The sequence below is a fragment of the Cornus florida genome, unplaced genomic scaffold (genome assembly GCF_030987335.1).
Source record: "Cornus florida cultivar Cherokee Brave unplaced genomic scaffold, ASM3098733v1 CherokeeBrave_3.0.0_Hap2_Chr04, whole genome shotgun sequence".
Taxonomy (NCBI): domain Eukaryota; kingdom Viridiplantae; phylum Streptophyta; class Magnoliopsida; order Cornales; family Cornaceae; genus Cornus; species Cornus florida.
The window spans coordinates 69,725,485-69,869,663 of record NW_026775574.1 but is presented as its reverse complement, the minus strand read 5'-3'; the positions used below and the strand labels follow the sequence as shown (position 1 = coordinate 69,869,663).

At 35.9% G+C, this 144,179-nt stretch overlaps 1 protein-coding gene across 1 annotated transcript; it reads left to right on the top strand.

Annotated features, from left to right (window-relative positions):
- The first annotated feature begins 45,189 nt into the window (after positions 1-45,189).
- On the top strand, positions 45,190-119,534 carry LOC132303459 (uncharacterized). Its single transcript, XM_059800719.1, has 23 exons — positions 45,190-45,398; positions 47,937-49,008; positions 49,986-50,101; positions 57,151-57,359; positions 60,934-61,053; positions 68,233-68,361; positions 68,460-68,585; positions 72,138-72,193; positions 72,314-72,413; positions 77,887-78,004; positions 78,200-78,409; positions 84,408-84,732; positions 86,081-86,174; positions 86,410-86,518; positions 86,629-86,897; positions 87,009-87,133; positions 88,015-88,249; positions 97,083-97,271; positions 97,356-97,642; positions 115,986-116,193; positions 116,283-116,522; positions 118,319-118,404; positions 118,965-119,534. The coding sequence occupies exons 2-23, from the start codon at positions 48,161-48,163 to the stop codon at positions 119,119-119,121; spliced, it is 4,356 nt and encodes a 1,451-aa protein (XP_059656702.1). The 5' UTR covers positions 45,190-45,398; positions 47,937-48,160; the 3' UTR covers positions 119,122-119,534.
- Positions 119,535-144,179: the final 24,645 nt, after the last annotated feature.

Below are 144,179 nucleotides of genomic sequence, written 5' to 3'. Positions count from 1 at the left end.
TCATAAATACCATATGAATGAATACTTGTCATCACTAAACATTCAACTATACCAATGCATTCATCTAATTTGTCATTCATCAAACCATTCAATAAGTGCAAACCATATTCATCAAACCATTCAACTATACTAATGAATACCTTACTAACAAGCATTCACTAAACATTAAATAGGTCAAAATAAAAAAAAAATAAATAAAAAAAGCATCCAATGTACCTTCATAAACTTGCAGGAACTGGAATAGTTAATGTACCACAATAATCATCCTAAATAAAACCTAGTTTCACCTTCAGCAAAATAAAAACCCATGTAGAACCACTTTCATCAACTACAAACTAAAATTAAAAGCCTATATAAGTCATCATAGTCAAAAAGTAATACCAGTTTCAGCAACTCCAAAAGTAGTAGTATTTTCACAACCATACACAAAAGTAATTGTTGTACTAATTTAAGTCGTACCATACACAAAAGTTATGTTGCTAAGATACCAAATTCCATCAATAGTCCTTGCAAACTGACCAATAAGTAATGACCTGGAACATTAAATAAAGCATGAATAGGAACTTAATGCAAACTGTCCTAAAACTAAATGCAAATATGAAGAAGAAAAAAATCAATGCAAATTGTCAATAGGAGAGTAGGCATGTCAATTCAATGCAGTACCTAATACCACCAATTTTGGCTATCTTGGGTGGCTTGTGATAGGAGAGTAGGCATGTCAACAATTTGAGATTATGTAACATTAAGAACCTATTAATACAGTTTTGACCAAATAATTAGGTCATATCAAAAGCACAAATAAGTATTATTTAATGCAAATAAGGTGTTAAACACAATATACCTCACTAGCTGTGACTGGAATATCTATAAAGTTGGAAATCTCAATGTTAACACAATGCACCCCTTCTTTGTGTTGTCACTCCACTTTTACCACTGTCAAATGCACCCCTCCTTGTGTTGTGACTTCACTGTTGCCACTGCCCTTACCACTGCCCAATACACCCATTCCTTATATTGTCACTCCACTGTTACCACTGCTCTACCTCTACTCAATGCAACCCTTCCTTATGTTGTCACTCCACTGTTACCACTGCCCCTACCCCTCCCTTGTCTAGTCCATGTAGCTCTTCCTCTCCCAGTCCCTCTAATTGTCCCATCACCTCTTCCTTGTGTTATCCCTGTTGCTCTCCCAGTCCTAGTCCCTTGTGTGGCTGCAACTCTTCTGACTGTCTCATTCACATTACCTCTACTATTCCCATCACCTCATTGATTCTCAACATCCTGAATGTCACCACTAGAAATATGCAATATTCCAAGTTGAGGGTTTAAAGGCACGCCTCCCTTGCTTTTTGGTGGTCTAGGCTCTACTCAATGGTTTTTGCAGGTCCTTGCATTATGACCATGAGTTTTACACTTTCCACACACAAGGTAAGTTCTTTGTCTGAATATATTCTTTGATTTAGATGTACTGTAAAGATCCTATTTTCCAATTTCTGGGATTTTTTGATTTTTCTGGATTATATAGTCTCCACCTCGTTTTACGTGCCAGGCACCATGGAGTGTGCCTGGTGAGTTTCGAGAGTTGATCGGGCATTTCTTTGAGTTTGTGGTTTTTAGAAATATATTGTTGGCCATTTCGGCATTTTTCAGTTTTTCGGGTTAAGAAGTCCCGGGCGGGACCCGTAACCGGTATTGTTGTGCGCGGGAATTATTTCTCGAGGCCATTGCATTTTGTACTTTATTATTTGATGTATATTTACGTGGTTATGTGTTTAGAAATGTGGTAATGGTGTGTAAAGTGTATATATATATATATATATATATATAAAGATAAAAGAGACATTTTTAATAGAGTAGATCCCACGTGATTAAAGCTTATTATGTAAATATATCATCACATTACAGATTTGGGCAAAATCTCTTTCTTTCTCACACAGCCCCTTTTTTTTCCTCCATTTTCTATTTTTCTTTTTTCTTTTGTTAAACAAACAAACCTAGATCTAGACTTTACCTTTGGGATTTTGACTTTGCCACTGAAGGCAAAGTCGACAAACACGACGAGGGCTTCATTTTGATTGGAGCAAAGTTCCGTTTGGAGCACTTTGAGATTTCGAGCTTGGGGCTATTTTTGGGGCTTTTCTTCTATTTGTGAGGTAGGCGTCCCTAATCTACATATTCTTTAACTTATGTGAGTTAACTCTATTGTAGTTGTGATTTTTCATGATTAATTGCAAGTTTTGTTTATGGTTATTGAGACTTTATGTATGTAAAACTTGTTAAGGTGTAAAATGTGTTGAATGTGATAAAATTGCATGCTTATATTGTTTATTATGATGATATGCACTTGAATATTTGGATGTCAAATGCCATAATGGTTGAAATTGTTGTTTGAGAGTTTATTAATTTAATCTTTTTTTTTTTTTTTTCAGAGGCATTCAAGTATGATATGGATGAATTGTGTGGAATTGTAAATTTGATATGGCATGGTAATGAAAGCATGAAGCATTGATGCATTGCATTGGGCAAGAAAAGGGAAATTTGTTTTGAAAAGAAGTAAAAATTATTTTAGGGAAAAGATTTGAAAAGGGTTTGTGAAAACCCGGAAGCCTAGGGGTTGCCTAGTGGTCCGTGACGTTAATGTAATTTAGAAGGAATTAGGAGAAACCCTAGTGTGGTTGAGTTACCTAGGCCCGAAATGACGCCTTAGAGTTGCCTTGTGGTCAAGGATAGCTAGCCAGCCATTCTCTCGTGATGCTATACAGTTACTATGAGTTGAGTTGCATTAACGGTTTGGAATGGTAAAACGAAAATGTTTTAGAAAATGGAGAGCGACATTGGTATATCATTGCACTCCATTGGCATGCATTGTACACATATGGTTGGATGACCTGTATTGCTATTGTATCGTTGTTGTTGTGCTTCCTCGAATGGCACGATCCATACTTCTTTTTCTTTATGCTTTGTGTGGATTCACAGGGTCATTAAGAGGTGTGTATTAGGCACCTCATATTGAGTTGTTGTGCTCACCCCATCTTTATCATTTTTAGGTCACAGGAAAGATGTGGCGGACGGCAATTCACCATAAGTTTGGATGGGTTGGATAGGACCTTGGTTACTTTTGTAATTTGAACTTGTATACATTTTGTTGTAAATTTGTATCAAGTGGTATGTTGTATCTATCACGTGGGTAGAAATGGTTTTGAAACCCTTTTCTATATCTTGTGCGGTCTCATTAAGATTTCATGTCCATGTAAGGTCTTTAGGCCACATTTTGATGTATCTCGTACTTATTTAACTTTAGGTGATGAAATGGACTTATTTACAGTTTATTTGAATGCAATAATGTTTAATTATGTTTTATACATTCATATCTACATTTTTGGGACAGGTTTATACCATATTTGAGGTCTAAAGTGGGCTAAAGGGGTGCTGGGGTTGCACAATGGCCATCACAGGCCAAACAGGCCTATAGGAGGCAAATCGGTCGACGCTTGGGAGATTTCCCATCGACCGGTATCTTCCAGATTGGTTTTTGTCTCGAGGGAGCCAAACCAGTTGATGTGAAACAGGGACACGTCAACTGATTGGGAGATTTCTCGTCGACCGATATCTTCCAGAATGCTTTTTGTCTCGAGGGAGCCAAACCAGTTGACGTGAAACAGGGACACGTCGACTAATTTGGCCAAACCAGTTGACGTGTCCCTACCACACATTGACTGGTTTCAGGTTCTTCCTGATTCTTGGTTCCTCTTCCATTTTGGCTAATTCCGAGCCACTTGTTGTCAGTATGGGATGCTATGAACCTTATTATGATGTATTAATTATACTATGACATTTGAAATAACGGCAATGCCCTCAGATGACCTCAGGTTCGGGAAAGGACCCAGATAGCGATTCCCAGTCGACGTGTCCCTACCACATATTGACTGGTTTTAGGTTCTTCCTGATTCTTGGTTCCTCTTCCATTTTGCCTAATTCCGAGCCACTTGTTGTCAATATGGGATGCTATAAACCTTATTATGATGTACTAATTATACTATGACATTTGAAATAACGACAATGCCCTCAAATGACCTCGGGTTTGGGTAAGGACCCAGATAGCAATTCGGACCCCCAAGTTTGGGTCATTACATGTACCTTCACCATGAGCTTTCATTCTTGCTTTCTTTGGCCTTCCAGGAGGTTTCCTACCTATTGGAGAGTTCAAAGGCACAAATGACAGCTTCTTCACGTGCCTAATGACTAGTGGATTGATCTCGAATGCATATGCCTTTAAAAATGTTGACCAATGGTGGTAGGCATCAACATATTCTTCAATTGGCAGTTTCTTCTTAGTCATAACAATAATGGCATCCTTGTATGGGATACCCATGACATTCCATTCCCCGCAGGTACAACTTCTCTTTTTTAGATTTACAGACTCATTGTCGATCTCATCTTGGACATCATAACAAGATAATAAAGAAAAATATAGTATACAGTTCTTTGATTCCTTCTTGTTTGCCAACACTTTAGCCTTTGCAGCTGGACACAAGAGCCCTTTTTGTTGCCCCATGTATTCCATCATCTCATGAAACCTTGACATTAAGCCATTTCTAATCATCTCAAACATTATAATGATGGGCTCTAATCATCTCAAACATTGTAATGATGGGCTTGTCTCTTGCATTTGATATGTGATTTCCATGATTCACACATATTATTACTATTAAGACAATACTTGGAAGAATCTGTGAATAGACTTGGTTTGCAGCAAACTCAGGTTTATTGAATGCATTTGCAGCATTCCACACCATTTGCTTCAACTCCATGCAGGTATATTTCTTCTTAAAGTTCTCATGCAAGTGTTTGACATAATCTTAACCCCATCCAAAGATGCAAGTGTGTCCACCAAACCCTAAAGATAACATATAAAACAATTTCTCTGTTAGCTTTACATATAAATTGCATATGAGTACATTTGAACAAAATAACTGAATTACTTCAAAAAATAAATAACAATTTTACCTTATGTTTGTCTGAAATCCAGGTTATTGCTTTGTGGGGAATAATAATAGCCATCGACTCATTTATAAACCAATCCCAGATGTCCTTAGTCTCTATTTCAACAGCAGCAAGTGTAATGGGATAAAAACTGCTGTCTCTATCTCTACCACAACAACACTAAGCAGAATCTGATTATAAGGAGTCTTCAAGAAATACCCATCCAAACCAATGAAAGGCCTACAATCCATCTTAAACCCCCTCCACATTACATTCATAGAGAAAAAGACTCTCTCGAATCTTGTTGACATCCCATTATGCTCCAACTTTGCCTTTACCTTGCAAACTTTACCAGGGTTTGTCTTCATTACAAGGGCAAAATATTCTCTAATTTTGGAAAACTGGTCCTTATGGCGACCTTCAATAATCTCCAAGACCTTCCTTTTTGCCATCGTCACTTTGAACCTAGACACTTCAATCTCCAAGTTATCAGCAACATGGTGTTGGATACCATCATTTTTCCATTCAGGTAGCTTCCTAAATTTGTGCATATACTTCTTTGCAATGTAGGTGGAAGTTGATTGTCTATTTATCTCAGCTTCAGGGTAATCAAGATCATGAGGTTTAATTGTACTTAGCTCAAAGCTTCCATTTCCTTTCAAAGAGGCATGTATCCTCCAGCCACATTCATAACATGCTCTCTCAAGGTAACTTTAAATTCTTTAGAATTGGCAAACTTTATGCCTATAACCAATTCTTTGTTCCTCTCATCCCTTGTAATTTTGGTTTTTGGTTGTCTAGGTGCACAATTAATCTCTTCTTCATCAAATTCACTATGAATACTCTATAACTCATCACTTGGTGCATACAGGGACACATCATCCAATTCCTCAACATCCATTTCAATATTACCAAACTCATCATTCTCAGCATTCTGATTTTCAGCATTACCATCACTGTCAGCATTCTCATTCTCAACATTTTAATTTTCAGTATTGCCATCACTGTCAGTATTATAATTTTCAACACTGTAAACACTGAAAACACTGTCATTATCAGTGTCAATTTCTTTTTCCACTGATCTAACAGCTTCATTATCCTCTTTATTTGGCTTACTGACATAAATGTGGATCAGTGGAATATTTTTGTGTGTCCCAAACATAGCCATCACACTTAGGTCATTAAAAACTTGTAATAAATGCCCATGGATAGGATCATGGATAGGATCCATGTAGAAAATCTTGCTGTGTGCATTCAAATGAAGGCTTTTGAGCATACCTTGAAGTTCAACATATGACATTGTATCAGTGTCCACATTATTAAATAACTCCAAGTCACTTCCGATATACTTGTTACGCTTATCGAAATTGCCCGAATGATGCAGATGAATTAAATGACTTGTCTCATTCTACTAAATAGTTACAAAGTACACAACACCACTAAGAATGAGTAAAACTCTGAAATTATCCATGCATATCAGTGTGGGATCTATAGATCCGTCATACAATATGCATGGCATGGACACTAAAAACATGGTTAGTATACATGTACAATAAAGAACAATGTGGACATTAAAAAATAATAAAGTTATTATAGACATGCAATATTAAAGTTATTATACATGTACAATAAAGAATAATATGTAGCAATAAACAATAAAGTCGCAATGTGTTTGGAATAATTAGTCAAATATAAGAATAAAAAACCTAACTTTTTAGGCTATAGGGGCACCATTATGAGAACCAACAACTCTTAACCACATAAACAAACAACACAAACATATAAAATGCCAAAAATGTATTGAATGAAGATAGAAATAGCCAATTTGACAATTTATAGTAAAAATATATATATAAAAATAATTTGTTATGTTAGGGATCACAAAAGCAATCAAGAGACCACAAAAGTAATCAGAATAAAATCTGAAACAAAAACCCCTAACAAAGAAAAAAAAAAAAAACCATTGTAATATGGATCACAAAATCAATCATTTGTCTCAAACGAATACAAATTTAGCCTTTTGGACAAACCACTATAATATGGATCACAAAATCATCATTTGTCACAAAGTCAAAACGAAAAAAAAATAGAGCTGTAGCATTCAATCAGTTAATTACAAAATAAAAAAAAATAAAAACTTAATTTTGTAGACATATTGTAGAGAGAGAAAGACATATATGGAAATCCTAACATATATCATATTTATTATAACTCTACACTTGTAATCGGTAATATAGAAATCATAAATCAACAAATCACATGGACATAAATAAAATAAAAAGATACATAAGGGTTACAGAGAACTTACATTCAGGTTTCGCAGTAGGACATGAACCAACTTTCAATCTTCAAACTATTTATACGTTTAGGGTTAATGGAACTTAAAGTTAGGGTTTATGGTTTGCAATGAAAAATTGTGATCACGATCGCAACCTAAGGCTCAGGTTTCTGGTTGCTATCTACAGAACGTGACCCTTTTTGTGATGATGAGAATGAACCTAGGGTTTCTGGTATCTCTCTCAAGAAAGTGAGGTTGCGATTGCAACCCAGGTCTGGGGTTTGTGGTCTTTCTCTAAAAAACACGAGGCCTTGCTGATACAAATGAATGGAAAATGGATGGACTTAAGTTTTAATGAAAATGGGTGTGCAAAATGATATCACTGCTTTAGTGTCCTTTTTGGTTTTTTACAAAAAAAAATTATTTTTATATATTTTATAAAATGCTTTAGTAAGGGTAATTTGGTCAATTTAGGTTTTAAGTATGTCAGGGGGACCTAATTGCACCAAATTGAAACTTGGGGGGTATTTTTTGCACGTGAGGTGTGTGATATGCAATGTAAGTATACTTCAAGGGTATTTTCTGCACTTGACCTTTAAAGAAACAACAAGAGTTCAAGTTGGTCTAAAATATGACTGTTAATACCTTGTTGTGAAATAGAGGATTCAGAACTAGCTAGTGTCATGTTGAACACATTGATATACAACAAAAGATTGTTGATGTTAGACCCCAATACATAATCACTTTATTTAGCATAATTTAGTTTTGATTAAAATTGATTAATATATGAACATTTTGTATGAGCAGCACTAAAATACACACCTGAACCACCTATAAGTGGATATGTATATATATATATTAGATATTATATTATGCTGAAGTTTCTTTAAGAAACTTGTGGACTTTGACTTTTTATATATGTATATAGTATGATATATTAGCAAGGAAAGATAGGAACATAATTTTGCTGGGCTATGTGTCGGTGTGTGTGTTGCGGGTATGTGTGGGTTGGATAGGTATTGTTAGTATATATGTTTATTATATGTTTATTGTTAGTTTTTGTATATATCCGAATAGTATATAAGGTAAGCTTTTAAGGATTTATGGAAGAAATAAAATAGGAATGAAAAGAAGATTAGGCTTGGACACTTGTCACACACCCATTAAAAGTTTACACACATATGACTATCTCTATGTTTTGGAGTTCTCTCGACAAGCAGGTTTAAACAAAAGTTGGGTAGAAAAGGAAAAGAAAACAAAAGGAAATCAAAAAATGGGTTCGAAAGAGAAGGAAGGAAAAGAAAATTAGTAGAAGGGTGAAGAGATTAATAGGGAAGTTAGAGAAATTTTTGTAAACCAGTTTTAAAGGTATGGAGTTAGTATTTGAGATTCTTACATTAAAAGTACTCATCTAACTTTTTGAATAATTGACTTATTGTATTGTTCTTGAATAAATATTATTTCTTCTACTAGTTTCCTTTTACTTTAATTGATAAATTGTATGAAGTAATATGATTATGATTTGACTAGAATTATTATATTGAAATCTTATATAAATTGTTATGATTACAATTTTTTTTATTACAATTGTGTACCAAGGTTGTGATTTATTATTAAAATGAGTATTATTGTTGTTTTTCTTTAGAAATAAATATGACCTGATTATAACATTGTTCAAGTAAGGAGAAGGAACCGACCACTTTGACAATATCAAAGGATAATTAGACAATTTGGGAAATAGCTAAGGTGAGTGTACTCACTGGAAGTTTATAATTGAATGTGTTGATTGAAATATCGAAGATGTTTATTTGATGTGGAAATGCTTAATATATTATTATGATACCCCTCGATTCTAGAGCCACGGGAGATCAAGTCCGAGCACAGATCCGAGGGATACCAAACAATTAATACATAAACAAACACAGATTACAAAATAGATTTACAAAATAAATATTAAAGCTGGAAATAATACTAAATTTAAAATCCTCCAAATGATAAAGATTAATAAAAATCCAAATCTCCAAAATAGATACAACTCGGGAATCCATCTAGTGGACCCCTAAAATCCAAACTGAAATAATCAGCTGAAGACAAAATCCTAATCTAGAATATAAAATGAAATCCTACATTATCGGAGGAGTGAGTGTCTGTATCTGCTCTGCACGTCCAAGCTCTAGTACTGGAACTGACAACACCTGAAAAATAAAGGAGTGGGTCAGGCCTGTATGCAAGTCCTATTCTACTACGATCCAATCAGAAACTCGATACGCAGATACATCCTAGATAACTCAACAATATCTAGAGTAGTCCATATATATATAATTACACACTATAGGACGCTCACTAGTCCAAGTGGTACGTCTCAGCCTGAGTAGAGATACCATACAAATCGCACATACTGTGGTCATGTGTATCTAGACCTACCAGGGAACAGAAACCACCGTCCAGTTATCCATCCTAGGCGATATACGCACCCTAACCATAGTCCTGAGACTCAAGCTCATACCATGGCACCATAACATAAATATATAAAGTCCGTTCAAGGTGTGTCATTCAAAAGGTTTATTGACCTGACACCAACTTATAAGTAGGACTTAACATTTTGCAGTAAATCCATCTTATTTCAAAATAGGTAGGACTTAGTGTTTGAACTAATCCATCCCTAATATGCCACCGTCCCATACCGGTGCATATACATACATATAAGTAGGACTTAACATTTTGCAGTTAATCCATCTTACTTCAAAATAGGTAGGACTTAGTATTTGAACTAATTCATCCCCAATATGCCACCGTCCCATACCGGTGCATATACGTACCTCCACATAATATAAATTATGCAATTTATCAATTATACTCCACACTATGCATCAATATAAATTAATACATATATATCAGTATTAGGCATTAAATATAGGGCCTAAAAATAACATTCCAATAATGTAAACTGCTAAAATAATCTAAGCATTTACATTCTCCAACTTGTCCATAAATTGATGCAGTTAAATAGCAAACATATATCAATTTTTAATCCAAACAAAGCATAGGTAATTTCAGGTAAATCACTATACTTATAACTCTATCTAAATATGATTCACAACTTTAAATCATAAATAAAAACAATCTCCAATTTACAGTAATAAATTTCTTAGCCATAACAGTGCACAACCTGCAGGTTTTTCCCCAAGTTCACCCCACTCCATTCCTTAATCAAATTATGAATTGATGTTTCCCTATTGTTTTTATAGGTTTACAACATTCCTACACATGATTTAAAATAGTTTAAACCAAGTAGAAATACCCTGCACCAACCAAACAGACCCTAAAAATACATAACTGTGTGTTTCAGAGGAAGAGAAAGCTCAAAAAAATTTAGAGCCTTCTCCAAAATATGGGAGCTAGCTCTAAGGCCTTGGGAGCTGGCTCCCTACATGTGGAAGCCGGCTCTTGCATTGTGGGAGGCGGCTCCCTCTTTTGGGAGCCGTCTCTCTCACCCCTTAGAGCCGTCTCCCCGTCTCTGCTTCGTTTTCCTCGACTCCGGCGTATTCCACGACCTCTGTATTTGTTTTAATACTTGCTCTAAGGTTTAATTAGGGTCCTACAATAGTTATAAAGCATTGACATGCATCAAAGACATCAATTAAACAAAGCTTAAACTTAAACGAAGCATGCATCAATTAACCGAACTGAAAGAACTTGTAATACAGTTTAATTCCAACAAAGCTATTTCAGTTTACCCAGGCCTCTGTAAATCTTTTACTACGTGTTCTATTATTCAATCAATGTCCCAGACTAATTTTTAAGACATGAATATGCATCAAAGTTCTCAATTAAACATACTTTAAACATAACAACGGTATGAACCAGTTAACAGAGATTATAGAAATTCGCATATCAATTTAATTCAATGGAACTAAAAATATTTCAAACATGCAATAAAGACTTGTTTTAGCATCCATTAAAGCCCTGGAGTCTACCTAGGCATGCACAGAACATGAGTTAAAGGGAAAGAGCTAGAACAAGACTTGCCTCCGATTTTAGTTCAGAGACCTTTAAACCTCCGTCTCTAGCAACTCCGGTGACCTTAGTTGTTTTTACTGACCTTCGTTGCTCCTAATTCAATCCACGAGCATGCATCAACACCTCCTCCTTGGTTCAGCCCTTAACTCTAAGCCAACCCTAACCTTTCTTTCTCTGTTCTCTCTCTGTTCTCACAACTCTCTGTAGGACTCTGTTACGTGAATAGAGTTAACCAAAGCCCTTGGCAGATCTATACTTATATATTTATAGGTTTTAATTGAAACCCTAATTTAAATCATACACCAACCCTAAGTCGGTTACGTTCAAACATAAAACCCTAAAACCCTTCCACTATCTAAGTCGGTTAGCGTTTTTTATACGTGCATGTACAAGAGAAATACAATTTAACAGTTAATGCAAGAAAATAAATGTAAACAATCAATTAAAGAAAACAAATACATAATTAATTGAATTAAAATAAAATAAATCAAATAAGCAAATAAATGAAATTTAAATACCCAACTAACACATTTAAATCAAATAATTTAACAATTAATGCAAATACACACTTAATCAATTTAAAAATGCAAAATAAACAGTTAATTAAATACCAAACCTATCCTTTTGAATTAATTAAATATCAAACCTATCCTTTTGAATTTAGGGGTATTACATTTTTCCCCTTTAACAAAAGGAATTCCGTCCTCGGAATTCGCTCTTACCTTCTTCCAAAATTTATGGAAACAGCGAGCGACTACCAACCCCCCTATTCCCAAGTGGAGTCAGCCTCATTGTGATGACTCCCCTGAACACGCAATAAAGAAATAACCTTATTACAAAGGATTTAATCCCTACGGTTGACAATACGACTCGGTGACTCCAAATAAGTCACATCCGGCTGCAACTCAATCTTCCCAACATCGATATGTTGATACCGACTCTCATCCCGTAGATATTTTCGCAACATGAAAACATGAAACACATTGTGGACGCTATCCAAATTATCCGGAAGTGCTAACCGATAAGCGAAAGCTCCAACTCGATCCATAATCATGAATGGACCGACAACTCGTGGTGACAACTTCCCTTTTTTCCCAAAGCGTATAACACCTTTCAGAGGAGACACTTTGAGTAGAACTTGATCCCCAACCTGAAACTCTAACACATGAGTATGACGAGCTGCATAACTCTTTTGCCAACTCTGAGCTGTGTGCATACGATCCCTAATAAGAACACCCTTTTCAGAAGTATCCTTAATAAACACGGGACCCAAGAACCTGCTCTCTCCAACCTCTATCCAACAAATAAGCGATCGACATTATCGACCGTATAATGCCTCAAAGGATGCCATACCAATAGTATTCTGGAAACTATTGTTATATGGAACTCTACATGAACGATCTTTCTAGTGGCCCTTGAAATCAAGAACACACGAACGAAACATATCCGCTTGATCTGATTAACCCTCTCGGTCTGGCCATCAGTCTAAGGATGATAAGCAGTGCTAAGATGCAACACTGTACCCAAAGCCTGCTGACAATTCTTCCAAAATCCTAAAACATAGCTCGAATCCCTGTTCGATATAATAGACAACGAAATTCCATACCACTTCACAATCTTTGCAACCTGGTCAATGCATTGCTGACCCGAGAGTTATGCCCTTAAAACCTTGTGAATGATAGAAGGTGTAACTATCCTGCAAGCCATGAAAATATCTGATAACTCATTCACAGTTTTCAAAGCATTCCACTCAGTGGTGAATAAAGCAGAAGGACTACCAACAGGTCGGTGACTGAGTGCATCTGCCACCACATTGGCTTTTCCCCGGATGGTACTGTATAGATCAGTGATAGTCCTTCACAACCTCCAACCATCTGCGCTGTTTCATATTCAGCTCCCGCTAAGTGAACAAATACTGCAGACCCTTGTGTGTGTTGAATAATTTAGCTCATGAGGCTTAAGCTTACGAGATCCATAAGAAATCGGTCGCTCCTCCTACATCAACACACATCCCAGTCCCTGCAAAGAATCATCTGTGTAAACAAGATACTCTATCCCACTCTGTGGGGTGGACAAAAATTGGTGCAGAAGTCAACTTACCCTTAGCTCATCAAAAGCCTTCTGACAGTGTTCATCCCACACAAACCATACACTTTTTTTTTTAGTCAGATGAGTGAATGGTCCTGCTATCTTGGAGAAACCCAGGATGAACCCACGATAATACCCTGCCAATCCGAGGAAACTCCGAATCTCGGTAGGTGAAGCAGGCTGTCCCCACTCAACCCCCGTTGAAACCTTGGCTGAATCCACCGTTTTTTCCCCTTTCTGACACCACGTGACCCAGAAATCTCACCTTCTGCTGCCAAAATTCACACTTCTCGAACTTAGCATATAACTGGTGCTTACGAAGCATCTGCAAGACTATCCGAAGATGTCTAGCATGATCGTCCTCTGACCTCGAGTAAATCAAAATGTTATCAATGAAGACAATGACAAATTGATCCAATTACGCCCTGAAGACTCTATTCATTAAGTCCATGAAAACCGCTGGTGCATTAGTCAACCCGAACGGCATGACCCAAAACTCTTAAGATCTATATCTAGTGAGAAACGCTATCTTTGGCACATCCTGCCCCCCCAAACCCGAAGTTGATGATATCCAGACCGCAGATCAATCTTAAAGAAGTACGTAGTTCCCTTCAACTGATCAAAGAAATCATTAATCCTGGGAAAAGATACTTGTTACGAATAGTAACCTTGTTTAACTCCTTATAATCTATATACAGCCGAAGTGAACCATCCTTCTTCTTCACAAACAAAACCGGTGCTCCCCAGGGTGAAGTACTCTTGCGAATAAAATCCTGGCTGAGTAATTGCTGAATCTGATCCATCAGCTCTCTTATCTCCACTAATGCCATCCTGTATGGTGCTCTAGCAATAGGCGTAGTACCTAGAGCTAAGTCTATCATAAGGTCTAACTCTTGACTAGGTAGAAACCCTGAAATCTCCTAAAAATGTCCGGAAAGTCCTGTACAATTGGTATACAATCAAATGTCACGGTAACCTCCCCCTGTTTCTCCTCCACATGGAACAAACAAGTGCTAGGACCCCGTTAGAACATGGCATAGCATCGCTGTACATATCCTGACCAGGTATGGTGAACACAATGGACTTATCCAAAACAATAAACTTGAGCATGGTAATGCGATAATCAATCCATCCCAAGTATCACGTCACATAAGTGCATGCCCAGGACCACTAGATTAGCTAAAATTCTTAGTATACCAATATCTAGTGTCACTGGCACATCACTCCCTAGTAAAATGGCAACATTGCCTAAAGGTGTAGGAACACCGAGAGATCTATCAACATACCTGTGTCCATTAATTTTTAAAATAAAAAAAAAATGCTGAAAAACAACGTAGAGCTAAACACATAAGGTATGCACACATTTCTAAAATCCACTCATATTTAGAGTATCACTCTATCTTGAGCATTCTTCCTTGAAAACCAACTTACCGTATAAGTTCTCTATAAACTCTTTGGTAATCATCCCATCTCCATACAATGTACTTACAAGCATATATCTGTTTGCCTGTCAAACCAATCACTTCATTGTGATATTCCTCTATTATCGCAACATACACATCCCAATAGTCTAATAAAACTATATAGGTACATATCACAACAATACAATCACAAAACATAATAAAGATAGCCAAAACCATTAGTTTACTTTATTAAGAACTTTTCCAAACCATAGCTGTCAAACAAATAATCATAAATTATTCTTTAATGTACTACTAGTGTACGCGTTTAAATCCGTACTACACCTTTATTAAAAATCTCCACTGCCACTAGTAATTAAAATTACTCTTAAAAGAACCATCCTCCTTGTGGTTTGGTACCCCCCCGCTGGGATGGCCCGATATCTCTGCTTATAGGACACTGCCTGGAAGTGTGACCGTACCCTCCACAAATATAGCAAGTACCCCTAAAAGTACCAAACGGACTCCTTTGCTGGTTAGACTGTGGCTGATCACGCCCGACCTGGGGTCCCCCATTCTGCTGTCCTTGAGCTAACCCAGAACATTAGTTGGATGTATGCCCAAAGTCTCCGCAGGCAAAACAATGACTATGAGACTCATTCTGCACCTCTGGTACTGCTTCGAGTGTTTGTTGAACATGTAGCTGACTCTGAAGTGCTGCTGCTACGCCTGCAGCTACAGCCTGAGCAATGATGTAAACTAACTGAGGAGAATACTCTGGATCCCTGCCCTGATTGTAGGCCTGTCGCTGAGACTCTTGAGTATGCTCAACTTCCTCATGCTCCAACTACAACTGACCATCTTCCTCCTGAAACCTAGGCACTTGCTGTTCTTCCCTCATTTCCCGACGCCGCAGGCGTTCTTGCTGCCTACGTGCCAGCCTCCTCTGTCGTCTGTTCATATTCTGTCCTCTTCCAGCGTTAACCATACTGTTAACATAGAAAGACAGACATCAGTATGATCGTAAACAGACCGTAAAGGAATTCAACGAATTCTAAACTTAAAGCTCTAAACAAAAGAGAACGCTATGCGGAAGTCTTAATACGATAGAATCCTAGAGACACTTAAACCTGGAGTGCTCTGATACCAACTGTGATACCCCTCGTATCTAGAGCCACGGGTGATCAAGTCCGAGCACAGATCTGAGGGATACCAAACAATTAATACATAAACGAACACAGGTTACAAAATAGATTTACGAAATAAATATTAAAGCTGGAAATAATACTAAATTTAAAATCCTCCAAATGATAAAGATTAATAAAAATTCAAATCTCCAAAATAAATACAACTCGGGAATCCATCTAGTGGACCCCTAAAATCCAAACTGAAATAATCAGCTGAAGACAAAATCCTAATCTAGAATATAAAATTAAATCCTACATTATCGGAGGAGTGAGTGTCTGTATCTGCTCTGCACGTCCAAGCTCTAGCCCTGGAACTGACAACACCTGAAAAATAAAGGAGTGGGTCAGGCCTACATGCAAGTCCTATTCTACTACGATCCAATCAGAAATCCGATACGCAGATACATCCTAGATAGCTCAACAATATCTAGAGTAGTCCATATATATATAATTACACACTATATGACGCTCACTAGTCCAAGTGGTACGTTTTAGCCTGAGTAGAGATACCATGCAAATCGCACATACTGTAGTCATGTGTATCTAGACCTACCAGGGAACAGAAACCACCGTCCAGTTATCCATCCTAGGCGATATACGCACCCTAACCATGGTCCTGAGACTCAAGCTCATACCATGGTACCATAACATAAATATATAAAGTCCGTTCAAGGTGTGTCATTCAAAAGGTTTATTGACCTGACACCAACTTATAAGTAGGACTTAACATTTTGCAGTAAATCCATCTTATTTCAAAATAGGTAGGACTTAGTGTTTGAACTAATCCATCCCCAATATGCCACCGTCCCATACCGGTGCATATACATACATATAAGTAGGACTTAACATTTTGCAGTTAATCCATCTTACTTCAAAATAGGTAGGACTTAGTGTTTGAACTAATCCATCACCAATATGCCACCGTCCCATACCGGTGCATATACATACCTCCACATAATATAAATTATGCAATTTATCAATTATACTCCACACTATGCATCAATATAAATTAATACATATATATCAGTATTAGGCATTAAATATAGGGCCTAAAAATAACATTCCAATAATGTAAACTGCTAAAATAATCTAAGCATTTACATTCTCCAACTTGTCCATAAATTGATGCAGTTAAATAGCAAACATATATCAATTTTTAATCCAAACAAAGCATAGGTAATTTCAGGTAAATCACTATACTTATAACTCCATCTAAATATGATTCACAACTTTAAATTATAAATAAAAACAATCTCCAATTTACAGTAATAAATTTCTTAGCCATAACAGTGCACAACCTGCAGGTTTTTCCCCAAGTTCACCCCACTCCATTCCTTAATCAAATTATGAATTGATGTTTCCCTATTGTTTTTATAGGTTTACAACATTCCTACACATGATTTAAAATAGTTTCAACCAAGTAGAAATACCCTGCACCAACCAAACAGACCCTAAAAATACATAACTGTGTGTTTCAGAGGAAGAGAAGGCTCAAAAAAATTTAGAGCCTTCTCCAAAATATGGGAGCCGGCTCTAAGGCCTTGGGAGCCGGCTCCCTACATGTAGGAGCCGGCTCTTGCATTGTAGGAGGCGGCTCCTTCTTTTGGGAGCCGTCTCTCTCACCCCTAAGAGCCGTTTCCCCGTCTCTGCTTCTTTTTCCTCGACTCCGGCGTGTTCCACGACCTCTGTATTTGTTTTAATACTTGCTCTAAGGTTTAATTAAGGTCCTACAATAGTTATAAAGCATTGACATGCATCAAAGACATCAATTAAACAAAGCTTAAACTTAAACGAAGCATGCATCAATTAACCGAACTGAAAGAACTTGTAATACAGTTTAATTCCAACAAAGCTATTTCAGTTTACCCAGGCCTTTGTAAATCTTTTACTACGTGTTCTATTATTCAATTAATGTCCCAGACTAATTTTTAAGACATCAATATGCATCAAGGTTCTCAATTAAACATACTTTAAACATAACAACGGTATGAACCAGTTAACAGAGATTATAGAAATTCGCATATCAATTTATTCAATGGAACTAAAAATATTTCAAACATGTAATAAAGACTTGTTTTAGCATCCATTAAAGCCCTGGAGTCTGCCTAGGCATGCACAGAACACGAGTTAAAGGGAAAGAGCTAGAACAAGACTTGCCTCCGATTTTAGTTCAGAAACCTTTAAACCTCCGTCTCTAGCAACTTCGGCGACCTTAGTTGTTTTTACTGACCTTCGTTGCTCCTAATTCAATCCACGAGCATGCATCAACACCTCCTCCTTGGTTCAGCCCTTAACTCTAAGCCAACCCTAACCTTTCTTTCTCTGTTCTCTCTCTGTTCTCACAACTCTCTGTAGGACTCTGTTACGTGAATAGGGTTAACCAAAGCCCTTGGCAGACCTATACTTATATATTTATAGGTTTTAATTGAAACCCTAATTTAAATCATACACCAACCCTAAGTCGGCTACGTTCAAACATAAAACCCTAAAACCCATCCACTACCTAAGTTGGTTAGCGTTTTTTATACGTGCATGTACAAGAGAAATACAATTTAACAGTTAATGCAAGAAAATAAATGTAAACAATCAATTACAGAAAACAAATACACAATCAATTGAATTAAAATAAAATAAATCAAATAAGCAAATAAATGAAATTTAAACACCCAACTAACACATTTAAATCAAATAATTTAACAATTAATGCAAATACACACTTAATCAATTTAAAAATGCAAAATAAACAGTTAATTAAATACCAAACCTATCCTTTTGAATTAATTAAATATCAAACCTATCCTTTTGAATTTAGGGGTATTACAATTATTATATAAGGTCCTTACTCTGGCCTGAAATGAGAGTAATATATTATATAAGGTCCATACTTGGCCTGCAAAGAGAGTAATATATTATATAAGGTCCATACTCTGGCCTAGAAGGAAAGTACTATATTATAATGCATGTAATGCTGGAAGTTATATGTTAATGAAGTTTAATGGAATTTATCAGATAATATTTGTTTATATTACTTTGATGTAGTAGTGTTGTATTCACTGGGCTTTAAGCTCACTCCTTCCAAATCTATGTTTTTCAGGTACAAGGTTTGGTTGCCACTGCCATGTCTAGAGTCTTGGAGTGAATGAGGAAAAAAAACTGCAGAAAGTTTTTTGTATAAGATGTAATTTATTGTAGTAGAATTTGGTAGTATAACTTGTAGTTAATGGTTTAGTTTTGTCGGAACTCGCATAATGGGCTTATGGTTTGTTTTTCATTGTAAACTGTTAAGTAGGCACTCTGATGTATGATGACGTCACGTAAATATGAGGTTTATGAAGATGGTTAGATGCATTCCAATTGTTTAATTTATCAAATAGCATAAATTGGGTTTGGGTGTGTCAGTTAATCCCATAACTAAGGGTTTGCCTCTAATGTTGTATAATAAGCATGCATATTTCTCCATGATAACATTAATTTACTTAGTTAGTAGGAGGTTGTATTTGGCTCATTGTAAAAATAGTTTTATTTTGTGATCACATTTATTATCCTCATTTACTAGATTTTCCATATTAGTGCATGTGTATATGAAAAATTTGTTATTTAAGTGTTTAGTTTTGAGACACAGTGTATCCTTGTTGAGACACGGTATGACCGATGCATGGCATGAATATTGTGTCAAATATATGCACACGCGGCATATATGTAACTCTGGAGTTGAGTTTGTTAGTATCAATGACCATTGGTGTCTTATATCACTAATGAAATAATGACGCCCATGGTCCCATATTAATAGACTCGAAAAGATTTCAAATTGAATGATAAGGGTGCTTCTTATAAATACTTGGATTAAGTTCTGGAGAGCACTTATGATCATTTGATCTTGAAGTGATTAGAATTAATTATTGTTAGACATAGTGAGAGAATGTAAATGTAAGCAAAATTATAATCTATGAATATTAATTAAATATAGGTTAAAGTGCAAAAAAAACCCCTGAATTATGGACCTTTTGCAAATAGCCCCCCTGAACTATAAGAAACCCCCTTGAAGTATCAATTTGTTGCAATTAAGGACAATAGTAACTTTTCTAGTCAAACTCCCTCACCGGAAATGTTAAATGACATTCATACCCTCATACAAAACGACATAGTTTCATTAAAATTTCATAGGTTTAAATTGAAACCAATGACATGGCAGATTGTAATATGAAGAGCCAATAACAAATTGACACCTCAATAACCACCTTATCAACAACCCTAGGTATAAGGAATGTGAACCACCTCAGCTATATCTCATTCTCACTTAGCACCGAATACAACTACTTTGGCTTGGAGACTATCAAGCTTCTGAAGCCAAGGATCATGACTGAGAACAAGCCAAAAACCGTAAGCATACTTTATTTTTGTTTTTCAATTGGTAAATATATGATTATTAATTGCTAAATATTGTGTTAATCCATGAAAATTAGTTGCGATTTACTAATCTCAACTGTTATAATGTTGTTGGGTACGATTTTGTATCTCAAAACTGTTAGGGTTTAGTATTATAATTTTATTTTATTTTTCTTTTTGTTTAAACCACGAAAATCAGTTGCGATTAGTGGCGTAGCCACATAGGGACAAGTGGGGGCAACTGCCCCCACTGAACTTTTAATTTTTTTTAATTTTATATGAAAAGATTTTTATAATTGTATAATTGTCCCCACTAAAATTTGACAAAAAAAGAAAAGAAAAAGAATATAATCTTTTCAAAAAATATGATTTTTTTTTCACTTTCTCAAAATATTATATTTTTCCCATTTTCCAAAAAATACAAGATATTCTTTCACACTTTTGACTTTAGCGTTGTTTCCATCATATTTTTAGTCTTCTAACATTTTTCTTTTTGCGAGTCTTCAATATTTCAAAAATTCATAAAATCCAAACAAATACTGCAATGCGGAGACAGAGAATCTGATATATATTTTTTTATCATCTAAATTTACGATTAGTATGCCATGAATATTTTGAAAACTCGACAGATCTAATATATATTTTTTATTATCTAAATTTACGATTATTATGCCATTAATATTTTAAAAATTCGACTACGCAATCGAATGGAAGACCAATGGATGAATGATATTATGGTTTTGTATATTGAGAAAGACATATTTAGTACTGTTGACAATGATGTTATTATTCAATGCTTTCAGAATATAAAAATCGTCGAGAGTAGTTGTGAATGTACTGAATAAAAATATTATGAATCAATGTTTTAATTTTTACATATATTATTTTGGTTCATGTTATATATATATTATTGCTATTAAAGATTGCCCCCACTGAAAGAAATTTCTGGCTACGCCACTGGTTGCGATACTATAATTTCTCAAGTGTTGTACTATTTTTTGTTGCAAGAATGTTAGGATTTAGGATTCTTCTTTGATGTTATTTTTCTTTGGTTTTTTTTCATCTGTGAATGAGACGTGATAATGGTGCATGGCTGTATAATTTTTGGTAGAAACATTTGGCTTAACAATGAACATTGTACCAATTTAAGGTTAACAGTACATGATTTATTATTTAAATAATCTTGCTTTAAATTTTTTTAAAAAAATTTAAAGTTTTGTTTTGTTGTCGACCGATAGGAAAAGACTTGTGATATGTGCCTTATGTATAAAGTTATGATCTTGTTGTTCTTTATTGCATCAAACACTATATATGCTTTCATTATTTGTGTCTTATATGTTATGTTCTGTCATTCAGTGGCCCATTTGTATGTTGTTTTATTATTAAGTGGTCCTTCTTGTTCATTTTTTTGGTGCTTATTAATGATTAAAGTGTGCAGTTGGTTTTGAGAATGTTACTAGTGAAGTGGTCTTGCTCAAGTTAGTTTTTTTTTTTTTTTTTGGTACTCTTATTTAAGTGTTCCCTCTATTGCACTTTTTGACTTTTTGTGCTTATTATTGACCTTTTTGAAATTTCAACAACCTTTTTAGTTGTTTACTTTAAGATCAACTGCCTTACTGATAGCTTATTGTGTCCAGATATTCAAAACAAATTAAACATTGTGAAGAAGGCAACAAGGATGTGCAAGGTGCACTATGTTAGTGATAACAAATATGAGGTTAAATGCTTTGGTATCAGTGAGGCAGTTGATCGTAGAAAGAAGACTTGCACCTACAGGGTGTAGAATATAACTGGTATCCCTTGTAGACATTGTAGCATGCATTTTTACAAGGAGCTAGGGATTTTCCTGAATCATATGTTGATCCATACTATCATAGGGAACCTACTTGAAGGCATATGTTTGATCAATCCATTTTCCATGAGAAAGTTGCTGAAATCACAACCAAGTGAGCAATTGCTTCCACCAATCTTTATGAAACCTATTGGTAGACCAAAGAAGGCAAGGAATAAGAAAAATGATGAGCCTAGTACTTCAAGCAAGCCAACCACGGTTAGTAGGTCAAAGAATGTTGACATGTTCAGAGTGCAAGGAAAAAGGCCAAAACTCAAGGACTTGTAAACTCCCTGCACTTTTGGTCATTGAGAAACCTCCTCCAAAAAGGGGAGGTAGACTTAGAAGAGGAAGAGGAAGAGGAATACTATTGAGAGGAATGGGCAAGAGAGGTGCAAGATGTGGAAGAGCTGTTGTTTGAAATGAAATTCGTACTGCAATTCAGAGTCAAGAGGTACACTTTTAACAAATTTGTCTTTATTATTATTATTATTATTTTTATTTTATTGCAAGGTGAACTAACTTGTGTATGCTCTTAATAGGTTCATAACATACCATTTTCACAGATGTCATTAACACAGACATCCAGTTCTAGGTGTGTTTCATTCTTATGTCAACTTCTTAATAGGTTAATGCATAGACATATTAATAAATTATTTATTTTCCCAACTTCTTTTACAGGTCCATGATGGACAGTGATTATGCTTCATAGTAGATAACTTCAACTGCAGATTTTTGGGTGTGGTTGGTACTGAACTGATGATAGTTACTGTTGACATGAAGAATTGGAAGTATTTTTTGCCTCATTGTGTCTGTTGACATGTGACATGCATCAAGTTAATGTTATGTAAGAATTTTAAAGTATTTTGGTGTTATATAAGAATCTTAAGTACTTTGGTTATGGCTGTTGTAAGAATGATTTGGTTATGGCTATTGTAAGAATGATTTGGTTAGGTAAATCTAGTTCAGTATACTTGCTTATAATGGTGATATGTTATTATTGCATTGAGTGATGTGAATATAGGTAGTAAGTGCAGACATTGAGTTAAGTGAATACAAGAACTATAAGTGTTTAGTCCAGTTCAGTAACACTTATTGAAAATTGTGTTTAGTGATGTGAATATAGGTAGTAAGTACACGTATTGACTGATGTAAATACATGTAGTAACTGCAGCTCAGGTGTTATAAGTTGTGAGTTCATGATGGTTGCAACTCACAACTCAATTTGTAGGTGCTATTACTGTCAATAAATGGTACTGAATACAGGTACCATAAGTGCTTAAATGCTTGGTGTCAATGCATTGCAGGTCAGTTGGTGTCATAAAGTATTGGTTTTTGTGTCAATGCATTGCATCTCAGCTGGTGGTGTTAATACATCTGATTTTGGTGTAAATGGAACTCATTTGATTTACAATGTAACACAACCAACATATTAGAACTTCAAAATATATTACAATGTCAACAAAACCAACGTATTACAAGAGACCTAATAGATGCCACACCTACAAACTCCCAAAACAATAAATTAGAAAACCCAATAAAATATTCATTTCAGAACAACTGAAATAGTTAAAACTACGAAAGACATCACAAACAAAACCATGCTGCTAATATACATGGTTTTTAAAATTTAAATGCACTCTAAATTCAATGACAGTTCATTGTTCACAAAACTTGGTGAAAGAGGTAGAACAACTAGGTGAGGTGCTGGTGCTAGTGCTTCAGGTGTTGGTACTTCATCTTGGATACCAGGTTCAACCCACCATTCCCAGAACGTACAAGGACCTTAAATCCTTCTTGCATTTGAAATATAGCTTACCCGGATTGTTGTCGGAGTCAGATATGTATACAGTAGCCTTAACACCACAAAAACATCTCCTATTCTTGAACACACCTCTTCAAATGCCAGAACTGCAAGAGGATTCACCAGTTGACCTTATCTTTTGCAACAATCCGTATATATCTGTGTATATCTGTGGATGGTAGATGATAGAGATAGAGAAGAGATATGTAGCAGATCGAGACCAAGATGAATCCACCAACTATTGATTTAGAATGATATAGTTATATACACACACACACCTTCTTGCCGGAATTGTGATCGAGAGAGAGAGATGAGAGAGAGATGAAATCCATATATATATATATATACAAATACAAATTGGGGTAATGGATTTGGGGAATAAAAGGGCTTTTTGGTATTTTTGTATGACAAGGGTGAAATGGCCATTTAGAAAAAAAGTGGCATACATGTTCCTAATAACGGTCAAAATATTTTTGTCGGTGACCGGAGTGGGGTAAATTGCAACCAAGCACCATAGTTTAGGAGGTTAACTGAATTTTTTGTAGTTCAAGGGGGTTTATTGCATTTTGGTCCATAGTTCAGGGTTTTTTTTTTTTGCAACTTACCCTTAAATATAATCATTTATCTATGCATATAAGAGAGGTAGCACCCTTAGAATGAGTTGTGAAGGCCCAAGTTTTCAAAACCCGGTGCGTCAGCGAATAACCCGAAACTGACTTGAAACTAACCAGATAACGGATCCCAAATGCGGAAGCGAAAAAAAATGAAGTAATCTCTAGTTATGAATATCATCTCTAAGACCCAAAGTAACTTCCCATGATGCCACGAAACTTAAATGAAAACAAAAGCGGAAGTTAGGTTTTAAAAACGGATAAAGTGAACCCCTAAAGGGTAAAATGGTCTTTTCAAACTGAATTGGATGCAACCGTGTATACCACTGGATAGACAACGAAAAATTAACAATGTTAAACTCAAGAATTACCTGATTTGGAGTCTAGATGAAGAAGATATGAAACCTCGAAATTTCATAAAAATTTGACAAAGTTGTGAGAACAAGTGCAATCGCCAAATCCACAATCGATGGGAAGTAGCCAAATCCCAAATTTGAAAACCAAATTTGCCTAGTGAGATCTATTGCCATTTCTGCGATCGATCGCAAAGTTTTACGAACGATGCAAAGTAACCACGAAGGATGAAAAAGGTGCCCTGCGATCCATGATGACAATCTGCGATCGTTCGCAGATGCCACGTTCGATCGCCATTGGCCTGGCTGCAACCGTGAAGTTTTTGAAAATGACTGTTTTTCGAAGCAAAAATGATTTATTTTGTAAAAACTTTGTGAAGTGACCCCCCCTAGCAAAAATGATTTATATTAACCATGGTTCGAACTTAATTTAAAGGAAACATGAAATGTGTAATACCCCTAATTTTAAAAGGATAGTCTTAGTATTTATTTAATTATTTTATCGCATTTTAATTGAATTACTTGATTATTTGATTTCGTTTCCATTTGTAAATGTGTTTTTATTTGAATTAATTGTTATATTAATTAGATGTTTAATTGTTATATTAATGGTATGGTTTAAATGTTGTATTAATTAGATATATTTATCGCATTTTAATTGTGTTACTTGATTATTTGATTTCGTGGCCAAATTAAATGTATTTTTATTTGAATTAATTATTATATTAATTAGATGTTTAATTGTTGTATTAATGATATGTTATGTTGTATTAATTAAATGTTTAATTGTTGTATTATTTTTATTTGAATTAATTGTTGTATTAATTTTATGGTTTATAAGTTGTATGGTAAAATGTTAAATTAATTAAGTGTTTAATGGTTTTAAGTTATATGTTTAAAAGTTATATTAATTAAGTGTTTAATGATTGTTTTAATTATATGTTTATTAGGGGTATTTAATTTAATTAAATACTATTAGTCGGTGGATTCATATATGTATATAATTATATATATATATATATATATATATATATATATATAATATAATATAATATAATATAATATAATATTGTTTAAATTACGTATTATCATATTTAAGTATATATGTATATATAGTATATTTATTTTCTTTTTTCATTTAATTAATTTAAAGTAATTAGAATTGGGAAAGGAAAATGATAATAAGATATTAGTATATTTATATAAGTTGTATGTCTGTGAAAGGGTTGAAAACCTTATTCACGCAGACACTAAGGGAGGTAGGAAAACAGAGGGGTTTGAGAGGGAAGAAAAAGAAGGATTGACAAGAAAGAAGGGTTGAACCAATGAGGGATCTAAGGGGTCGCCGGATTTAGAGAAGAAAGGAAGGAGGAGATTTGGGGTTTTAAATCTAAAAATCCAGAGGCAAGTTCTATTTCTTCTCTTCCTCTTTGACTTGTGTTCTATACAGATTATATCAATTCCAGGAGAATTAATTGGATTAAAACAAACTTTTTACATGTTTAAAGTCTGAAGTTACAATGTAAATATGTATGTAATGGGTTTGTATATTTTTTTTTATGATTTGATAAATTGATGCATGATTTGTGTTCTAGATTGTTTAAAATATGTTTATATGATGAATATTGGGTATTGGGACATTCTGGGAAGAGGAATCAGAACTTTAAATCTCCAACAATGGAGGTTTGAAGAAGAACCCGCAGAAGAAGATGGTGAGCAGTGCCGTTTCGGCCGACCAAAGGAAAGGTTTGGTCAACCGATATGTCGTAAGGTTTGGGGATTCTTACTGTTCATGTAAATAGTTGTTTGGATTTGTTTTAATTATTTTAAATTGTTCATGGAGGTTATGGAATGCATGATTATAATTAATATGGTAAGGTATTTAACAATCAGAAATTTTAAATGGTGTTGCATGTTGTTAATGGAGAGTATAATTGCTTAAATTTAATTTAGCAATTTAATGTTGTGTATATATGATTTAATCATGTAGTTGTAGCATATTATGATCATATAAATGACTGATTTATATTATGCTCATTTCTAGATTTAATTGATGTGATATTATATTTATTTTCATCAATTGTGGATTGTGTGATGAAATACACTAGTATGGGATGGTGGCATTCTAGGGATGGATTAACTTATCAGTTAAGTCCTACCTATTTTGTATAAGGGAATGGATTAACTAAAATGTTAAGTCCTACTTATATTCAGGTCAGGTCAGCTGAACAAGTTGAATACCTTATAAAGGATTACTTATAGAGGATTAATTATAGTTGGATATGATGGATTATATATATATATATATATATATATATATATAATTATGTGTCATGATATGAGCTTGAGTCTTAGGATCAGTGGTTAGGGCGCGTATATTGCCAATGATGTGTAGCTAGATATAGTGTAGTTGTGTACCCTGGTAAGTCTAGGTACTTATGCATACTATATGTGTGTTTTGCATGTTACCTTCTATTCAGGTTGAGACAACCCTATAGTCTAGTGAGGTTCATTTAGTGTATATATATTTATACGGACTATATAGTTATTGTTGGATTGACTAGGATGTATACGTGTATCGGGTCTCTGTTTGGGATGTAGTAAATTAAAACTTGTTCGTGGGTTTGACCCACTATTATTTTTTTAGGTGTTCGTCAGATCCAGCCATAGAGTTGGTTCGTGCTGAGCAGAAACTATCTATTCACTCTTCCGATTCGACGTAGGAGTCTTCCTTATGTTTTAGTTTTTGTTTCATTTACTTTTCATTATTTAGTTTCAGTTGGATTATGGTTAGGGGTCCACATGATGGATTCCCGAGTTGTAATGTTATCAGATATTTTAGATATTGTCATTTGGAGGATTATTTAATAAGTCATTTAAGGAGTTATGATTATGATTATTATTATTATTATTATTATTTTCCTTTCCTCTTATTTATTTATTCTTAATTCTTCTTGTACTCTATACTTATTTATATACTTAATTATTTGGTATCCCTCGGATCTGTGCTCGGACTTGATCACCCGTGGCTCTAGAATCGAAGGGTGTCCCAAAATGTCCAAAATGCCCCCAAGATAAAATAGGTTAAGAGATTTAAAACATATTAAAATTTCATCATTCATTCTATTAATCAAAAGAGATTGGCCCTTGGCCTCATTACATATATATTGAAATGACATCAAAATAAGGTACTTGAATGTATATTACACCACCACAAGGAAGCATGCCATGCTTCTAAACAAGTTATACATTACAACATAAAAAGGCATCAAAACATGCTAACACTTGCATACTTCTAAAATCAAAAAAACGTCCACAACGCCAAGCCATATAAGAGCCTATGAATGATGTCCCTTCATGAAAAGGACTTCTTTACTTGAAAATAACCCTATCAACTAGGGTGAGCAACCAAAGTTACTCGTAGGAAGAAGAGCATGCGTATACCCTAAAGTTTTAAATGTCTTGCAAGTCCAATATTGTAATACCCCTAATTTTAAAAAGGATATTCCTGGTATTTAATGGTATTTAATTTATTATTTAAGTGCATTTTATTTGATTATGTGTCATTATTTTTTTATTAGGTGCTTAATTATTTTCTTTTGTGGTGATTTAATTTGTTTCTTTTGTGGTGATTTAATTTATTTAAATGATATTTATTTTTAGTTATTTGATTGGAATTACTTGTTAGTGTTTTAATTATTTAATTGGCATTAATGGTTTAAGTGTAATTGATTTAGTTATTTGATTGGAATTACTTGTTAGTGTTTTAATTATTTAATTGGCATTAATGGTTTAAGTGTAATTGGTTTAATTATTCTATGTGTGTCTTATTTGGGTTTAATTGGGTTTACTAATTATTATTTTGTTCAATTAGATTATTTGTTAAGTATTTAATGGTGAATAGGGTAATTAGGTAAATACATCTAACTAGGGTTTTAATTACAGTATAAATTAGGGTTTTATATTATAGCCGTCGTAGGTTTCTACGTTAATTGGATGGGCCGGTTAGGATTGTGAGTTGGACTTAAATGAACCTAGGTAGACGTCTGTGTAGGGTTTTTTTTAAACAAAGCACACGTTTTGTGGAAGTGGAGAAGGAAAAACGCAGTTTTTTCCATTCTGCCCAGATTTCATCAAACATCCGATCCCGCTTCGTCCGTGGTCCGATCGAGCTGAATTTTGGAGGAGAGGTTCACGACTCAGTGACGCACAATCTGAACGGTGGAGATCAGAGTTTGACCTCGGGAACAGTGATTCGTACTCGTGAACAGTAACTGGGTCGCACGGGTTTTTTTTCCATTCTGCCCAGATTTCATCAAACATCCGATCCCGCTTCGTCCGCAGTCCGATCGAGCTAAAATTTGGAGGATAGGTTCATGACTCAGTGTCGCATAATCTGAACGTGGAGATCAGATTTTGAGTTCGGGAATAGTGTTTCGTACTCGTGAACAGTAACCGGGTTTTGGAACTCGCCGGGATTTTTTAAGAAGACGACGTTGAAACTTTGAACAAAAGTTTCTAAGGCAAGATTCTATCCTTACTCTTTCCCTTAGGCTTTATACTCTTTGCACTCTTAAATGATTTCAGGATTAATGAAGATTAAACCAAACTAAAATGATATTTGTTTTGCTATGAAACTGGTAGTTACAGTAGTGTTGTATGCTTGTTCAACCTAGACTAAGCATGTTTGTGGATGCATTTTGGTTCTGTGGTTCACGTTTTTCCTTACCACTGCTAGTATAAATTATTGGAAGGATGGGTCTAGATGATAGCTATCTTAACTTTTGTAATGGCACTAATTTTTTGGAATAACGGTAAATGAAAAAACAATTTTTAGAGAATGACAAATTTGGAAATGCATCTTTTGTCAATCTAATAAAATATAATAAAAATTGTTGCCTTAAAAATTGTGAAATATGGAATTGGACAATTATAAAGGGATAGAGGGAATATGTTTTTGGCTAAGTATGAAAAATGGCTAAGTGTGAAAAATGAATTTTTGAAATAATGATTATTTCAAAATTATTTTTCCCGGTAATAACTCCTTACACTTCAAATAGCCTAAACTGATTTTATTGGATTTTTTCATCAATTCTACATTAGCCTACACGGAGGATCAAGTTTTACCAAAACTTTCATGAACCCTAATTTGTACTAAAACTGAATTTCTACATTTTGATTTAGTTGTATTTTAATTTTCTTATATTTTTTATTGAATCCAAATGGGGGGTGCTTCCTTATTTACATTGTAAACTTAAAGTAAATGTCTTTACAAAAAGAGTAAAGACATTTACTTAAATGTTTTCAATGGAAATAAGCTGTATGAAAAAGTCCTGTGCAGAAGCCAGTAGCAGACCACTGAACAATTTTTATTTTCTGGACAATAACAGTATTGTACGTGAATAGTACCATATGAATAGTACTATACACGAATAGTATCGCATGTGAACAGCACCCAAACAGAATACCGTATGTCATTGCATACCTCACCTTTCTCCAGATGTCATTGCTTACCTCAACTTTACCAACTATATCAACCTTTTCTCACTATAAATATGGGCTAAACTTTGAGAAACTAACACATAACCATTGCGAGTATTCTTTAGAGCATTAAAAAGCATTCAAGAGAGTATTTAGAGTATTTAAGTCCCTATTTGATCATTCACTCCATATCTTTTATTCTCTTATATCATCTTAGAGATTTGAGTTTCATTTTATTCATATATTCCCTCTAGTTGTAAGCTTACACTTGTACATTTGATTTCTTGTACTTCATTGTTCTTGTTACTATCTATTGTAAGAGTTGGTTTGACCCACCGGGTTGGTGTGACCCAAAAGAAGCCTAGAAGAAGGGTGTTCTCCTAACAAGGAAGAGAAGTAAGGAGTTTCTTCATGTGAATGTTTGCTCTCCACCCTTAAGGAGAAGTCATAGTGGATTGGGAAGTCTCAAGAAGGGGTCTTGAGCCGAGGAGTAGGAGTTTCCGAACCTCGCTAAAATCGTCGGGTCATTGTTTGCAATTTCTCTTCCTTATCTCTTTTACAATTATGCTATTAATTGTTGGGTAAAGTGCAGTAAACCCCCCTAAACTATTGAGGTTTTGCAACAAACCCTCCTGAACTACAAAAAAAAACCCCTTAAACTATCATTTTGTTGCAATTTACCTCACCACGTCATATTCCGGTGCCAGAAAAAAATAAAGACCAATTTACCCATATCAAAAGTTGCGTCGTTTTAACCTTTCTTTTCTAAAAATCAGAAAGTTATTCTTTCTCCATATATAGAGATATATAGTTCAGATTGTTCTTACAATTATATATATATATATATATATATATATATATATATATATATAGTTCAATATATAGAATCTAAATCAGTCCAACAATCTTCTTCCCAAGAATCCATCGCAAAATTCTCCACCCATCACCAAACCAATATAGAAGAAATTTAATTGACACCACGCCGCTGAACCAATGAGCTTCACCAAGATACCCAGCAGTATTAGTGTACTCCAAGTGCAAAGCTTCATTAAACCTATTTCCTACATTCAATGAATAAAGATTGCATTGCGGTGGAGATTCACCCCCAGTTCCGGTCGTAAAAAATAATTGATGGACAAGAGCTGCCAAGATTTGGCAACATAGGCGCAGCAGAGAACAGGTGCAGTGCGGCAGAGGGCAGCGAAGAAGCAGGTGGCGTGTGCGCACGTGAAAAACATGTTAGTTCTACGCGCAGTGGCGTGTAGGCGCGTGAGGCGTGAGTCAGACGACGGTGGTTTGTTTTGCGGACCTTTGAATCATCTTCTTCTGGGTTGCCGACGTTGTACGCCTCCGTGCTACCGACGACTATTTTTGGGCTTCTCTTGTCGCCTTGGTCATGGTAGCTCCAGCCACTATGGCGATATGTATATTTCGTCTGCCATGATACCTCTTCAACTATACTCGATGATTGTCGTCGACCGTGGGATGGACGATGATTCGCAGAACATTATGAGTGGTGGGACGAGAACAAAAGTAACCAAAATAAAAAATAAAAAAAAACCTTAAAAATAATAGTTGCCATTGATAGACACATGGTGGCCAAAGAGAGAATCAACTGCGGCGATGTAATGGATGAAGAGAAGACAGACAAAAGGGAAGGGAGGGCAGCAGGCGAAATCTAAACTTCAAAGGTCACTATGGTCTTTTACATATGTTAAGGGCTCTATGGTCATTTAGAGAAATATTGGCTATAAATCAATCAGCCGGTGGTCGGTTTGGGTGAAGTGCAACCAAACAACATAGTCTAGGGGGGTTTAATGCTACTTTAGAAATTCAGGGGGGTTTTTTGCTCATTGAGGTATAGTTCAAGGGGGTTTGTTGCACTTTACCCTTAATTGTTTAATTATTGTATAATTACTTATGTTGTTGATTAGAAATTGTAAATCTATAAATTGCGAAAATTGGTCATTAATTGACTTTATTCACCCCCCTCCTCCCTCTCTAGAGTCAATTAATGTTTAACAAGAAGTTCTTACCTATATAAAATATTTGAGACACGGATTTAACTGTTGCAAAGAGAATAGTATAAAAATTCTAAGGTCAAATTTTCACTAATTAAAAATAAATAAATAAATAAACTAATTAATGTGATGCGAGACGAAATTTTAAGGGGTGCGATATTACCATGGTTGAAGAAAGAAAAAAAAAAAAAAAAAAAAATCTGATGTTGTTTTATTTAAGATGTTTTATTTATTTGTTTTTTGTTATTTTTTTTATAACAGAAACATTTTAATTCAAGCAACGCTATGTAATTCGTACAATTTCTCGTATTTAAATTATCATGAAATGACTTTTTTATTTTTATTTTAAGTCTTCTCTTGATATATCATTATGCATAAAATACATCCCTTAAAATCTCAATTGATTAATTAGAATTGAATATGTGAGTTCAAATTAGAGTATACCATATTTCTACACCTCATTTTTATTATTTTATTTCTATTGTAATAAAAATGGAGTTTGCAAACTCTTTTTGCAATATCTTGATATTTGCATAAATTTTTTTTGAATGGAAATGGTAAAGAAAAATGAAATTTTAGAGGGTTAAAAGGGTTCTGTAAAATCGAAAAATATTTTGAATGTAGAAAATATATAAAGTAAGAGAACCAAATGACTTGGGCAAAATATTTTGATGTCACATTGGAAATGGATTATATATATGTGTGTGTGTGCGCGCGCGCATGTGTGGAGTAATACCTAGGTTGAAATTATGTACTGTTGTTGTTGTTTATTGTGTAGGTATATCAATGACGTGATGTACAAAGTGTGCGTTTATAATTTGAAAAAAAACATAAATCAAAAATGCAAGTTCTTGACCAGAACGAAAGAGAGAGAAGAAAAATAAATAAAAATAGCAAAGACCCAATTCGGCCAACTTTGTAAGAAAGAGAAGAAGAAGAAGAAGAGTGTGATCACAGCCGGAGAAGAAAATAGGAAAAGAAAAAGGGAATTTTTATTTTCATAAGTAAGAAAAAGGGAAAACATTTTTTTGGAAAAAGTATAAAGAGGTAGGTTCCCAAATCTTATTTTCAGATTATTGTTCAAAATTGAAAAATTCTATAGTTTCTCTTGATGATGCTTTCCTTTTGAAATCTGAAATTCTGGTCTTGTTAAATCTACATGTTAAAGCATGAAAATTGATTAAAAACCTTGTTAGACTATGAATTAATTTCATGTGAAAAAAATTAAATGGACGTGTTGAGTTTTAAAACTGAAATTAGTATATTTTGACCTGGTGCTGTTTCGAAATTCTGAAAATTCTCAGTACATAGATAAATGATCTTATAGAACTTTATTAGACTTTGAATTGTTCTAAAGCAAAATTTTAGCCAATGTTTGTTTTTAGGGACTTTTACAATTAAGTGAACTTAGTGTAGGTATATTACCAAGAGCCAAACGTGGTTTGCATATTTACAAATACATGAACCAAGTTCTATTTTAGCCCTTTATTAAGCTGAATTTATATATTCTCACCCCTAGAAGCTTAATTTATGCACAATTTACTCAAAGAACAACTTATTCAAGTATTAGAATTTTGTCAAACTGCACTTAGGAACTGCTACATAGCGCTAGAATTAGGAGACACAACACGTAGTCTACAAAGAAGAATTGAAGAACTTAGATCTAGAATTATATTACTACAAAATATTTTAGAAGCTAAAAGGCAACGATTTTAGTTTATGAATAGATTTGACTTTAATAATTTAGATACTTCTATAAAATGATTAGGAGAAAATTTAGATTATATTAAAGAAAAAGTAGTACAGAATTCTAGTCCGAATAATCTAGATAATAAGATAATATTAGTCGCAATTAAAGAAATCAATAGTGATATTACAAATATTGCTGAAAACCAAAAAATAATCTTAGACTCTTTAAAATCCCTTAAAACCGATATCCAAAAATTATTACAATAGTTTTATGAGCACCAGTAGTCCTGAATATTTGACTGCGTTAGCTGAACCTTACAAAATTGGTAAAGACCCTATAGGATTTGCTAGCTTTAAAACAGACGTACAGTCAACTAATATACATATTAGACAAAATAACTTTTAAATTCAATTATTACTTCAGTTATCCGATAAAGTTAATAAACTTGAAGAGAAATTAGAAGTAATACAAGAAAGTATTCTCAGAGAATCTTCAAAAGAATTATCTGAATTATCAGATAAAATAAAAGAAATAAAATTGTCAGTTAATAACCAGTCCTTTCCTACAACAGCCAAGCGTGTAAATTTATTACAACTTCAATCTTTATTCTAATAATTTACTAGATTTTCAGAACAAGATATACAATCATTTTAGCCAACGAAAAATAAGTGCAGTTAACAATCAAGTTATTTTAGATCTTATAACACCTGAAGCATGCCAAGAACTAAATAATAATAATCTAGAACTTATGCATTTAAGCGTCATAACGATAGGATTAGTATGATTAAACAGAGCAGAAACCGAAACTCGAGCACTTGCTTATATTTATGATGATCGATGGAATAATCATCAACAAGCTCAAATAGCCAGCGCCGAAATAGACTTAGCCGATAATGTCGCAATAGTAGGATGTATTCCCAATTATACGATGACTACTAGAGAATTTAGTAAACATATTAAAATAGCTATATCTACAAAAGGATATAATATGACAGGACAATATGAAAATCTATTAGTTAATATTTTATTCATGGGAAAAGCAGTTAATCAGTATAACTTAAAATTTAAAGCCCAATTTAGTGAAATAGTTAAACCTTTTAGTAGCAAATATATCCAGATGATAAAAGCCAGAAAAGTAAGCAGTATTACTCATAAAGGAACAGAATGGAAATTACCTAAACTTACTACTACACCTAAAAAGATTCCCAAAAATAATATGATATATGTTTCAACCAACGGAGATGCTAGTATAAGGTTTAGTAATTATAAAAAACAAGACAATTTAGTCGATGATACTCAAGAAGACTTTTTAACTACACTAATAGAAATCGAATCTCCAGAAGAGATAAATGTCCTTTATGATAGATTAGAGGATGAAATTCTAGATAAAATAATGTACAATTTTAATAATTTAGAATTTGAAGAGTTGCAAGACAAGTATCCAGAACCTAAATACCAACTTATCGAAAGCATTTATTTAGGACAAGGAAATAATGATGATATTAAGAAAAATATTCTAAGTGTCGGATTTGAATCCTTCTATACAGCTTTAGAATTAAACACAGTAAAACAAGAATTAAATGTAATAGAGCATAGAGAAGGGAAAGCACCAGAAGGATCAGGTAGTAATACCTTAAGTGATGATTTTACTACTGGACAAAAATTAAATCCCTCACGAGAAACTTATGTAGAAAATAAAAATATACCAGATATGTACACCTTAACACAATATCGTAGACAATATGAAAATATACCAGCTCAAGCATCAGGAACAATATTAGACATAGCACGACATGATCCCCAAGCCTGGGCAAAGGTAACCGAAGCTTGGGAACAGGATTGTATTAGGCAATCTATTTTAACCAATTTTGACAATCGAACTCAAGCCTTGACCTATTGTGAAACCTTATTAAGAGGAACCATTCATAACTGGTGGCAAGCTTATAAAGTAATTTATCCAAATGATTATGCCATCTTACGTGATAATTTTACCATTCAAGATTTTACAAGCCTCATTAAAAAGGTCTTAATTGGCGAAGACAGATTATTGGATGACCCCTTAATAAAACAAAACGAAGCCTTACGTAATTTAGAATTACTTCAGATTTGTGACTTTAGATACATAAAACCCTATACCAATAAGTTTTTTGAGTATTTTGCAGCCACTGGTAAAACAGGTGATAAAACATTACTTGATCGATATCTTCATAAATTACCTGGAAGTGTAGGAACTAAAATATGGGAAAAATGGTTAGAAAACCCTAGACACGATACGTTAACCATAGGAGATAGAGCTAATCATGTGTATAACATGTTAAAAGCAGAATGTCGACAACGAAAAGAGTCTAAACAAATCAAGAAACAATTTTATTATACGTGTAGACAAATAAAATTACAATTATAAGCGTAATAAACCTAAAAAATATAATCTGCGTAAAAACAAAACCTACAAAAACTTTTGTAATAAAAAACCTTATGTCAGAACTAACCCCAGGCAATTCAGAAAAAGGCCTTGGTATAAAAAGCAAAAGATAAGTAAAGATAAAAAAGACAACAACGACAAGGATAATAAGGTAAACACGTTACCCACGAAAGAAAGACATTGCAAATGTTTCATTTGTGGAGATCCAGGACACATTAGACCAAATTGCCCTCATCGATACAAACAAAACCCTATTAAAAGGATACAAGAAAAGATCAACATACTCGAAGATATTGAAGAACAGATAGAGGAATTATATGAATTAGAAAGCATTTATGAGTCTGACAATGATAATGAAAGTATATATAGCATTGAGAGCTTAGATTGCAACCTCGATGATGATGAAGACTTTGAACAAGGACTTCATTCATTAGAAGATTTCGTTTATACTATAAGTAATCCATCATGTCAGTATAACGCAGTTAGTTTTCAATTTTCCTCTTATAATTGTAAATAGTGCAATATATCTATTAAAAACGGTCATTATTGTGAAAACCATTGTAAAACCTTATTATGCCATAATTGTTATACAAAATATGAAGACAAGCAAGAAGATATTTTAGTTAAATCTATAAATTCATTATATAAACCATCTAGTTTAATTCAATTTCCAGTAACATTAGAATTTAGAGAAAAACTAGTTCAAACCTCAACCATGCTTGATACTGGAGTATCTAAAAGTATAATTGAAAAACATTTAGTCCCAGACGAAGCCTTAGTAAAGTTAAATTATAATGTTAATATGAGCCAGTATAAAAATGAAAAACTTCCAATAACCCATTGTGTTCAAAACATTCCTATATTAATTAATAATGAAAAGTTCATTTTACCCCAGACTTACGTAGTTAATAATATCCCTAGCACCTATGATTTTATCTTAGGATTAAATTTTATAAACTCACTTACCGGAGGATTTATGTATACCCCTATAGGCTTACAATTTTTTTAAAAAGGAATCTTTATTCCATCTAGCAATCCTTATATTACTCAAAAAGATAAGGGAGCCATTACGCATATTAATACTTTACTTATGACAGAAGAAACAACTGAAAATTTATTTGATGTATCCGAATTTTTAGAAGACGTTTCTGAAGCCTTAACGTTTCTTAGTCATCTTGATGAACCAAAGATTTTCCTTAATAATAAAGCTATATTAAAAAACTCCAAACTAAACATAGATAATCTCATAAAATTAGCTGAAACCACAGAAATTTTAAGAAAAGACCCTCAGAAACACTGGTATAAAAATAAAATTGAAGCAAAATTAAATATAATAAATCATTTTATAACTATAAAGACACGAGATAATCCTCATACCCTAGACGATCAAGAAGAATTCCAAAGACAAATAAAAGAACTATTATTATTAAAAGTAATAAGAAAAAGTAATAGTAAACATAGGAGTCCAGCTTTTATGGTTAGAAATCAAGCCGAAATAAAAAGAGGAAAGGCTCATATGATTATAAATTATAAAAGATTAAATGATAATACCTATGATGATAGTTATAAAATCCCTAACAAAGATGTTTTAATAAATCGAATACAAGTTAGAAAATAGTTTTCTAAATTTGACTGTAAATCAGGATATTGGGAAATCCGGATGGCCGATGAATCCATTGAATGGACAGCGTTTACATGTCCTGAAGGACATTATGAGTGGTTTGTTATGCCTTTTGGATTAAAAAATGCGCCACAAGAATTTCAGCGTAAAATGGATACTATATTTAATAAACATTCAAAATTCTGTGGTGTTCAGGCGTTTTTACAGGGCGTTATCAGAGCGATATCAGGTTCGGCAGTCATTTCTGTGATTTAATTGTTAAATTAATTCTATGATATTTTGCATGTTTCTATCCGGTCGGATCCGTCTCAATTTTGGTATCAGAGCTATACTGTTTTGTTAAATTTAATTTATATATGCGATCTTTTGTCTAAAGAAGTCTATAAGTCTTTATTAAGCTACTGTCCAATTTTAATTTACTGTCAAAAATTTAAAGATAAATATTAAATAATTTGTCCAAAAACCGTTCTGTAATCTTATTTCATGATCTAAGGCTTTTGTTCTATTAAAATATTACTTTGGGTCATTTTAGTATTATAAGTTCTTTTGTGGTATAAAGCATAAAGTGGAATCCATTTTAGAGAAATATTCTCTAGGTCAATCCTTTTAGAGAAAATTAAGACTTTATTTCCATTTTAGAGTAACATTTGGGCCTTAAGCCCATGTATTAGTAATTATCCCTTGTTTTTAAAAACTGTACTTGTGGGTCATTGTATTTGTTCTCATAAAATTTTGATAGTAAATTAGTGCAAGTTCATTTTCAAATTGCTTTTGTTTCATGTAATTTGAATTAGGAAAATGATATACTTCACCAATTTAATTTGAAATGTCATACCATTTAATAATACTATTTTCTTCTTTTTATTGGTGACGAATGATATCTCACATTCTCTTTTTTTTAGAAGGATCTAAATTTAATGTTGACCTGTTAGAACTTAAATACTAGGAGGATTTGAGTTTAACACTAGATTAATTAAAACTTCATGTATCTATTGTTGTTGTGACCCTGTTTATCAATGCTTATTTTATCACTGCTAACATTGAATGTTGGATGTTGGAATTTAGTTGATATATACTTGATTTATTGGTATTATTGACTACTGGAGGATTGGAAAGTAGGCACCGGTATGGGACGGTGGCATACTAAGGATGGGTTTGGTTTTTAAAACAATACCATTACCCACCTACTTGGAATAAGGATGGGATTAACTAAAAGTTAAGTCCCGTGGATTTGTATTGTCATGGCAACTACTTGTTGAGCGGCAATACCAGGGATTTTGGATGGATTTTATATATGTACTGTTATGGTGCCTCGGTATGAGCTTGAGCCTCAGGACCGATGGCTAGGGAGCGTATATGCATCGGGATGTGTAGCTGGCTACGATGGTTGGAGGTGTACCTTGTTTAGGTATAGGTACATATGCCCACTTCGTGTGCGTTTTAGCATGTTACCTCTATTCAGGTTGAGACCGGCCTGTAATCCAGTGAGAGTCCTTTAGTGTGACTATATATATATATATATTTGCGGACTATTAGCTATTGTTGAATTGTTTAGGATGTACATGCGTATCGGGCCTCTGTTTGGATTGTAGTAGTATAGAACTTGCGCGTGGGCCTGACCCGCTTCTATTTTTCAGGTACACGACAGTTCCAGGCTTAGACGTGTTCGTGCTGAGCAGAGGTCTCTATTCACTCTTCCGACGATGTAGGGCTCTCTCTATAGTTTTATTTCTGGACGTTTATTACAGTTGTTCTATCTTCCGTTTGGATGTTTAATAGGGGTCCACTAGAGATGGATTCCCAAGTTGTAAACTGATGGGGGTTTGAAGTTTGGGTTTGATGGATTTTAATAATTATAATATTTTGCGAATTCTATTTTTAGTTTCTTCCAACTTTAATTTCATTTCTTAATTTATTTTGTATTCCGTGTTCATTATAAAATATTAATTGTTTGATATTCCCTCGGGTTTGGGCTTGAGCCTGATCAACCCGTGTCTCGGATCCGAGGGGTATCTGAAATATAGACGAATATAAGGGATCATTCCACTTAACGTCTAAGTTGTAAGGTGAACTAAATGGTCATCTCAAGCTACATTAAGTAATTGAAATGAAATACACAATGCACAAGTATACAATGTACAAGTATACTAAGCAATATTAAAACCTCAAGCACCAAATCACAAGCTATAAGTAATGAATGATTAACAACTTGAAATTGAATGCGAAATCAAGTAGTGAAAAAATTAGGACATGTGATCTCGAGTTCAATCAAGACCTTACAAGTTGTTCCAGGCCATTATAGCCCACAAGGTACTACCTAGTGTGCACATTTGGGGAGAACTTGTATCTCTCGCACAAAAGCCAAACTTTAGCCATCACATAAAACATGCCCTTATAAGCTTTCCAAAATTAACAAGTTCATAACTCATACTCAATTAACAATGCATGAAACCACATTCCATGTACAAGTAGGGTGAAACCACACAAACCATGCCCTAGGGTTTCTTGTCTATAATGGCATTTAAAATATCAAATCTTCAATGTGCGATTTGCTACACAAAACAATGATGCTATATGTTAACTAAATCAAGTTACTATCATGTAAACCACAAATACTAAATATACTACAATCTAGTAATAAGCTTCCAAGGTAAACATTAGTAATATTCTACAAGAGTTCATCATCACAACAAGAAAATTTATAGAATTAGTAATCTAGTAAATGAAATAATTTACTTACAACATGATATATATGCTTCACATGCTTTGAATCATTAAATCCTAAGTCAAGGATATATAATTTACATCTAAATTCAATCCTACAATTCAATAAGCATGTATACAATATATATAAAACTTCAAATACAATTTAACCAACAAGAGGATAAACATACTACAACCGCTACCTCACTAAAGGATTGTTCCTCTAGAATTGAAGACAAACGAACTCAAAATGCAAAATTGAGAAAATGTGTTATAGATTAAGAAGAAAGGAAACTTTTGTTTTCAAGGTGGAAGACCAAAATCCTAAAGGAAGGGGGTCGAATTTCAGAAATGGAGAAGAGGGTTTCTGGTTTTCTCAAACTGCCCACTAGAGGATTGTCCTTCTAAAATCCGAAGCAAACAATGTTAAAATGAAAAAATGAAAAAAAGTGTTCTAAATCAAGAAGAGAGGAAGTTTTGATCTTCAAAGTGGAAGATCAAATTACTATGTGAAGGGGTTCGAATTCTGAAAATGGCAACTAAGTCAAACCCTAAATTGGACAAACACACACACACACTAACACTACATCTCTCTCTCACACACCCATTTACCCTACACTTGTCACAATCCAAAACACCCAAATAAGGCTTAATCATAAGCCTACACTTGTCAACATCCCAAGCTAACAAGTGTTTTAATCCAAAGCCAGCAAGTGTTCCAATCCAAAGCTAACAAGTGGGTGAATCTACACCCAACACTTGTCACAAAAGTAAGTCTCCAAGTCTCACCATGCAAAGGATGACAAGTGGCCCCAAGGAAAGGTGACATTTGTCATCATTTCTAAAAATTGCAAAGAAGTCCCTCCTTTAAATATCCCAAGGAATATTTGTAATCAAGTCCCTAAGACAAAATATAATTGCATAAAGCACCCTGTATCCATATCCCTACAAAATGGAAATAACCGAGCATGTTTTTTAACAAAATTAAATCATGCATCAATAATAAAAGCCAAAATGATGTAATGCACAAGGTATCGGAAATCAGTTCCAGACACCGAAGCCTACTCGGGCGCAACAATACCCTAAGGCAATGCGGGAAAAAAAAAATCAAATAATTAAATAAATAAAATAAACAATAAAAAAATTTGAATGACGGAAAATCGGAAAAGGAAAAGGAAAAGGAAGACACGGTCCTTATATAAGTAGTCACATATAAAGAGTTGTGTTGGTTGATGGAAACAACACATCTCTTCACGTATGAACTGAAACGGTCCCAACCTTCACCATATATATGCATAAGTTTTGCATAAATAGGGGAGGGTTGAAAATCGTTTCCACGGTAGTTTTCTCCAAATTAAGTTTCTATATTTGGTATATCTTCTTACAAAGTTTATGCAGTGGATCAATGAATCCTATTTATATTAAAATTTCTTACATAAAAATGTACTTGAAATAATAAAGGGTAATTTAGGCATTTTATCTTATCAATTTTAAAAAAGAGGGTAGCAGAGCAAGTTAAACTAAACTTGAGGAGTGTCATAACAAAAATAATTTAATATGAGAATAATAAATTCAAACTTGAGGGAGTGTCATAACAAAAATAATTTAATATGAGAATAATAAATTCAAACTTGAGAAGATGTCAGAGCATTTAACTCCCTATTTTAAGTTGGTAGGTAAATACACAAATCGGGAATGAGACGTACTCAAGTTTAACTTGTCATTTGCTTAGCCTTTTTAGAGAGATTGAATAAGATTATATATATATATATATATATATAGAGTGTATTTGTTTCTTCTTACCTAACAACTAACGAATCTCTCATATGCTTGGTGTATTTGATTATACATAATGATACCTCACATCCAAACTAAGAACTTATCTCCTCGTAAAGTATATAGAGCATAGACAGACAGATGCCACGTGCCATTGAATCCCAAAGCCTCACCAAAATCACGCACCCATGCTGCTTTTTAGTTGTCAAGTTTGCAAGCTTGTAGCACTACTTTATGAAAATGATAAATCATCATTTGTGACTTCAAAACCCTCTTATCCATCAATGGAAGCTACTTATGTGCTGGCATAAATGAACCAATGACTCGAAATGTTATGTGATTTGTTCACCCATTTTAAAGTTTTGAATCGAGTTTTAACATTCAAACCTTTTATTTTGACAATTTTTTTTTTAATAGGATAACATTATAACGTTATTAAATCTATTAATTTTATTTTTTATTTTTGTTTTGACAATGATTAATAGTTAGTGGTAGGGACCGAAACTAAAATTCATAAGGTGGAAACTCTAAAGACCCAATCCTTTAACACTATTAAATCAAAAATACCATATCATTATCCAGAGCACCACATCGTTTATGCATCGTTATTTGGAACCAAATATTTACCATGGAGGATATGAGTCCTTTCTCACCTGTACCCACAAAAAATTTCTACTATAATAATAAATCATCAAAATGGTTACACAATATATGGTCATGGAGACACGTCCTGATAACATTGGCTACAATATTTTAAAATATTGTAACCCAATTCATCACTAGATTTGGTCTTCAAGTTAGGTTGTACAAGATTTTATTGTTCTTTGAGCAAAATAATATATATATATATATATATATATATATATATATATATATATATATATGGTTAATGGTAACGTTGCATTATGTGTCATTTTGCTCTGATATTTAAAAAATATATATAATAAAAAAAATAAATTGTAGTAATACTTGTGTTCCACTCAAATCACCAAGACTTAAGGGCCATATATGTTACTTATGCAAATTTAGTCAACACATGAATCATATGATATGATCAATAATTATGGAAACCTTTTGGTAATGGAAACATAGCGCACACACGTGTTGGTGACAAATTTGGCTTGACTTGCTTAATTGTCCCAAGTTAAGCTGATTTTGATGATAATGTGTGTTCTTCGAAAGAAAGAGAACACAACGGATAATTTTGTTTATTTTTTTTTTCTTCTGAAATTTAGTTGATTGACCTTAGATAATGTCTTCTAACTACCCTATTGATAATGATAATGGGGAAGATAATTCCACCATAATGTAGAAGATAATTCAACTTTTTTTCAACATAGCACACACATCTCGGGGAAAAAAAGACTGACCATCTTTTTGGTTCTTTAAATTTATAGGCAACAAATTTTCAAACTCATTATTCAAAAAACAAAAAACAAAAAATAGTTTTTTTAATTGTTAATAATTGTAATGGGGCAATATTGTGGGGGTGCATTTAAAAAAAAAAAAAAATTATAATGAGTCTCAAAAAATACATAAATGTTAATTGTTTATAATTTACTTTATTTTATTTTTATTTTTATGTTTTTAAGAATCACACACACACACATATAAGGAAATAAGAATCACATTCACTATGTACACTTATTTTCAAGAGCCTATTTAAAATATATTTGATTAAATTGACGGATGATTTTGCATTTTTTAATTGATTGTGAGGGAAGAAATGACGCGGTTCAACATTAAAATTATTGTAACGTAGTAGTAGAAGAATAAGTGACATGACATTTTGAAAGAACTAATATGGCAGTTTTAATATGGAATAAAAGATATATTTTGAATTTTAAAGATCACAATATCTTTTTATGTTTTTTTTTATTTGGTTGACATTTCCAGTGTTTTTACACCGCACGCACCGTTTGGACACACTGAATTGAGGTACGCTAAAATCTAAATTGAAGAGAATGAGGGAGTAATGCTACTTAATCGGAATTGTTAAAAGGAAATGATAGATTTTATTTTTTTATATTTTGCATACGTAACTAATTAAATATATTTGACTGAATTGTCGAAGAGAATTGCTTGACTGCATAGTATTGATGGATAAAATTTACAACATTTAAAGGAAGGGATGGATATCACCTTCTTAAATTCTGCATAAATAATTAATCAAATATATTCGGTTTAATATGATTTCACTACAAGTCCAACGCGTCCAACCTTTAAAATCATTTTTCCATAGAGAATTTATATTTTATCCAATTTCCAAATATAATATAATTGATATTAATTTATCCATCTGTTTCAAAAATTCGGACTTTAATAGCTATAAAAACATGCAACACAATTATGCGCTCCCAGTACACGCAAAGCACCAGATATTTTCTCTCTCCTCTGGAAATTGAACAGCTTTTTGTTAGGCGGTACGGGAAGAAGAAAGATCAGTGGCATTTCCGAAATATTCGCTAAATGGAAGGTGAGTTTTCTAAGTAGGAGTCTCCTTCGTCTATTTATCGGAGTCCAGCTATGCAAGCGTGTCTTGGACTCGCTGAGACTTCACTACTCTCCCCACACACAGACTACACAAAAAAACCGAAAGCAATAAAAAGAAAAAGGCACTGACAAGAAAGGCAAAAATAGCTGATTTTTAGAGAGAGAAACACCGATTTTATAATTCTAGAGAGAGAGAAAAAGAATAACAAAGTGATGCTCCCTTTGATTAACTCGAATTTTCCAGTGTTTGGTACGTTCTGTTCTCTCTCTACCATAGATATACTTGTTTATAAACTAGATATATATCTGTATGTATGTATGTATATGGCGCATATGTATGGTTCGTTGTTTTTGTAAAGTTATTTGAAGGTATCTTGAACTTCAGTCTCTTTGGATGAGAATTATCTGAGACTGTGTTGTGTCTAATCGACTCCGACACTGTGATGTTTGATTTTCGTGAACGGAAATGCGAATTGACGATTGAAATGGAGATCTCAAGATTGTAGTGTCTTGAAGTATTCTATTACTTTCTCTGTTTGCGATTGAATTTTAGGTATTTCGATTAATTTAAGCTGCATTGAGAATTTAATATTATACTTGTAAAGTTGTTGGAGAAGATTTGAGTATTTGATCTGCATTGCATGAACGAGTCAATTCCTGATATAAATAATGCATGCTTAATTCTTCTGGTTTACTTTACTTTTCTTTTTCTTTTAAAGTTATATTGTTGGATAAACATACGTGAAAATTAATTCACAATTGGTTTTTGAACAGTTGCAAGTAACTAGTGCTTGCCTTTTCGAAGTCTTCTTTGTATACTTAAGATGCAAAATTCTCAAATGTTTAGTCTTTCATTGCTGATCAGGGAGAAGGAAACCATATATATATATATTTTAATTTTCTTGAAGATTAAGTTTGGGTCAACCTTTGGTACGAAGATACTTTCAAGGGTCACAGTTATGGTGGTTGACTAAGTCCATGATTTTCCTTCACACTATTAAAAAAAAAAAAAATAAATAAAAAAAGAGGAAGAAAACATGAAATTTGTTGCCCACTAATACAAGGAACTATTAGAAAATAAACTGGGCAAAGTACTTGTATATTGTGTGGTGGTCGGAAAATTTTGGAAAAGAAAGAAAGCAAAATTGTGAAATGCAGGTTTGTTAATATTTGGGATCTAAGAAATAGCAAAAAATAAAATAGAGCATAATAGTTGGATTAGTTTCTTTGCAATTTTTCAGTTTTTGAGGGCCAGAATAACCTAAGATAATGTGTAGCATTAAAGAATTCTTTTTCATCTCCCTTACTGAGCAACCAAACTATGGCTAAACAACAATTTCCATCTAAGATGGTTTTTGATTCTACTGCATTGCTAGGTAAGTATAGTTTGCATCAGATGGGATGAAGCAACTGGTAAATGGTGCAAGAGGACAATGTACAATAACTTTGGACACTTTTAAAAAAACCAAACCTCAGCCAAACACAAGTGTGAGATCTATCCGGTCCTGTTTTACCTGCAATAGGATCTTTTTGATTTGTCTTTGACATAGGATAAAAAACTTAGTAAACAACGTACCCTAAAATGTAGTTATAAATCTAAGTAGACTATTCTATCATAACACGGTAGAATGGAGGTCTGTTTTGTGTATTCGTGGAATAAAAAACCTAGTAAACAATGTACTCTGAAATGTAGTTATAAATCTAAGCAGACAATGTATCTTGACACGTGGTGGAATGGAGGTCTGTTTTGTGTATTCAAAATCACATCATCTTGTTAGTTTAGTATAAACAATTTTACTTCAATTTGATTAAAATAAAAGCATAAGGTTAGATTTCAATTTTAAGTGGCATTTAGTTTTGTTACTTATCAAAAAAAAAAAAGTGGCATTTAGTTTTGTTGAATTTAAAATATACATGAAGTACCTTTTATCGGAAGGAGTTGATAATTGTTTCCTACTTATAATGGTTTTGCTCATAATGAATTATATTAGATTCATTATTGGATATTTTCAATGGCTAAACAAGGGTTTCAAGAGAAATCTTTCCGATATCTTAAGCTACTATTAATAATTTGTATCTCAAAAAGCAAGAAGAATTATATTTAAATATAAATTGTAATATTCATTATAATAATATAATAAATGTCAAAATCATTTTGAATTTTTACTGGCCACAAATTATATTGAGCCGGCCTGAATATGTCAAAAATCTACATGATTTTTGCTTTTTATATGTCAAGTTTCATTTTTTTAAAATCTTTTGATTAGTTGTGTTACATATATTGAATTGTTTCTAATGTACATTGGTTTAATTGAATTCATTTGCAAACTGGAAATATATATATTTATAGTAGCTAATTCATTGGATTGATATGCTAAAAAATTCCTTTATTTGATCTTGATTAGTTTGTGTTGCATATTTTTAATTCTTTTCAGTCCGTATATTTGTGATTCATTTTTATCATATATGCGCCGTACTTCAATCAAGCTCTTGCCTTGGGCTTCGGGAGGCCAAGATTTATAATTTTAAAACAAAGAATGAAGAACTTTTTATTTTATTATTTTAATTTTTGATAATTAAAGGTAAAAGAACAACTAAACAGCACCAAAACCAAATATAGACTAAGCATGCAAGAGAAGGATATCCATAGAGGGTTGAAAGCAGAGATTGTGTTTTCTAAAAAGTCGTTAAAGAATCAAAAAAAAAAGTGAGATTATAATTTTTTTTCCTTTTCTTATTTATTCTTTAACTGTGAATTAATTTTTTATATTAATGTTATTCATTGCAGGATAAACCGATGCATCTGGATTAGGAGAGGTAGTATTGGGAAACAATTATTTTTTTGCACCTATAACGATTGCGTGAATGCTGAAGACAATCTGAAACAAATCCATATTCAATTGATTAGTGCTGACTGGTTTACAGTTATCCTACTGAGCCGAGTTGCAACATAAGATTTGTCCAAGTTTTACTTGCATGCACTGAAATTCATAATTGTTTTCGTGACTGCTGATGCATCCTGTGTTTATTCGTGGTTACCTCTGCTGGTTTGTTTTGTTGGGGCATCTTTTTCTATCTGCTATTTCGATTAGTTCAGGGAAGTACAAAGAAACGATTTCTGAGTCAGAAAATGGAATACTTAACTACTCTCGATTTTTTTCAAGTGAAATTTCTGATATCAGCACCTCTACCTCTGTTGAAAATTCAAGTTCTTCATCCCTCTTGAAGGATTCAGTATCTTGTGAGGAACTGGAAGGTGTTGGGTCGTTCAACACTACCTGCTTGCTGAATTCAAACTTGAATTTAACTTCCGATCTTTATGTATTTGGTACTGGAAACATAGAGATACTTCCTCATATTTCAATTGAATGCCCCATAGAAGGATGTTCCATAAGTTTCAATATATCTGGCAATGTCAAAGTGGGTCAACATGCCACTATCATTGCTAGTTCCATACTTTTTTCTGCAGCCAATTTGTCAGTGGAACCAAATTCGGTTATGAATACGACATCCTTGGGTGGTCCACCACCTTCTCAAACTAGTGGTACACCAGTTGGATACGATGGAGCTGGTGGAGGACATGGTGGCCGAGGTGCATCCTGCTTGAAAGACAACCAGACCAATTTTTGGGGTGGTGATGTTTATGCTTGGTCTACTTTGTCTGAGCCATGGAGTTATGGGAGTAAGGGCGGTGGGACTTCTGCTGAACATCAGTTTGGAGGGAGTGGTGGAGGACGCATTATGCTTGAAGTGAAAGACACACTACATTTGAATGGATCTGTAACTGCAGAAGGAGGGGTTGGAGGATTAAATGGGGGAGGAGGATCTGGTGGAAGCATCATTGTACATGCTAGAAAGCTGTGAGTACACACTACCTGCTCAGAGTAATCAAATGTTTCTGTGTAATCTTTTCGTCTGGGATAAGTAAAATAATTCAATATATTTTAAAAGAATAAGTAATTTTTTGGATTCCAAGGCCCACTAAATAATGATTGGGAGGAAATTATTTTCCAAATGATAAAATCCATGGACGTTCCAATCAATGTTGTTGAGGACCTTTGCAGTGTTGTAGCTTCTCACTTTAAATTGATTTTCATCACAGATTTTATTTGAAAACCATCTTACACTGTTTGTTGATGGCATATTGCTATATAGGCATCGATCAACAATTCTTTGACAATGACTTGGTGTGGATACAAGAGCCTTGTTCTCCAATCCTTTTTGCAGTACTTTGATGTATTTCATTTTGTGCCCTGTGGAAGGGTTTCATGTTAGGTTTCTAGGTGTTATGTTGCTATCTTCTCTTTGCACTTGGTTTTCTTTAGCTTTTTTTTTCAGTGAAGGATTTCTCAACCTTGTTTTGTATGTACTTTTTTTTTGGGATAAGTAATTATTTTGTATATTATTATTATTATTATTTTTTTCCTAGTTGGTACTCATACACACACATCTCTTCTGAGACTTGAATCCCTGACCTCCCTTTGGAAAGCAAGAGGCTGATACCGCTAGGCCACTGGCCTGTTGGTTATTATTTTATTTTTGGATTAGTAATTGTTTTGTATATACGACCTGTTCTCCTAATTATTTTTTTTTAGTAATATTCCTTGTGGTTTTGTTTGAAAAAAAATTAGATTCTGTCTTAGTTTTCTTGTTTATTAACTATATCTTAGATACTATATATTCTTATATAATTTGACTAAAAATGCAGAAGATTGAAATTTATCTGGACCCTTAACTCAGCTGTATACGTTGGATCAGTTGCAAACTAGTCATGTAGCTTATTTATCACGTAGCTTATTTTTACTCTAATTGTTTGGATTTTATTTCAATTATACAGGAAGGGATTTGGTACTATAAGTGCAGCAGGTGGGAGGGGATGGGGTGGAGGCGGAGGTGGAAGGATATCACTGAAGTGTTACAGCAAACAAGAAGATGTAAAAGTCACTGTGCATGGTTTGTACTGAATCTGTTTCAGGCAGTTTAGTAGAAGCTTTGATTGCTTTGCCAACTGCTAAAAATTGTAGTAGAATCTTTGATTGCTTAGTCAAATGCTAAATATGCCATTTTTAAGTAAGAGTCTCAACTTGCTTTATAGAACTAAGTGGTTACATTCTTAAATTTATAGTAAGTAATATGTGGTTACATTCTTATATTTATAGCAAGCAATATATTCATATATCCACAATGGGGGTGGATTAGTTCATTCTACCTGCTGCTATTTTTGTAGTCCAATCAATTTGAGTTAAACATTTTGTTTTGAGGAACTTTTTCGCAATCAATTTACTAACAGTTCCATCAATAATGTATTTAATTTGTGGTATGTTGTGCACATCCATTGATACTGTAAAATGTAAAAATGTCTTTTAACCTATCAAGATATGTATATATATATGTGTGTGTGTGTGTGTGTGTGAGAAGGCAGTGTATTCTTGATGTGTACAAGTTTTCTCTATGTTGAGTATTGCATGGCTTGCTTTGTGGCCTGTCATTTTCGTGTAAGGTAGTCAACACGTTTTCTGCAAGAAAAATGTCTAAAGGATCATAGCAGTTGATTCTAGCATTCTTCTTCCCCTTTCTCTGTAGTAGAACTGTAGTTTGGTGCTGCAGCATGGATGACACTGCTCCATTATCTCAGCTATTAATTGCTGGGATGGGCAACTGGGTGTGCTTAAGTCAGGTGATAATTTGCATGTGGGACAGTCCATGCATGAGTTTATTTAGTCAAGAAGTGCCACAACTGAGTGATGGTGGCACACAGTGGCATCACTCACAGGCAATGTTGCCACACATCAACAACTTAAACCATTAGGAATTTTTTTTTTTTCAAACCTGACTTTGTTTATTCGCTTCTTTCTCTACTCTTACAATAAATTGAATTCCTTTGTTTATTTTTTCTAGACTAGAGATTCATGATGTAGCTTGCTTGGTGTAAGCTTATTTTGAGTCTATGGATATTGTATTTTGCAAACTTTTTGATTAATGAGGTAGCCTTCACCTAATATACTTCTTGATGACCTGACATTTTTGTTATGGGTCATAAACATATTTATAATGTGATAATCGGTCAACTGAAATAAAATGTTGATGTATGGGGAACTATTTGAACCTTTTCCTAATCATTTCTCCAGTGAGATGACTGACTCATTTAGCCTTTTGTGCAGTCATGCTAAATCAAGTTGTTAGTAGTGCTTATTTCAGCAATATTATTGCAATGAGTTCATTCTTTGTAGGTCCCTTTGTATGATATTTGTTAAGAATGTATATTTGTATTTTGTATTTCTTCCAAGGGCAAATTAGTCTTTTCAATGTAATTCCAATTGATATATATACACACAGAAGTGAGAGAAGAAAAAAAAAAGAGAACTCTCACAAAAGATTCCCCCAAATTTCATTCTTCTTCTTCTTGTAAAACCCTAATTTCAACATGGTATTAGAGCAGGTTTGATCAACTTCCGGTCGTGATAGCCGTGGCTCGTTGTTGTTGAAATCGAAGGAAGCCATTGGTTCGTGAATGGCGTCAGTGTCAATCGAGTTGTTGTGATCCACACTGGTTTGTGGATGTGCTGGTCAACTGTTGGGGGATGGTGTGAGTTGTGATTGACGAAGGTATCATTGAGATCATTGTCATTGGCGTTAGTTGTCGTCGTCGATTGCCGTTGGGGGTGGGAGCCATCATCATTGTTAGACTGTGTTGCTTCTAGGGTTTTTGGGAGACTAACAACTGAGGAAGATACGTTTGAGCTGTTGGGTATCATACTCCAACCCATTTATGTACCTACTCGATTTGGCTGTGTTAAAGCAACTCGGTTTGGACCTATTGAATATGATTGAATTGACCCAACTAGAGAAACGACTCGTTCAGTTTCTTTTTCTGCCCAGTTCTCTTTTTCTCTCTCTCCAACCAGTTTCCGGCTTCCATTTTCCAGTCAATTCCGTTCAATTTCAAGCTGGTTTAAATTTTTTATTCCGTCTGGTTCAGTGCAATTTTCAACCGGCTCCGCTCCTCTTGCTTTCCTGTTTTACCTCTCTTGATTTGATCTCCTACAACCTTGACTTTCCAGTTGTATTTCACCGTGACAGAAGAATCACTTTGCTCTTTTAGTTCTATTCTTTTTACCAAGATCGTCAGTAGAAAGATGAGAGGAGGACATGGTCAAGGTAGAGAACAACATAGACGTACTTAACGAGGCTTTACTGATCATAATGTCAATTATTGTTTTAAACTCCATGACAAACCCACTAACTATGCAAATTAGGTTTCTTATGAGAGGATGTTCCCATTTCACATGTCCATTCTTCTATTTCCTGCAAAATTTTCTGAATCAGACATGATCATTATCGATATGCTTTGGTTCTATATCAGCAACGGCTATCACAGTCATCTTCAGAAATGGATATCACTGTAATCGTCCATGGCTATCTCTGCTCAATCAAGTATTGTGTGCACATGGTGTTTTTGTCTTCCACTCACAGTCCCTAGAGTATTGGTTCTGGAGCAGTCGACCATATGGCTGGTTGATCTCATTTTTTTTTATCAGACTTTGATTCTATTGCTCTTTCTCAGAGTCTCTCTCTTGCTAATGGTTCATCATCTAAAGTTTTAGGTTTTAACATGACTCTTGTTTCTTCCTTGTCTCCATCATCTGTTTTATACGTTTCACAATTTCCCTTTAACTTGATGTATATTAGTAAGCTTACTAAATCCATCTAGTGTTCCATTACGTTTGATCTCACTTGTGTTTTTCAGGATCTTAAGATGAAGAAGATTGGTACGGATAAGAAGTCAATGGCTTATACTATCTTAATTTTGAGCTCCATCCCAAGGGTTATCATTTTCTCTATCTTCGTTTTAGTGGAACAGTCGTCTTGGCCAACTGTCGCTTTCAGCTTTGTAGTGTCTAAGTCTAGATTCTTAGTCGTATGTCGTCTTTGTCATGTGAAGCTTGTTAACTTAGCAACTTTATAATCATCGTTGTGTGTCCAGTCCCTTACAGTCGATTCATTCAAATGTAAGGGTTTCAATAGAGCATAATTCCATTAATGGATTTTGTTATTTTTTGACCTTTGTATATGGTCATTCTTGTATGACTTGGTTGTTCTTAATGAAAGATCAATAAGCGATATTCAAATTTCAAACATTTTGTAAGGAAGTGAAAACTAATTTGGATGTTCAATTCATGTCTTGCATTATGATAATGCCAAGGAATATATCTTAGGTCCTTTTGATATATATCTTCATCATCAAACATCATGTGTTTTCACCCTACGACAAAGTGATGTGGCTGAACGTAAGAATCATCGCCTATTGGAAGTGAACCGTACTCTCATATTTCATATGCATGTCGTGAAACATTTTTGGAGTTATGCCGTATTTACCTCATGTTATCTCATTAGCAGTTTGCCATCTTCTGTGTTGAACGGGAATCTCTTCACTTTGCTTTGTTTCCTAATTCTCCCTCGTACTCCTAGAGTCTTTGGGTGTGTCTGTTATGTCCACAATCTCAGCCTTGGTTTTGATAAACTTGATCCTCCTGCCACTAAATCTGTATTTCTCGGTTATTCAGTTTCCTAGAAGGTTTATCATTGTTACCGTCCTACCCTTCAGCGATACTTAACTAGCTGAGGTGAAACCAGGAGAGTTTGATTTGTATCAGAGCAATATATATATATATATATATATATATATATATATATTGTATATTTATACTAATACTAACTACGGAGTATATCGAAAAGAAAAAAAATCGAAATGTCTCTTTTTGTAAGTATATTTCGTATTTTTCATATAAAGTCCTCTTCTTGATATTACTCCTGGGAGGTCCTCACTCCTTACTCTATATGTTCTACTTCTTCTCCCATCGTTATCCACTCACTCTACTCTACTGCAGCCCATTGCTCCATTACAAGTTTATACTCGGAGATCGAAGCCATCTGTTGCCATGCCCTATCTGCCTTCTTCAGTCTTTGGATCCAACACTATCTGCTGTGTTTGACTCTTTGCTTATTGCCCTTCATAAAGGTACTTGGTCTTGTATAACTAATTATCGCATTACTAGTTATGTTTCAAACAAATCCTTATCACCACCTTTCTCATGTTTCTCCTCCAAGTTGTCTGCTACTCTTGTTCCTAAGAACGTGCAAGATGCTCTAACTGATTCGGGCTGGAGAAAGCAATGGAAGATGAAATAAGTTCTTTACATCGTAATGGAATGCTGGATCTTGTTCCACTGCCTCTTGGTACCAAACTTGTTGGTTGTAAGCGGGTATATACGGTGAAATATCTCCCTGATGGTTCTATTGAGCATTTAAAAGCACGTGTTGTTGCAAAAGGTTTTACATACACCTATGCTGTTGATTATGATGAAAACTTCTTTCTTGTTGCCAAAATTTCTTCTGTTAGTGTTTTAATTTCTATTGCCGCTAATCTTAACTGGCCTTTGTTTTAGTTAGATGTTAAAAATGCCTTCTTACATGGTGATTTAACTAAATAAGCCTATAGGGAGCAATCACCTAGGTTTGTTGCTTTGGGGTGTATTGACACACTGTCTATCGTCTAAAGAAAGCCCTATATGGTATGAAACAGTCACTAAGAGCATGTTTGGAAAATTTTCTGAGGTAACATTAGAATTTGGTCTATATAGATGCCAAACAGACCATTCAGTATTTTATCAACATACCGAAACAGGTTACATTTTTTCTTTTCTATATATGTAGATGAAATCGTTATCACCGGCAATGATTCTATGGGAAATGCTAAGTTGAAATTGTTTCTGCAACATTGATTTCAACCTAAAGTCTTGGGTAACTCTTTAGTTATTGAAGTTACTCGATCTAAGTAAGGTATGTGTTTGGTTGTTTTAGAGAAATGATGTGCCGTACTTACCAGAGGAAACGGTTTGTTGGGTGGTTGTCCAGTTGTTGTTCCTATATATCCGAACACTAAGCTCTTTTTTGACGAGGCAGATTTATTTGATGACGCTGGCAGATACAATAGACTGGTTGGGTAACTAATTTGTCTCACCGTTACTCAGATTGATGTGTCATATGCTGTTTGACGTAGTGAGTTAGTTCATGGGAGCTCACAAGGTGCCACATTGGAATGTTGTCCTCCGGATTATTCGATATCTCAAGCAAGCTCCTGGCTTTGGGTTGTTTTATAAACCAAATGGGCTCCTTATGGTGGAAGGTTTTACAGATGCTGATTGGGCTGGTTCTTGCTCAGATAGAAGATCCACTATAGGATATTGCACCTGCTTAGATGGAGAGGTAAGAAGCATACAGTGGTAGATAGATCCGGTGTTAAAGCCAAGAACAGGGCGATTGCCCACAACTCTAGTGAGTTAACATGGTTACCATATTTCCTTGAGGATCTTGGTTGGACAGTTAAAACCCCTCTTCCATTGTTATGTGATAACCAAGAAGCTTTCCAATTTGCCTCCAAATCCTGTGTTTCATGAGAGGACCAAGCATGTTGAACTTTATTGTCACTTTATTCAAGATAAGATATTAAATGGAAACATCTTTACACCATTTGTGAAATTTAATTGCGGATCTGTTTACTAAGGTTTTGAGTCATAATCGATTGAAAGTTATTAGTTCCAAGATGGAGAATATATGAATTTGTATTTCTTCTAACGGAAAATTTGTCTTCTCACTATAATTCCAATTGATAAGCGCGCGCGCACACACACACATGTTAGAGAAGAAAAAAAGGGGATTATTATTCTTCTTGTAAAACCCTAATTTGTACAATATTAAATCAAGTAACAATAATTTCAGCCTTTGTACTTCACATAAATTTTGAGCCTTAGAATTTTACTTGATTTTGGTATCTTCTTTTAAGTTCTGGTTGTTTCTCACTTCACCATGTCTTCAAAACATTTTGTTGCAGCTTAGTTCATGTTCTGTCAATTACTTGGCTCAAATTTTTAGTTGAAGAGTTTGGGCTTGAACTTCTAATTTTTATGTACTCCCAGATTCAATGAATTTGAAGTTGAAGAATTCAATCCACCCTTTACTCAGAGTATGTGAAGGATGCTTGCTTTCTTTGACTCCTATAAAAAGAGCATGGCAAATTTCTATGTTGTGAATATACTTGTGTCTGTGTACCATATTTACTTGGGTACCCTTTACAAGGCTGCTTAGAATTGCTAAACCATTATATTACGGTAATATTTATATCTGTGTCATATGAGGAGTCAGTGGGATCAAGTTTCTGAAATTTATTACAAGTATTCCATCTTTCAGTCTCAACATTAATTAGCTTTGAAGATTAATTATACACGATACGGTATCAAGGTGCCTATGGCTATCTGGCAAAAAAATTGAAGATACTTGATCCCACTGACTAACTGATACTGTACACCTTGATACCAGCTTGCAGATACTTTTAGTTCTGGTATAGTATTGTCTTGATTTTTTTCAATTGTTTTTCGCCAGATAGTCATTTGCGTCTTTTGGATTTGATGAAGGGTAGCAAGAAGAGGAGAACGAAATGTAAGGAGGGATGGGGCAAATGGAAATAGGAAGTTTGGAGATATGGAATTATTAAATAATGTATCAAATGAAAAATTATTGTGATATGAAGACGACGCAAGTAACCTACTACGGCTTCCTGAACTGATGTAGAATGATTTATATGCATACTTGTAGAATGGATTTTTGAGTTTGATGAATCCTTCACCATGGTCTTGAGACCTAATTTCACCTTGTTATCTGAGTAATCATGGCGTGTGGAGGCTGCATCCAACTTCTGCTCACTGTGTGCTATATTATCTCTTAAATCTTTTATCATAGCTGATAATTCAGTTCCTATGCATCTTTTTAATTACTTTTGAAGTTGTGGACGTCATATTCACCTGCATATTCATTGTTGAGCGGTTGTAATGATGAAAGATCAGTTATTTTAAACATACTTATAGTTTTGTCAAGGTTACTCCTAGATATATTGAACTTCCAGACGGTTTTCTGTTAAGCTACATAATCTGCATTTATTGCTACAGGAGGTTTGAGTATTGGCTGCCCTTGGAATGCTGGAGCAGCAGGTACCTACTTTGATGCATCTGTACAGAGTTTAAGAGTTAGCAATGACAATGTCACAACAGAAACGGAAACTCCTTTGCTGGATTTTTCTACTAGCCCACTGTGGTCAAATGTTTATGTGGAGAACAATGCAAAAGTTTTGGTGCCTCTGCTTTGGACCAGAGTTCAGGTTATCATAACTTAGTCTTCCTCAAAATATATTTATTTTTTATTTTCTTGATCAGATAAATTTTCTTCGTCTTTACATGATCTTAAAAGTATATGGGCACAGAGATTTCATTTTATTTTATGTTAAAACATACCCTATACGTGGAAAAGGCTTGAGTACTGTGCGATCTAGTTCGTCTAGTCTAAATAGAAATTCAATTCAATAAAATAGCGGCTAGAAGGGGGACATTCTAAAGTAAGAGTATAAGGGCAGTAGAATGATCAATTTCATTCGATGGCGCATCAAGGCTAAATACAATTGGCAAACACCAATTGAACAATCGTCATGGCCACATGAACGTCATTCATAAACTTCACTTTCTTAAGAGAAAAGGGGTGACGTGAAAGTCTGGCGAAGGGAAGATTCACATTGCAGTCCCAGCTGCTCTAGTTCCTAGGTTGCTACTCTAGTGCTTTATGAGATTTCCTTGGATGAGGGCACTAGCTGACATGAAATGAGACTTTCTTTAGAGACCATTTCCTCTACTCAATGGATGGTGAAATCCACTTTTATACCTGCTGTTGTAGCATTAGAAAAGGAAGCTCTTATTAAAGCAGTATTGGATGAACAGGGTGGGACTAAAAGGTATACCTTCCCTGCGCTTCAGGCTCTAGAGACCTCTTATTGACTTTAAAAACAGCATTTGAATGATGCTGAATTCCTACTACTTATTAGTAGCTAGTTCTTATTGTTTGGGTAGCTTGCTTTGTCTTTCCAACGATCTTTATTAAGACTTTAAGATGAAGTTGAAGGGCGGCATTGTCAATTAAGGAGCCTCCCGAAGAATGCCAGAATGTAAGTCTTCTTTTGACGATTCGACCGGTTCAAGTATGTCTCTATCTTGGTTTGCCTATAGAAGTGGTGAAACTACCACATCTCACTGGAAGGTTTATGTTAGATATTTGTATATATTTTTCTTTCCTGTATTAATCCCTCACAACGACTATCTGAAAAGTTGGTGCTTTGGAAGAGTTGGAAGTTGTGATGTACTTACCCCAGCTAATTGGGAAAAAAAACAAAAAAATGATTTAGGAACTCTGGTCAATTATCAATGTTGATTGTCTGGAATCCACCTTTGGAGTCACTGCCATTTTTGGTTTGGAATTTTCAAGATGAAGGCCTCAAGTAAGGCTGAGGATTCTTGCAGTTCAACATGGCCTTTAAGGAGTGTTAACCTAAAGGGTCGATTTTAGACAACAGTCAGGGTGTCTTTATGAGTATGTTCCAAGTGACTGTAGAATAACTGACAGCTTGCAAAGGGGATTTTTGTTCTTATTCTTTCTTTGAGTGCTTCCTTTCTTGGACACTGAGATTGGGGTGGTTGAAAGCAGCCTTATAATTTTATTATAGGGTTAATTCCACCTACACCCCCTGACCTTTGACCATATCCCACTCACACCCCCTAACTTTCAATATTCCACCTACCTCCCCTCTCTGTGATGGCCGTTTACTTTACTAACAGAACTGGGTGATTTTACAATTTTACCCATCAATTATATATTAATATTTATACAATTTTAAAGATAAATCTAAAAAGACAAAAACACCCTATATACGTAGACAAATATACATAAATAAACCTGCACAAAAAAATATTAGAAACCACACAGAGAAACCAGAAACCAGCATCCCTTGCGTCCCTCCTCCGCGCACCGCCATCAGCACCCATCACTGTCGTCGCTATCCACCTAGTCGAGGTCATTGGATGTCAACATTGACGACACCAAAAAATTCGGCGCAAAAAACCCTAATCACATCCAAGCCCAAAGGCACAACCCAATCATCGGCGGCTTCGTGCGTCAAATCGTCAATCGCTGGCCTAAACGCACAACCAAATCGTCGGCGACTTCGTGCTTCAAATAGTCAATCGCTGACCCAAATGCACAACCCAATCGCCGTTCATTCAACCCGGAATACCAAACTCATAACCCAATCGTCGTTCACTCAACCCAATCATCATTGCAGAGTTGTTCACCGTTGCAATCGGCCCACATCTCTGCCATTGTTTCAGTCCGTCACCACTGCTTCACCACTGAACATCATCCACCTCCGGACCAGTCGTCACAGTTTGTGGTTCTTTGCCTGCTGATCATCATTGCATCCTCGTTAATTGCGCCTCTGGCGTATCCCAAGCTCCACCGTGAATGGAGCTTCTTAGTTGGGTTCGTCTGAACTTGAGAGCCTCTCTCTCTTCTTTTTTGATTCATTGTTGGTGGGTTTGGATGGAATATGGTTTTGAGTTCATTTGGAGTATCGGGTCTTTGTTAGTTTTGGGGGGTTTGTTGTGGCAATGGATGTGGTGGCGTTGGTGGAAGCAATGGCCAGCGACTGGTACTTGTTGATGGGTAACTGATCCAGTGGTAATGGATGTGGTGGGCAATGAACTTACCAGCGAAGACGGAGTATGACGAAGCCGGTGTAGATGAGTTTTTATGTGATACAAAGAGAATGTGTGGGCACGATGGTGGTGATGGTGACGCAAAATGGTGGTGGGTATTGGGCAGTGATGGTGGTTTGGCAGAGAGTGAATATAGAAGGGCATTTGTGTGCTTTTGAGTTAATAAGTTAAGGATGGTTCTGTAATTATGCATTGGTCATTATGGTTAAAGATATTAGAGGGGTAAAATTGATTTTTTGCCATTTTTTTGCTGACATCAGCACTAACTGTTGGTTGCTTAACAGCCCACATGCTACATAAATCAAAAGGTCAAAGGGTGTAGGTGGAATATTGAAACCAAGAGGGGGTGTTACTGGGATATGGTCAAAGTTCAGGGGGTGTAGGTGGAATTAACCCTTTATTATATTACTATAATTATTATTATTATTTTTGATGTGGTACTATGCAATAAAAAGTAAACAACTTGTTTCACCAATATATATTGTTCACTTTATTTTACAGTAATCGTACTAAAGATTTGGATACAAAACATTACATATTTTACACGCGTTTCAATTTTATTTATTTTGCCTATTTTGAAGACAGACCAGTTTTAAGCATTTCTTTCTTTCTTTTTTTTTTTTTTGGGGAAGGTGGTGGGGTTGTTTCTATCTATTGTTTTAGAGGTACTTTAGAATCTAAAAATAACAAATTCAGAGACCTTCTTACTCTCTGAATTATTATTATTAAATTCATTCTAAAGGTTTAAGTGTCTTAATATAGACGATACGGTGCAAGGCAATACTAGAGATGATAGAATTGTTACAAAAAATTGATTGATGATACACCATTTTGCATTTATGTTGATGCCGCTGCATAAGAGGTCTCCCCTTCGCCCTCACCTGGGGGCGTCATTGGCCCCAGCAATGAATGCTCTTGGGAAATTGCAGTAGCTCTACTTTGTGATGAGTTATAGTCTCCTCGTAGATTTCTCGTTCTCCAAATCATTTTGTTATAAATAAAACAATATTTCATCGTTTCTGCTTGACTCAATTGCTTTTTCATGGAAATAATATCATTTGAGATAATTCTATATACACACACACACAAGGCTCCCTTAAAGTAATATTTTTTAAAATTTACCTTTTTGTTGTATAGGTGAGGGGCCAAATTAGTCTACTTCGCGGGGGGAACATTATATTTGGATTGTCTGAGTATCCAATTTCAGAATTTGAGCTTGTTGCAGAGGAACTTCTAATGAGTGACTCCATTATAAAGGTGTGGGATTTATTTGCAATTTTTTTATGTTCTTTTTAGCTTCTTTGTTAACTAGTTGTGATCTATCTGTTCTCGTTTCATTGCCATCTGATATAAATGGAGCTGAATGGCGAAAAAACCAATGTAGACCCCAGCTAGTCGTTATGTTATCTAATTGTTGGTTAAATTGAGTGTCTTCTGCAAGACGATGTACTTTTATTTTCTGTTGAATTATTGTTTGCCTATCGTCCACCTTTATTTTTAAACCTTTGTTGTATGGGAGGCTTAGAATGCAGAATAAAAGGAACTCTTCTTTAGTTACAGGTTTTGTTGATTTTTGATGTTATTTTATTCTAAATTCATAGATTATTTTGAATTATTATTTTTGAGAATATCACTTGCCCAAAAGAAATTATAACAAGATGGCAGCCCTATATGGATATCTAGAATTATAGTAGCAGCCGTTGTTAGCCAGGCCAATAATATACTGGTTCAACTTTACAAAGCATTATCTTGAGAACTCTATCTGCCTTAATATCTTTGTGTTACATGATGGAACTTTCATCCATAGCCAATAAACAGAGACAGTTTCTTAATGAACTTGTTCATGAGCCTGTTGTGATTGCCATTTTATTAATGCGTTGCTTCAACATGCTTGAACATATTTTTTTTTCAACTTATGTATGCTTGCAGTATGTATGAAGTACAAGTCATGCAAGTATGTCACTTCAATTAAACAATATAATCCATTTATCGTAAGGTAATCTAAGGTTTGGTGTTCACATTCGATTTTCATAAAGAAAGAAAGCCTCATTGTACAAACTTGTTTTCACAAAAAAAATCACTGCTTTAATGTTATTAATGACTACAGAATGCGAAGGTCATGTATCTTTATAGGCATTCCGTAGTTCATGAAAAGGATTGGTAATTCTTTTTTATTTTTATTTTTTAAATATATATATTTTTTGTTTTGGTTGTACAGCCTGTATTTTTTCACATGAAATACCGATCTTGAGATAATAATATAAATAGCACCATTTTACTGGCAAAGGCCACATGTTAAGCTATTGGAATAAGTATTTTTCTCGTCACTTGTCATCCTACGATTAATCCTTGGTCTTGTTTATTTTAAGTCCACCTTAATTTGAAGCTCGTTTACTGTACTGGATGATTGCATATTGGCCCTAACTTGGTTAAGTAGGTTTGTCAGCATTGGCTTGTAAACCTAACTAAGTTTTGGCAGTTTTACACCCAACCACCTCCCAACTCTAAAGAATGAATCTCATAGAGAACCCATCAAGACCTGTGGCTTTATCCCCATTGCAGCTGTTCAATGCCTTCAACACTTCCTATTGAGAAAAAGGTATTTCCAACCTATCTCTATCCACCCCAGAAATTGAATCGAACTGAAGACCCTCAAGCAAAGGATGCCAACTTGATGCTTCGGAGAACAACTTCTGATAAAAAGACACGATCTCCCTACAAATTGATGTAAACCAATTCGTGCATTGGTATGGTGCTCAAAAAGACGATTGTCATAGATTTAAGTAAGATAGGATTTGCATTTACATATGTATCAAGGTTTTTTGAGTTGCGTTATGTCTTCTAATTGTTCTCTATGAAACAAAAGGTTAATTATAAAAAGAAAGGTTTCCTGTTCTCTTATAATAAAGAGAATATAGTTGGTTAGAATTTTCATGCTTCATATAGTTGCAAAAATATATACAATTTGGTGGATCCATATAACACCCCCAATGGGTATTCAGTAACTAATGCTTCACCATGATTCTATCATGCTAACAATGAAATTGGCAATGATTATGATTTCTTCATTGTTCTAAGAGATTGATTGGATCTCTTATATCCAAAGCCAATATTTTTAGCCACAAATAGTCAGCTTCTATGAGAATTCAAGCTTTGTTAGACCCTTAGGTTTCCCTAAATGTATAAGCCTTCTCGAGGATCTCAATTTTCATTAATCAATAATCATGCCTTAGATGACTAGTTCATTCATCCATAAAAATTAGATTCTGACATGTGAATCTGATGCAGAACAGCACTTGGAAGTCATATAAATAATGCCTACAAATGGTTTTATGGTGGCCTAAGGTTTTGAAAACCTTGTTTGTTTGGGGTTTTTAAAAGTAGAAAAATAGGGGAAGCTTTACTATTTGGAAGAGATTGGAATCAGATTGGTTTTTATAGTGTTAGGTATTTAGGTTGCAGGAATTTCAGGGATTTGATCTCTGGAAATTCTGTACTGCAAGTACTCTAGTAGGCTCTTTGGTGCTATATTGATGGCCAGAAAGGTAGGAGACATTATTGAGCTCACGCGAGAGAATGTTGGCCCGAATCATGAGAGCAATGTCCAAATAATGACAAACGTGGTGTATATCCGGTCCATGCTTCCTGACACACTTGCTTAGCGGGGAGCACACTGGGCAATGACCGTTTTTTAGAGATTCTGTGATGAAATTGGGTTTCTATGATGAAACGTGGACTATTTTTGGGACTGAATAGTAACCCATGAATGGTAATTAAAGAAAAGTGGAAATAAGATGTCTAAGACTATCACATAGAATTCTGTAGGACTAAGTCCCTAGAGTTACGTTGCATTACAAATAACACAACCTCAAATTCTAATTGATTAAGTCTATCATTGAAAAGTGTACCTATATTTTTGCAAAGTATTAGACTTTTCCTATCACCATGCTATACTAAAATAGGAAACTTTGACACTGACAATTTCAGACTATCCTAGGCTTAACAAAGACCACATAAAAGAGACCCAATATCGTAAGAAACAACTTGAACAAATGTAAGAGCCATGGACCACTATGCAAAACATGTTTAGCAGATTTGAATATCTTCAAATAAGCTTAATATAAAAAAAGTTAAATATAAATACACCAGTACTAAATTAATGTCATATAATAGTATAACAAGACTTGGCTCAATCAGAAACTTGATTTAGGAAGTGCTAAACGTGCTTCACCTAATATTCCCAGTTTGGCCCTTCTTGTTCAGATGCTTTTTATGATAAACAGTCAAAAAAAGGGAGACATTGTCTTGTGAAAAAGTGAGGGAGATATTTTACCCTAAACTGTGCAAGGAAATTTTGCACAATAGGCCATAAACAAGTACAGTTAAGTACTAATATTGCACAATAGGCCGTAAACAACGAGCAGTCAGAAACAGAAGAGATAAATGCCACAAATGATGGATTTGTTGGGCTAATGTCATAAAACTTTCTCCTACCATTAAAGGCTTGATGTACATGTGAAAAATCAAATTTGAGGCAAATGGGGGGCAATTGCCTGGTACGGTGGTAAACGTGTGGGCTGTTTGGCATGAGAATGCATCTTTATATCCTGATATCAGCTCCTTTGTGCAATTAATACCAAAGATAGTTCTAAAAATTAAAAGAAATTGTTAATGGTTGGAAAAGAGAAGGCAGATATAAAAGAAAGGAAAAAGAAGGAAAAGAGAGATGGTGTTAAGTGGTCTTCCAGACACCTTGATCATGAGTGGTGTTGTAGTTATGTGAATCAGCTAATACACTCTCATTGTTTTCTGGATAGAGTATAATTGTGAAAGGAAAAGGAGGAAGATGGTGTGGGTGGGTTCCTCGAGAGGGGTGTTCGAGGTCAAGTCCTTCTATTTTAGTATGGTGGATCTAACTGGCCCGCTTTTCCTTGGAAAGCTATTTGGAAGACAAAAACACCACTGAAGATGGCTTTTTTCTCGTGGACAGCTGCTTTGGGAAGCATCATCACTATTGATAATCTTAGAAGAAGAAGTCAAGTTGTGGTTAACAGGTGTAAGATGACGGGGGAATTTGTCAACCATCTTCTCATTCATTGCTCGGTGGCAAGGGATCTTTGGTCTTTGTTTCTGGTTGCATTTGGTATTCCATGGGTGTTCTTAGAATCGACGGTCGACTTGCTAGAGACTTGGAGATGGTGTACAGTGGAGAGCTGAGTTAGAGATGCTTGGAGGGGTACTCCCCTGTGTATATGGTGGGGTTTGTGGCGTGAGAGAAATTGGAGATACTTTGAGGGAGTGGAGTCTCCTATTTGGGCTCTTAGGTATAGTATACTTTCTTCTTTATTCTTTTGGGTAAATGGGCGGGATTGTATGTCAATGGTGGATTTTGTTGATAGCTTAAAGCTATAGTGTCATCATGGACAACGGTTGTCTTATTTGGGATTGCTCCCCTTTTGAGCGTTTTTAGGGTTCGAGCCTCAGTGGAGGCATGTGTGTGTGAGTACCAATTAGGAAAAAAAAAGAAATCTTTATTATCTATCAAAAAAAAAGAAAGAAGAAGTGATGGTGCAAACATTAAAATTACGTCATAACTATGGGATGGTACTGCTCTTAATGGAATGGAATACAAGTGGGAATGGAATGGAATGGAAATGGGAATGGAATGGAATGGTCATCCTCATTCTATTGTTTGGTTGCAAATATGAAATGTGTAGGAATAGAATGATAATAACTATTCTAGTGTTTGGTTGGACCAATTTAAAATTTAGAATGGAATTAATTTCAAATTAAATTCTGCGAAATACCCTTTTTACTAACAAATAAATTAAATTAACTGAATAACATTCTTCTGTAATTTTTTTAAAAGAAATGGCAGCAGTGGTGGATGGCTGTGGCAATGGTGGTGGTGGTGAAAAATGGTAGTGGTGTAGGTGCTGGTGTTGGAAGGTAGCAGTGGCGGTGGCGATGGTGGAAGGCAGCGGTGGTGGCAGCGGAATGCGGATTGGTGTTGGTGGAAGGCGGTGGCAATGGTGGAAGGCAGTGGCGCGGTGGTAGTGGTGATAGTGGAAGGAGATAGTGGTGATGGTGGTGGTGGTGGTGGTGGAAGGCAGTGGAGGTGGTGGTTGAAGGCGGTGCCAAAGGTGAAAGTCGGTGGCGGCAGTGGTGGTGGTGGTGGTGGTGGAAGGTATTGGAGGTAGTAGTGGCAGAAGGTGGTGGTGGAAGGAGGTGGTGGAAGTCGATGGCGGCGGTGGTGGTGGAAGGTGGCGATGGTAGAAGGCAGTGGTGGAAGGTGGTGGTGGTGGAAGGCGGTGGCGGTGGTGAAAGTTGGTAGTGGTGGTGGAAGGTAGTGAAGGTGACAGTGGTGGTGGAGGTGGCTGTGGCGGTGGAAGGCAATAGAGGGGGTGGTGGTGGTAGTGGAAGGTGATGGCAGTGGTGAAAGTCGGTTACAGCAGTGGTGGTGGTTGTGGAAGGCAGTGGTGGTGCCAAAAGTCGATGGTAAAGGCGGTGGTGGTAGTGGAAGTCGGTGGCGAAAGGCAGTGGCAGTGGTAGTAGCGATGGTGGTGGTAGTGGCGATGGAAGAAAGTAGAAGCGACAACTAAGTGGTGGTGGTGGAAGGCGGAGACAGTAGTGGTGGCGATGGCAATGACGGTGGTGGAAGGTGGCAATGGTGTAGGTGGTGGCGGTGGTGGTGACGGTGGTGGTGGTGACGACGGTGGCGGTAATGGTGACGGGTTGGGTAGTGGTGGAAGGTAGTGGCAATGGTGAAAGTTGGTGTTGGTGGTGGTGGTGGCGATGGTGGAGGTGGTGGTGGTGGTGGAGGCAGTGGTGTTGGTGGTGATGTTGGTGGTGGTTTTTGGGCTTGGAAGGGTTTTTTTGGGAAGTTGATTTTTTTAGGAAAAAAAAGATTACTTGGGAATGGAATGGCCATTCCATAGGTTTAGTGGCGGTGGTGGTGATGGTGGTGGTGGTGACGACGGTGGCGGTAATGGTGACGGGTTGGGTAGTGGTGGAAGGTAGTGGCAATGGTGGAAGTTGGTGTTGGTGGCGATGGTGGAGGTGGTGGTGGTGGTGGAGGCAGTGGTGTTGGTGGTGGTGTTGGTGGTGGTTTTTGGGCTTGGAAGGGTTTTTTTGGGAAGTTGATTTTTTTAGGAAAAAAAAGAGAATGGAATGGCCATTCCATAGGTTTAGTTGTGGAATGGATTTTCCTTCTCAGAAATGGATTTTCATTCCAATGGAATGACCATTCCCACTTTAAACTGCATACCAAACATAAGAATGGTTGGAATGGGCATTCCATTCCATTTTATTCCTGCACACCAAACGCAACATTACTGTCATGTGACTTCTAAAGTGAGGATTTGGGCATGCCCACGTCACAAGGCATTGCATATAACCAACTAAATTACTAAAATTATTATCATCAATGTACATTGTGGCGACCTTGTGGGTGGGTGTGTGTGAGCGTGTGCAAGTGACACTACCACACTGGGCGAGCTACTGGTGCACAATCTCACATCGCTTGGGTGTGGAAGGGGCAAATGCTATATGTAGATTCAATACCCTTCTATAACACACCATGTTTCAAAGCCGTGATGTCCGTGAGCTCACCAGAACTCCAGAGTTAAGCGTGCTTAACTTAGAGTAGTACCAGGATGGTTGACCCTTGGGAAGTCTCTAGTTTGGGAAAGTCAAAAGCGGACAATATTGTGTCTGGTTAGGGTAAGGGTCGTTACAAATGGTATCAGAGCCTAATCCAGTCGGAAGTGTGGCCAACGAGGACGTTGGGCCCCAAAGTAGGGAGGGTGATTGTGGTGAACTTGTGGGCGGGTATGTGTGAGCGTGTGCAAGTGGTACCAGTAGGTACACTGGGCAAGTTACAGGTGCACAATCCCACATCGCCTGGGTGTGGAAGGGGCAAGTGCTATATGTAGATTCAACACTCTTCTATGACACAATGCGTTTTAAAGCCATGATGGCCGTGAACCCACTAGAACTCCAGAGTTAACTGTGCTTAACTTGGAGTAGTACCATGATGGGTGACCCCTTGGGAAGTCTTTGGTCCGGGGGAGCCAAAAGCGGACAATAAAGCTACAAGAAAAAGAAAAAAAGAAAAAGAAAAGAAAAGAAGTGCATACCCAAAAGTAAGCCTGCTAGGTGGACATAAGCTACATCACTCTTGTACTAGTATTGCTGCCTATTGGGTGTAGAGATTATTTTCTCTATTTCCTTCCATTTTTCTCTTTTTTCGTTGATCCTTTCTTCTAGCATACGCTGAAGAATACACAACTCGTTACAACTATTATTTATCCAAATGTATTGTTTGCATTATGAGTTTTGCACTCTTCATGGATATGTTCTTGTTGTCTTTTTGGTTCTAAGAAGGTATTTGTCAACTTTTCTTTTGATAGTCTAAATTACTTTTTGTGAGTTAAGGTCTATGGTGCACTCAGAGTTGCTGTCAAGATGTTACTCATGTGGAACTCCAAAATCCAAATCGACGGTGGTGGAAATACTGTTGTTACTACCTCTATTCTTGAAGTCAGGAATCTCATTGTTTTAAGGGTACATTCATGTGGAACTCATCCATATATCTGATATTAAACAGTTGTTTCTTGGTAACAAATTATGAGGCATTAATTACAATTCTTCATCTTTGGCAGGAGAACTCTGTGATAAGTTCAAATACAAATTTGGCTGTATATGGTCAGGGACTTCTGAAGTTAACCGGTCGTGGTGATGCAATTAAAGGCCAGCGACTTTCCTTGTCACTATTTTATAACATTACTGTAAGATTTTTATTTACCACTATATGCTCTAAATGTGTAATTTTGATGTTTTTTAATTGATTCTGTCTGGAATCATCCATTTAATCGGGGTACTGTGTGGACCTTCCTTTTTACTGAAAAATGTTTTTTATTTGTCCGGTGCTGAATAAGTATCATAGAAAGGTTCCACAGTACCACCAGAGTGAAGTATGATGGGCTCTTTGGGGGTTTTGATGTATTATGTTGACGAGGACTAGAGAATTGAGGTGATAAGTTGTTTGGAAGATGAACAAATGCCAAGTTACTGTAATTTTCTGTTGTGTGCATTAGCCAAGAATTCATAGGCATAAATGTCATGAAATGCATGTGAAATGATATATGTAGTTCCACAAAAAGCTGAATAAGGTACTTCCCCTCCCCTCTAAAAAACTTACTTAAAAAAAATGATATTTGGATACATGAAAGAATGATATTTTGATTTATGTATCTCTCTATTTCTCTACTCAACTCTACAAAGCTTTTTTCCTAACTATTTGGGTTCGGCTGCAAAAATAATCTTCCATCATTCCGCTCTATTTAAGGGCATAAGTTCAATTAAACAAGTTATCTTATGTTTCCTAAGTATCTCAACTTACTTTAGTTTTGGTCTTCTCATTCCCCTAACACGCTAAATAAGGACTATATGACTTTTTCTCATCTGTGCAAATGTTATCCGTTGCTGCACATGGCCAAACCATCTAATCAAATCTCTCATTTCTATTTTTTCCTTTCCTTTTCTGCCTCACACCATCTCAGCATCTGGAATTTTGCCATATCTTATGGATAAGTTGTTTCTAAGCCACCTGACATTCTATGCCACAAAGGATTGATCTAGTAGATATTTTATAGAATTTACCTCTCAATTTTAGAGTATACGCCGTTTAATGCGTACAATTTGGTACTCTTCCATTTAATGCGTCGTTTTAATTTTATGATAGTTTGAAAAAGATCAGTTTGAATCATATATTCTGTTGTTAGAGGTTATTAAATATGTCTCTTTTTAAAAATAGGTTTCTGCTATCATAAGATTTTATGGTGCTCCGACTTTAATAATGCTTCCAAGTGTAGGATGTCGTGAAGTACTATAAGCTCGGTAAGTCCGAGGTCGAAAACAACAATTTACGGTGAAATAAAAGAGCAATTATTTATAAGGTTTCTGAATATTTTTACATTGATAGTAGAGAATTAAATTGAGTAAAAATAATTATATTTTAAAAGCACTAAGGTTTCTCAGATTCACACACAACAAATTCAGAGTATTTGCTAACGATTTTATTTTATCACTCAATTGAGACTTGTAGAAAATATGATCCCAATCAGAAGATATTGAAAGTTATTTTATTTTTTCAGAATATTTCTCAAAAGATGAATTCATAAAATTGATTATCGTTGACTGCGGGTACGGTGAATGCTTATGAAAACTTACATTAAAACCGTAGGAAATCGTTAAGCAAAAACCATATCGATGTTGTGGCTTTGTTCCTAGCCTTAACAAAAACGTTTCGCCACTAATAATAAAAATATAAAACTTAAAAATATGAGATAGTATGAACGAATAATCTGCTGGTCGGCTTTCTAATATAGAGATGATGTAGGGTTGTCTCCAAGAAAAAGAAAATTGGAAAGTGTGGAAAAGGAAATCTGCCAAAATCTGCCTTTCATATTTGCGTCGACTTGCAGCCCAATTTTGACCTTTTGGAATGCGTTTCATGAGTCTTTCTTAAATACAAAAATGATGGCGTTTCACTGAGGCTGGTGCATAACTTTTCTTCCAAATTGTTTCCATATTTGGATATGGAAGTTGCCTCCCTTTAATAAAAAGTCCCAGCATGAATTTTGCTTGCTAAAAACTCTTTTAAACCTCTTCTAGAATTCTCCATAAACGATCTCAGCACTTGGATCTCCTTCTGGGCTTGATCTTGTGCATTTCCTCTCCGTCGATCGATGTTGCTATTGGATCGATCGATATCGATTCTCTAATTTTTCTACAAAATAATTTTCCACGAATTAATTCACCATTTTAACCAAGAAAATATGTAACAATGAAGAATATGTATTTTCTTATATTTTGTATAAAATATGGGAATTGTAAAATAAATTGGATAATGCCAACTAAACCTATGAATATTATGCAATTTTAAGCTATTATCATATGGCATTGCAAAGTTTAGGATAGCCTCTGCAGCATTACTCCTATTCTGTGTCCACCATGCACCATTCCGTATTCTATCTCCGCAGCATTATTCCTATTCTCTGTGTCCACCATGCACCATTTCAATACCCTAAACAATCTTTTTCTACATCACTATTAAGTTTTTTTTCTGACAAGTTATTACTGTCATTCAGGTGTTCCTTGAATTAATTCATCCGTATGTTTCAAAATAGCGCTGTAATATATTTGTCTAGTCCTTCTTGGCTTGCATAAGCACTAATTCATTTCACAAAATATCCTACAGAGAACTTATATAAAAAAAAAAAAAAATTCCTATAGAGAAATGTTTTATTAATATTATCTCATCCCTTGTTCTATTAAAAGCAAATCATTTTGTTTTAAATTCTTATAAAATATTATGTAGATATTTTAATTTCCATATTTTCCACTCTTAACCACTTGGTTTCTTGTTGAAATAAAAGGAGATTTGGGTTGCAAGAATACTTGTTACTGGCTATGGGGTTCAAGCCAGCAGTAAGTTCTCTTGCGACCCAAATCTACCTTTTTTTTTTTATTATTTAAAATAAAAAATCTGTTAGGAACAGAATCCTGTAATTCCATAAATATGAGCATGATTTTTTTGGGAGACACCAGTACTCCACCAGTATCCTGCAGCTGCATGTTATTGTGGTTTTTTGCTTTTACCTTCTTATAGTTGTAACTTATAACTGATAACAGGTATCTGGAGCAATGTTTATTTTTATTTTTTAATCTCATATGTATTCTTTTATTTTTCTTCTGAAACATCATTACTAGCATAATAACGTGATGCGAAACAAAAACATTTCTCAACTCATGGTAATCTGGAACGTATTGGAATTTAATTCATATTTCTGTTTTTCAATCTGGCACTCTTTACTCTCCTGTATTCATGATTTGTTTGGGTGTGGTCTCACTTGATTTAGTTCTGCAGCTGCATGTTATTGTGGTTTTTTGCTTTTAACTTCTTATAGTTATAACTTATAACTGATAACAAGTATCTGCAGCAATGTTTATTTTTAGTTTTTAATCTCGTATGTATTCTGTTATATCTTCTTCTGAAGCATCATTACTAGCATAATAACGTGATGCGAAACAAAAACATTTCTCAACTCATGGTAATCTGGAACGTATTGGAATGTAATTCATATTTCCGTTTTTCAATCTGGCACTCTTTACTCTCCTGTATTCGTAATTTTTTTGATTTAGTTTATATTGCTCTGATCAAAGAAAATTTTCTTGTTTTATCAATTGTATACTTGTAATGCTGCTTTTATATTTTACAGTATTACATTTCTTGGGCTGTTAGTTTCAACTGTTTGACTTCACATCACACATGACAGGTTGGGCCAGGTTCTTTACTTCAAGCTCCATTGGATGATGATAAAAGTAGAAGCGTGTGAGTATAAAATTTGGTTCAATTTTGAAGAGCCCTGGGTGTTGTATTCATTTGGCTTCACAAGATATGGTCAATGTGAAAACATGATTTTTTTTTTTTTTTTTTTTTCTCGTTTGATAGGGCAACAAAACCCAGGTGTGAGAGTTCAACATGCCCAATCGATTTGATAACTCCACCAGATGATTGCCATGTTAATTATACGCTGTCATTTTCACTGCAAGTAAGAGACATTTAAGCCACCTCTTTATACACTGCCCAAAATGTCTTCAATTTATATATATCTATTGTAGGTTGGAGCTTAATTCTATCAGATAGAACTTATCCCCAAAGTGTTTTTAACCTTCTTTACCTTGAGAAAACTGTGAGCCATTACCCAAAGCTCTAATAAGTTAAGAGTACTCTCTGTGAATTAGACTATTTTATTTATTTATTATTATTTATTTTTATATGGAAAACCCTAGAAAGGAAAAAACCAAGTCGCCTAGTCCAGGCAGATCAAAATCCACTGTGTGAGAAATAAGTTACAACAAAGTTACCAGATTCTCCCTAGAATCACCTACTTCCTCCTTACTCGTACGCAAGATCACCTCTGATCCTTTAGTAGGTGATCTGTTGAAAGACGCTGATGCAATCCGCATTTCCATAGACATGAACTCCATGACTAGATAGATTCAATTCTGGTCCTTGCTTTGCTTCTCTCAATTACATATAATATGACAATCTTTGAAGAATCCTAGATTGATTCTCAAAGCTCCCTCTCTTTAAAATATAAATTCTCTCAATAATGTGGAAAGATTTAAAAGCTTATATTAGATACCTAGACCGACTATAAATGCTCAATTTTTCGTGCTCTTGCATCCTCTTCGGATAATTCGTCAGACCAAAGGATGGCTATAATGTCCTGAAGCTGGAGGAAGGTGAGGATGACGTCAAGTCTTCATGCCCCTTATGCCCTTGGATTTATGTCAGTGGATCAGTCCATTCGTTTGTAGAGCTATTTACTTGATCGCAGACATTTCTGGAACACTTCTAACGGAGGTACAAATAGTAAATCGTTGATAATACCCAGTATCTAGCTTGATGGAACCCATTGATTTGTGTATTTTGCAATGGGAAAAACGTAAAAGACTGGTCCATTTTGGTTGAAAATCCACATCTTGATAAAGAATTGACTTGAGGAAAAAGAAACGAAGTGGCTTAGACAAATCTTTTTTGTCGATAACCTTAGACCAATCAATTGAATATTGATTAATACGTATGAAAATAGATGGAGGGTGCCTGATCGAATTGATCAGGTTATGTAAGAACAAGGTTCAAGTCCTTTTTTCTGTCATTAAGATGGAGAACAGAACCAAGAATTTTCTTTCTAAAGATTCCCCTGGGGAAAAATAGAGATGTCTTCTATGTTACTCATAATATGTGGAAGTATTGACGTAATTTCATAGAGTCATTCGGTGTGTCTAATAGCTCCAAATAAATTAAATACATTTATCAAGATATGAAGGCTTCTTATTTCACAACAATGAAAGCACTTTTTCCAACTGCTGCTCCTCAATGCATTTCGGGGGGAACTACTAAGCAGAATATGGAGGTACTTACGGCAGAATGTGCCAATCAACAAGCACAATCCACGTGTTTGAGCTTATTCATGCGGTTATGCACTCTTTGAAGTTCAAGATCCCTCTTCATAACTGGAATCCTTTATGTTTTGTTTGGTTGGAAGGAAGGAGGAAGGATGGAATATGCTTCCATCGTTTGGTTGGAAGGATGGGAAGAGAGGGAGGAAGCAACACTTTTGTCTTTCCAAAATTGGACAGAAGAGAGGAGGGAATGAGAGAAGAACTGCTCCACTTTAGTATCATTTTTACCCAGTTAATTTTTTATATCTTGCTAATTTGGAATGAGTATTTGCTTTTTATTAGTTACTTTAGTTTATATAAAGGTGAATTACTCGGACCACCCTACGTGGCTTTGACTTGTGGAAACAGTTGGTCAACCTCCCTGAGGTTTGGTTTACTTTAGCCCCACTCCCTTGCCGTTAGTTGGCGGTTAGCCAGGTTAGAAGTCAGTTAAGATTGAAAAAGTGAAATGCCAACACTACCCTACCTTGTTGCCAAATGACCAAATAAGCCTTGCTCACTTTTTGAAAATACAATTTTAACCTTAATGTGTTGGACCTTTATACCCTCACACACAAACACCTAAACCCACTCCCCCTCTCTTTTTACCATTAATAGCTTAGGTTTAGTTATAAGGGGCAAATAAGTTATAATATTAATATTAGTCAATTACTAAATTTATTATAATGTGAATATTAATCATATTAACCTTACTGATATTCCTTTTTAAATTAAAATTTTACCAATTATTTTAAAATTACTCTTAATTAATATAGTTTCTCTCTCATCTCTTTACTTCTACCAAAAACATGAATTTCATGCAAAAGAAAAAGAAAAAATGAAAAACAAAAAGGAAAATTTCATTAACAAGAGGAAGAAACATTATGATCTGAAGGTAACAAATTAAGAAGCCACATGGGCCATACATTACATTGCAAGTCAATCAATTTCATTACACAATCTTGGACTCCAACGCAAGATGTATCCTGAAACTTTCTGCCATAAAGACTTCAAAATCTTCTAAAAGTAGCTTAGAGGAAGGATCCACTGCCTTCAATGTTATAACTGGTTTACCATCACCCTCCAGATCTAAGTCTCCATAGCGCCAACTTGATAAAAGTTGAACGGCTTCACGAAGCATAGTAGCTTCTGTTGCAGATGCAGAAGCTACATCAGTCCCCATCTAAAAATCCATACACCACATCATGCAGAGTGAGAGAGCAGTTGGAGTTTATAATTAATATCGCTGAAGATAGTCAGGTATTGAGTTGGATTTGGTTACGAATTAGGCCTTCAATTGGGTGAATTAGGATGAAAATTTTGATATTGTGAAATGGGGCTTGAATTGGGTTCATGGGATGGGAAATTTTGATGCTGTGACCTATTTGTCCATTTGACATCAGATCTTGTTCTTGCCAAAGGATTGACATATTCGAGAGAACCTATCATTAATGGATTCAATTGCTTTGTCGCGACGTTGGTAAAGCAGTGGAAGAAAACGCCGTCTTAACAGACCCAAAACTGCAGAGATTGCAATTAAGCATTTGGTCAAGCAAAATGTTGGAGGCTTTGATGCCCACAAGCGAACTCAGATACCCATCGTCGCCGCCACTGCTACCTTCTCTCCACCTTCCTCTACTACCTCACCTTGACATCTCCTCTGATGTTGTCCTCTGCTCCGTAACCGTTGTCGAATTCTGACACCGCGTCTCCTTTCAGACGAAGAGTGTTGATTGTCACAGAGAAAGGAACAAATAATATGTAAAGAGTGTAATCGTATCAGGGCAAAATCGTCCTATCATATGTTGGGTCTTTTGTGTCAGCATGACGCATATTACTTGTATAAATTGTTAACAGAACTAACAACTCTAAACTCTGACAGGGGTGTTAGAGTTATATTTCAAAAAATTTAATCCGTAGGTAATTAAAGCAAACCTCAGGAGTGGTCAGAGTAATCCACCCTTTATATAATTAGGGTATACTGGTAAAAAAATACAGAGTCTCTCCTTCCCTTCCTTCCAATCAAGCAAAGAAAGGTGTCTCCTCATCCATCTAGGGTTGTAATCGAGCCGAGTATTGGAGTGTTTAGGCTCGACTCGAAAAATCAACACACTTGTTCGAACTTGGTTCGAGTTCAATCGAGCCTAGCCCAGACGTGATCGAGCTTGGCTCAACAACTTTCAAAGAGGTTCTAGCTCGGCTAGACGAGCTCGATAAGATTCGAGCTTTGATGAGACCAGATTGAGCTCCAATGCTACAACTGTAGATCATCACGAGTTCACCCCAAAAGTCATCTTTCAACATTGTTTCAAATCTCAGAGCCAAAGAGAGGAGGGAAAGCTACCAGAAAGAGTTTTTTAGTCGACAACATGATTCGTCAGTTTTCTGGCTTAATGCGTCACTGGGTTGCAGGTACAGTCTTTATAGTCGCTGTTTGTAATCGCCAGCATGATTCATCGGATTTGCCGACTTGATGCGGGGTTTCAGGCGTTATCTTATCTTCTGCTTTCGCAAATAGGCTAGGGTTATTCAGATAGGGTTTTGTAGTTTATATAGTATACGAGAGTTGGGCTTGGGACCAATATAGTGTGGGCTTGGGTTGTTTTTATTTTAATGGGTTGTGCTGGTTGTTTTAGGTACTATCTTTAACTAATTGAAGGCCAAAAGTTATTTGCCTATTAGTATATGTAATTAATATAAATATTTATATTTTTATGTTTTCAAGCCGAGTAGATTATCAAGATTTTTCATGGATGCGTTCATGAACTAACGAGCTGAGCTAGGGGCTGTTTGAGATTGGCTCGTTTAATAATCGAGCTTACAAATTATGTTTGAGCTTGACTCGTTCATTGAACAAACGAACACGAATCGGGCTCTTAACGAGCCGCGCTTGAGCTGGTCGTCGAACGTTTGGTTCATTGACAGCCCTACATCCATCCTTTCTATTCAACCAAACAAAAAGTGAGGGAGACACCTTCCCTTCCCTTCTCCCTGCCATCCATTTTTCCAAGCTTCACTGACCTTTTTGGATTAAGCTAGATAGATCCTATTCCACCTTTTTTCAGATTGAAGGTATGTCAAGTCTTAGGTTGCTTCACATTAAGTTTGAGGCTTAAGCTAATGCTTCTGGATAGGGATATACAAGGGTCTTAGGTTATAGGGTTTCTCGTTGTCATATATTGAGTTTTCGCAATATTAAGAAGTTTGTCTGTGTGAAGATTCTGTAGTTATGTTTTGTTAAACGCCTTCTACTCTAAAAGCATAAGCTGATAGAGAGGGTGTAACTTTAATATTTAAATCCTTCAACATATTTCAATATTTACAATTTAAGCGTTTCCTCCACCTCTTTGTGTTCCTCAATATAGGATCGAAGTAAAACTAAATCAGGCTCTTGAAACCCTTCCCAATCAAACTCAAATCCTTATGTTGAAGAGAAATAAGTAGAAAGTCTTATCTAATATGATGAATTCGTTTATGTTGTCCTTGCTAGGTAATTTTAGATTACATAATATGATGAATTCGTTTATTGGGACAAGGATTTGTGGAGTTGAGTATAGTTGTTATTCACGCTTTCTATTTTCTCTTTCTTTCTTTTTTTTCTTTTTTTTTTTGGGCATCTTCAGCAAAACCAAGCTTTTTTTTTTTTTTTTTTTTTTTTGTTAGCTCTAGATTGAAGACATCCTATTTTGTTTGAGTGATTTATATTACTAGAATGTGCTTGCTTGGAGTTGAGAAATGCCAATTTAAAACCAAATAATCTTTTCATATAATTTTAAAATCCATGCTAATTATGATTCGGTGCTTACAATCACATCATGATCTTGATTGTTGGTCTGTATCTTTCTCCCAACCAACCTCTTGGGAATATTGAGCTCTTTCTTGGTTGCTGATGAGTAATTACTGAGAATATAACTATTGTTCCACGTTAGAGTTGATAGAGAAAAAAAAAAAAATTATAAATGGCCATTCTGAGCCCAAAAACAAATGTATGTAATTGGAAACCATTCATTTTTAATATGTTTTGGCTTATAGTTGATGCATTGTTTTTTGCTCTCATGGTTTTACTTTTGGCAGATTTGCCGAGTTGAGGATATTTTGGTGACTGGTCTCATTAGGGGAAGTATCATTCACATTCACAGGGCACGGACTGTCATTGTTGATTCTGATGGCATGATTACCGCATCAGAATTTGGTAATAATCTTCACACATTTGTTTTATGTTATCTCAGTGTTTTGGTCTCTTCAATGATTTCTCCGTATTTTGTTCTTCCATTTCTTCGCTCTAGCTTCTTTTTGTAGATGGCCTCATTATCCTATGTTAAGGGAGCTTTTAATTTATGAAAAAGTAGCATATAAAATTTTTGACTCAATTGAGACACCTTTCCAGGTTGCAGAAATGGTATTGGTAAAGGAAACTATTCGAATGGTGCTGGGGGTGGTGCTGGACATGGGGGAAGAGGGGGTTCAGGATTTTTCAAGGGGAGGGTGAGTGAGGGTGGTAACAGATATGGTAATGCTGAACTTCCTTGTGAGTTAGGAAGTGGAACTGAGGGCCCTAATGAGTCTTACGGACATGCGGCTGGAGGTGGAATGATTGGTAAGCATTTTCTCAGAATTCGCAAGTTTAAAAAAGGAGTAAAAAGGATGTTTATCATATGTATTTTTTCTGGGAGTATTATGTGTGAAAGTATTATCCTTTATTTTTTTGGGCATGTATGGTCATATAATGTGTATAAAGAAATATTAACGGGTTTTTTTAATATTTGTCACCTTAATGTTTGGTATGAGTGCTACCTTAAGTTATATATATATATATATATATATATATATATATATATATGTTGCTTTTGTAGTTACTATTTGGCACTTCTTTTTTCTTGAAAAATCTTTAATCTATGACCTTGCTCTTAATGCACCAACTGTTCTTGTGCTTTATCATGCTAAAATGATTTGATTGTGCTATATAATAGATAGAACTCTTTGTTGAGGATAGGGGGAGAACACTGACCTTAACACTATATGGATATGAATTCAAGGATGTTTGTGTACCTTGTTAGAGAGCTGGGTTATTGTGCTGTTAGATAGTTGGGTTATTGGGCCGTATTGTGTTAAGGGCATTTTTTGTCTTCTTGCTATATATATATATATAATTCTAGAGTGGTGTAGATTACTGATCAAGTTTGTGTAGATTACTGATCAAGTTTTTTTTCTACTCCACGATAATAATATCTTCTTGTTCTCTACCTCTTAACTCACAAACCCTACAACATAATCTCACAAACTTCAACTTGGTATTAGAGCCAAAGTTATCATGTTCAAATCTCACCATCACCCTAATTAAAAAATTGAAAAACACTTATTGAACCAAAAAGAAGCCCACACGTGAGGAAGAGTGTTGAAAGATTTATATATTAAAGTTACACCCTCTCTAATAGCGTAAACTTTTAGGGTAGATGGTATTTATATTAAAGCTTTTAGACTGTTATTGCTCGTTCTAGTGCTGAGGCTGAGTATCGTGCTATGGCTCACACCACTTCAGAGAAGTTGTGGGTCCGCTCTCTTCTTCAAGAGATCAGGCCACTATCTTTATTGCTAGCAATCCTGTTTTTTCACGAGCGCACCAAGCATATAGTGGTTGATGGCCATTTTATTCGTGATTTGCTGACACGGAAACAAGTTGTTACTCCCTATATTTGTTCTGATGATCAGCTGGATGATATTTTTACGAAGCCGTTAGCTCGTGGTGAATTTCAGCGATTGTGTTTCAAGCTGGGCATGTTGATTCTGTATGCTCCAGCTTGAGGGGGAGTTTTAGAGTTGGGTTATTGGGCTGTTAGAGTTGGATTATTGGGCGTTATTGTATTAAGGGAATTTTTGTCTTCTTGCTATTTATATATAATTATAGAGTGGTGTAGAATCTGATCAACTTTTTTTTCTACTCCACGATAATGGTATCTTCTTCTTCTTCTTCTTCCTATTGTTGGCATCCAGACTGTAATTTTGAAGAAGCAAGACATCCTCGTTTATAATCAGAACTACAAGCTTATTTTGCTTGGCTAAATTTATAATTTGGAGGCTTCAAATCCTCACATTATAATAGAAAGTTTTTTAATTATTCTTTGAAAAAAATATATTAATACTACTATTACTTTAATAGAATAAACTGATCAAGCAACAAAGAACCAGCAAGCCTTCTGTGGTCCTTTTGAGATAATTTTAAGACCTCTCTGCCTGTTTGAAGTTAAGAAGGTAGCAAGTGAAGCCAAACATATCCCATTAAATGGGTGAAAAAATTATATATAAATTGTTAAAGACTCCGGGAATATGTATCAAAACACATTGAATGGGTGAAAACTAATTATAAATTGTTAAAAAGTAGAAATAAGTTAATTGGAAATATGGATCAAATTATATGTATTAATGACAGACTGAAATATTAGTTAAGCAAATTTACATATTAACTAGATGGAAAAATTACCTTCAACAAGAAGTGGAAATTATTAAACTTAATATAGGAATGATGAATAAAATCGACAATATGGAATTAGAGGACACACTTCAAAAAGGTTATCAATAATAAAGTGGTTGGTCCTGATTGTTAACTTTGTGCAAATAAGAGAGAGAGAATGAAAGAAAAGAAAAAGGGAGAGAATTCTTTATTATTCAACAGAACATTATATCATACATAATACAATAATATAAGCCCTAAAGGTTGACAACTAATAGAAAACGGAAAAATACAACGCTACCCTTAACATAAACAAGATATATATTTTTTTGACAAGTAAAAAGATTCATATAAAGCGTTCCCCTTTTATAAACAAGATATCTCTAACACCCCCCTCCCCCCACTCATACTCATGATGTGATATTAAGAAGCATTGCGAGTTTGCTAAGAAGAAAAGGAAAATGAATAAGTCGGCCAACTGCATAGTAGAAGAAACAAATAATAAAGAATAGTGCCAAGCTGAAGGTGATGTCTCACGAAGTGACAATCAATCTCAATATGCTTGGTAAGCCCCTGAAAGACAGAATTATGTGCAATCTGAATGTTACTTTTTTTGTCACAAATCTGCACACAGCACACAAAGACCGCAGCCAAACTATCTCCTCTGTAGTAGCAGCCATAGCACGATACTCAACTTCAACAGTGGAGCAAGCAACAACTGTTTGCTTCTTGCTTTTCCGGGAAATGAGAGTCACCTAGAAAACACAGAAGCTAGAAGTTGACTTGTGAACAGTGGAATCACTAGCCCAGTCAGCGTCAGAAAAAGTTCTGAGTTCCAAAGTAGAGGTGAAAGACAACAGTGTAAACTCTGGTTTAAAGTTCCTCATGGAGGAATTACTTCTATATAATCTATTGCAACCAAGAAATAAACTTCATAACTTTCTTCAGCACCTCCTGGGGTGCTGAAAAATTACATTCCTAGCTGATATTGTTAAGTCTGGGTGGTGCTGGTACAGTAGAATGTTTGCTAATTTAACTGTTCAATAAAGCCTCTCTGTAGCATTTTCTCTAACCCAACAATCGATTATTGTCCTTGAACACCAGTGGTGAAACTAATCCTGCGTATTTTTTTTGTAAGTAAGATCTGACATAGAAAGCGTTCAAGTGGGGAACGCAACCCAAGAAACAAAAGAAGAGCCAAATTGGGCCCCTAATCTCTCAATGTGTCCAAAAATTCAACGATCTCCTCTAAGATTTACAATATCTCTCAGCAACCTAACAAAAAGGAAAACTAAGAACGGAAAATTTTAACACCCCAATAGGAGACTCTTCACCTTCAAAGGATCTCTTAGTGCGTTCTCTCCATAAGCACCACCAAAGGCACAAGGGAACCACTCTCCAAAAAACACGGGTTTGAGAGCCCACTAGACAACCTCGCCAAGCCTCAATCAACCCTAACGGAGTCCGAGACATTACCCAGTAAACCCCAATCAAAGACAAAATCAAACCCAACTGTCCTTAGCAACCGGGCAATGCAACAAAAGATGATCAACTGTCTCTTCATCTGCCTTGCACATAAAACACCAGTGGACAACAATCTGTCTCCTCCTCAAATTGTCACAGGTCAGAATCTTCCCCAACATTGCCGTCCAACAAAAGAAGGCCACCTTAAGGGGGGCCTTAGCACGCCACACAGCCTTGCAAGGAAAAATGATGCAAATAATAATTAATATTCTTAGAAAGTGTCTAGTCAAAGTTTAAAGTAGTAATTATGATATGGGAATCTGGAAATGTTATGGGAATAGTAGAAGTCATCATTAATGTTTTTTGGGTAGTTTGAAAGTCAGTCTAGGAAAAAGTGTCATTAATACTTGTCTTATAAAACGGACAGCCCTATGTATCTGTTGAACCAAGTCATAAGCAATATCAATTTGAGTTATTTCAGAGTATAAACTTTTCTTAAGGATTTTCTCAGTTTTCCCTTCAGAAATCTAGGCTCCAACGGTGATTGGTGTAACCCTAGTCTTCCTTACTGTTGTAAGAAGATTTGTGTGTGTTTTTCTCTTTGCTTCAAAAAGCTTCCCCTGAATTTGAAATCTTCCCAAGGAAGGAACGAACATCAAACCTCCCCTGAGGAAAAGGAGTCCATACCAATTAGTCAGCCTGCCTCACATCAACCTCCTAGTGGTACAACACAGACAGCAACTCCAGATCGTCATCAAGCTCCCAATCTTGAAAATACCTCACAAAGCGCACATCCCAGGTCAACCTCCCACCATCAAGGTGATAGTAGAAGCAACCATAGCATGTTTATCCGAAGCAATCCTAAAGAGCTTGGGAAAAATGCATGCTTATGTACGATTCCCACACCGTCCTCTCAGTATCGGATGAAAGTGCCTCCTCGAAGCTTGAATCTAATGTGTTTAGAAAGTCTATCCCACACCTTCCTGATGAATTTCCAAACACCCACCCCGCCTGAGATCATCACCTCAGAGGGACACCCACCCTCTCCTCCCCGAATTTCTGGACAATGACTCTCCGCCATAGTCTGTTCTCTGCACCCCGAATCTCATAAGCCACTTGCCCGAAAGCCTTGTTAAAAGGCTCCAACCTTCTAATCCCCAGACTGCCAACCTGAATCGGCCTACAAACATGCTCCACCGGACAAGATGATACTTGAACTCCTCCCCCAAACCACTCCAAAGAAAGTTCCGTTGAAGGCTCTTAATCCTCGTAGCCACGAAGGAGGGAATCTGAAAGAGAGAGAAAATAGGTAGGCAGACTCAATAGCGTGCTCTTCAAAAGGGTAATCTTGCATCCCTTCGAGAGATAACTGCTTCTTCCTCCCTGCCAACCTCCTCTCAACCCTCTCAACAACTGGGTCCCAACCACCAACTAGTTGACCTTGAGGTTCTTAGTGCTTGTGAATGGTGCTCCGGCTGGTTTCTTCAGGAGTTCGTGAGGTTTGAGGCAGGGAGATCCTCTATCCCCTTTTCTGTTTATCATCGCGAAGGAGTTTCTCAGTAAGTTGTTGAGGAGGGCAGTGGATTTGGGCTCCATTAGAGGTTTTAGGGTGGGTAGACACCAGCTCAATCAACTGGAGGTATCCCACTTGCTATTTCCTATAGACACCTTAGTGCTTTTTGATGTGGATGAGCATTTGCGGTGTGTCTTGGTTTGCTTTCAGGTTGTCTCAGATCTGAAAGTGAATGTCGGGAAAAGCGTGTTGGTTCCGGTGGGAGAGGTTGCGGATATCTGTCTTTTGGCTGATACTCTGGGGTGCGGTGTTGAGCACTTCCCTATTTCATACTTGGGGTTGCCATTAGGGACAAGAAAAGAAAAGGTGATATTGAGTTTCTTGGATGATTGCAATGAATTAATCTTTTTTTTAGTTTGAGCTCCAAAGAGGAAGCAAAGTATTTGGCTAGTGTGGGAAGGAGCTAGCCTTAAATGCCTCATATTTCTTGGGGTTGGCTGTATCATGTTAGTTAGAAACAAATGAATATCTGGTGGAATAATTTAACCACCTCACACTACATACCATGTCTTGTAATATTTTAAATCCTCAAATATGTTCTTAAAGATAATGTTTCAGCTAATGTCACAATTGAACTTCAACTTATTCTTAGCTGCTGAAAAGACCTCTACATATTGAAATCATGACATAATTTGTTTCCATTGCACATATAATCACTATTCACCAAGTCTAATAGTGGAGGTAATTTGTATTTGTGATATAAAAAGGCTTTACTGATTGGTAAATGCATTATAGATACACACACACATGTTCTTATATTTATGCAATGTAAAAGATTGAGGTCTTGTAATGATAGAAACCATCCAAATTTGTATTTTTATGTGTGTAATTGCCCAAGTAGTACGAGCTCTCCTCCTAAAAGGGGTGGTGAGCTGTTTGAGCCCCACATATGGCAGTGTGTGAGTGCTGCTTACCTACTAAAAATAAAATTATATAAGTTTTCAATATGTTTCTTATGAACTAGGGATGCTTCTTGAAATATATAGATGCTAAGAAACAAACATTAACAATTAATTTTTTTCTCCATAAATGATTTTATCTCAGTTCCGTTTTAACATAGACATCATAACCAAGTGAGAATAACAGATCTCTATGCTTTGTGTGTACTAGTGATGGGATCCATTCAGTGGCCACTTTCAAGGGTTGTTATGTATGGATCTATGGTGGCTGATGGTCAAAGCTATAGTCGAGCAACAAGAAACAGTAATGGAACTTTGATAGGCGGACTTGGTGGAGGTTCTGGCGGGACTATTCTTCTTTTTCTTCAAGCACTTGCCATTTTGGAGAACTCCTCCCTATCTGTTTCTGGGGGCCATGGTGGTCCTCTTGGTGGTGGTGGGGGCGGTGGTGGAAGAGTGCATTTTCACTGGTCTAAGATAGGTATGGGCAACGAGTATGTACCTCTTGCAGCTGTAAATGGTACCATCAACAGTAGGTATGCCTAATAGTCCTGATATATTCCATATAAGCTTTGCATGTAGCAGCAACAAACGTGGTGAATATCTTGATCTCTTTCTTCATTGTAGTATAACCATAAATGTAATTTCTTTTGGTTAGTTGCACTTGAAAAACTCTAGATTTTATTTCTGTATCATGCAACCTGCTCTTCTAACAGTTCCATTTGAATTTCTTTTAGGCTTTTGTATGATTTTCCTTCACTTATCTATACCCAAATGATTGCTACTTTTTTATTTATTATAATACCCTCAGGGTCTTATTTTGCCTGCAATTACTCCTGATACAGGAGTGATTTCATATTAGTTCTCTTCCATTTTAAAGGGATTGTTTGTGGTTTGTGCCATTTATGAATAAATACTTCCTAACTTTCTCCTCTACCTGCAATATTTCGCTGGTACTTTTAATAATTGTTTTTTCTTCTAAAAAGTCTATTGCCTCTTGCTTTTGTGGAAATTTACTCCTTCGCTGATCCATTCATTTTTGTGCTCATCCCTTCTAATCTATTCTTTAATTATGCTTCTGTATTTTACCGTCACTTCTATTTCTACAAACCTGACACCTGAAATAGGGTACTAGAGATCACTCAAAGATGGTAATATTGAACTGGTTCCTCTTCTTTTTGTAACATATGTTGCAATGTTTTGGTCAATCCATTTTTACTTGAAAATACCCTCACTTTCATTGAGATGGTGTGAATAATTAAATTATGTAAAAAAAAAAAAATTTGTTCGATTTATTAATTATAAAAAAATCATAAGTTGGGTGCTACATTGCTTTGCTCCTCTCTCTCTCTCTCTCTCTCTCTCTCTCTCTCTCTCTCTCTCTCAATCTCCCGAAACAGAATTTTTACTCTCTCCAGAACAAGAATTTTTAGTATATGTTTTGGTAAATCAATTGATAAATACATTAGTGGACTGTGGGATAACATATATTTTAGTAGTACACATTATTTTACAGTTCCGCTTAATTAAAATGATTTTGGGATGGAAAAAGAGTCATGTTAAAAGGCAGTACTCTATAACTTTTGCATTACGAGGTCAGAATTTCACTCAGTCAGTTAAGTTCTATAGATAGCATACATGTTTTTTTCTATTTACTTGTTCCTGCACAAGGCACATGCAATGTCTTCCCGCCCCTGTACAAATTATTTTTATGTCTGAATTTAACAACATATAATGCATATTCATATTTGAATCTCTGATGTTATTGTCATGCCCAAGCCAAATTTTCACTTATTCTTTAACAAGATACATCACAAACAAACCTTGTTATATAAATATTTTTATTTCATATCAGTTTATTACATATCTAATGAAATCTGACAGTGGGGGTTCTGGGGATGATGGCGGTCTTCATGGAGAGGAAGGCACAGTTACAGGAAAGAAATGCCCTAAGGGTCTCTACGGTACATATTGCGAGGTATGTTTGGTTTGTCTTTCCTTTTTATATTGTCTTTAAAAAAAATAGCTGTCTATATGTCTCATATTTTTCTAGTAAATACATGAATATAATTTGCATAATGTCTTAAGGTACGGACAAATTACATGTTTCTTCATATGTTAGCCTAATTGTTGCCTTGTGCCAACAGTAGTTTGAACATTATGTGCTAAATTGAATAGAACTGAATGCCTGTGTCAATGTACTATTTGTACAGGAATGCCCTATTGGCACTTACAAAGATGTTGAAGGCTCTGATGCATGTCTTTGCACTCCTTGTCCACTTGAGTTACTTCCTAACCGTGCAAATTTCATATATGTAAGAGGTAATTCTAATGGGCGTGCTTTGAATTCTCCATTAGCATTCTTGGCTGGTTGTCCCTTCCTCTTTTTTTGGGATTAATAATTTTATCCATTATCTCACATGTGGATGCAGGTGGAGTTACTCAACCGTCTTGTCCCTATAAATGTATATCTGACATATACAGGATGCCAAATTGCTATACACCATTTGAGGAGCTCATATATACATTTGGAGGGCCATGGCCTTTTGCATTACTGTTATCATGCGTTTTGGTGCTTCTAGGTCTGTTGCTAAGTACTTTGCGGATCAAACTGGTTGGATCTAGCTCTTCTTATCAAACTGCGAATTCAGTTGAACACCACAGTCATCACCGTCTCCCTTCTCTTCTGTCCTTATCAGAGGTACACTAGTGTTGTTAAACATCCCTGGTTTCAACTTGTGCTGTTGCCTGTTTGATGCAGGTTCAATATGTTTTGACACCATTTTGTACATTACAATTACTCAATTCCCAGGTACGGGGAACCAGAGCTGAAGAAACCCAAAGCCATGTTCACAGAATGTACTTTATGGGACCCAATAACTTCAGAGAACCTTGGCATCTTCCATACTCTCCTCCCAGTGCAATTATTGAGCTTGTGTAAGAAAACACTCAATTTTGAATGTCCTTTAATAATGGCAAAATTCAATGCTGTTGTAGAGTAAGACTTTTTGGTTTGTTATATTAGATTTCATCACTTTGCTTTTTCATTTTCTGTTGCTGGTTGGTTGGATGGAACATGCCAAGAAGATAAGTTGAAATCAATCACTGAAAATACTTGTCTTCACCGTGTTTTGACCATATATTGAACTTAAACTAATATCTTTATTAATCATTTACATTGAATTCTTCTTTCGTTGGTGTTATTATATTGCAAGGACCGTAAACCAAGTCTCTGACAGATCATAGCATGAGCAATGCTTTAGACCTAGAGGGAGAAATGAATTGGTCCTACAGATATTAATTTTAAATTTCAGTTATTTTTAAGTAGTTATGCTGATTATGATTTGAATTCTAGTTTGTACCTGTTTGTTTTTTGATTCAATCATCACATGCATAACCACGAGTTTATAAAAATCAAAGCAAGAGCAGAGACAAATTTTGTTTGTGGAACACTCTAGACAAGAAAAAACCACGGGACTTTGTCTAGTAAAGAACAATTTCCTATATGAGCAAAAGAAGTTACAACTAGAGTAACAGTTCCCACATCTACCTCTTGTCTTTAATGGTTGTACTAATATGACTAATGACACTTTGATACATTACGACCAGAGTTTTGAGGACATAGCCAACACATGACTTTTATTTCAAACAGTTGCCTTTGAATTTTCAGAAGTCCTCATTGTCCCCAATTTTCTACTGGGCTGGTCATTGTTTGAAGGACTTTCTTATGCAGCATAGCAATTGAACAATCATCAACTTGTTCCATCTCATCATTTGTCATTTTTCTCTTATAATGTGTAAACTATTTTGAGTTGCAGATATGAAGATGCTTTTAACAGATTTATTGATGAGATTAACTCTGTTGCTGCATATGACTGGTGGGAAGGGTCAGTTCACAGCATACTCTCAGTGCTTGCATATCCTTGTGCCTGGTCATGGAAACAATGGCGAAGGAGAAATAAAATTCATCGCCTTCAGGACTATGTGAAGTCTGAATACGATCATTCTTGCCTGCGCTCCTGTCGATCACGAGCTCTGTACAAAGGAATGAAGGTTTGATTCATTGACTTGTATTACTATAGGGCCATTGTCGTCCAATATTTAAATCCGTCTCACATGACATTTACATCTTTATTATGATATATTTATTCATTTATTTTTGATGAGTCCGACAATACTTCATATTAGGCTATGCCTATAGAAACCTCAGCTGAAGTTTCCAAGGTCAATATCATCGTTATTAAATTAATTCTGATTTTTGTTAGGATTAAATTGAATTTTGAGTTCAGTCCAACCATAGTAATAAGCAAATTTGAAGACTTTTTGCTTGGGAGAAATGCAATTGAAAATACCCAAAACTTTATTTCTCAAAAGTACTCGAGTTCCTCCAAAGCACATATGGTTTCGTTAAATTCCAAAACTGATAGAATCTTCATCTTTCTCAGACATGACTACCAATCAACTAATGCTTGAACAAAGAAGGAACACAACAACCGTCCAAAAAGCAAAAACAGAAGCTTTAGTAAACCAAAAAAATTTCTCAACCAGTAACACAAATCCCCTTCCCAAATCATTTCTGGCATTGATGAAGTGCAAACCAGAAAATACAGTAGCCAAATATGCATGAATTGTAGCTAAAATGGTTAGCGGCACCTCAAATATCAGCAAAAAAACTTCAAAACGAAGTCAGCTTTCAACGAAGCTTCAAAGCAACACTCAAAGGGCTTAGGCGCACCCTAGGGGATTGATTTGAACCCCCACAAAATAAAAAAAATAAAAAAAATCTAGAATAAGATTGCAATTCGCGAAATCAGTCACAAAATTCTGAAAATAATTTAAAAATAGAAAAGGTCTATCAAATGGCCTTAAATGTCAAAAAAAAACACCATATTTAAAAAATAATAATAAAAATCAGTCTAGCCGATCCATGTGTTTTCGCTTTGTTTCGACCATACGGGTGCTAATCTCAGCTTTTCCCCTGTTGATGAAGTCAGTACTCTCCTAGGCTACTCTGGTGTATTTTTGACTCCTTTAAAGGTTTCAGGACTTTGATTGGTGGCTCTGATACCAAGTTGAAATACAACATTTATTGTGTTTTTGGTCCTGGGTGTTTAGGGTTTGAAGGAAGGGAAATAATGAATGACAAAAAATTTAAAGAAGGGTTGTAGAATGTTTCTGTCATCTCGATCCCCACATATTTATATTAGTGATGAGTAAAATTTACAATAATATTGCAGCAGGTAATTTTACGATAATGACACTCGTTGTAATATTCATCACACCATACGGGGGAAGAACTTCTACGGGACTAGCTGACTATGCCCTCAATTTTTGAAAATTCTACATGCCCTCTCGTAATATTTTTCAAAATTCTATATAAGTTCTAAGAATTTAACGACGGCCCACACAAAATTAATAGTTTTATAATGTGGGCCCCTTCAAAAAACCAAGAACCTCTTCAAATTTTCTTAACACCCACATGTTTCCCAATCACATTTTGGCATTTACCTATGCTGGCGGTGAATGTTAAACCAGAACCCATACTGCATCAATTAGGTCAATCTATGTTGTCAGGGGCTTATTTGTTGTTACTTATATAATGTTTGTGCTTATGTGTAATTTATGAAACTTATTATTATAAATATAATGTGGTGGAAGGATGAAATGATTCTTTCATTCTTTTTCTCTTTCCCCATATCTCTGTCTCTTTTTCTCTCATCCTCTTTCTTCTCTTTTTCTCCTTATACTTTACTCTTTGATTAGATTATCTCTTAAAGTCAACATGGAATCAGAAAGGTTTGTAAAGCTCTAGGTGTGTAGTTAACCTATAGCAAGTTTGTGTAAACCCTAATGGGTGTGAAAGGTTTTGAAAAGATTCCAAGGTGGGATTTGTTTGCAAGGAAGTAGTGTTAATCACATCCGCATGTACCGCGGATCCAAATGTAGGGTTTTGGACCTGTTTTTGATCTATTGCAGTCTCGATTGGTGTTTTTCCCGTGTTCGTGAGGTTCTGCAACATTGACTTTTTCTTCGTCGTTTGCGATTCTGGTATGGTATACTTTGTTGCTTTCTAGGGTTTGTGTAGTGACTGTGTGGTCGCTTTTTTATTCATCTCAGAAGACGGTAATCTTTTTAGTTGAAGTTTGTGTGTTAAAGAGGTGGTTCTCTACGTATTTTGTTGATTTTTTTGTTTCTGAGGATTAATATCCAAAAATTGTTTAATGAAATGTCCGGCTCATATGTGACTTTAGTATTGGGAGGTAATGGTGATTACCATCTAAACCTTTGTATTATGACTGTTCGGCTGGATGAGACGAACTATATGGAATGGGCTCAATTTGCTCGTATGCATATCACTGGTCGTAGGATGATCGACCATATTGAAGGGATTGTCACGTATCCCTCCAAGAGTGATCCCGAATTCAAAGAGTGGAGTGCAAATAATGCACTAGTTATGACGTGGTTGTTGCAGTTAATGCAGCCACAGATCATTTAAGGGTTTCTGTTTGTGAAAACAGCTAAAGAGCTATGGCAGGCTGTAAAAGAGACGTATTCTTCGGTTGGTAATTTTGCAAGACAATATGAATTCCAACAACATATATCAAGATTTAAGCAAGAATACCAAACTCTTGCTACATATTATCACACTTTATGTGGTAAATAGGAAGAGTTAGATCACTACCAAGACTACATACCTATGTGTGCTGTTGATCTTAAAGCATTTTGTGCTATGGTAGAAAGGAATTGAATCTGAGTTCTTGGTTGGTCTGCATCTGAGATACGAGCATGCCAGGGTACAAGTGTTAGGCAGGTATCCAACCCTTACTTCTGTTAGAGATGTGTTTTCGTATATCCAAGCTTGAGTTAGAAGTACCATTATCTGAGAGTTCTGCTCTTGCCACACTACAATGGAACAAATCCAATCCTCCAAAAGGAGGGAAGCAGGATGACAAGAGCAAGTTGAGGTGTAATCACTGTGGGCGTACGCGCCACACTAGGGAAACATGCTGGAATCTACACGGTCGCCCTACTCCAGCTCCTGCACATGCGAATTCTAGGCCAAGTCCTGGTCCATCTTGGGGGTTATCTATGCACATGCGAATGCTAGGCCATGGAAACTGCGTATTTCTCCCACATTCTTCGGCGTAGGCCACTCCCGAATGGCCCTCATCTTCTCCTCATCTACCCAGATGCCATGAGGAATACTAGGCTTGGGGTCACAAAGCTACACTTCTTCATATTAATGAACAGTTTATTCTTCAGTAAAGCTGTTAATACCTCTCTCAAGTGCAAAAGGTGTTCTGCCTCTGTTTGACTATAAACCAAAATATCGTCGAAATAAACAACTACCAATCAAGCAATAAATGGTTTGAGTACCTGATTCATCAACCGCATGAAAGTACTTGGCGTGTTAGATAATCCGAGTGGCATGACTAACCACTCATATAGTCCTTTTGTCTTAAACGCCATTTTCCACTCATCCCTAGGGCGGATTCTAATCTGATGGTATCCACTCTTGAGGTCCACTTTGGTGAAGGCTTTCAATCCCGCCAACATATCCAGCATATTATCCAGTCGTGGAATAGGAAATCTGTACTTGACAGTGATTCTGTTAATTGTGTGACTATCAACGCACATTCTCCAACTGCCACCTTTCTTTGGTACTAGGAAGGTCGGAACAACACATGGGCTCATGCTCTCCTGAATTAACCCTTTCTATAGTAACTCTTCCACTTGCTCTTGTAAGATCTGACTCTCGTTGGGACTCATCCGGTAATGTGGTAGATTTGGTAGGCTCGCCCCGGTCACCAAGTCAATGTGGTGCTGAATGTCCCTCATGGGAGGGAGACTATCAGGCAAGTCTTCCGGCACCAACTCACTAAACTCTTGGGCTACGTTTGGTGTCCAGGAATGGAATGGAATGCAACTTGGAATGGAATGAGAATGAGAACGGAATGGAATAAGTATTCTCATTTCATTGTTTGGTATGACACGGTGAATCGTTATGGAATGGAATGATTATTACCATTCTATTGTTTGGTTGACAATCATTAAATCTGGAATGGAATGATTTTTTTCAAAAATACCCTTTTCATTGGCTTACATTACTTTTTAATAAAATCAATCTAATTAATATTCTGACGAAGAATTATGGGATGTTATAAGATGCCCAGTATTGCCATTGAAAAAAAAAAAAAAAAAAAATATTAAAATAAAATAAAATATTATTTTTAATGAGATGTTAATCTTAATAAATGACTGCAAAAGGGAAAATATCTGAATTCCCAAAAGATGCAAACACAAAACCTTAGCCACTTCCTAGCCCCATGGTCACAATAGTGTTCTAGAATTGGCTTTAAATCTTGGACAGATTCAAGTTTTACAACTAAACCAATCCACTATGATTGAAGACACACAAATAAATTTGTCGGTACAATTTTATCCAAAACGGGTTGAATACTTAACCTAAGAAGCTGATGTAAAGGCTAATATATATATATATACTATGGTTGAAGGTCCTACACCTTTTTGTCAATGGCAGCCCTGGGTATATTCAGAAGAGAAGGAAGGCGAAAGACCTTTACCACGTCTAATAAAGAAGCTCGAGAAACGTGAAAAATAGAATGTGAAAGATTTTTTGTCTATGTGAAGGATTTTTGCCTATTATTGGAATGTGATGAAGGACTTATTGGGAATATTACAAAAATATTTAATCTTACTATGGAATGGAATGGATTTTCATTCCAATGGAATGGTCATTCCATTACATTCCTACACACCAAACAAATGAATGGTTGGAATGGGCATTCCATTCCATTCCATTCCATTCCTGCACACCAAACGTAGCATTGCAGTAATGTCTGCACTATTTTTGGTACTGTAAAAGGAGGTTGTTCTACCACTTCCCCCTTGCACACAACAACTAAGATTTCAGGGGCAGTTGTTACTTCGCCTAGAATTGCCTCACTGTTAACTGAATTTCCTTTGGGAAATTCGGCTTCTTTCGGCGGACCCAAAACAATCTTTAGACCATTCATGTATAGAATATACACATTCTACCACGGTGAGTGGCATCGGCATCAAATTGCCATAGTCCGCCCAATATCATATGGCATGCATCCATGTCAACTACATCACAACACACCTCCTCTGCATATGCTTACCCAATTGAGAATGGAACGATGCAAGTTTCAGTTACTCGCGTTTCTAAGCCTTTCTTAATCCATCCAATTTTGTATGGATGGAGATGTTTCTCTGTTTTAAGCCCCAATTTTTGATCCATGGTTAAGGAAACAATGTTCTCACTACTGCCGCTATCAATAATAACGTCATCTACCTTATAATTGACAGTACAACGTGTACGGAACACATTATGACGTTGCAGGTGCTCCTCCTTCTTTGGTGTGAACATCAACCTCCTTACGACTAAAGAGTGGGACAACAACTCGCCATTTTCTCCTTCAGTCACCTGTTCTTCTTCAAAGGTAAGGAACTATCCTTCCTCATGCTCGACCAGATTTACTATCGGTCGTTTGGGGCAATTGTTGGATTTATGGCCAGGTTCTCCACATCGAAAACACTTGCCCATACTTAGGTGTGCATAGGGATTTTCTCTCACAGCTGGGGCTCCCTTTCCAGTAGGCTTATGGGTGCGGCGGGTTTGGCCTTTGTTGGACCATCTCCAATGCCTCGTTATGTCATTGGAACAGGGGCTACCGCGGTTTGTTTACCCATGTCATGTGTAGGATGTGGGATATTATATGAACCATGAGACCTATTCTTCGACTTCTCCAGTAACGCTTTTGCTTTCTCTGCCACCGTGACATTCTCAGACAGTTTGAATAGCGGTTGCAGCGCCACTTTCTATTCAATATCCCATCGTAACCCGCCTTTGAAACGGGCCACCATGCTAAATTCGGGTTCCACCAGGTTGTTACTGGATGACAACCAATAAAATTCTTTAGCATAATCAACAATCATTCTACTTCCTTGTGTGCAGGATTGATATTTCTGAAAAAGAACCTACTCGTAATCAGGGGGTAAAAATCAAGCTTTCATCAACTTCTTCATCTTAACCCATGTACATACCGGATCTTTATCCTCGCATGCGCGGGTAGTTTTCACTTGATCCCACCATGCTGATGCGTCGCCTTTCAACTTATAGTCCACGAGTTTGACTTGCTTCTCCTCCTGGATTTTCATATAGTCAAAGAAACGTTCAACCTCACGAATCTAGTCCAAGAATTCTTCAATACGAAGATGACCTTGAAAGTTGGGTAGGTCAATCTTCATATGAAAATCCTTGGAATCATCAATTTCCCATTGACCTCGATTATCTCCAAACACCTGTATGGATCGATTGTTACCAAAACCAACATTTTCCTGATAGGCTGGTTGTCGATTCAGTGGGTTTGGGTTGTGATTACTAGTAGGACGTCCATGATCACCGTCGTTGAGCAACTTCTTGTTCTCGCGGTTAAGTTCTACCATTGTCAATCTTGTCAATACTTGACGCATAGTTTCATGCATTTCAAGTAAGGTTCGATTAATGTTGGTCTGGAACTCAGTAAACTCGGCCCTCAAAAGAGCTACTCTATCACGATCACCGTCGCTGGAGGGGTTGGTTCCATCTGGTGCACCGGCCATCGAAACAAAGGCGAATCTTGGATTCGAAATGTTGCTCTGATACCAACTATCGTAGCAGAAACAATAAAGAACATGGTTAAGCCTTGTAATTCACAAAGAACACACATGTGAGAAACTGAAATTATATTGATAATAATGATGTCTGCAGACTTACATCTCTTGCCTTTATATAGGTAAGTCAAAAATAAAATAAAAAAAGAAAGCATGTGTGAAATAATATTAAAGGGGAAATCTAAGATTTGATGGAACAGAATCCTCTTTAAATCTTGCAATGGAGAATAATATCTTCTATTGTTGACAACTATACCAAATCTTCTTATTTATTTTCTGAATCCTCCTTAATTCTTGCAATGGAGAATAATATCTTCTATTGTTGGCAACTACACCAATTCTCCTTTTGAATTTTCCTTATTTATTTATTTTTTTCTTCTATTCTCCTTACCTTTTCAGTCTCCCTGATTTGTGATGATCCTGTATGCTCAGATAATCGTGAGCGAGTTCTACATCACTTCTCTTTTATACACTCTTCTTGTATCTTCTTTGAATTATTTTATTTGCATAAGATCTTTTGTACTTGCAGTATTGAGCCTTAATATACAATTTTTCTTTCGTCATCAACTTTCCATTTAATAGTATTGGTTTCCCAATTGTTTTTCTTACTATAGGCTCAATCTTGAAAAACTTATTTGAATAGCCTACAATAATGAAATGAGATGGAGGATAAGTATATAGCAAATTACCTAGTTGTCAACATTGAAAAATAAATTTATGAGAATTTCAGTTCAAATTATAATAGATGATTTTTTAATAGATATTTAATCGATTTTTTTTCTTCATTTTTTTACATATATTAACTAGATATATGACAAAGTTAATTATTTTTTATCAATTTTGTGTGTACCTATGATTAACTTAGCAAGATCTATGTTCGTTTGAATGAATTTAATAGTTTATGAAATTTTTTTGGTTTATAAACAATGTAACAACCCACTTCACCACATGGGATGATATTGTCCGCTTTAGGCTGAGCCTGCACAGTTTTGCTCTTAGGTTTTACCTCCAAAATGCCTCGTACCATTTGGAGATAACACTAGCACGTATGAGTACTTCACTTTCACCTTATAAGGCGATGTAGGACTGTGCAACCTGTATCTTGCCCAGTGTCTCGCACCTACCCACATAGGTCGCCACAATTACCGCCCCCCCCCCCCCCCCCCCCCAACGGGCCTAACTTCCCTGTTGGTCACACTTTCGGTTAAGCTCCAGCTCTGATACCATTTGTAACAGTCTACTCCACCACTTGGTATGATATTGTCCCCTTTGTGCATGATCCTGCACAATTTTGTTCTTTGGTTTTACCCCCCAAAAGGCCTCGAACCATTTGGAGATATCAGTAGCACAGGTCGCCACAAACAATATTTGTTGAGATAATTAGTTATGCATGTCAGATAGTTAGTTATGCATTTCAGATAGAAGAAGAGCATTCATATGGCCAACCCCATTCAATTGGGATAAGGCAATGATGATGATGAGATAATTAGTTATGCTTGTCACATATTGGTGAAGCGTAACACCATCTAAATGATTCCTCACTAAACTAGCATCTAAATATCGGTGCATTATTTGAATGGTGAGAAATGCAAAAATTGTATGGCCATGATATCCTTGGTGGCTTTCTAAAGGAAGCTCAAGTACATTGTCGCTCTCTCTCTCTCTTCCTCTCTCTCATATTACTTGGATGAATTTTTATATGGTATGCCAGAGAAGTTTTTATTGTTTGCATAGAAATTTTGGTAACACCAACCAAACAAATGGCTTCCTAAGTGACAAAATATGCTCTGCTACTAATTATCATAGGTTGGAATACCGAGGAAAGATATGATAGCATGAAGATTTGCAAAAATTATGGTCCTACAAAGAGAAAACTAGCAAAACATGATTAATGTAGCAGAGCACAAATATTTGTTGAGAAACTGCTTTCTTGTGTTGGTTGTGTATGCCACCACCTCGGGGTAAACTTTCTTACGATTTTTATTAAGTTGCATAGTCCCTTCATTCTGGACACTTATCAAACAAATGTGAAGTGAGTACATATAATGCTCTACTATTCCCTAGCCTACCCTAGAAAAAATTGTGATAACATACAATAACATACTCTCAAAGAACAATATTTCTTATATTTGTTGGAAGACACTTCACCAGTCATATCATGTTAACGTATGAGTAACAATTAATGCAGGTTGGAGCATCGCCAGACTTGATGGTTGCATACATCGACTTCTTCCTTGGTGGTGATGAGAAGCGTTTAGACATGGTAACAAGTATACAGAAGAGATTCCCCATGTGCATAATTTTTGGTGGTGATGGAAGCTATATGTCACCCTATAATCTTCACAGTGATGCGTTGATGACAAACCTTCTTGGCCAGGTTCTGCTTAATCTGAGATTTTTTAGTAGCATTAGAAATCATCCATTTCAATATTCTTATCTGACATGTCTTCTGTATTCTCAGCATGTCCCTGCAACTGTCTGGAATCATTTGGTGGCTGGTCTGAATGCCCAGTTTAGGACAGTGAGGCAAAGTTCCATTCGTTCTGCTCTGGTCCCTGTTATTGAATGGATAAAAAGTCATGGAAACCCCCAACTTGAGTTTCATGGGGTTAAAATTGAGATTGGATGGTTCCAGGCTACTGCTACTGGTTATTATCAGTTAGGTATTTTGGTACTGGTTGGTGATTTTTCTCTCCACAATCTGCACCATTCGGATTTCACGGACAGAAGTATTGACGAGTTTCCGAGGTAACTTTGAAAATTTTCTCCTAGGATATTGGTTGAACTGGTTATCTTTATATGATTCCCACAAACCCGGCAGCATCATATGTTGCATATTTAGGAACCATGTATCAGGAATTATACTTTGTTTAATAAGGATTCAGTGTTTATATCATGTCTCTGTCACATGAACCAATCTACTAGACAAATATTAACCGATTAGTTTATATAGTAATTCTAGTCTAGTGATGCGTATCTGATGAAGATATATGTGTGTGGTTGTCTTGTTATTTGTAATTCTAGTATAGTGATGCATATCTGATGAAGATATATGAGTGTGGTCTGTCTTGTTATTTGTATTTATTCCAGCTACCCTCTGTCTTTCTGTTCAGCCTGTAAGATAAGCATTGTTTAAGAACATATAAAACTTGGGAATACATGTTACCTCGCCCTTTACTGGATACAGAGAGAGAGAGAGAGAGAGAGAGAGAGAGAGAGAGAGAGAGAGAGAGAGGGAAAAAAAAGAGAGCATAAATTGGTCCAAAAGAAAAAAGAATGGTTTTACAGTTTTAGAACATCTAATAGAAGCACGCATATTGCTCACACAAGATATTTACACTTATTTTATCTTCGAGATACCTTCTAATGCTTTCAACTTGCAAATGATATAGATGCCATAGCATATTTCTATAACCATTGGATTGGTGTTCCCGAAATCTAATTTGTCGGGATAAGACTCCATTGACTAATTATAATAAGAAGAGGATGAAGAAGGGATAATAACACTCACCTCCCCTCTAATTAGGGTAAAATACACCATATTCCCCTATGTTTTGGAAAATCTCAACTACGCCTCTCTAGTTAACACCTTTGTAACAAATTGATCCCTGCTGTCAGTTTCAGTAACTGTCCACTGAGGTGATCAAACTAAAATTTCAAAAAGACAATCGTGTGTTTATAATATATGTGAAGACGCATCTTCCCTCTCTCTTTTTTAGGATCTCTCTTTAAATCACAGGTCCCTATTTTCTCTCTAAAATACATGCTACCCGAGTTCTCGCTTCTCAGAAGTATGCATATACAGAGTATATATTCATATTATATAGAGAGAGTGGAGAGTCCTAAGGTTGGATTCTCATAATCTATAATATCTAATACCTTAAAAACAAACTCCTCTTCCCTGGAAAAAGTCCAGACAATAATAAGGGAAGTGGAGAGTCTTCCATCCATAATAAATGGTGGTGTGACCACAGTTGAAGATGTAGGTATCCAACCATGCTTCTTCCTGTTCTGACACCTCATTGAAATTAAAAAATGATCTACAATCATTAATACTGTTTAAAGATGAAACAAACCCATGTTGGATCAGAATAATGGGTCAATCGAAAATGTATACTGAAAAGGCTCCTAAAGAACAATTAGAAAGAGAGAGAATAAAAACATAGCCTTCTGACAAGATTTCCGATTCATGGTGTTTTCAACCAGAAGATGCATATATACACACACATTGACAAAACACATCCGTGTTTAGGTGTTTAGACAAAAGGGATCTGAAAATCAGAATGTGCACATCTATATATATATATATATATATTTCATCCTCTTTGTCGGCTCTCTCTTTCTACTCCTCAATACCCGCCATGTATTCTTCCATCAATCTACAGAATATTCCTTCTTTGTCTTGATCTAGAACCATGAATGAAATCACCAGCAATCGATGCTTATAGTAGCCCTCAAAGAAGTCCTAACTGTTCGTTGAATCAACATCTCTCAACACATTTCATTGATACATATATTGTATATAACTGTGTCGAGTAGCTCTCTCTCTCCCTCTCCTTTGCCCATGCCATCAGCAACCACTGCCAGAAATCAATCTTCTCTCCCATATATATATATATATATATACCAATTCATATATATATATATATATATATATACACACACACACACATGTATAGGTTTATAAAACTATGATTTTAAGTTTAAAACTAATTTTTCAACAAGGTCAATATAGTAAAATTCTCCTACTCCGTTAACTGGCGTTAACATGTGTCACTTAAAGGGGAGGCAAGTATAATTATTCAAAACTTAGGGTAGGATTCTGTATTTTACCCTAACTAGAGCGGAGGTATGTGTAATTATCCTTAATAATAATAAGGCTGAAGTGCAAAAGAAGACTCCAAAGTATTAATTGTTTAGACACAACCCCTCTTAAACTATTAATTTGGTACCAAAAATAAAATAAAAAATTCGTGCAATCACCCGTACTGTGTAATTGTTGTTAGAAAACCAACGGGAAATGAGTAAGCCACAATGCATGTGACTGATATACCCTTTAATGGACCTTTATAAACTTTCATCCATTTGCAATAGCCGTTGCTGATGTGATCCAATCCATTTCCCATTTAACCCGAAATTACAATACTTTATTCTTAATAATGAAATTTAAAGTCTATTTTAGCCCTCTTAGATACATATATGTGATGTTGTGGCCCGAATTTGGTTCCGGGTCACATTGCAACTCGTTGTTTGAGCTCTGTGGGCGCAAGCCCACCAAAGATTTGGGGATTTGGAGGCAGCGCCCCCAAGGGTTTGGAATGGGATGTTTGAGAGATACTAAAAATTACTGAAAAGAGAGTGAGAGCGAGAGCTTGGGTTTGGGGCTTAAACTTGTAATCTCTTATTTTTCGCATAGTGAAAACTTTCGCCGGATCTTCACCATGGACGTAGGCTTTACCAAACCACACTAAATCTTTGTGTTTGTGTTCTTTATTTGTGGTGTGCTCATTTTTTTGTCGTGTTTCTTGGGTTCGTTGTGTTTGTCATAACAATATCTTTCCTCTTTGATCTCTCTCTCGTCTTCAATATCTCTCTTCATTTTCTCCTGACTGTCATTGACGAATGCTTAAATGGACAATGAGATTGATATTGTAAAGAGATTGGATGGTTGTGCTTAGTTGCTTAGGTGGTTTTGGTGTTGAACCCGTGACTTCCTGGTCACAATGGAGCGACCTTGCCGTTGCACGAACGCCCACCTTCATCTCCCTCACCCTAATCTCATATAATATAAAGAAACAAGGAAAAAACTAAAATACTCTTAGATAAGAAAGCATTCTTATCGTCTGATTGAAATGTTGGGGCAGTGGAAGCGTACGAATATACAGATCCAATGAATGCCAACAAAGCATTTACGCACAAACACAAGCTATAACGTGGTTCGGCCAAAATAGGCCTACATCCACGAATGAGAAGAGATTCCACTATGATTCCGTAAAGATATAAGAATAGTGGAGTACCAACACTGTGTACATGTCTTTTCACCATGTACCACTCCACAAGCCTATCATCTCACTAACAATGCCATTGGTGATTTTCTTACTCTACCAAGTCCCAACAATCTCCACCTTGGCTCAAAATCCATCAAGCTAATCATTGCTTCCCACAGCATTGATTAGGACAATTCTTTGCAACTTCAATTTTGCACACAAACCAAATCACTATTTAGGGACTTCCACCAACTGACAGTACCTACGACTTAATCTGATTTAGGGACTTTCTATCAAGGAGCTAGTTCCTCCTTTCCTTCGGATTGCATGCCAAGATGTCATGATCCACCTGCAAAACTATGGTTGTCCACTCCTGCTCGATCAGTCAAACGTGTCATGATCCAGTTGCAAGATCAGTTCCAAGGGAACTGGAAGGGCGTGCCAGGAACTGCCAAAGTTCCAATGAAGTGACAACAATATTCCAGTGAGGAAAGTTGCAAGATCAGGCGACTGTGAAGAGGTCTAGAATGACCAGGCTCTCTTTTGCCTCTGATAAAGGACTTAGCAATGATCAATTTCTTGTTCTATCAAGATCAAGAGGGTGGTATTGCTCCTTTATTTTTATTTAGTAGTCTTTTACTTACATATATATTTTTTTTTCATAAAAATAAAGGATTTGTTTATGGCTAAAGAATGGATGTCTCCTTTGAATTGAAAGGTTTCCAGTTGAATCCAAGAAAGAAATAGCATAATAAGCAAAAAGCAAGCAATTGATTCTAGAAAGAATCCACGCGATACGACCTAGCTACCTTAGAGCGAACCAAGAGATTCGATAGTTTGTTTCAGCGAAACTCCTCATTGTTTGTGGAAATAGACTGAAAGTACTGGACTTGAAAGTAAAGTGTTGGAATGTAAAGTATGAAAGTGCAAGACTAAAATTGAACATATTGAAAGTTTGCAGGAATGTAAAGGATAACTGAAGTCGTGTTAAATTGAAATAAGTGCTGTTGAGTTGTGTGTTGAACAGGCATCTCAAGTTACTATGGCCCTTTTAATAGAACGTCTAGTAGCAGTGACAGCTGACAGCTGACAGTTACATAAACATCTTGAGATATTTCCAAGTGGAACATCCTAGTTTGGGCCAAGTGTCTCATGTGTTCTTCAGCCTTTCCTCAATGTTGGCACGCGTGTGACCATGTATTCTTTTGATTTGCCGTTTCAGAATAGTGGGTTTAATGGTGCGAAGAATTCTTCGAAATTTTCAGCCACCTTCCGGAACTGTCTTTGGAGATGACCGTGATCTTGTTGAGTTTGAGCAGCCTCCCATGATGGTCTTTGCACGACTATGGGGGTTTATAACTTTCCTAAAATTTCTCCTTTGGTGGCATGTTTGGCGGTTGCCTGAGAGTGGATTCCCTTATTTTTTTGTCCATTCTCTCTTTAGAAGATTTGCTCTGCATATTTTTCGGACTTGTTTAACTAAACAACAAGTGGGCCTATCCTAAGATTGACACGTCCCTTTTGCTAGTTTGACATAGTCAACTTTTGACCTTTGTTTCCTAGCGTGGCTTTTGGATATCTGCCACGTGGTACTTGAGCCTTCAGGTTCCTTTGAATTATGCTACGTATCTGCTGTCAGGGGCTTATTTGTTATTACTTATTTAATGTTGGGTGCTTATGTGTAATTTCTGAAACTTGTTAGTATAAATGGAATGTGGTGGAAGGATGAAAAAATTCTTTCATTCTCTCTCTTTCTTTTTCTCTCATCCTCTTTCTTCTCTTTTTCTTCTTCTTCTTATACTTTACTCTTGATTTGATCATCTCTTAAAGTCAACAGTATCTTCCTTTTGATTAATTGTGCATCACATGATTGCTCCTCCTACTAAATTGATTGAACAGGCTATGTGGCATCATCTAGGTAATCTTTGTCTTCCATCATTTGATTCCCATAGACCTCAGCTTTATATAATTAGTCCTTAGTCAATAGCCACGTGGTGATTTTCATATGGCTTTTGGTATTGGAATTTGACGTGGCGAGTTCATGTTCTCTTTTTATTAGATCACAGCTTCAGGTCTTCATCCCCTTGTAGGCTCTGTTGTAGGTGAGTAATTCTTTTGGTCATTATTTATTTCGTTTCCAGTAACTCATACAGAAATTTACTGTGGCAATTCCATTGGAACTCACCATGTGTTACTTTTTCATTGGATATTGAAAGCTGGAAAGTGTAATGTAAGCACCATCCATCAAATCTATCATGGGACTACATGTCTCTCAAACTCACAATTCTCAACCCATATCCTAGGTACCTATTTATATGGGTTACAAACTCAATTCTTTGTTGGACAAGGGTTACAATTCCTTGACAGAATACAACTCGAAAATATAATCTAATTAGACTAGGAATTTGAGACACAAATCCCAATTTGAAATAAGGGCTAGTTAAGATTAGCAGCAATAGAAATGAGAACTCGTATAGATGAAATCTTTGCAATAGGAAAAAAAGTCTCATCATAATTAGCACCATTTGGGTGTATACCCCACCAAATGAGCTTTTAAATGCTCAATAGAACCATTAAGAAGGTATTTGATAGTATAGACCCACTTACAACTAACGAGTTTGGTACCAGGTGGCAGGGGAACAAGATCCCACATCCCATTACAATGTAGGGCATCTGATGCAGTGCAAATGGAATAGGACTTTCTTCAAACATTTGAAGATCCTAAGAAGACTAGACTGAGATCGCATTAATAGGGGCAATGTTGTTTATTGGGTTTAAGTCATTTAGTTAAGTTGTAAATCTATCTTAATTTTCTATTTAATGTTTGCCTTAAGCTTTAGTTGGGATATTTTTGTCATTTCGCTTCTATTTAATGAGTCATGTGCCTATTAAGTGAGTCATGTGACCACTTAAGGGCTGTTTTGTCAATTTTAACGTCTTTTATTCTGCTCGACAGAATAGTAACTGTTAGATTATATTTATAAGAAGGGTTAGGATTAAATCTTTGCTAGGGCATCCCTTGGGGCTTATAAAAGGGTTGTTCCAAGTTTTATTCAGCAGCCCTTTACGTATTATCAATATATTTAGTCTGTTGTACCAGTTTTTTTACCTCTCCCTTTCTTTGGGATTGAATTGTGAGTGTTTTAAGTTATTCGTTAGCTTAATCTCACTCTCTGTTTTTCCCTTCTTCAGATTTATTTGTTCTCTTTCATAGCTGATTGCATTAGTTGGTATCAGAGCAACGATGTTCCTTTTGAGTGTGAGAATACCCAAAAAAACCCACACATTTAGTTGCACAGGGGTCAAGTTTGTCAAAACTGGGTTGAAGATTATTGACATAGTTAGCGTGTACAGCTGAATGTACAGCTGTTATCTATTAAGAGTTGTACAGCTGTTATCTATTAGGAGTTAGCATGTATTTGCTGTTATAGCATGTATTTGCTGTTATCTATTAGGATAGCATGTATTAGCTGTTATCTTTTAGGAGTTAGCATGTATTAGTTGTCAAATTAATTGTATAGTTGACTTACCTTGAATAGGTTTGTGTATTCTGTATAAATACCCTTGAGATATATGAAAGAAAGATAACTTTTTCTGCCATTTATCAATTTGGTATCAGAGCAAAAGAAGGGAATTTCCGCTGCTTCCTTTTCTTTTCTTTTCTATTTTAACCTTACTTCTAAAGACCTGCAACAGCCGTCAGCAATCTTCTTTGTGCTGTTGCTACTTGTCTTCAATACCTCTTAGCCACGATCCATGGTAGCCAAAACAACCACTGATTCGTCCTCTCTAACCAAAAATTCATCTGACAGCAAGAAGTTCTCCACGATGACTATTCACGAAACTTCTTCTCCCATTCCTATTAAATTGGATGGTGCTAATTATCGTGTTTGGTCTTAGATTTTGGAGATGCATATTGCTAGTAGACAGAAAAAGGGGTATATCACATGGAGAAAGGTTGCACCTACAAAGGATGATCCAAGCTATGATGAATGGGAGGCTGAAGATGCCCTAGTCAAGTCTTGGCTTATCAATTCCATGACGGTAAATCTGATGTCCCACTTTGTGCAGTGTGGAACAGCCAGGGAGGTTTGGGATGTGGTAAAGAGAAGCTATCTTGATGTCTCTGACTCTTCTCAGGTTTATGAACTGATGAAGAAGTCTTTTCAATTGCGTCAAGATGGTCGGCCTCTTGTAGAGTACTACAATGAGCTGAACTCAATCTTCAAGGAACTTGATTATTGAAGACCAAATGATATGACGTGTGCAACTGATATTGAGAAACAGAGGAAGTGTATTTTTGAGGATCGGGTCTATATGTTTCTTGCAGGTTTGGATCACAGTTTGGATCAAGTTAGTAGTTGTGTTTTAGCTGCGTCTCCTTTACGAAGCCTGGAAGAAGCATATTCTCTAGTTCGTCGTGAAGCACAGAGACAGGTCACCATGGCAATAAAGGATCACTCAGAGGCCCCAGCTCTTGTTGTCCAAAGGAGTTCCCGACCAGCTCCTCCTTCTACCGACTCTACTTCTCGTCTCTGCACTCACTGCAATAGTACGAGACATACGGTTGATGTTTGCTGGAAGAAATATGGTTATCCGGAGTGGTTCAAGCTTAAGCAAGCTGAAAAGAAGAACAAGAAATTTGCTCAGGTTGCCATCACCGACACTTTTCCATCTTTTGCTTCTCATGTATCTCGAGTGTCTTCTCAAGGAGGTAATTCTGGTTTGGCCTTTTATTTCTACTGCTTCTAACACTTGGGTTATTGATTCAGGGGCCACTGATCATATGACTAGTAACTCTTCCATACTTGACTCTCTAATACCTTCACCTGTTAAGTCTGTTCAGGTTGCTAACGGGACTCCTATGCCAATTACAGTGGCTGGGAATGTCTCACTTTCTCCTACATTCTCCATGTCTTCAGTTTTACTTGCACCTAATCTCTCTTATACCTTCTTTCCATTAGCAAAATTACCAAAAAACTTAATTGTTCTGTAACTTTTCATTCTACCTATTGTGTGTTTCAGGACAATCTTACGAAGATGACGATTGGCATTGGTAAGGAGAGAGGAGGTCTTTACTACTTGGAGAAGGGGGTAAGGGAGTTAAAATCTGAACCTAGCCGTGGTTTTCAAGTAAAGAGAGAGTCTGACGGAGAAAAGATATTTTTATGGCATTGTCGTTTGGGACATCCATCTTTCTCTTATTTAGAACGTTTATTTCCTAAGATATTTTGCAATATCTCTGCTTCTAGTTTAGGGTGTGAACAATGCATTTATGCTAAAAACCATCGTGTTCCTTTTAAATTGAGTTTCAATAAAATTCCTATTCCTTTTTTCATGTGTTTACAAAGATGTGTGGGGTCCTTTTTCTACTCATTCTGCTTCGGGCCATAAATACTTTGTATCTTTTATTGATGACTGTACTAGAGTGAGTTGGGTTTATTTACTAAAATCCAAGAGTGATGTTATACATGTTATTCCTCAGTTTTACGATATGATTGTCACCCAATTTCATACTTAGGTTCAGGTTTTCCATTTTGACAACGGTGGTGAGTATGTGGATCAGTCTCTTACTGATTTCTTCAAACAACATGGCATCCTCCCCCAGACAACGTGTGCCTACACGCCACAACAAAACAGCATAGCAGAGCGTAAGAATCGTCATCTCTTAGACATGGCTCGTACCTTATGCTTTACTATGAATGTTCCTAAGCGTTTCTGGGCTGAGGATGTCATGACTGCTGTTTTTCTTATCAACCGAATGCCTTCTCGTATAATTAAATATCAAACTCCATTGAGAATGCTATCCTGATTTCACTCTATTCCTTCTACACTTAATCTTTGTCCTAAGGTTTTTGGTTGTGTGTGTTATGTTCATAAACATTCTCTTCATAGGGATAAGCTTGACCCTCGTGCTCTTAAGTGTGTCTTCCTTGGTTACGCTAGTTCAAAAAAGGGCTATAAATGTTTTCATCCTCCTACAAGTAAATACTATGTGTCCATGGATGTTCAGTTTTGTGAAAGAGAGTCTTATTTTTCTGGGAATGTATCTCTGATTCCTCCTCAGGGGGAGATTAGTAGTAAGGAAGAGGAATGGTTATGGCCAGAAGAAAAGAGGTTGTGGATTTCAGGTAAGGAGGAGGATTCAGCCCTTATAAAAAAAGGAGAACCTTTACATTCTCTTGATCATGTGGAGACTGAGTTTGATGAAAAATTAGGTGAAAGACCAGCCCACTTATTCAAAGAAGTATATGTGAGAAGGAGCAAGGATATGCCACTTTCATGCCGCCTCCTTCTAACTCTAGTACCCCTCTTGATGATACTACCATGCCATCGGATGAATCTTCTTGGATTAACTCTGAGGTACATGTTTTTTCTCCTTTAACTTCAACTTCAGATATTAATTCTAACCTTGTAACTTCTGTGGAGACTGCTGCCTTGAATCCACAGGTTGATGATCAGGGTAGGAGGTATCTTTTTCGTGATCGTAAAGAACCTGATAGGTTGGGTTTCTCCAAATTTTCTTCTAATGTTGTTTATCCTATCTCTGATTTTGTTTCCTATCACCGTCTGTCTAAGACTCACCTAGCTTTTGCCCTTCAGTTGTTTTCTGTGTCTGTTCCTAGTCATTTTCAGGATGCCCTTGGAGATCCTAAGTGGAAGGCTGCTATAGTAGAGGAAATAAAGGCTCTCCAGAAGAACTCTACTTGGGAGTTGGTCGAGTTACCTCAGGAAAAGAAGACAGTGGGACGTAAGTGGGTGTTTATAGTAAAGTATAAGTCAGATGGGACAGTTGAGAGGTACAAGGCTAGACTAGTTGCCAAGGGATACACTCAGACTTATGGGATTGATTATCAAGAGACCTTCGCTCCTGTGGCCAAGATGAACATTGTTCGAGTTATACTCTCTCTCGCAGTTAATTTGGACTGGCCATTACAACAGTTTGATGTGAAGAATGCCTTCCTTCATGGTGATTTGATAGAGGAGGTGTATATGGATCCTCCCCCGGGGTTTACACCTGAAGGAGGTAAGGTATGCAAACTAAAGAAGGCTTTATATGGGTTGAAACAATCACCAAGAGCATGGTTTGGCAGGTTGAGCTACTCAATGAAGAAGTATGGTTTTAAGCAAGCTTTGGCAGATCACACTCTCTTCTATAAGAGGAATGGTGATGATATTACTTTGCGTATCGTTTATGTGGATGACATGATTGTTATAAGTAGCAACACCAATGAGATAGAGAAGCTTCGGAGCTATTTGGCCAAGGAATTTGAAATGAAGGACTTAGGGGTTCTGAAATACTTTCTGGGCATTGAAGTGTCTCGGTCCAAGCAAGGACTTTTTCTCTTTCAACGAAAGTATACATTAGATCTCTTGGCTGAAACTTGTAACTCTGCGTGTGTTCCTATAGACACTCCTATTGAAGTAAATCAAGGCTTAGCTATCTATCCTGATCAGATTCCGACAAACAAGGAGAGATATCAGAGACTAGTGGGGAAGTTGATCTATCTGACTCACACTAGGCCTGACTTGTCGTATGCAGTTAGTGTTGTGAGTCAATTCATGCACAATCCGAGTGACCGACACATAAATGCAGTGAATCGTATTTTGGCTTATCTAAAGTCCTCTCCAGGTAAAGGTATTATGTTCTCCAGGCATGGTCATCTAGACATTGTGGGTTATACAGATTCTGATTTTGTGGGAGCCAAGTTGGATAGGAAGTCTACTTCAGGGTATGTGTCATTCGTTGAAGGCAATTTGGTGACGTGGAGGAGTAAGAAACAGAATGTGGTATTGTTGTCTAGTGCAGAAGCTGAATACCGTGCTCTTCATCATGCAATTACGGCAACTATTGATATTGCTCATAATCCAGTGCAACATGATCAAACTAAATATATTGAACTTGACCGAAACTACATCAAGGATAACCTGGATTCTGGTGTGATAGAGGTTCCTTACATTAAGAGTGCGAACCAGCTGGCTGATATGATGACTCATGGTGTTACTAGTGGCTCGTTTCATACATCACTATCCAAGTTGGGCATGTGCGATATCTATGCACCAACTTAAGGGGGAGAGTTAGCGTGTACAGCTGAATGTACAGCTGTTATCTATTAAAAGTTAGCGTGTACAGTTGTTATTTATTAGGAGTTAGCATGTATTAGCTGTTATCTATTAGGAGTTAGCATGTATTAGTTGTCAAATTAATTGTATAGTTGACTTACCTTGAATAGGTCTGTGTGTGATATATGAAAGAAAGATAACTTTTTCTGCCATTCATCAATTGACATAACAACATACACTCCTAATGACTCGAGGAGTAATAGTGAACAAGGCTGAATTGGGAAAGAGGATAGAATGGTGAGATCTCCCTTGCAACACAGAGGTAATGAGACAACGGGAACTATATCACTCCAAAACCATTTGGGGACATGCATATAAAATAAGAGAGCGCGAGTCACTTCCAAGAGATGACGATTTGTACGCTTAACCACAATGTTTTGTTGTGGGGTACAATTACATGAGGTTTGATGAATAATGCCTTTAGCATGAAAATAAGAATCAAAAGATTCAGAGGCATATTTTCTGGCATTATCAGAATGCAAAAATTGAATCAAACATCCAAACTGAGTTTTGATTTCTTTATGAAAGGTTTGAAACATGGAGAATAACTCGGAGCAATCTGTCATCAAGGACAACCAAGTCATACAAGAAGGATCAACCACAAACAACGAAATCCATTGCTAGAAACATGCTTTATTGGACCCCATACATCTGAATGAATTAACTGAAAAACATGAAGTGAAGGGTTGCCAAGACAATAGTGCCCCTGAAATGGAGATAGAGAGGACTGAAGAGCTCTGGGGTGTTGCTCAAAATCAAAGTAATATAAGCCACCTACTTCTTGCTCTGTACCAGTCTTCTTCGTCTTGAGATCCTGAAAACAAAACACGAGGGATAAAATGTGTAACATTAAACACTGGAGAGTTTTAGTAATTTTACTGATAGACATCAAACTAAAAGAAAATTATGGAACATATAAAACAGAAAAGAGAGATATACCAACACGCCAGTGGCCTAGCGGTAACAGATCCTTACTTTTCAAAGGAGGTTAGGGGTTCGAGCCTCCATAGAGGCATGTGTGCGTGAGTACCAATTAGGAAAAAGAGAGAGAGAAAGAGAGAGAGAGAGAGAGATAGAAGAACTAAGAAGATTTGTCCCTAAACCTGAAACCTTAGATGATGAAAGTTGGCATCCATTTCTGATGGGGTGGTTAGGAGTTTGTGGGGAGGAAGGTTTGTGGAATGGGAGGTCTTGAATGCTATAGGTACTTCAGGCGGTATCTTAGTTATGTGGGATTGTAAATGGTTGTCTCGGTTGGATGGGTGGGTGGGGAGATTCTCAGTGTCTTGCAAGTTCAAATTGGAAGAGGACAATTTCAGATGGTTTCACGGGGGTTTATAGACCAGTTATTGATATTGATCGGCTTTTTTTCTGGGAGGAGCTAAACCATGCTCAAGAAATGTGGTCTCTTCCTTGGTCTTTGGGTGGGGATTTCAATTCTGTTAGATTCCCATTAGAGAGGTCCACAGGAGGGAGGAGGTCTTCTGAAATGGATCAGTTTTCTGATTTCATTGACGAGCATCTTCTCATTGATTTACCAATGGAAGGGGCAGCCTATACATGGTCAAATGGCAGGGACCCAGTCACTTTTTCAAGGCTGGATCGTTTCTTGATTTCTGGGGAGTGGGAAGAGAAATTCCCGGATGTTGTTCAAGCAGTTTTAGCACGGGTCATATCTGATTATGTTCCTTTGGTTTTAGATTGTGGGGGTTTATGTTCTCAAAGGTCTCCGTTTCGATTTGAGAATATGTGGCTAAGAGCAGAGGACTTCCAAGGGAAAGTTCAGTCTTGGTGGGAGGAAGTTGTTGTCACAGGCTCATCTAGCTTCATATTAACTACAAAGTTGAAGGCTCTCAAATTCGATCTTGAGAAGTGGAATAAAGACGTTTTTGGGAATCTTGGAGGAAGCAGAGTCCTTGTTGATTTTTATGAGATTGATCGCCTAGAAGAGGCGGGTGGGGATGTGGAGTTTTTACGTTCTAGAAGAGCTTCTTGTCAGGTAGCTCTTGCTGAGATTGTTAGTATGGAGGAGATATCATGGCGACAAAAATCCCGGGCTCTTTGGCTAAAAGAGGGAGATTGTAATACAAAAAATTTTCACAGACTCGCTAACGCTGATAGAAGAAGTAATCATATAGGACGTATTCGGGTGGAAGGTGTAGAAATGTGGAGGGAGGAAGATGTGCGAAATGGGATTGCTTCTTTTTATCAGAAGCTTTATACCGAACCATTTGCTTGGAGACCTAAACTTAATGGTCTTCATTTTGAGGCTATTTCTCAGATCGATAGGGAGAGATTCCCTTTACTGAAGAAGTTCTAAAGGCTTTATCAAGTTGTAACGGGGACAAAGCTCCGAGGCCAGATGAGTTCACTATGCGGTTTCTTATGGAAAGTTGGGCAGTTGTGAAAAACGATGTGATGGGCACTTTTCAGGAGTATTATTCTACTGGTGCCTTTGAGAAGTCGCTAAATGCAACTTTCATTGCCATTATCCCTAAAAAGGGAGGTGCTTTCGACATTAAAGACTTCCATCCTATCAGCTTAGTGGGTTGTATCTACAAGCTTATGGCTAAAGGTCTTTGCTTTTAGGATGAGGGGAGTGATGGATGGGATTATATCGGACTCCCAGAATGCTTTTGTTGGAGGAAGGCAAATTCTTAACTCAATTTTTATTGCAGGCAAATGTGTGAACTCTAAATTGAGAAGTGGTGTTCCCGGAGTCTTGTGCGAACTTGACATTGAAAAAGCGTATGATCATGTGAATTGGAATTTCCTGCTTTATTTGCTTTAGAGAATGGAGTTTGGAAGTAAATGGAGGAAATGGATAGAGACATGCCTTTCGTCTGTCAAATCCTCTGTTCTTGTAAACGGGTTTCCTGCTGGTTTCTTTGGGTGTTCTCGAGGTTTAAGACAAGGAGATCCCCTATCATCTTTCCTCTTTCTTATTGTTATGGAGGGATTAAGCAGACTTATGCGAAGATCTTATTAAGGGCTTTATGGTTGGAAGAGATACTGTCCATCAGACGGAGGTCTCTCATTTACTTTTTGTGGATGACACCCTAGTTTTCTGTGATGCTAATGTGTCTCAGCTTAGATATTTGAGGTGCATCTTGGCCTGTTTTCAAGCTGTCTCTGGTCTGAAGGTTAATGTGGCTAAAAGTGTGCTTGTTCCGGTTGGAGACGTTCATGATATCTCATCTTTAGAGGCAGTCCTTGGGTGTAGGGTGAGTTCTTTTCCAATTCCGTATTTAGGCTTGCTTTTTGGGGTTTCCTCTAGAACGGTGGGGAGTTGGGACCCTGTGATTGATAGGTATGCGAAGAGATTAACAGGATGGAAAAAGCAATACTTGTCTAAGGGGGGAAAAGTTACGCTTATAAAGAGCAATTTATCGAGCCTTCCCACATATTTTTTTATCTATGTTCCAAATTCCATGCTCTATTGCTGCTAGGATTGAAAAAATTCAAAGGGATTTCCTTTTGGGTGGAAGAGGAGAAGAATTTAAGTATCACCTTGTCAATTGGGAACAAGTCTACAAGCCAATGAAGTTTGGTGGTCTTGGTATCAGAAGACTGGTCCCCTTTAACCAAGCTCTTCTGGGAAAATGGCTGTAAAGATACGGGAGGGAAAGACATCCCCCTTGGTGAAGGCTTGTTTTATGCCGATATGGGGAAGAAAGTGGTGGTTGGTCTACTCGTCCGGTTTCTCTCGCGGTCTGAGTTGGGGCGTGGAAATTCATTAGGAAGGGATGGGACGCTTTTTCTACTCATATCAGATTCAAAGTTCGTGATGGCAGATGTGTACGCTTTTAGGAGGATCTTTGGCGTGGAGACCGGCCTTTATCTTGTTTAATTCCCAGGTTATACAGTATTGCAGTTGATAGACATGCCTACATAGCCAACTGTTATCGGCTTAATAACAGTGGGATTACGTGGGGCGTGCACTTTTGACACTCTTTTCAGGATTGGGAGGTGGACAAGGTATGTGTTTTTCTAGATTTGATGTATAGACAAGGGGCAGTTGGCAGAGGTAGTGATGACATGATATGGATTCCCTCTTCCCATGGTCGCTTCGAAGTTCGATCCTTATTCTTATGTCTTTCTGATTTTGATATCGTTGATTTTCCGTGGAAGACTATTTGGCGTTCTATGGCTCCAACTAGGGTGGCATTCTTTGTTTGGAATGGGGTAAGATCCTAACGATTGATAATCTAAGGAAAATGGGCAATTGTCTTGTTAACTAGTGTTGCCTTTGCAAACAAGATGGTGAGTCAGTTGCTCACATTCTCATGCATTGTCCTATGGCGAGGGATTGTTGGAATCTTATCTTTTGTCTGTTTGGCTTGCGTGGGTTATGCCTCGTTATCCCAAGGATTTGATTCGTATTTGGAGAGGATGTCGTGTGAGTAGCATTGTTCGCGATTATTGGAGAGTGGTACCACATTGTGTCTGGTGGTGCATTCGGAAGGAAAGGAATAGTAGAATGTTCGAAGGGAAAGAATCGTCCACTGCGATTTTGAAACTTCACATCATACGCTCCTTCTTCAGTTATGTGAAGAGGAAGTCCTGTTCTTCTCCCGAAGATTTAATTATGTTTTTTGGCTTCTTTTGGGCCTTAATCCCCAATTCCACTTTTGTATAAGGGATGCGTTCCCTTCTTGAACGCCTTTTTATTTCAATTATTACTTGTCAAAAAAAATATATATATATAGGGTCATTGTCCTTTTGTTTATCCTTTTACCAAATGACTACCAAGGCCTTTAGGTTTGAGAAATATTTCCACTGACTTGAACAAATCAGAACTTGAGGCCATGTTGGAGAAGAAAAGAACGCAATACCATACCAGAGAAGCGAAGAACACAGCTGGGTCTGTTCAAAACAAGTGGGGCAGGTCGAATGTGTGTTGGGTATGCCCAAACAAATGGGTATCGGGTCAGGACAGATCCACTTTGTTACTGACTAGTTTGGACTGGTCGAACAAGAATAGTCCAAATACGAATCTGGTCAAGTTATGTCTGTGTCTTCCTCACACAATCTTAGTTCAATTGAGAAACCGTATTGGACGATGGCTGCAACCCTATCTCACCAGATTCCCGACAACAATACTCCAGCGATCAGTGAATCAAACAGTGGACGAGGACCGACAAACAATGAATCAAACACGATGACATGAGCTCTACCATGATTATACACAATGAGGCATTGTTACCGCAACTACCACAAAACAAAATTATATAACAATGAGCTCTACCATGATTATATAACAATGGACGATGAGGATGATGACGATTGACGGCGAGGCTGCTGTCGGCATAAGAAGAAATAACAAAATAAAATGATCACCCAGGTTTGTGCTCTGATACCGTGTCGAATTTAGGGTTAGTGAATTTGGATTAGATCAAGGATTAAGAAGGAGAGATCATGAAAAGAGAAAAATGGGGAACTGGTGTGAGAGAGAAATCTGATCTCTCCCTCACCCTAGTCTCATATATATATATATATGTATATATAAGAATAAAGAAACAAGGAAAGTACTAAATTGTTCATGTGGGGTAAACTAATTATTACATATGTGCCCAATATGACTATTTTAACACAGAGAGAGATACCCAGGTTAGTTTTTGACTGTCATCTAACCATCTCCTGTTTAAGACAAGAAATTCTCCCTTGTATTCCTATTTTTTTTTAGATCAGTTGGCAAAATAGGAGCACAGCTTTATGGGGTTTGCTGAAGGATATTAAAGTTACACCCTGTCCAATAGCTTAAGCTTTTAGAGTGGATGCTTGCCAACATGGTATCAAAGTAGACAAGGTCCTGTGTTCAAACCTCAGCGTCACCTGATAATCAAAGTTGAAACACGGGTTGGACCAAAAGGCCACAAATAAGGGGTCATGCTGAAGGATATTAAAGTTACATCCTCTCTAATAGCTTAAGCTTTTAGAGTAGACGGTTGTCAATGGGGTTCAATTATCTCCTCCGGTGTGCCGAATCACATGAAATTTAGGGATTTTTTTTTTTTCCAAAATAGTTGAAAAAACAATTTCAGTGTTAATTTGGGGTCATTAAGATGTTCAAGTAGCTCACAGGACACTGCACGGAGGCAGGAAATGTGGTTGCTCAACAATGATGGGTGTTTTTTTTTTTTTTTTTTTTTTTTTTTTTTTTTTTTTAAGAAAATATCAACTAATGGTGTAATATTATGGGATGGGTATATTTAGAAGAAAAAAACTTTATGAAAGCAACATCATTTTGATAAAATGGATTTACGTGCTTTCACATTGTTAATGGTGGCACGAGGGGGTTTTTTTTGCATTTTATCCTAATAATAACAAAAAAATTCAACCAATAATAAGATTATAATAAAATAGATTAATAATAATAATAATAAGTTATTATCATTGACCTCTAAATTATGTATCTTGAGGGCAGCATAACTAGAAATTTATTTTCTTTTCTTAATCTAAAATCCTCTTTAGAACTGTGTCAGTTAGCCTTAATTATATTGAACTTATTAGATAACAAGTGGTATCATTTATTTTTTTCCTAATTGGTACTCACACACACATGCTTCCACTAAGACTTGAACCCCTGAACTCCCTTTGGGAAGTAAGGGCCTGATACCGCTAGGTCACTAGCCCATTAGTCAAGTGGTATCATTTTCTCTCTATTGGTATTCAGGAAACTCAGTACTTCGAATTAAATATTTTCTAATTGTCCATTTTTTGTTGCCTAACTCTAATTGTTATAAGGTGCCATTGTTTATTTAATGGATGGAAAATAGAGGCACTATTGATTGATAATGACAACAATTGAGAAATTTTCAACATCATCTACAGTTTTTACAGGCTTTGGATGATTAATTATTGAGTCATATATGCATGTGTGTGTGTATATATATATGTGTGTGTGTGTGTTGGTTAACACAAACAATTGTGGCCTTTATTCAATATATTAATTGCTATGGTGTTGGTAAATATTTCAGGAAAGTTGTCACTGTTGCACAGAAAAGTCTTATGAAGCATCAGCAGAGTCAGACTTGTATGAGTAATGCATTATCTCGTAAAAGAATTTCTGGTGGAATTAATGGAGGTCTTATAAATGATGCCACCTTGAAATCTTTGGATTTTAAAAGGGACTTTCTCTTTCCATTTTCTCTGTTATTGCACAATACCAGACCCATTGGACGTCAGGTATTTAGATGATTTAAAGGTAGCACCTCTATAATAGATGATTATTTTGGATGTTCATCTTCTAATATCTGGAAATCTCTATGTTTCAGGACACACTACAGCTACTGATCTCTATCATGCTTTTGGCAGACCTTTCCATTACCCTCCTTACGTTGGTGCAGTTCTATTGGATATCTCTTGGAGCTTTTCTTGCTGTTTTGCTTATTCTTCCTCTATCCTTGCTTTCTCCATTCCCAGCAGGCCTGAATGCCTTATTCAGTAAAGGACCAAGGAAGGCTTCACTTGCTCGAATCTATGCATTGTGGAATGCTACCTCTCTGTCGAACGTTGTAAGTTTTCCAGTGTGGCTGTAAATTTAGCTGTAATTTTACATGCTGCATATATGCTGAAAGTGAAAAGCAGGTTTGGCTTTTGGCTTAGACTAACTTCCTTTGTTTTTCAGGTAAGTAAAATATTATCAACATGTTGAAAAAGGTGTTAATTTCAAAAAGAAGTAAATAAATAAATAAACTTTGGTTTATGCTCTTTCGACTTGTAAACATGAAACTTTTCTTATATGATTTTAGCCAAAAGCCATAACTGACTCCTGACTTTACCATACTCATGGTGCAGAACTTTCGCATGAAAATAAATTAGTGAATTTCCTCATCACATTTTTCGATATAACATGATACAAACTAAAAGCCAATAAGTCGTAGAGTTCATATATATTTGGAAAAGAAGGGTATGGCATGTTTTGAAAGGGAACATTATAAATACATTGTATGATCAACAAAGGGCAAATTGCAAAAACAACTCTGAACTAATTTTTTACCCAAAACACCCCTTCATCTTTCAAGAGCATGCGTAATATGCCCCACTCTTATTCGCCAATGGTCAAGTATCCATTAATTTGTGATGTGAAGATATCAAAGTGCCCCCTTATAAGAACTTGAAAAAAATAAAATAAAATAAATATGTAAAATGATAAAGACCTCATTTCAAGTTCATTACTAGGGTCTCTTTAATAATTTCACATTGTAAATTAACGGAGACTTAATGGCCGTCTGGAGACAATGGGGCATTTTGCACAATTTTGAAAGATTAGAGGGTTTTTTGGCTAAATAAATAGTTCAGGTGGGTTTTGTTACAAAAGATTGATAGGCCATGGATTTTTTTACAATTTACCCTTTAATGAACATAAAAGTGATGAGAATAAAGGGCATTTTTTACTAATGGGAGTGAAGCCATAAGGTATATATATACAATGAATGTAGAGTGTCCGGAATAATAATGGTCTTCAAATATATTTGTCATATCCATTATTGTCAGGAATAAGAATCATGTGTTGCCAATGTCCTACTTAAAACTCTTTTTGTAATGTGTCAGACTGTGATGAGTCTTATGAGTACAAAGATTTGTTAAGAACACGGTGAGAAATCTGCATCCTCAATCACAAATCGAGGGCACAAGTAAATTGACTTTAGAAGTGTAAGACCTAAGATTGAACTTGGAGAGAGAGAGAGAGAGAGAGAGAGATGTGTTTCGTTTGTAATAGAATTTAATCTTTATTTTCTATCGAGCATCATCTTTTGTTGGTTTTCCACTTGCCCCTGCCACCTGTTAATCAGTGATTTTGCTTTAGCAAATGGCAACGTAATTCACTGCCATCTGAACTTGGTTCTTGCTTTGGAACAAAATTTTGAGTTTTCCTGCCTATCTTTAAACCTGCCTTCTTCTTTTGTTTCGTAAATAAATCTACCTTATTATTATTTTTTCATTAATCTCATTATTATTATAGTCAATTAACTGAGATTCTAATTTCATTACCTGAGATTATAATTTCAGTCTATGCTTTTCCCAAATAATATCTTGAATATTGCAGATGGTTCCGTAATTGTGTGTAAAAGTCCCTGTTATTTTTTCGCAAGTCCATGATAATAACTGAAACTGAAAGACAGCATTTGTGACTTGTTGCCTTTCACACATTTACAAATTTCACTCATGAAGCAGTAATCAATGTAGAAGTGTTATTCGGAAATGGAATACTTATGCTGTATAGTGGGTTCAGAAATCGTATTTTGTCTGAGCCATATAGTGTTCAAGTATCTTTTCTCGTTTAATTTTTATAATTTGCCATTTGCAGGTTGTGGCTTTCGTCTGTGGCACATTTTATTATGGAATTTCCTCTTTGCAGCCACCTGAAGAGTCAAATGTATGGAATACTAGAAGGTGAGACCATTGACTTCATTGTCCATGGGTTTTAAAACCAAATGTATTTTTATAAATTTGTAGGGGCATTTATACAATCATTAAAAGATAGACATGCAAAACTAAATTAACAAAAAAGTTAAGAGAGCGCGGCTCTACCATTGACATGGTGTGAGAGAGAGAGAGAGTTGATTACTCTTTATAGGTATGTTTAAAAAAAAAAAAAAATCCAGAGGTGGCGGACGCCCCCACTGGGCCTAACATAGGTCCATCCACACTCGAGGGGGTTGGGGCTGGGGGAGGTGGATCCACATACCTAAACAGAGAGTTGTACTTAGAAGTTTTAAGGTGGTTAATTTGCTGCCACATTGAACAGTCATAGGACTTGTTTGCAAATTATAGTTCCTTTAAAATCTGTAGAGGGGAAGAAACAACTGTCCCATAACAAGGGACTAAAGTAACAAATTGACATTTTCTATACTACTAACTCGTTCCTTGATTTCTTTTTTCTTTTATTTGGGTCTTCTAAACTCGATTCTTTTTTGGAAATTTACGCAAACTTAAATTGTTTGTAAAACCAGGGAGGACGACAAATGGTGGCTTTTGCCCACAATCCTGTTGCTATTCAAGTCAATACAAGCTCGTTTCGTCGACTGGCACATAGCTAATCTAGAAGTCCAAGATTTTTCACTCTTCTGCCCAGATCCTGATACATTTTGGGCCCATGAATCTATTTAGTGACATACAGAGTCCAATGCCCCAGAAGAGAGAATATTCGTCACAGCTTCTGTTTTATGCTAACAGGACCAGGAAGCAGCAGACAGGTTCAGCCACCCATCGTGTATATATGTCCGAATTTGTAAAAATCCCTGATATACGTGCAGTTTTCTTCTGTAACCATAGCAACCTGAGCACTTGAGAGAGATAGCATGTAAAGAAGATAGAGAAGTAGTCTCCTCATTTTATAGGGAAGTAGATTCATCATTCTTTTTTCTGCTTGAAAATATTTGTTAGAAGGAATGCACAGCAATTTCTAATCTTTAGTCACCCATTTTGGTTCTTTCTTCTTTTACCTTCGCGATTTAAGGAACGACGACTTGTAAATATTTGTGATGATTTTGGTACATTTAACTTTTTCTTCTTTGGATAAATTGTTTCATTTTGTTTCGATGTTGCCAACTTGCGATCTTGCTTCTGGTTTGATAATGCAAACTCGATCTTCAGATCAGGTACTTCATTTTCGCCAACAGTCGTGAAACTAGTGGAAGATCATTCTCATTCCATTTACGGCAGACCAGGAGGCTAAATGCCGATGGAGCTTGGACACTATAAGTTAGTGCAGGTGAAGCCGTTACAGATTCTTCATCTTGGGCTGAATCTAACCTAAGTGGGCTCCTCAATTTTTGCATTCTGTGCTGAGTCCTTGTGTCACAAAGTGTCTCTTGATACACAGACCTGTGGCTTATGTGCGTATCTTTTCTTTTTTCCTGAGTAAGTTTGTGTAATGTTGACTTATTTGCTACTATGTTCACCCCTAAAAAAAAAAAAGAATTTACATAATGCTCAATAACTAATGTCACATATCAATCTAAGTGTTATTATGTAAAGTTCAATTTTTTAAAAAAAATTATAAGAACAAAAAAAAATACTTTAATATGTTAATTTAAAGATTTTCATCTCAATATTAAAGTTTAGACAATGTACAAATTATGCTCGATGTTTGGTCATCCTTTTTTTTCCATGTATACAAGACTCTGTCAATCAATTGGCTCCACATCAACTGGTTGGGGCTTTCAATTGACGTTTGGTCCATAGGCGTCGTTCGGTATTTTCAATTTTTTGTGCTAGATTTATGTGTGAAATTAATTTTTTAGCACTATGTGAATATCTTTTATTGATGGTGAAGGTAGTGAGTGTGAGTTTTTTTTATTTCATGTATACAGGACTCGGTCGACGTGAAGTGGCTACACGTAAATTGGTTGGGGGCTTTCGGTCGACGTCTGATCCATAGGGGTCGATCGGTATCTTCAATTTTTTGGGCTAGATTTATGTGTGACATTAGTTATTCAGCACTATGTGAATACCTTGTTTTGAGGGTGAAAGTAGTGGTAAGGAAGTAAGTTACTTTGTGTAATTATAACATCCAAACGCGGTGTCAATGGCACTTAAACAAATAAGAACATGGTTAAATATAGGTCAAGTAATGTACACCACATGGGACAGTAGGGTAAAGTGACTTCAGAGAGAATTCCTGACATGTAGTAGAAGTATAAATGATAGTGGTATTCAAACCATAGTTACAGGAAATTTGATGTCTGGCAGAAGAATGGATGATAGTGGTATTTAAACCACAGGATGAGTCCTCAATGTAGATAGTAGGAAGAATATATGAGGGGTTTTTTGGACTTCATCAAAAATAAAAAATAAAAATAAAAATAAATAATAATAATAATAATAATAATAATAATAAAAAATTGGACTTCATTGATCCTATGGCCTATGCTACTATGACGTTTATTAGCTAGCTATGTTGAACTATTGTGGGATGGTACTATGAACACAAGGGTTGTTTGGTTGGTTTAGTTATAGATGTTCGTTTTTATATATAGACACTGGCATAGAAACTCATGCATCCAGATGTTTTGATGAAAGCTTGAAATTTATGTGTTCTACTTTGTAAGGTAGAAGAGATATCATTAGAGTAGAAGTAGTTTAGAACCTTACATTTAAATTTTTTATATATTTAAATTTTTTTTTGTTTTAAAGTTTTTAAGAAACATGTCAAATAGAATGTGATTTGGTAATGAAGTTTGTGGAAAAAATTTGGTAGTGAAGAAGTTTGATGATACTTTAAAAATAAAATTATATTATATTTTTAAACAATATAATTCTTTATATTGTTTGTGATGAATAAAATATTATTTTTAAATTTTTAGTTTCTCATACATTTGTTGATAAATTTAAAAATTAAAAAAAAAAATTCAAAATGCAAAGAAATAAAAATCATACATATTTTTTCAAAATGCCACTAAACCGCTGTCTCTGTAAAAGTTAGCAGTTAAGAAACAAAATTCAGCTTATGATAGCCATTGTAAATCGATTCTTTATCAACTAAAAGCATAAATGTAGTACATATATTTTTTTATTCTCTTTATTTATTTTTGTGAAGGTTAAAGAAGCAGAAGCAGACACTATTCTATGCCACATATAAAATTTGTTGCTTCTTCTTGCTACCCAATCAGAGTGGCGCAGCGGAAGCGTGGTGGGCCCATAACCCACAGGTCCCAGGATCGAAACCTGGCTCTGATATACCAGAGAAGGCTTCCGATGTAAAACCAATTTTTTTCCAGTTTAGAAATCAATGTTAGGAAGCTAGAAAATAATTTTTTGAATCAGGTGATTTTTTTTTTTTTTTTAAGAGCTATTTCGGAATATCAAATAGTTTGATCTCTTTTCGAAATTTTCATAATTAGAGTCTCATTTTTACATGTGTGGTTTTTCATATTTTGGGTAAATAGGAATTGTTCTAGGAATTTTAATTTTAATATACAAATCAAACCCATGTTCATGATTTTTTCTACATTTTTTTTAAAGGGAAAACTACATTTAGGAGCTTTAAATAACAAAATGGTCTATTTTAAAAGTTCATTTTTCACTTTGATTGAATTAAGTAAAATAATTACATATGCATCAAAAACTATTGTTTAGGTTCAAAATGCTCTCCAAACACTTATTCCAAAATACTAAAAATTATTCTCCTAAAATCAAGTACTTTCTTTAAATAATTTATTTATTTGAAAATTTTAAGAAAATAAGATCTTTCATTTAACTTTGCAACTTTCATATTATACAAATAATAAAAAAGATTCAATATAGTAAAAAACTAAAAAACGGGCAATCAAAGGTTAGTCCCCAAAAAATATATATATATATAATTAATCTTAAGAATATATAAATCGTCTTTGCTGTGGTGCATGCGATGATCATCAATTTTTTAGCTCAATTAATTACACTTGTTTTATAAATAAATAAAAATGATTGCTAGTGTACCATTTACTGAAACAACCATTTAGTTTTTTCATAATCTCCCTCTACCGTGTGTGTGTACTGTGTATGTGTAAATATGTATAGGAAATTTTTCACATTTGCAAGTTTATATTGGTATGAATTAGGAGATATAGTTAAAATTATACATATACATATACATATATATATATATATATATATATATATATATATATATATATAAAATGAATTTCCAATTGACCAAATTGAAAAATTAACTTTTAAAATAGACCGATTTGTTATTTAAGGCTCCTAAATCTACTTAAGTATAATTTTCCCTTTTTTAAATCTATTTCCTTTTGTTCTTATTTCTTTTTGTAATTCTAATTTTTTGTCATGTTTCAAAGAGGATCATGGGATGGCTGATCTATTGTTTTAAGTCCATAATTTTCTTAGTTATCGACTTAATTCTACTTAAGTATAATTTTCTGTTTTTTAAATCTATTTCCTTTTGTTCTTATTTCTTTTTGTAATTCTAATTTTTTTTTCATGTTTCAAAGAGGTCATGGGATGGCTGATCTATTGTTTTAAGTCCATAATTTTCTTAGTTATAGACTAAAAAAACTCTATTGATTTTCAAATGAAATTTATTCCTCCCGTTAGGGAATTTGATCCAATGCTAGTATATTTTCACGGTACACAAAAGCTTATTTCCATTTGTTTTTATATTTTATTGTTTCAAAGAAACAAATAAGATGGTTGATTAATCTTCAGAATTATTCTATTTTATAGAGTTTCTAATTAAATTATGCGTCATTAAAATTTGGTTGAATATTTTAAGAAATTATTATGTCACATTCAACAATAGACCATGGAACAAATTATCTATTATATATATAATATAAAATGGAAAGGTACAACAACAGTCCGCTGTAGCTAAATCCTTTGGTAAAACTCGGTTCTCTCACGATAATCCCGAGTTCGAGTCCCGGCAGCGGAATTTGACGTTTTGTGTCAAAAAAAAAATAAAAAATAAAAAAAAATAAAAAAATAAATCACATCAACTAAAAGAAAAAATGAAATTAAAATAAAACAAATAAAGAAAAAGAAAGCAAAAGCATTAAATGATCTAAGATTCAGAAATATCAAATGGCATCTAGTCTAATGGCACATAATCTTTCCTCTTTAAGAAGTAGGGGAGGTATTCGAGTCTAAGTGTAGGCAAAAAATGTGTGAGCCCGTCAAAAAAAGAAAAAAAAATGAAAAATCATAATCCATGTAGTTCTTGAACAATCTTTAGACCACTGGCTCCCATATACCATGTGATTAGTTCTTCATATTTTGGCTAAATTAAAAATTTTCAAAGAATTTTAATATACAAATCAAAACCCGTGTTCATGATTTTTTCTTATAGTTATCTTGACAGTTTATAACATAAGAATATCTTATAGGAAAAAACAATTTTGAAATAAATAAAAATAAATAAGCATTATTTTCCATAGTGGTAGAAGATGATTTCATTTAACAAATTTGTAGAAAATGAAAATCAATAAAAATCAAATAAATTAATGCACATTATAATTTTCAAAAAAAAAAATATATATATATATAGTAGGTAAATTTCAAAGAAATACTTAGATTCACGTGGGTCTGAATGTTGGTCGCAAATGCAAATATAATGTGAATAATATTTAATGGTAGATATTATATATATAATATCATAATAGTGTGTGTGTGTATATATGGGTAAACAATAGAAGGTGAACAAGAAGAAGAACATGTGCTGCTACAATAGTGGATGATATTTGGGTAAGAGTGAAGATGGAGTAGATATGTATGGGTAGGGACGTATCTAGAAATTTATGTGAGAGAGGGCGGACCTTTAACAATAAGAAAAAAAGAAAAGAAATCATATCATAAAATAGGTGCAATAATAGGGTTTTTGTGATTTCAGTGAGGACAATTTAACATTTTTATAGGTATATAATTCAAAAAAAAAGAAATTATTAGATATATAATAGGTGGGGGAGTTGGTCCCACTAGGCCTTCACTAGGTTCCTGCCTATATATAGGGAATATAAAAAAAAACAAGCAATATTACGGAAAAGAATGAAGATCTGCATAATTGTAGGAATGATATTTGTTGATTATAGGATTGTATATATGCCATTAATTTTTGATTGATTGTAATTGATTATCTTTATGTAGTTTCCTAGAATAGGTTAGCTGATGTACTGTATAAATATACTCTTCCACTTTTGTAATAATAATAAAAAAATCAATATACAGAAAATTCCCCAATATTCAGTTTCTTTCACATGGTTGCAGAGCCATCAAACCTGGTGACTCTGAAACCCTCCAAACGCTTCCGCAACCTAATCTTTTGTTAAAACCGTCGCCATGGGAGACAAAGGCAATGGCGAAAAGGCTTTGGTAGGAATCTTAGATCCCTACTCTTTACACCACTCGGACCATCCGGGTGTTGTAACTCGTCTCCAAGGTGCTTGAAGGAGACAACTACGGTGCGTAGAGTCGAGCTATGCGAATTAGCTTGAGTGCGAACAAGATTGGATTCGTCCCAGGTTCAATTATACCACCTTCTTCGACAGATGATAATTTTCCTTCCTGGCAACGATGCAACGACATGGTTTTGTCACGGCTATTGAATTCCGTCCATTCAGACATAACAAGCAGCGTGATTAATACCAAAACTATAGCAGAAGTCTGGGCAGATCTACAAGAGCGTTTCTCTCAAGGAAACGATTTGAGAATTTTTCAGATCAAATAAGAAATCGTGGAACATAGACAGGGGCAGCAGTCTGTTTTGGTCTACTATACAAAGCTTAAAGCTTTTTGGGATGAACTTTCATCCAATCATGAGACGTTATCCTGCTCGTGTGGGGGGTTGGCGAAACTCAACAAAAGAGAGGAGAATGAGAGAGTTATGCAATTTCTCATGGGATTGAATGACAGTTATGTTGCTATCCGTGGACAAATCTTATTGACGTATCCTCTACCTGATACACGTTGAGTTTATTCGCTTGTTCTCCAACAAGAAAAGCAGGTTGAAGTCTCTCTCAATCGTGGGAACATGAACCACCATGCCATGCTTGCAGATCAGAACAAGAAGACTACTCAAGCACATCATGCCATGCTTGGAGATCAAAATAGCAAGATGACTCAAGGACATCAGGTTCAAAAACAAAAGACGCCACTGCACTGCTCTTATTATGACCGTGATTATCACTGGGCCTGATTACGGTTCGGATCGGTTCAGTTTGTGGGTAAAAATCTAGCCGAACCGGTCTCCACGGATTGGTGAAAATTAAAACCGAAATGACCCGTGGGGGCCTTCAACCAAACCGAACCAAACCGTAAAGTAACATATATCGGTTTCCACTAATTTGGCTGATTGGGCTTTTCAAATAGCCCAATAGATTATGGCATAATAACAGCAGTAGATTATGGCCCATTAATAGCAATAACAGGCTAGCAGCAATAAAATAGATTTGTAAATCCATATACCTAATAAAAGCAATAGGTTTGTAAATCATACACCTAATAGGCTAACAACAATAAAATCTCAAAATAGATTTGGCCCATATAAATATCACCACAAACTTAAATTACCTAATAACAAAAAAGATTTGTAAATCATCCAAAAGTGAAAATAATATTATAGTACCAAATATAAATTATCCAAATAGAACAAAACAAAATACTTATATAGTAGCACAGTAGCTCATTAGCATAGAAAAAAAAACATAGTACAATAAAGCAACAAACAACAGTAATCTTGATTAGCAACAAAACACGTTTGAAAATGGCAGTAAATCAAGTCTGAAAATGGCAGCAAGCAATGCTAGTTCTCAAAAGATTAACATATCAATCTGAATCTAAAACTGTAATCACATCTACAAAATAACATAATTATATTAAAAATCCACAATATGATATTTATTTATAAATTGAATAAAAATGTAACAAATTGTTAACACTTACCAGAGTCATATTGTTCAAGTTCCTCCAATTTTTCTTCAACATCAATTGGTATTGGTGAAGCCCTTAACCAATCTTGTGTACACATTAAGCATTCCACAAGCTTTGGAGTTAAAGAACTACGGAATTGATCAAGCACACGACCTCCAGTGCTAAAAGCGGACTCGGAAGCAACAGTAGAGACTGGAACAGTTAGAATATCTCTTGCAATTTCAGAAAGTATTTTATACCTACTTCCGTTCACCTTCCACCAATTCAAGATGTCAAATTTTGGAACAACATCTTCACAAGCTTCCTCCAAATATTTTTCCACTTCCGACTTAGGAGTAGAACTTTCTTTTTGTATCGTGTGCTTTATATACAAAGAGGAAAAATCATCTTCCACATTTGCATCATCAACTCTCACCTCATTTGCAATTTTACTTATTCCACTAGAGCTAGAAGTAAATGCATAAGAACTTTGTGTATTCACTAAAAATGTTGTTCATTGTATCAGTTACCTTTTTACTAAGGTTATGAACCATTTCAAGAGAATAAAGTTTGGAATAGCAAAATTCTACAAATTTTAATTTATAACGAGGATCCAACACAACCGCAAGCACCACCAACATGTTCACTTTTCAATGCTTCCCCACTATTTGTCAAATTTTAATTTTCATTTTTGATGGCATATTACTTAACCAAATATCGAGACTCTTTGACCACGTATGTAACGACTTTTCAATTCCCAACACTTCATGAAAATATCTATTAGAAGTAACATACAAAGATCTGGAAAGCTTGTTAGTGGCCTCATAATTTTTTTTTTAAAAAAAACAATTAAAACTTGAGCATATTCCCAATCACTACTAGTAGGAGGTTTATTATTAACTTCCAGTAGGATTAGAATATCATCATCTTCCAACCTTTCAAAAGCTTTTTGAAACTTTACGGCCACCTCTAACATAAGGTATGTGGAATTCCATCTAGTTGAAACATCTAGGCACAAATGTGACTTCAATGTTATATTCTCCCTCTTTACACATGCTTGAAAATGCTCTCCCCATTGTGGAGAACTCCTAACATACTTCACAGCCTCACGAATTCAAACTATTGAACCATTTACTTCAATTAAACCATCTTTCACAATCAAATTCAATATATGTGCACAACACCACATATGAAAACATTCACCACCTAAAAGGAAAGAGCCAACATTCCTAGAAAGCTTATTTTCTTTCAAATATGCAACCGCAAGATCATTTGAACTAGCATTATCAACCGTGAGTGCGCATAATTTGTCTATACCCCAATCAAGCAAACAAGACTCAACTGCACGACCAATTTCTTTACCCTTGTGACTAGGCATTATACAAAAATTCAGAATTCTTTTGTGTGAGATCCAATTCTTATCAATGAAATGAGCCATGAGACACATATAAGAAAGATTTTGAATTGACATCCATATATCGGTGGTGCAGCAAATTCTTTGATTGAGTTGATTCACTAAGGTTTTCAACTTTTTCTTTTCAATAGCATACAATACCAAACAATCCCTAACTACAGTAAAATGTGACAACAATTTGAATTTTGGTTGCAAGACACTAAGAAAATAACGAAAACCTTCATGCTCAACAAACTTGAAAGGTAATTCATCAATGATAATCATTTTTGGTGTCGATCGGGGCGTACCCCCCAAATTTGGTGAAAGTGTGGCCAAGTTTTAAATTTATAAGAAGCCACTACTAACTCTAACTACAAATATAGCTAGGGTGAGTAGGGATCGTCCCAAGGGATTGTGGGCAACTTGCAATGGAAACAATGTAAGGTTAGTAGGTTGAGTGATCAAAATGAGCTTTATTCGGTTAATTAACTACAATGCAATTCAAATTAAAGCAAGCTAAAAGTAACAATTTAGAATGTAGGGAAAAAGATATAGAGGAGATGACTTGGGGTACTAGAGCTCACCACTAAGCTTGACTTCACTAAACATTAGCAATTGTACATTAATAGGGAAATTGAATTGTAACTTGTGTGTGTGTGTGTGTGACATTAATTTAAACTAAGCATGGAAGGCAAATAAGTATAGATTGTCTAACTAATTCATATGGAAAGTACAACCTATCAAATGAGACCAAAATCCATTCAATAAAATCACAATTTATGCATACACAACTATCTAGAAATATACACCTTTTGCATTCATAAGTATGAAACACTAAGGAACAAGAATAGATTGTCCACCCATCTATGAATCTAAAGCAACTACGCTACATCTACACTAAAGACATGAAAATTAAACTAAGTAAGCTAAAGGTGTAGCACAATTTGTAATACCCCTAGTTTTAAAAGGGTTGTAATTGGAATTTTAATATTTATTTTATTGTTTTCATCATTTATTTTATCTGGGTTTAGTATTTACGTGGCTATGTGTTGATATGTTTATTTAAATTAATTATTATTTGATATTTGAATTAAATGGATTTAAGTGCTTTATGTGAATTATTTGAATTATTTAAATTGTTAATTGTATTATTCTATTTACGTTTCACTGTTGTAAGAGTCGGTTATTAAATTAGGTTAGGTTTTTAGCTTTGTAATACATCTCACATATGTAGCCGACGTTTATATATCATAGGTTGGTCTATGGGTCGAGTAAGTCAGTTAGGGTATAATTGAACCTAGGATTATTTAGCCTATAAATATATGTAATACGTTCTGCCTAGGGTTGGAGAACCCTATTCACGATAATGGAGGCAGAGAAGGAACAGAGGAGAGTTACAGTAGTTCGCCGGAGAACTTAGGAAGACGACGCTGAGGTTTTGAACTGACAACTCACATGCAAGTTCTAATCCTAGCTCTTTCCCTTTGGCTCGTGTTCTTTGCATGTCTAAGACAACTCCAGGAAGATAATAATAATTAAAAATTAATCTACGTCTTCATGTTTCTATGTTTTAAAATTGATCGTAGTTGTATGATTAAGTGCTGCTTGTTTTGAGGTTTTCTTGTTTAACCTTTATTTGAATGCATGTAAATTGACGTATATAGGGTTTTAATTAATCTAGAACACATGGGAATACAGTGGAATTAAACTGGATCATAGGGTTGAATGCTTTACTCAGTGAGTGTTCAGGAATAAACAATTACTTCGTTCTAAGTCTTGTTGTGTAGGTTATGTTCGGAAAGATAACTGGGTTTGTATAAAGAATTTAATTGTCTATTGAACATACTGGAACTCAGTTTAGAGACCTAGAAGTCTTAGGAATTGAGGACAGACAAACTGAACGTCGTCGGAGTGGATATAGAGGAAGAAATCAAGCAGAGAGGAGGAAAGGGGGAAGAGGCGGCTCCATGGAATCATGGAGCCGACTCTAAAAGGGTTTGGAGGTGGCTCCAAATAGGTTAGAGCCGGCTCCATCATGTTTAGAGGCGGCTCCAACTTGTTTGGAGCCGGCTCCTTCATGGTTTTTCAATTTTTTTTGGTTTTCTGCGAAGTCTGGACTGTTGTGGTTGGATTGTAGAATTCCAGATTGAATTAGGAGTTGTTCTAGGGGAGCACAGTGATGTCTAAACCCTTATTAAAGCTTCAGGAAGCATGGTAACATGTAAACTACCATAGGAAGTTAATGTAGAAAACAGTAAGGAATTTTACAGAAAGTTTAAGTGTTGGCTTGGATGTGGATGATTCAGGTTGCTCATGTTTAAATTAACAACAGACTTAAGGAGCTTATGGTTTAGATCATGTCATAGTGTTATAAAACTAAGCATGTCAATTGTATTAATTCGTTGTTAGGCTTAATGGGAATTTGGTTGTTAACTATACAATTATACAGTATTGTATTTTATCAATTTGTCGGATATCGTGGAATAGTTTTAAGTGAGCATGTAATTCTGATATCGTTAATTTTAAACTCATAATGGATTACAGAATGAATTATATTTTTTCTCCGTATTTTAATCTTGTTGGAGAATCATGTTACCGAATGGAAAGAACTAAATTGCTTAAATTAATTTAGCAATTGTTTGAACTAGAACATTATTATAAAACTTATTTAAGTACATGATAGAGTTGTTAATTTATTAAAACTGATCTGTGCATGTTCTAGATGCTAGTTGTTGAACTATTAAACCATTTCTTGCAATTACATGGTTTAGATCTTGGATTTAAATTGCTGAAACTTTAATCACTTTTCTGCAATGATACGGATATTTGGTTTTGGACTGTAAATTACTTACTTATTATTTATATGTTGTAATTTACATAGATATGGAAGATTGTATGCACCGGAATGGGACGGTGACATACTAGGTATGGTTTAGCTCAAAACGTTAATTCCTACCTTATGGATTTTAATTGGTGAACAGCTTTACCTGTTCTATCAATTATATGGATTTTGTGGATTGTATGTACCGGCATGGGACGGTGTCATATTAAGGACAGACTGATTCAAAATACTCAGTCCTACCTATTTTGGAATAAGGGTACGAATTATAATAATATAATTCTCCTGATATTTAAGTTTGTGTAGTTGAATAAGCTGAACGACTTATCGGATCTCTTATATAAGTCTGGGTAGTTGAATAAGCTGAACGACTTATTGGATTTCCTATGGATGGATATGAATGGATTTTAAATATATTTTTATGGTACCACAAGATGAGCTTGAGTCTCAGACTCGTTGGTTAGGGTGAGTATATGCAGTAAGACGCGTAGTTGGCTATGCTGGTTGTGGTGTACCCTATTAGGCTTAGGTAGTCATACTCACTCTGGTGCGTTTTGCATGTTGTCTTCTACTCAGGTTGAGACCCGTATCATAGTCCAGCGAGAGTCCATAGTGTGGATATATATATATACACGACTTATATAGTTATTATTGAGTTGGTTAGAGTGTATATGCATATCGAGTCTCTGATTGGATTGTAGTAGGTTAGAACTTGTTCGTGGGCCTGACCCACATCTATTTTTCAGGTACTCGTCAGTTCCAGACTTAGACTTGATTGTGCTGAGCAGAGACTACTACTCATTCTTCCGACGACATAGGACTTTTCTCCATGGTTTACTTTGGATGTTCTTTAAGTAGCTTTCATTTCGGTTTGGATTATTATTAGGGGTCCATTAGAGATGGATTCCCGAGTTGTATTAGAATTGGAGAAGTTGGTTGTATCAGACTAATTATTTATTTATAAAATTTTATTATGAGGGTTTTTCTATAAAGGATTTTCATTTTAGTTTTTTTTTCAATAAATTTTTATTCATTCCTGCTATCTTAATTGTATTCTGTGTTCGTTAATTGCTAATTGGTTTGATATCCTCGGGTAATCGGGCGTGGGCCTGGCCAACCCGCATCCGGGAATCCGGGGGTATCACACAATCCATCAAGAAACAAGTGTGAACCATCAAATAAATTACAAGAGTGTTTAATTAAGCACCATGTTTTGATCATCTCTAAATTAACTTCATTCATACACATAGACATGCGTAAACTCCACTAGATCTAGAGAAAAGCACATGAATCATCCATTCTAGCATACATAGACATATGGTTAGAAATAGATAATCAATTGAAAGCATTAATCCATACACATCAAGTAGAAATCACAAGATGTATATATAAAGCCAAGATCAAAAGATTTGTTACAAGTAAATCCCCAAAAATATACAAAACACTAAGTCTAGGAAGTAAACTTAGGGGTTACTCTAGCCCCAAGTAGATGTCTAGCCACTCATTGAAGTAGTCATCCAATCCTTAAGGGCTATCTCCATGGTAGGCATGACCTCCTTCTTGATGGAAACCCTAGAAGCATGGGAGAACTCCCAAAATGTGTAAAATCTCTCTCTAGTCTCTAGCCTCCTCTCCAAGATATGTGAAATGTAAGATATGATGAATGTTATCAATTGTTGCTCTTAAAATGGCTCTAAATCCTTATATAGGTAGATCAAGTGTTATGATAAGTGCCGAATATTGCATATTCAAACACCCTTATTTGCATTAGTTAAGTCCATTATTTTATCATATTGCATATTCTAGTTTCATTTGCATGCTTTTGTTTATTTTCAGGTTGGTTCCCCAAAGAGAGTTAAAAGAGATGCTTTGACGAGTTCTTGAAGAATTAAAGCACGTCGTTGCCAGGGACCTTCATTTTGGCCAAGATTAATGATCCATGGGACTCATGACGCTCTATGAAAAAAGTTCTAGGAAGAATTTCTGCGTCTTTGGGCCGAGCCAAATCATTTCAGGTTGCAAGTAGCAAAATGGTGCAAGCTTGTAACAGCGCGGGCGCCTGTTTATTTTCCATCAGACTTTGGCCTCCAATTCTGACCCTTTGTATGTGCAAATTTAGTCTTTAATAAAACATGAAATATGAAGGTCTATGAGTCAGGTTTCCATAGACATAAATTTTGCCTCATTTGGAGTTTGGAGCAAAGAGTTATGTCATTTTTACCAAAGGTGCACAGAACAGCCTGGCAGCAGTGAAGTTCAACTTTACTCATCATTTTTGACCCAACAATCTTGAGAATTGGACTTCTATTAAAACATGGCGTACTTAAAGCTTTGAATTAGCTTTTCAAATCATCAAACGGTTCATCATTTGGAGTTTAGAGCAGAAAGTTATGGCCATTTTACCAAAGTAGCTCAGAGCTGAACAAGTTGACTTCGAGCGCTCGAAGGGCTTACTTCGAGCGCTCGAAAATTGGGCAGAATGCTCTCTGGGAACCATCATTTCAGCCCACTTGCACCTTGATTCCCTTAATTCTGATTTCCATCTTTATGAATTGGTTGGAGATGTCTTTTAGTAAGAAAAAAGGGCCTTGTTTAGTAGGGTTTGGTGGACAAGATGTCTACAAGGTAAGGGGAACCACACATAACATATCATATCTCATCTTTGCAAGATTTTTAGGGAGAGAAGAGAGCAAGGAGATAAAGTTAACTTTGGTTTGATTGTTAATATTGTGATTTGTGAATATTTCTCGTGTGGTTTTGATCATCTTTGTATTGTAAGTTGTTTGTGAGATTCTAGGGACTTGATGCTCACTGAAGGAACGCTAGCAAATTTGCAAGTCTAGAGGACTCCAGGTAAGTTTCTTGACCTTCTAGTTTCAAAATTGTTAAGATCGTGCATGTGTTAAATTTAGTGATAGTTAAGTTGTGAAGCCCTTGTTGAGGCCATTGTCTTGTTTATTTTTAATTGCAAAGCATTGGTCCTTGTCGTGGCCATTTACATTTCTATCTTGATAATTGAGGAGAAATGGATCATTGCATGTGGATGTTTTGGTGAAGGGTTATTGTGTATCTTGTTTGTGTTGTATATATTTTGTGTGAATTTATCTTAATGTATCTAAACAAGTGGCTGAATTAGTCCTAGATGGAGGGTCATTATCTTCCAACTCAATTCTACACACCACATGAGTTTTGTGCATTTTGCTTTAGTCATACACATCATACAAGAGATTATCCTCCACCGGGACAATTTTCAGATTTTTATCTAGAGCAACCCAATGCAAATTTCTTTGAACCGGGTAATGATCCATACTTCAATGGTTATGACTCGGGTTGGGGAGATCAACAAAACTTCTTATGGCATGACATGGGAAATTGAGCCCCACAATCTCATGGGCAACATTTTCACTCCAACTTTCAACCCAATAATCATTATTTCCAGCCCTCTTCTCTTTTTCCACCATCTCAATTGGATGAGTTCATTGCTGCAAACAAACAAATGATGGAGTCTATCAACAAGCAAATGATGGATTCCAACAAGCAAATGTTGGATGATATTGTTAGCATACAATCCACCACCTATTCGCATTTCCAATCTAGAGTTGAGTTAGATGACCAAATTGCCCAAATTCAACAAATGGTTAATGCTCTAAATCATGAAAAGGAAGAAAAATTTCCCATTGAACTTGTGGCCAATCCAAAAGAAAATTCTATGAATGATGAGATTACTCCTAATAACTTTCATCATGAGAATGATCAAATGGTTACTACATGTGAAAATGAAGAAATTGTGGTTGAAGATCAAATTGTTGCCCCACAAAAAATTGAAGAATTTGTGGTTCGAAATGAGGAAAATAATGATAAAGAGATTGTCTCCTTTAAAAATCCAAAACAGCCCCTAAAGAATCCTTCGATTGATACACTTCCTTCAATGGAGGATCCTCTAAAAGCTTGCTTGGCTCATTTCAATTGTGAGGATTTTGATGTTGGCAATTCTATTTGGGAGGTAAATTATTTGCTTGATATTCCTCCACCTATTCACTCTCTTCCTTGGGCAACATCAAATGTATCTCTCTATTGGGAGCTTGCACCTCCTCTCATTCCTTCGCTTGAGTTATCTCAAGCTGTTGAGCCCGAACCACCGGATAAGTGTGAGGAGGATGTTGAAAGTGTGAAAGATATTTTTTCGAACATTCCCGCGCCAATTATAATCCTTCACAAGCCTTTGCTAAATGTGCCCTCACTTTATCCATCTGCCCATAATCCAAAGTTCTTCATTGAGGAAGAAGAGTGGGTTGAGGTTTTTCCTTTACCCCTTTTCAATTTTTTTCTTCAAGCTCTTTTTCTTCCGCTTCTAAAAGAACTTTCTTATTTAGGGAAGTGTGATTCTCTAGAGAGACATTTTATAGGGTAATGAGGGCTAACCTGATCTTGTGCGTTTAACTATCGACGTTAAATTTAGCATCCAAGGGAAGAAATTCTTTCGATTTCCACGCTTCCCTAATTTTCAATTGCCTGGGCTTTGAAATTTTCTAGGAAATTGCTAAGGAAAGCCAAAATTTATCCTTATCTGGAACTATCTTAAATTGTTGTCCAAATTTCAGACTAGTTTTCTTAGGCCTTCTGCAACCCTTGTTTTCATTCCTGAAAATTTTCAGCTCTATCCGGCAATTTCATCGGTCTTTCGACATGGTACTCTTGTGCATAACCTCCTTCTTTCAATGCACTGGTTGTTCAAAGTTTCCCAAGTCCATCCGTGCATTTAAGTCCTTCATTGGCACTCTCTGAACTTGTTGTCGATACCATGCAGCAAAGATTGCAATCCAAGCATTCATAGGGCTTAGAAAAGTTTTACCCTGCAGTTCGAGCGCTCGAAACATCTTTTTCGAGTGCTCGAAAGTTCCAAAATGCTCACTATCAAGTTTTCGAGCTCGAAACATCTTCTTCGAGCGCTCGATGATCTGATTTTGGCTGCTGTCCAGTTTTCGAGCGCTCGAAACCCATCCTCGAGCGCTCGTTCCTTGCACCCAACCTTTCAAAAACCCTCTGCCTCACCTTCGAGCGCTTGAAGGCCCTTCTTCGAGCGCTCAAACTGCTCCAGTCCCCTTTTAAAAACTGACTTTTCCTCTTCCATTTATTCAGTTTCACTCATCCATTCCTCGAAGGCCTTTCTTCGAGCGCTTGAACTGCTCCAGTCCCCTTTTAAAAACCGACTTTTCCTCTTCTATTTATTCAGTTTCACTCATCCATTCCCCTTGCTCCCACGACCTCCTTGATTCATTTCACCTCCCTAACTTCTCCACCTCTTCCTTTTCCTCATTTCTTCATCTCCAACCTTCTCCCATCTCCATCACTCTCTCATCCATATCACCACCACTTACCACCAAGCACAAGGGGCCTTTGGTTCTCCATTTTTGGGTAAGTTTCTTCTTTCTCTTTCTCTTTCACATTTTTGGTATAAATGGAGGATGGGATTAATTGTGTAGAGGTGTAGTATATGTTTGGGACTTGTATATTGTCAATTGCAGGTAAAAAATTTTGGGTTTTCAAGAACTATTCACTGTCTTTGCCTCTAATTTTTGCAAAGTGCACACCACCTGCTTGACAAAATTCCTGAACCAACTTTATCTCTCTAAATGGCATTGTTTTTGGCATTATTTTGTTATCCGTTTTAAACTTGTGGCTAATGTATGCAAATTTGTGTTTTGTATGGATTTTTATCTTTCAATAAAATTCATGGTAGTGTTATTATTTCTATTTTGGTTTTTCTTAAGAGACCTATGCTTTTACATGTGTATATTAGTTATGTTTTGACAGGTCTTCATGTCCAAGTTTAGGGGAAACATTTGCGCATTCACATAGATGGAAACCTTTGCCTTCATCAGTCCACTTGGTATTATTGTTCCTTTTATCCCCTATGCTCTTTATTTATACATCTTTGTCTCACACATTGAGGACAATGTGCCATTCAAGTTTAGGGGTATAGTGTATGGTATTGTGTATTGTAGAGTGTTTGCATTTGCTATTTTGTTCAAATAGATTTGTATAAAACTGAAAATTTAAAAAAAAAAATGGAAGCAATGATTTTGGAATTTTGGAATTTGTTGGAGATTGAAGTATGTGTTGAATACTTTGTGTATAGATGTAAATGATAGTTTTGAATTTAGAAAAATCTATTGAACATATGGATTCAAAAAGGTTTGTATAAATGCTTCAATTAGATTATCTTCGAGTATCATACTCTTCTATGCTTCACACTGCACAGATGCACACCGGAAACTCAATTGTGAGGCATGCAACCTGATTGACCTTGACCATGACTCAGTTGATTTGAATTGATGACCCTAATGAATGGATATCTTTGGCATGAACTTAAAAAAAAAAAAGGTTGAAATAAATAATGATAATGACCAGTTTAAGTTTGTAGCCTTGCTGACTCGAGTTATTTAGCCCTTGGAGTGTCTTTACCCTTAGCACCCTAAAGCCATCTGGTTTGGGAGTTGCTAGCCTAACACTTGCTACATGGGTTAGTTATAAAGTTTAAGGGACTTAGGCATTGCACGGTCATTCACGAAATAAAAAAAATAAATAAATATGGTTCGTTGGAGTTCGTAACCTTGCCAACTCAAGTTATTAAGCCCATGGAGTGTCTTTACACTTAGCACCCTAAAGCCATCTGGTTTAGGAATTGTTGGCCTAACACTTGCTACATGGGTTGGTTAGAAAGCTTAAGGGATTTCGGCATTGCACGACCATAATATGTATGTAAAAAAATAATAATAAAAATAAAATAAAATGTGTATTTTGAATAAATCATGCCTTAGAGATCTCATTTAAAAGGGAAAGTCAATGATTTGAAGACTTATGTTTTGAAATTGAAAAAATAAGGTAAAAGCCATATATTGGGAATTCGGTTCACTTTCAATGAAGCTTGAGATGATTTCTATTATAGATATGACAATTGAAGTATTTATATAAACTATGATGTTGATACTTGAGAATTGAAAGATGATTAGCCATTTTGTTCTATCAATGCTTCATATACACAAGGTAGTCTTCATAATGATTCCATCTCCAATGTTCTCTATATTCCAAGTTTGCAATTGAGCTTTGTGCATCTTTATGCACCATGTTAATGTTTATGGGTAACATTCATGTTAAACCCTCATGAGACTTCACTCGTCCTCTAGGGATGCCTAGGGGTTTAAAAGGCTTTTTGCATTTGCTAAATACAACCGTCACTCTCACGAAAGAAGAGTCATTTCGTTATTCCATTGTGTGTTCAGTTTTGCTTTGCTAAGGGACTAGCAAAATATAAGTTTGGGGGTGTGATAAGCGCCGAATATTGTATATTTAAGCACCCTTATTTGCATTAGTTAAGTCCATTATTTTATCATATTGCATATTCTAGCTTCATTTGCATGCTTTTGTTTATTTTCAAGTTGGTTCCCCAAAGAGAGTTAAAAGATATGTTTTGACGAGTTCTTAAAGAATTAAAGCACGGCGTTGCCAGGGACCTTCATTTTGGCCAAGATTAATGATCCATGGGACTCATGACGTTCTATGAAAAAAGTTCTAGGAATAATTTCCGCGTCTTCGGGCCGAGCCAAATCATTTCAGGTTGCAAGTAGCAAATTGGTGCAAGTCTGTAACAGCGCGGGCGCCGGTTCATTTTCCATCAGACTTTGGCCTCCAATTCTGACCCTTTGTATATGCAAATTTGGTCTTTAGTAAAACATGAAATATGAAGGTCTATGAGTCAGCTTTCTATAGACATAAAGTTTACCTCATTGGAGTTCGGAGCAAATAGTTATTTCATTTTTACCAAAGGTACGCAGAACGGCCTGGCAGTAGTGAAGTTCAACTTTACTCGTCATTTTTGACCCAACAATCTTGAGAACTGGACTTCCATTAATACATGGCGTACTTAGAGCTTTGAATTAGCTTTCCAAATCTTTAAACAGTTCATCATTTGGAATTCGGAGCAGAAAGTTATGGTCATTTTACCAAAGTAGCTTAGAGCTGAACAAATTGACTTCGAGCGCTCGAAGGGCTTACTTCGAGCGTTCAAAAATTGGGCAGAATGCTCTCCGGAACCATCATTTCAGCCCACTTGCACCTTGATTCCCTCAATTCTGATTTCCATCTTTATAAATTGGTTGTAGATGTCTTTTGGTAAGAAAAAAAGGCCTTATTTGGTAGGGTTTGGTGGACAAGATGTCTATAAGGTGAGGGGAACCACACATAACATATCATATATCATCTTTGCAAGATTTTTTAGGGAGAGAAGAGAGCAAGGAAATAGAGTTCTTGTGGCCACAAGGAGGGAGCTCAAAAATGGAGGTTGCATCCAAGCTTCTTCCTTCTTCTAAGGCTCTCATGGGTAACTAAACCTCCATCTAGGGAGGTGATGAGGCCCCTCCCTTGTAAGCATGTACTAATTTAGGTTATATTTTGGGGCAACAATGTATATTTTTGGTCTTTCCATGATCTAGAGCCCTCTATTTGTTGTAATGGATTTTAGATGTTTATAAATGGTTATTTTGAGTTATTCATCTTGTCTTAGATGGTTACTTTTCCTAATCATATTGTTTGCACTTTCATAGTGACAATGGAAGTTAGATCATGGAATGGTTTTAATGGCATGGAGTTGGAGAACTTTAATAGATCATTGCTTAGGTGATGTCTTTGATGGTTTATGCTTATTTCTTACCTTCATGTGCTTCATCATTTTATCTAGGGCTTGATAATCTTTCATTCAAGTAAATGTGGTTAAGCCACACCTTAGTTAAGTAGTCTAAACATGTTCACCTTTGATGGATAATGCTTGCTTGAGATTTAATGTACATCTTGTTGCTTATATGGCAACGATGTGTTGCTATATATTTCTTGACCATTATATATTGTTTTTCCCCAAATTTAGCTCTAATCTAGCATGTGTATAGGGATGGAGGCAGATTCACTTCCCTAGTCCTCTTTACTTGTATTTCATCTCCTTTAAATTCTTGCAAGCTTTTATTTTATACATCTTAATTTCATAGCTTAAGTGACAACCAACAAATCCTCTATGAACACCCCGTATCATTCTAAAAGACTCTAGACACTTAGGTTGCCATAGATTAGCGCAGTCCCAGTGGTTCGACTTACCCGACCAATAACCCTATTTTACAATGATTCGTGCTATTGCGAAGGTTGATTTATTATAGATTGAATTCTCAACCGATCATGTCACACCCAATGGTCTGGATTCGTGCACTAGGGTCCTTGCAATGATTGCACCAAGAGCCAACTTTTAATGAGCTAGAATTTGTTTTATTTCGAACTTGAGGAGGTTCGATCGATCAAACTTAGCTGAGATCCATCGAATGCTGCAGAGATCGATCATCATTGGCGGCTCCTTTTTGAGTAAAGAAAAATCTCTGAGATATTTTGGAAAAGAGACAAAATGGTAGGTGGGGTGGTAGGTGTGGATAAGATCGAATATTTTTGATCGATCTGAGAAAAGTTATATCGATCGAACTTGGTGGATTCTTTTGGATAAAGACAAGGGCTCGGATCCATCTTGAAATGTCTAGATCGATCATCTTCAAATCGATCGAAGAATTGTTGAGATCGATCGAAGATGCTGACTTTCCACACTTGGCTTTTTTTTGTTTCCACTTTGCTTCTTTCTTCCTTTCAGCTTGAGTTAGCTTCTTTAAGGCTCTTATTTGGCTAAATTAACTTATTTTTGGGATAAGCACCTAAAAAGAGCAATAATATGAAATTAGACTAAGACGGGAAAATAAGATAGATAAAGGTTCTAGAATACTTAAGCTTAAGAGGTTTAAATACGGACTTTTCAGCGCTCATCAATTTTAGTAAGTGAGTGTCTACACAACTCCTGATCAAATTTTCAAGAAACCATAACACCCTCTCCTTCTGTAGTCGACTGAAACAAAATGAGTTTTTGTTTCTTGTCAACATTAAATGGATATTGTTGGCATCTACTTATGTGGTTCCTTAATGTACTTGTCCCATTTCCACTAGACCATGGATAAGATGCGCTACAATAGTTATATTTCACATTACATTTTGACTTAGTATAGTTAGGGCCCGTCTCTTTTGTGAAATGGTCCTAAACATCATATATGAAATGTTTTTTGCTAGGACATACTTGCGTATTTAAATCATCATCATTGGTGCCAACGACAGTAACTTCAGGCCTTGGAACATTAGTATCTTCTGCAGTTGTCATCTGCCAGGAAAAGAAATTGTTACATCAAATTCAACTTGAATACTTAACCTATACAAATAAATAATAAAACAGAATAAAATCTACCCAAAAAAAAAGTAAAGTAAACCAGTTTCCAAAAACATTTTTGTAAGAAGTAGATCCAGTCGAAGATAGCTAGATCATAGCAACAACTGAAAATTTAGCCCTAAAAAAAAATCTATGACACTAAGAATTAAAACTAGTTGCTAGCCAATAAATTCCGCCAACATATCCAAAAATTTCAACCAATTGGTGGATAATAACAAGATCTTGAAGAGGTGCATCTAAGATAAACCCCCTAAATTTGCAGAATTTAACATGTATGTAACTTATCATTCAACTTCAACATGTTGATTGCTAGATCAGTAGAATGATCGAGATGGTAATATTTGTGAAAAATATGTTAGCAACCAGATAAAGAATTCACTTTAAAGTGGAAGTTGACTGACCAGAATGGGGAGCAGTTCCAAAAAAAAAATAATAATAAAGTTTCAAATTCCAATCTATTGATTTAGCAATTTAATTGAATTAGTCTTTGTAATTAGTAAAGATTTTTAGCATATGCACATAAATAAAGTTTTCCCTGGAAATCACAAATTATTTCAAAGAATTTAGAGCCAAATTGAGTCAATTGACTCCATTACAGGAACTTCTATACAAAACAAAAGGTAAAATATGTAGATAAAATCATAAAATTAAGTAGATAAAATACAACCATTTTCTAGTAATCAAACAACAGTTAATGCATGCAATCAGTGGAAAACCATTACAAAAAATAATTTGTAAGAAGTAGATCCAGTCGAAGAAAAGAAGAGAATAAGAAAAAATAATTTACAAAAAATATTCAGAGAAGAGAAGAATAAGAAGATCCATGCAAAAATCTTGTGAACTCACCGAAAAAGAGGTAAATCCAGTCGAAGAGGTCGTCGTTGCTTCGATACGCAGAGGTCGTCGTTGCTTCTAATCTAGTGAACGATGGATTGAGAAGTGCTGGATTGAAAGGCGAGAGATTGGGAGATAAGAGGAGGAAGACACAGGCAAAGAGTGAAGATTGAAGACAGTCATAGAGGCGAAGAGAACTAGAGGGGAAAGAAGACTGAGAGAAGTCTAAGAAGAGGTTGCAGGAGGCGCGGCTGTAAAATGAGATGAGAGTAAAAGGGAGCTAGGGTTGACTTAAAACTTAAAAGAATAATGAATAAAAAAAAAAAGGTAAGTTAACAATATTGTGTGTATATATATATAATATTAATATATTATTTAAGTAACGGTTCGGTTCAGATTGATTAACGATTCTGATAGGTAACGGTTCGATTCAAATTGGTTAACGGTTTGGATTGGTTATTTTAGGGTCTAATCCGTTAACCGAACCGCGAATACCGGATTGCAAATTTTTCAAACCATCACCGAACCATGAGATCTGAAAACCGAACCGAACCATACGGATCGGATTGGTTCTGACCGGATTGACGGATTGACAGATTATTTGCTCACCCCTAATTATCACAGCATTAAGAGGTGTTATTACCTACATGGCTTTCCAGTAGGTCACAAGCTTCATGGGAAGAATGTGAAGCCTCCCAATCAGCGTTACTCAAATGCAAACAATGTGAATGTGGAAATAAACAAGGCATCGGAGACAAGAACGAAATCTCTTCCTACCGATGATGAACCAAGGCTCACCACTGAGGAATATAACCAACTGAAGGCCATGATTCGGAAAAACAACGATGGTAACTCACAACACTTTGCAAATGCCACAGGTATCATCACACCATCATCAAAAAATATTCTAGTTGCCCCACACTCGACTTTATGTTGGATTATTGATAGTAGAGCCACGGATCATGTGACTTCTTCCATTGAATTATAAAACCCGAAAAGTTTGCCTACGACATCCATCATTAGTTTGCCAGATGGTGGTCAGACACATATTGAGTCAATTGGTTTATTGCATGTTTCACCACGTATTAAACTTGATGAAGTCCTCAAAGTTCCACAATTTTGAGTTCATTTACTATCAGTTAGTAAACTAACACGAGCATTGAAATGTACAGTGACATTCTTTTTTCATTTTTGTGTTGTGCAGGACGCTGCTACGAGGAAGACGATTGGCCTGGGCAAGCAACATAATGACCTCTACTACCTAGCACAAGACCAAAATCCAGCCTTGGCCTACACCATCCGCAAACATTCCAACCTTTGGCACCAGCGTCTTGGGCATCCATCATTCGGCCTTCTTCAAGTTCTTACCAAGAGTAATCCTGTAATTTATTTTGATTCCAAGCATGTTGGTGAAATTTGTTCTTTAGCCAAGCAAACTCGTTTACCTTTTCTATCTAGTGTCATTTCTTCTCAAGTACCTTTTGATTTGATACATTGTGACATTTGGGGACCACATCAAATAAATTCCCATTTTGGGGCTTGTTATTTCTTAACAATTGTTGATGACTTTACTCGCTATACCTGGATACATCTTATGAGTTTTAAATCTGAAACACAAGGGATATTGCAATCATTCATTTCGATACTAAGGGAATTATTTTTCATCATTCATGTACCTTAACTCCCTAACAAAATGGGGTGGTTGAGAGGAAACATCGCCATCTTTTAAATGTGGGAAGCGCTCTTCATTTTTAAGCAAACTTGCCATTGAAATTTTGGGGGAAAAGTGTTCAAACGGCTTGCTATTTAATCAATTGCTTACCCACACCTCTTCTTTCTCATAGACCACCATGCCAACTTCTTCGCCACAAGCTACCTACATATAACCATCTTCGAACCTTTGGGTGTCTTTGCTATGCTACCAATCTCCTACCCGCACATAAATTTAATCAAAGAATTCATCGTTGCATTTTTCTTGGTTACCCTCTTGGTCAAAAAGGTTATCGGGTTTATGATCTTGCAACTAATAAATTATTTTCTTCCTGAGATGTTGTCTTTTATGAACATATATTTCTATTCCACAATAATCCACAAGAACAACAACATGATGTGGTTGTTCTTCCTCTGCCACACATTTCAGATGAACAACCAATTACCACAAATACAACCAACCCACAAGCCGATTTACCTCTACCAGTCTTATCTACATCTTTTGTCCCTGCCTCAAATGAATCCACACCTGCACATGACACCATTGTGCCACCACCTCATCCTGCTACTCGCCGCTCTGACCGTACCAAACAACCTAATGTCAAACTCCGAAATTTCCACCTTTACCACACGGCCACGATTGCTCCCAAATATTCTTCTTCCTCGTCAGGTACACGTCACCCTTTACCTCGGTATCTTTCTTATGCACAACTCTGTAGACACTAAAATTTTAATGGACTTTGGTA

Excerpts from the sequence above, each read along its gene's own strand:
- LOC132303459 (XM_059800719.1), top strand. The coding sequence starts at position 48,161 with ATGCATCCTGTGTTTATTCGTGGTTACCTCTGCTGGTTTGTTTTGTTG. Across the intron at positions 86,175-86,409 it reads TCTACGGTACATATTGCGAG|GAATGCCCTATTGGCACTTA; the intron begins GTATGTTTGGTT and ends CTATTTGTACAG. Across the intron at positions 88,250-97,082 it reads CTCTGTACAAAGGAATGAAG|GTTGGAGCATCGCCAGACTT; the intron begins GTTTGATTCATT and ends CAATTAATGCAG.